This window comes from Mustela nigripes, chromosome 6 (assembly GCF_022355385.1).
Source record: "Mustela nigripes isolate SB6536 chromosome 6, MUSNIG.SB6536, whole genome shotgun sequence".
In the NCBI taxonomy this organism is placed as follows: Eukaryota; Metazoa; Chordata; class Mammalia; order Carnivora; family Mustelidae; genus Mustela; species Mustela nigripes.
Window position 1 is genome coordinate 101,592,564 of NC_081562.1, and position 144,179 is coordinate 101,736,742.

The 144,179-nt window shown below is 46.6% G+C and overlaps 1 protein-coding gene and 1 long non-coding RNA gene across 2 annotated transcripts; both read right to left on the reverse strand.

Annotated features, from left to right (window-relative positions):
* Positions 1-11,219: 11,219 nt before the first annotated feature.
* LOC132020815 (uncharacterized) lies at positions 11,220-12,447 on the reverse strand. Its single transcript, XR_009405094.1, has 3 exons — positions 12,403-12,447; positions 12,179-12,271; positions 11,220-11,596 (listed from the first exon to the last, which is right to left on the reverse strand). It is a non-coding gene; the product is annotated as an uncharacterized LOC132020815 (long non-coding RNA).
* A 16,162-nt stretch (positions 12,448-28,609) lies between these two features.
* Positions 28,610-95,372, reverse strand: NTF3 (neurotrophin 3). Its single transcript, XM_059404946.1, has 2 exons — positions 95,091-95,372; positions 28,610-29,576 (listed from the first exon to the last, which is right to left on the reverse strand). Exons 1-2 carry the CDS (start codon positions 95,340-95,342, stop codon positions 28,782-28,784), a joined length of 1,047 nt encoding a protein of 348 aa, XP_059260929.1. The 5' UTR covers positions 95,343-95,372; the 3' UTR covers positions 28,610-28,781.
* Positions 95,373-144,179: the final 48,807 nt, after the last annotated feature.

The following is a 144,179-nucleotide window of genomic DNA, read 5'->3' on the forward strand; positions in this document are numbered from 1 at the left end:
AGCAACTTCGACTGTAAATACCCCAAATTGTGTTTAGACAGCATTAAAGCCTGGTTAGTTAGCAGCAGGAAGCTGGGCTAGGGCCGGCCTCCATCCTGGTCTGGCTGGCTCCCTGTTCACACGCGGGACAGAAGGCACCCGGTTGCTGGCCTGCTTCCCCAAGGAGTGTGTCTCTATCCCTATCTCTTGGACACAGCAGGGCTGGGGGGAGAGTTCCTGATGAAAACGGGGTCTCCTGGCTCCCCAGCCCTGATCATCCCTCCCTCTGTCCCGGGGCGGGTGTAGATAAGAAAAGCATGGTGCCAGGGGTGGAGTCTGGTTACTTCCATTTCCTACGGCTGCTGGGACAAATCACAGCTCAGGCACTTAAGACAACAGAAATGTATTGCCTCCCAGTTCTGGGCCCAGAGTTCCAGAATCAGCTCCACTGGGCCAGAGTCAGTGTGTCTGCTGGGTCTCCTCCTTCTGGAGGCTCTGGGGGAGAACCTGTCCTTATGTCTTCCAGAGCCCCTTGATTTGCAGGAACATCCCTCCCCTCTTCAGGGCCAACGTCTTCTCTCTCTCTCTGCTCACCCTCCCATCATCTTCTCCTTGGTGGAGGGTCAAGTGTCCCTCTGCCTCTCTCTTATCAGGATACATGCATTTGGGACCCATCCAGAGAATCCAGGGTCATATTTCCAATTCAAAATCTTTGCTTTGGTCACTCCTGCAAAGACTCCTCTCCCTACCACGTGTCAGGTTGGGTTCATAGGTTCCAGATACCAGGACGTAGGTATCTTCTGGGGGAGGAACATTTTTCAGCCTTTGACGTGTAATTCCTCGTGCTGTTGGAGAAGTTGACTTCCTCTCTCTGGGACTCAGTTTCCCCATTTGTGAAGGGGGAGGCCTGGCTAAGATGGCCTCTGAAGCCCTTCCAGTGTTATGGTGTCTTTAACCTCCCTCCACAAGCCAATCCAGCCGGATGACCCCGGAGGCGGTGTTTCCCGGGCACTGGGTGAGGGGGGACGCACGCACATTCTCTTCCCCACCAGGGCCATTTCCTGAGGAGTTTCAATTGCGCGAGGTGTTGGAGCAGTGACTGACAGGTGGCCAGAGCAGCCTGTGCTCTCACGGGGCGCCTGTCAGACCTGTGTCAACACCTGCCACCAAGTTCCAGGCCCAGGACAGGGAGACGGAAACAAGGTAGGGTGGGGAGGGCAGAAGTGTAGGACCCTCCCCCTTACACCCCTGCACCTAATGCACACCCATCCGCCCATCCAGTTCCTTTGAACAGGAACACCGAATGGCGACCAGCCCCCACCCTGCTGCCCCCTCCCCTCCCCTCCACCCCAGCTGCGTGCTCCCTATAGTAAACACATGACCTCATGTCTGGCTGCCTGGCATTCTGGAAGCTGTCCAAGGAGCCTAGGCAGGTGGTTATGGCAAGCCCCTCAGCACGGAGCAGCCACAACCCCAGGCTGCCCCATCAGCCCTGTGCTCTTGGATTTTAAAACCAAGCTCTGCTAACCTGGCCACAAGCCCCATGCTCTGCTCCCTTTCTGTTGTGTGGGGCAGCCCCCAAGCCCTCATGTGTGGTGTGCGTGGTGGTCTCCTGCAGCCTGGGGTGACCTTGCGTCTATTCCCCCGCAGCATTGCCGCTGTGCCTCCTCTCCCCCTGGCCCCAGCTACCAGGAATCTCGGCCCATCAGCAATTACCCAGGCAGAATTCTGTTTCCGGGCCCCTGGCACATGCCGAGGACACTGTTACATGTTCTACTCGTGCGATCGAACTTAGTCCTCCAAACCACAATCCCTAGAAGTTTGTGTTATTCCTGTCTTCTTTACAGGAGAGCCAGTGGAGACCCGGGTAAGTCATGGATTGGCCTGTGGTGGCCTTGCTGGTCAACTGGTGGCCTGGGGGTTGAACCTCCTTGCCCGAATTCAGCACAGGCCTCCCAGCAGCTGGGAGGCCTCCCACACGCCACTCTTGCCCCAACACGACATGTCTCCCGTCTGTCTCTTTGCCAGGCATGTCCTTCTCCGCCTCTGAGGCCTTGATCACCTCTCAACAACGTTGTCATGATTGCTCTTTTCCAGAAGACTCCTTGTACCTAGGTTCATTCCAGACCACCCTTGTCTTCACTGTAAAATTCTATCCAGACGCTCGCTTAAGGTTGACAGAGGCCAGGTGCTGTCCTGAGCAGCTCTCGGGCCTCAGTTTTCCACCCTGCGGACTGGTGGGGTTCGATGAATCTATTGCCCTCTGTCTTCACCCCTGTTCCGTTCCCTCACAGACCTGCCCACCGAGGCTGCTGGAGAGAGAAGAGAGAGCCAGTGCCAGCCCTGCCCCTCACCCAACCTCCTGGCCTCCGGCGTGACCAGCCCTGCTGAGGGTCTGGAAGGCCGTGGGGATCCAGTGAGCAGTCACATTGTCCTCGCTCACCACACTGACTTTTCTTGGGGCACGGTCCATGGACTGGCCCTGCTGGCCTCCTCTTCCTGGCTTCTGATTGGCCACCTGGCAAAGAGCACAGGCTCAGTAATCACACAGACCCTGGTTGAATACCAGCTCTGCCACCCAACAGCCATATCCTTGAAACTCCAAAGGTCTCAGTTTTCTCTGCTGTAAAATGGGGATCATATGACTTCAGAGTGCCCTAAGATCTGAAGGAATGTGGCAGAGTGGCTGGCAAAAGGTAGGTCTGGCTATGGGTAGCTCCTCTTACTGGCCTCTCCCCGTCCCATCCTCCCCTATATTCCTGCCCAGACTTGCAGCCTTGTGTCCCAGCCCTTGCCCAAGGCTCCTTGCCCAACGTGGAACTTCTAGGGCTGCAGACTGCCTAGCACTGCCTGCGGTTTGGAGGTTCTGGCTAGAGCCCAGCGAGTGTGTACCTCAGGGATGCCAGCTCAGTGCCTCTGCAGGATGGTCTGTGGCATCCAGCCCCACTCCAGCTTTAGGCCCGTGGTCTGCCTGCCCTGTAGGGCCATATCATTGCCATACATCCAGACCCACTCTCTGGGCCTCTGCTTTCCCCTGTGGCACTTGTCACTCTGCCCCATCTCCTGTTGGCTCTTCCGCTGCCAGCTCTTATTTTGTCCCCATGACCAGCTGGCTGCTTGTCGTGTAGAGATGTAGCCTCTGGGGACACCTGCTTATCTATGAAACAGCCAGTCTGAGGAAGAACCTAGAACTGGACACAGCCTCTTTCAATTTGTTTTTGGGCCACGGAGGAATTGTCAGCAAAGATCGAAGAGGTAATCATAGCATGTGGGGTGCTGCCCTTATTACAACCTTCTAAATCAATGAAGGTTGGATTTTCCTGGGGGTGACACAGGAAATTATGGTATCTGAAGCGTGGAAACAGTCAAGATAGTGCCGTGATTTCACATGGTGATAGCGATAAAGCCCAGCCAGGACTCAGAATCGGCTAGTGGAGGTCTGGGACTTGCCACCAACCCTAGCTGCCCCTACTCCGTCCCCACGCCAGAGAAGCTGTTTCCCTCTCGGTCCTTCCATGAAATCCTGCTCCAAACCTGCTGTTCCTACAGCTTCTCCCCACAGACTGGGAGTAGTGGGACCCAAGGGACCAGCTGGACTTATGGTTCCCAAGTTTGGCTGCTCCCCAAAACCACCATCTAAAAAATTAAAGATATGGGCTTGTGCTCCAAGTCCACTGACTCAGAATTTCTAGGGGCGAAAGTCCAAGAGAGTGGGATTTTAAAAAAATTCCCAGGTTATTCTTCCAAACACCCAGACTATAGAGCCCCTGGCTAACCCCGGTTCCCTCATCACATAGCTGAGGAATGAGATTGAGGGGGATGGCAGCTGGTTTAAGGTCAGAGCTAAGCAAAGCAGGACTAAAGAGACCCTTGGAGGGGGTCCTCTGGCTACCGCGTGATCTCGTCCTATTGGCCGGCGGCATGCCCACCCTAAGCGTGCCAGGGATCTTCTGTCCAGGTATGCCTATGGCCATGGTGTTGGGCTCTGAGGTCACAGGCCAACTGTGAATCCCATCTTTCATCTGCAAACTGGGGCAGGCATGTAGTTTCTACTCTCCTCTGATCCTATCTGGGGAGTCTGGGCTGGGCTTTGCCCATGGGATCCAATTATGTGATCTTTCCAACTCATTTTGCCTCCAGAAGAAGTGGCCATTGAAAATAATCTATGCCATTCCAATTTGCGAACAAGTTAGATGTACCTAGATTCTTCTGTATTTTTTAACTCTACTGTGGATACATACTCCTTTTAGAATAGGTCACTCAGGCTGACAAAGCCTTGCATTGTCAGGGTGACTCTCTCCTTCCTCTTCTCCAAAGCGTAAAGCACTTAATGGAGCATCATTACCCCTGCTTGGCTTGCAGGGACATTGAGGAACAATGAGGGATGTGGATTTACAACATCTCAGCAAAATAGGAGAAAGTTGGTTCTAGACTCTTTTCATTCCTTGTTTCTGTATGGTAATATTCTGTCAAACAGGGACCACTCACATGGCATCCTCAAGGAAGGAAAATATTTTCTGCATCTGATTTCATAGTAAAAAGACAATATGTTCACATGGCTTTTATGTGGCTTTCTGTTTTGAGGATGAAACAAGCACCAGCCCTTCCTCCCCAAGTGAGAAATTAACATGTTTCATAGTTTACAAAATGCTTTCACATGCATTATCTCTCCAGACCCTGTGAGATAGGTACTGTTATATTGCCATCAGAATCCGTACAGACAAGTAAACTGAGGCCAGGTGGTTCAAGTTCCTTCCATCTGACTACTCTGGTTCTCTGAAGGCAGAGCTGACCCCCTTGGGCCCAGTCCTGCCACAGTGGTCTCATGCGGCCACAGGATCCTGCCCATCCCTCCCTGATCTCTAAGTCCCCTGCTCTGCTGCCGGCCATGCATACTTCCATTTCAGCTGTAAAATTGGCTCAAGTTTTGGGGCTGTTGAAACTTGGGCAATTTACAGACATTGCCCTATTTTTCCCATATGAAAGCTTTGCCTTTAGGAGCAAATACACAGAGACTGAGAGAATGTCCTGTAGATTTTCCATGCGCCCCTCCAAATCTTTTCTCTCCCCGCTCTGTGCTACAGGGCTGACCCACAGGAGCCCACAAGGACCACACCAATGGACTCCCTTGCCCACCGGCATGCAGTTGGGCCGAGCCCATGCACAACACTGGCAGGAGGTGGGAGAAGGAGGAGAATGAGCTCCAGATGCTTTCCCGTTCCTGCCAACCGGTGCTCTCCACTCTGTCTGCAGCTTCCAGGAAGCGTCTCCTAACCTTGCCCTCCAGGGCGGCGGCCGGGCATGGCCATGTCCTGCACAGCCGTATTGGAGTCTGAGGCAACAGGAAAACTGAAGGCCTCTACAGAAATGCTTTTATATCATTTTTAATGATTTCTTTTGTTTTCTGAAACATTAACTGAACAAATATTAAAAATTGAAAACGGGTGTATCAAAGCTCTCATTATTTTTATATTTTTAAAAATATTTTATTAATACTCCACACTGAATGTATTATAATTTATTTCCCAGACTTAAATGGAAGTGAGCTCATCGTTAATACTTCCAAAATTGATCTCTTGGCTAAGCTTATTTTCAGTGGAGAGTTGTGAGTTACAACAAATAAGAGAAAATAATTTTGAAAATATTTGATGAATGTAAGATTTTATCAACAGATATAATATACTTCCTGAATTTAAGAAGAAATGAGGGGTGCCTGGGTGGCTCAGTCAGTTATGCATCTGACTCTTGATTTTAGTTCAGGTCCATGATCTCCGGGTTGTGAGATCAAGCACCTCAGCACCTCATTGGGCTCCACACTAGACATGGAGCCTGCTGCTTAAGATTCTCTCCTTCTCCCTCTTCCTCCCCTCTGCGACCAGCCACCCCTCATCCTTTGCTTACACTCTCTCTAAGAAATAAATAAATCTTAAAAAAAAAAAAAAATCTGCCACAACAAGTAGATTCCGAAAACACTATTGCTGAGGTTGCTTTCATTTTAAGCCAGGAAAGTAAAATTATGGTACAATCTGGTTTTGATATAAACAAAATATTTTAGTTTCAAATAATGCTGAGTTACAGCCACTTACTTTTAATTTTCAGTATTTTAAAAACTATATGTTCTGGAGAAAAATTAACCACTAAAAATATACAGAACTATGTATCTGTAGGGATGCCCATTTTTTCCTTTTGCCTCAGGCTCCGACATGGCTCAGCGTGGCAAACCTGGAGCTTGTCTTTAGGATTTTGATATTTTGTTCTCTATGGTTTTTTTAAAAAATATTTTTAGGGCGCCTGGGGGGCTCAGTGGGTTAAGCTGCTGCCTTCTGCTTCATGATCTCACGGTCCTGGGATCGAGTCCCACATGGGGCTCTCTGCTCAGTGGGGAGTCTGCTTCCCTCTCTCTCTCTCTCTTTCTCTCTCTCTCTCTCTCTGCCTGACTCTCTGTCTACTTGTGATCTCTGTCTGTCAAGTAAGCAAATAAAATCTTTAAAATATATATATATATATATATATATTTTAAATGTTCTTGCTTAAGTGATACCATTTAAAAAAAAATTTAAAGACTTTATTTATTTATAAGAGAGAGAGAAGAGCACAGGCAGGGGAGTGGCAGGCAAGGGGGAGAAGCAGGCTCCGATGCGGGGCTCCATCCCAGGATCCTAGGATCATGACCTGAGCTGAAGGCAGACGCTTAACCAACTGAGCCACCCAGATGCCCTGGGTTTTTTATATTGACTTTAATTTGAAAAAAAAAAAAATATTGCTTTAAGATACTCTTTATCTTGACTGCTGAGTTGTTCAGCGGCCTTTTCCTAGCTCTCCCTGGGTCAAGGCGCCATGCCGTTCCTAGCCCCAGGGGACTGCACCTCCCCCTTGGGCCTGCATTTTTATAAACAACCCATTACTACAAATCTCTTCAAATTATCCAGTTTGACTGTACCTCTGCTTCCTGCTGGAGTCCTGACTGAGACAACAACATCCAGGACCTTGCCCAAGGTGACAGACCTAGCAGGTAGCAACCCCCAGTTTCAATTCAATCTGTACGACTCCAGGGTTCTCGCCTACTCCCCCGTGCAGTGTGGCCTCCCTTGTGGGAACAAGGACTTGGAAAAAGTGAGGCTGTCCCAGAGAAAGCTAACTACTGAGGCACCTGTATTCTCTTTTCCTGTCTGGGAGGGCGGGACTGCACAGGCTCCTTCCTACCCTGTCCCCCCACCCCCCAACTCCTTCCCAGGGTACACAGCCGGGGCGTTCATCCTCCACCTGGGAGTCCCCACGCCTCGGGCAGGCAGGGTTCAGGAGAGATTCCATGCTAGACTTCTTCTTTTCCAACTCAGCCTCTAATTGCAAATGACCCCATGCAGCTGTCAGCCTGGAGGCCCCTGGTGTCTGCACCCCAGCCTGTGCCAATTGCAGAGATCCTTGTTGTGATGACATCAAGCGCATACGCCCAGGAAGACATTAACAACTGGTTGTTTGCCCCTGACAGGAAGGCGCTGGGAAGCACAGCCTTGGGGCTCCTGAAGCCTGGCAGCGCTCCTAGAAACTGGAGAGCCACACGCGCGGTGCCTGTTCACAGACACAGCGAGTCCCAGCCTGCCCTGCGAGGGGTGGAGGCAGGTGGACAGAGGAGGTGTTGGGTCAGGGGTAGGGGTCGGGAGGCTTCTCCGCATGTTGCCAGCGTTGAGAACACCAAGGGCAGTATCTCAGAAGGGAGCCACAGAGTGACTTTCTCTGGCACACAGTTTTGGGACAGAATTTGCTTTCTCGAGGTGGACTGTCTTGTTGAGAAAGCAAAGACTAAGGCTGGCTTACCCTCTCTGAGCCTGTTTCCTCCTTGGCAAAATGGAAGTAACTACAGTACATCTTCGGTTGAGAGGGAGGAAAGCATGATTTGAAGAAAGAAAACAAATGCTTCTCTCTCTCTCTCTCTCTCTCTCTCTCTCCCTTTTAACAGAGAAGCAAAGGGATTTAACTCTGAATTCCAAGTATAACGTTTGCTCTGTGCTGTAGACTGCCCCTTCACTTAATGATTATCTTACAAATCAAAACATTTAGAAATATTAGGAGAATTAATGCGAACGCATAGGCTTCTGTTCCATAAGCTCTTATCCTGAAGGTGGGGAAGACAAAGTACTGTTCACTGTGGTAGGTTTACGATGGGATGCAAAATGGCTGGGACCGCGGTGTAAGGTGGCCCACATTCAGCATCCAATCAGTAAAGAAACAAGTACACAATACAACAGAAGGTGGTGGTAAGCACTAGTCAGGGGATAGAGAGTGAAGGGCGTTGTAGAAGGGGAGTAGGGTACTGGTGATAGGGGGTATTTTAGCTCTGGGGGTCAAGGAAGTTCACTCTGAAGAGGTAGGGATTGAAATATCATAAAAATTATTCCATGGGGAGATCTGGGTCAGCTGGATCACAGGTAGAGGGCATAGGTAGTGCAAAGGCCCTGAGGCAGGAATGTTTGGCAGATTTAAGGAAAAGCAATACTTGCCCTGTGACTAGAGCAAGATTGGCAAGGGGGAGAGTGATAAAATGTGGTGAGAGAGGTAGTCGGGGATGGGTCTTTTGTGGTCTGGTAGGTTCTAAGAAGTTTGGGTTTTATTGTAAGTGTGGTAGGAAGTTCACTGGAGGTTTTTGAGTTGAGAATGAACATAACCACACTTTTGTTTGAATGGGATCTTTTTGCCCACTGGTTACAAGAATATGTAGGGGGGAAGGATGGAAGCGGGAAGACCAGTTAGATTTGTGCAGAAGTCTGGGGAATAAGTGTTGATGGCCTTTGCGGGGTGGTGAAAGAGGCAATGGGATAAGGTTGGCTTGGTGGACATTGTGAGGGGAGGGTTATAGTGTATGTAATGGGTAAGCTGCAGTACAAAAGAGAAAGACAATAGAATATTTACATAAACAGATATGGTTTTGCTTTGTTTTTCATGATGTCCCTCTATTTTTGGTCCGAGTTGCTAGTTAAGCAGAGGAATACACTACAGAGGAATTACTTACCCAAACTTGGGCTAACCCTGTGGGAGACGGATTTGGGGAGAGGGCTGGAAATTGAATTTGCCTCTGCGTATTAATAGTATTTGCACAGAGAGATGCAATTTGAGTAAAATTTGAAGAACGATAAACTCATGAATTGTAAATATCTTGCTAATTGACCTAATTGCTGATCATTCATGAATCTGGCATTATCGTCAGACTTTGAGAAGAAATAACCAAATCTGAGCCCAGCGGTATATTGGCTTAGGCTCCTGCAGTTTTTCTGATGATGAACTAGTAAGTTCCTTGAGGGCAAGGACTCTGCCTTATTCATTTTCGTCATTTCCAATGTCTCCCTGCTTTAGGATAGACTTCTAGCAAATATTCATTGAACCCAGAAGGGAAATGGAATGCTTCTACCCAAACAGGGTCAATCCTCGGCAAAACTACGAGTGCAGGTGTGCCTGTGTGCTCTTGGGGTTTCAGCCTGATTACTTCCCCTGACCTCAGGGAGACCCCTGCTGGGACACTCAGCCAAATCTGCGTCCCCCACCGGGGGTCTACCTACCTGCCTCTGATTCCCATTTCTCCTGCTAGCTCATGCCACCAAGACAGTGGTGGGGTGTGTGTTCGCCTACATGATGTGTATCATCTCAACTGTAATTCAAAAGACTGATTTTTCAGACCATAGTTTCGATGCCACAGCTGGCCCAAATGGCTGATACTTTATGCCTCTCAGTTTTGAAAAGACCTTGAAAAATAAAATCATATCACATAGACAATTGTCTGTATGTCTTTACACATAAAGCTGGACTTTCGGGTGGGAAACCTATTTTTAAGAAATAAATTAGTGCAGAGGCAGAAGGACCAGACCCCATGCATGGATGGTCAAGGGAGCAAGATAGGGGAGGGCTGGGCTGCCATGGGGGAAGATTCTGGGTGTATCATCTCTAAGCTATTGCTGTACAATGAATCACCTGCAATGGCCATTCATTATCACTCACATCAGTTCTGCTGATCAGAATCGGGCTTGGCTCATCTCGGCTGATGTTGGCTGGGCTGGGCGGGGCAATTCTTCTGGTGGTGGTTGGGGGTCATATATGTGTCCCACCCTCCAGTAAGCTAGCCTGGCACATGACAGTTCCAGGATTCCAAGAATGAGAAAGGTATTGTGTAAGACCTCTTGAAACCTGGGCTCCAAATTTACTCAACAATACTTCTAGTTCATTCTTTTGGCCAAGCAGCCACAAAGCCAGCCCAGATTTAAAGAATGGGGACATAGTCTCCACCTCCAGATGAGAAAAGTGTGAACTCACATTGCAAAGGACTCGATACAGGGTGGGATGGAAAAGTGGGGCCATTTGTACGGGGGGTGGGGGTGGGCTTCTGCTTTTCGTTTCTTGTCAAATAGGGTCCTCATGATGTATTCTATGGCATATTCCAAAGTAAGGACAGCCCCAGGGGGTGGGAGGTAGAGGCCTGGGCACCAGGAAGGAGGTCCTCTGTTTCCTATAATTCCCAGAGATGCTAGGTTGTAAGGCTTTTCATCAGAGGAGCAGTGACCTTTTTGAACGTTATCTTGGGCTGGACATCAGAAGCTCACCCCTTTCTGGCTTCTCCTTCCCTTATAGAAAACTGAAGTCTACGGCCATACCACCCTGAACGCACCCGATCTCGTCTGATCTCGGAAGCTAAGCAGGGCTGGGCCTGGTTAGTACTTGGATGGGAGAAAACTGAAGCCCAGAGAGGGAAGTGGTTTGATCGAAGTCACACAGTTATTTCTGATTCCAGGAGAATCCAGAAGAATATGGAGAGAGAGAAAGTTTTTTTGTTGTTGTTGTTTTACTTTTATAAGGTAAAATGACAGCCTATTCCAAAGCAAGGGAGGGAGTTTGTATGAAAGCATTTGGAAGAGTTAAGAAAGAGATTTCAGGGTTTTATAGGATAGGGATGTGATGGACAAAGGGAGAGAAAATTGAGGTCTCAGTGTCCGGAGACGATCCAGTGCCTCTGAGCAGCCTGGCAGGAACCAAAAGGGCGTCAGATCTCAAAGAGCAGGTCATCTTTGAAGAAAAATAATCAGCATTACTTTTCTTTCCTGATTGAGGTCCCTTTCCCTGTCTTCTTTGCTCTACCATGCTATATTTTCTCCATCTCTTCATTTAAAAAAATGCACAAGTTAGGTCTTAAAACACTTCTTTATTTGTTTATTTTTTTAATATTTACTTATTTATTTGAGAGAGAGAGCAAGAGCACGAGCGGGAGGGGCAGAAGTCACGGGACAGAGGATCTGAAGCGGACCCCGCACTGAGCTGGGAGCCCAACACAGGGCTCGATCCCACAACCCTGAGATCATGATCTAAGCTGAAAGCAGGAGTCGGATGCTTTACCGACTGAGCCACCCAGGTGCCCCTTAAACACACACCTAACATAATAAAATATGTTTACTGAATGCCTGCTATCACTGGTGTTGATAATCGCACAGCAGAAAGAAGAGACAGTCCCTGTTCTCGAGGTGCTTGCATTCTCGTGAGCACAAAAACACCAGATGGAGAAGACAATTCCAGGACGGGATCGGACAGAGATGGAGCGCAGGGAAGGCATCCTCGGGGAGGCGACCGTTAAAGTTTCCACCTGAAAGACAAGGAGGGGGTGGCAGGTGGAAACGTGAGGAAAGTGCATTCGGGGTGGACAGAGCAGCTAGCTCAAGACCCCCGTGAGTGGAAGGGAGGGTCCTGTCTGCAGCTTAGACTAACCTGTGGCCTCTAACACTGAGCAGGTTTTGCCCTCCCAACAAAGAGTTGTTTCTGTTTTTCCTTTAAGCTTTTTTTTCCTAGTTGAGAACAGGCTGTCAGCGTTGGCTCAGGAACCATTTGTTCGCCCGACCGGGGCATAAACACACGGCCCCTGTGCCTTGATCGCCTTCAGTGGAGCCAGCGCCCTGGTGTGTGGGGCAAGAAAGATTTGAGCCCTGGAACCGCATCCAATTTCCCCCAATCCCAGTAACAAGATCTCATGTGCTTGACAAGCAGGCCCTCTCCCCACTTCCCGCACCATCCCTGCCCCCTGGAATTCCTGGACAGAACAGCTGCACCAGGGGCTCAGTTTTCAATGAAACAATAAAATACTCCTGCGTGTCCCGAAGAGGATGGCATTTATGACTGGGGTGGGCCAGATTCCCTGCACAGACACCCCCTCCCCGATTCCCAGGCTCACCAGCCCAGACGGCCACATGTCCCACAGCCTGTCCTTAAGCCTCTGGGAACTGCTGTAGCATGGGTGCCTCAGAAGGTCCTGGCCCAGAGCACACTGGTGGAGGAGAAAGACACGCAGAGCCAATAAACAGAAGGATTTGCCAAGAAGGACCAAGCACACATTTGCAGCCTGGGCCGTCCAGCAGGGCACTCTCTTTGGCACCACACCCTCGCCCAGAACCCTACCACCACACAGCTGCCTCCGGGAGACTGTCTGCTCTCTGGTTCAAGGACAGGAAAGCCCTCCCTGGCTGGGAGAGGGGTGAGGAGAGTGGGTGTGGCCCACATTCCGCTGGCATCGCACACCCCTCCCCCACTCCCCGCCTCTGTCCTGCGCTCTTCTTTAATGGAGCAAGAGGTCCTTGACATTCGTAAATTTCTCTTGTGCTCGGCAGGCACATTTGGGTCCTGCCTCCGAGTGCCAGATCGCGCACTGGTCCCCCGGGTCCTGCCTCCCAGTGCCAGATTGGAACTTCCACGCGGAGGGGCCAAACCTTGCAAGCTTCCACGTGGGGGCGCAGCCTGCCAGCCCACCGCTCCCTGTCCGCCAGCACCCTCTGCCTCAGGCTCCGAGTTTGTGCCATTCTGTTACATTGATTTAATTTTGTCCTTCCTGCTTTATAAAGACAGAGCCATGGAGAGCAGAGTTAGGGGGTTAGGTCTCATAACCAGAGTATAAATGAGACGAAGATAGGCGTCATTAGGAATGTTCCAGGAAGAGCAAAGGAGCCACAAGCAGGCGCTCACTAGAATGAAGCTGATGGACTTGGGTTCCAGTGGGTGCCCGATGCCAGCCCGCTGTAGGCCCTCTACCCAGAATGCTCTTCCCCTGGGCTTGCACAGTGCTCTCACTCGCCAACCTTCCAAGTCCTTGCTCAGAGCTCAGTATTTCAGTGAGGCTTCCTGACTCTCCTGTCTACCCTCCCCTGCCTTCTGGGACCTCTATACTCTGTTCTGTTTTCTATCTCTCTCCCCCCCCCCACCCCTCCCACCCCCGCTCCCCCTGGCACTTAATCACCATCTCACAGACTGACTTATTTATTAAGTGTCCTTTTTATTGTCTGTCTCCTTGGCTTGGCTGGGGTCTGGTCCCTAAGACATTTGACATTTCATTCATATTGACATTTCGTTATGAATGTTGGATTGTAAAGGAAATAAATTAGCGAACGCATTCAAATGATGGGGCCTATTGCAAAAAATGCTCAAAACAAGGTGAGGTGTACTCACAACGTTACAATTTCTTTTAGATCCTGGGAAAACACATACCTCGGCCGTCTAAGGCTATGACTCTGCTTTCGGATATTTTACTGTGGTGACCAGTTTCAGAAACACTGTATACACCAGTAGGGATGGCTCTTGAACAAGCTGAGCCCAGAGTTAGAGCAGATACAGGTTATGAGCAGACTCCAAGGAAGGAGAGTGAAACCCAGAAAGACTTCCTGGAAGAAGCAGTGGGAACTGCCTTTAGAGTGGTTGATGTTTGGCATGCAGTGGGTCAGGTTTCGCCGTGGGCTCTTGCTAAGCAGGGAGAGACTGGAGACTAGAGCCTGGGCGGGTCTGGAATTTTTCTGACTGGGTATACTTCCTTGTGCACTCCGTCCAATAGGAAATGGGGACAAAACAAGTGGCTGTTCCCCAAGGCAGAAGAGCAGAGGGTACAGCTTCCAAATGAGCTCTGAGGGAAGGGGAAAGGTAGATCCTCTGGAGATAGGACACAGTTGCTCCGCACTCTCTGGTTCCTTTGATTCTCCCAATCACACCTTTAATAAAAAACATCAGCTACCCCATGGTGGGCACCTGTGAAGCACCGGGTCCTGTACTAAGTGCCCTACCCACAGCAATAACTCACGACCTTCTCACTGTGACAACTATCCTGTGTTCTTTGGTTCCCTTCCTTCCATTTTCCAGATGAGGAAAGGCAGGATCCAAGGGGCTCATTTACCCGTGTTGCACAGTGAGTATAGAATGGAGTTCGGGTCAGAGCTGCAGCTGCCTGGCTTGGGAGCCTGTACTGTTAACCCCCTCAAGGGCCACAGAGAGAGGGGACACGCTGGGGGACCGGTGGGACCCCTCTCTCACCCACCTTTCCCAAGTCCCTCACCCGGGGGGAATGCAGAGGTTCTCTGCGGGATGGATAACAAAAACCAAACCCTTTCATGTTGCTGAAAAAGACAAATAGAAAAAAAACCTTACACAAGAAACCAGAGAAAATCTTATTTGGGTTGACCAGATGAATGGAGTAGACAATGCCCTCCAAGTCACCTTCGTTTTGGGTTCAGGGAACTGTTTCTCTTTCTATACGCAAACACAGAAAATGTGCATCATTTCCTCTTAACTGCACAGAAATTCACCGCAACCTGGGACTACAGGTCTGGACATGGGTGTTGCTGGGGCAAGGGGTGGTGACTGGAGGGGGGTGGGGTGGGGCGCTGGATGTATGTGTTGGTTCAGTTCTTCTGAGCCCCAGCCTTCAACCTTGACCAAGGCTGATTTACCAGGAAATTATGAAGTTTTGGATTCCCTCATTGGCTCCAGCCCCTTCCAAAGACTGGAAGGCACCCTTACAATGTCTTCATATGTGACATGATTTTTAAAATCTTGTGGTACTAAGATTAAGATTATTCTGACATCAAGAAACAAATTGTAACAAGAAAAATCGCAGATCACACTAACGTCTTAATTCATTGAGGGAAAGACACACATTTCAATAGAAATGATACATTTTTAATAGAAGTAATGAGTAGATCTTGGCTTGTTACATAATCCAGTTAAAGGAAAGAAATGAATTATATGTTCACATGGAAAAAAGATTTCTTTTCTTTTGCTGATGCAGCAAAAATGGTTATCATTGACAAATACATAACATAACCCCACAGTGGGAGCGATGATGAATGTTGGCAATTCGGAGACAGGTGAGATCAATCCCTGCATTAAAAAAAAGAAAAAAAAGGAAATGTCCTGACATTTTTCAGCTGATATGTGAAAGAACTTTAAAAAGAGGTTTTCCTAAATTTAGTGACCATTCTGAAAATGCACATGATATTACCAACGATAAGTTATGAGCCTGGAAGAAACTTTGCCCAAATATCAGTATTGCAAAAATTACACGATCACCCATGTGAAAAGAAAAGCTAAAGGTCTCTTTCTCTTCTCTCTATAGAAAAAACACGATGAAACTATTGTCAGGTGTGAGAATTAAGCAGACAAAAAATATGGGAAAGAAAGTATCATAGGCATAAGCCTGGCAATTAATGAAATGAATAGTATTAGTCTTTTCATATTTTCTGATGTTTTAATAGGACCTGTCTCCTTTGATATTTATAATTTGTTGTGGTTTATTTTTCTTCTTTAAGCACCTGTACTGGTTTGTTGGGGCTGCCATAGCAGAGACCTACAGACAGGGGCTTCCACCATGGGAATGGATTGTCTCAGAGTTCGGGAAGTCCAAGATCAAGGTGTCGGTAGGGTTGGTTTCTTCTGAGGGCTGTGAGGGAGGGATCTGTTGGCTGGTAGATGGCGGTCTTGTTCCTGTGTCTTCACATAGTCGGTCTTCCGTGTGTGTGTGTGTGTGTGTGTGTGTGTGTGTGTGTGTGTCCCCTAACCTCTTCTTCTTCTAAAGACATCTGTCAGATGGGATAAGGACCCACCCTCATGACTTCCTTTCGACTTCATTACATCTTTACAGACCCCCCTCTAAGTACAGTCACATTCTGAGGTACTGGGGATGGGACTTCAACACTTGAATTTGGGGGGCGAGGGAGGTGTGCACAATGACGTCTATAATCATATTCAGTCCTTTGTCCCTTGTTTTTGAAGAGGATGTCAGGTTTTTTTTCAAGTTTCCAGCACCAGGAAAGCTGGACCTCTGGGTATCTCTTTGTTTCTGAAGTTCATAATCCCTTCCGTACAGGAAGTTTTCCCAATTCAATAATGTTTATTGAGGACCTACTACGTGTGGGCACCACTCACCCTGGGGCTCCAGCGAGGACAGCCATGGGCCCAGCTTGCCCAGTCCCCAGGGGAGGTGAGTGCTGGGAGGGAAGCAAGCACGGAGGGTCTGGAGCCCAGAGCAGGAGTAGACGGGCCTCACAGGGGCGCCACCCGGCCAGTCCCCCAGGGCCCTGCCTGTAGAGGGGCTCTGTGCTCGGGGTTCATATTTCCCTGTCACCACTTTGAAGTTATTTATCTGTGTTTGCCTTGAGCATCTGGCCCTGCAGATTCTATCCCCAGTCCCAAGGAGGGAAATTACAGCAGCAGCTTCTGGTGAGGGCCAGGTTAGTGCTGATGGCTGGCTAGAGTTTTCCCTTCAGAAGAAGTGGAAGATGAGCCCGCAAAGGGGGATCAGGGTATGCAAGACACGTGGGAGCACTGCGTGTGTACTCTGGAACTCTCTCCCTTCTCACGAGTGGGTGGGAATGAGTTTTGTATGGGGGGGCAGTTTGAGGCCTGAGTTCTGGAGACAGAGGATTCAGAACCAAATGCCAGCATTCCCCTTCCCCTACTGCACCTGTGGGCAAGGTACTGACCCTCCTGGCACTTAGGAGCCTCGTCTGTCACAGGGCAGAGAGTCTTAAGTTCAAGAGTCAGGACTTCATACCCACAATCCCTCTCCTTTTCTGACATTGCTTTCAAGTTAGAGCAGGCTGGGGCCTGGGACCACTGTGCCTGATGAAGGTTGTGGTTAGGGAAGGATTGGGGGAGGCTGCAAGGGTGGGTGGCTATGCCACGGCTGCATATGCACATGGCGGGTCTGGGAAATACGGCAACAATCATGGAGGCTGATCTCAGGGTCTGTGTCAAAGAGAAAAATGGCCAGAAAAGAAACTGCGCCGCACTGTCCGTGACCCCTGTGCCCAGCCAGGAAGCTTGGACTCTAGCAATCGGGAATCTCCTGGAAGCATCTGGGTGGGGCCTGATGAAAGTGACATTCGTGTCTGGGAATCATCTCCTTCAGCTCCTTTACAAGGATGGAGGAAAGAGAGCTCGGCTGCGGGGCTCCTGCAGGGAGGGGGTGAGACCTGCTGCTTCTGATCAGCTGCATAGGACACACCATGCAAAGGGCTCTAGGGGGCCGCCAGGAGCCCCATGCTCTGAAGACCACCAGGAATGCGCTCTCTGTCTTCCTACCTCTTAAAGAATTGCAGCCTTGCTGCTTGTGGATGGAGCAGGGAAGTGTGGGTCGCTAGCCTGAAACGGGGCCTGTGTGTTTCAGAGGCAAAGCAAGACTCCAAGACGCACGCCAGGGAGGCCAACTCCGCCGGGTGGACTGTCAGGCTGACATGAAGCAGGGTTCATGTCAAGAGTTCAGGAGGAAGCATGACAGGATAAGAGGGAGGGGACACCAGGTGGGCAATGTGATCGTCACGGGACCGAGACCCAGCATCTGGCCTTCCAGCTGCGGCAGACCAGAAAAGGCAGGAACCAGAGCCGGTCCTTCCACCAGGCCAAGGGGACCAAGGAATGCACAGGGGGATGTCGAGGGAGGGGTCAGAACCAGAAGATGGCATGAGGGACGAAGTGGCCCTTGCTGAGTCCCGCAGCTCCTTTCTCCAAACCTGGTTTCAACCCGCCTGGAGGCCTCCCAGTGCTTTCCCTTCCACCTGACGTTGAGCGTGTCCTTTCCCCGGAGGGGATGTAATAGCACAGCCTGAGATGCGCACGGGACCCATCAAATAGCTACTGTGCTGCCACCCAGGCTCCTCCCACTCCAGGCAGGCCTGGGTCTGCTCAGATCCAGGGAAGCAGCTGGAGCAGGTGGTCCAGGGGATACAGAGCCCCAGAGGGTAGAGAGATGAAGCTCAGGGCCCTTCTTGACAGATGAGACTCTTGGACCCATGGTGACCTATCTGCTGAAGGCCAATCTTTTGCTTAGCTCCCACAGGACGCAGACTCCCCATTTTCTGCAGGACTAGTCCAAGTTCCTTAGCATTAGACAGTCGGCTTCCGTGGTGTGGCCCTTGCCATCCTCACTCCCTGCCTCCCAACAGCACAGACTTACTGCTGGGCCTGCGGCAAAAAAACCTCTTATCTTTGCCCTAATGATAATCTGTCGTGAAACTACTGAAACACTGATGGCATTGCTATCTGTGTCCCTGTCTCCAGGACAACGCGCTGCAGCCTTGGGTAGGATCCTGACACAGGGCCGGTGCCAAGAGAAGAGGGCACGGATGTGACCTAGAGACTCTGGCCTCCTCTGCAGTCTTGTGGGGAGGACCGGTGTGGTCGGGTTCACATGTGTCTTTCCTGATGCACGCACGAGCTCTCACCTGTGTTTCTCCTGCCTCTTGCTAAGCAGAAAGGACCAGGATGGAGCAATGTGGTACCTGGCAGAAGCGGCAGGACCTGAGCCCTGCTGGAGACACCGTCAGCTAGAACAGGAAAAGACAGGAGGTAGATGCTGCAAAAGAAATTGGGAGAAATCAGGAATCCTCTGCTCTATGACCACCTTCCCACCCAAATGGTACTGGGCTTTCGGAACCTAAAGTTATTTTCAGGAGGACCTTAAGAAGCTTTCCAATTGGTCTGGACTACAACATCAGAAGCACTGGCATTGGCCAGGGATTGGCTGAGCTAGAGCATGAGGGATCTGGGCAAGGAAAAGAAGTGTGTAGCAGTGGGCTGCAAGAGAGTGCACGCCTCTGTGCAGGTCCCCCAAGCGAGTGCCCACTACTGTTCTTCTGGGCTTCAACACTCTGAGAGAGGGGCCGGTGAGGCCCCTGGGACCCTACCCCAGCCTACAGCCCTCCACTGGCCCCCACCGCCTATTCCAGCTGTAGACACCTTCACTCTCTCCGGAGAGGCAGCTCTTACATCGTCTCCATCTAAAGAGACCGAATGAAATCAGGGAACTTGCCCAAGATCTGTGATTATGAGTGGCTGGGACATGGGTCAAGTGTAGGTCAGCTGGACTTGGGTCCCCACATCACACCACAAACCTGAGGGGCAGTGTCTGGAGGATCTGAGAGCCACAGATGGAAGATTCCTAGTGGAAAAATCCGGTCTCTGGTAAGTCCCTGGAAACAGTAGACACATTTGCTGGCAGGTCAGATGCTGGGCTGACATCTGCAAGGTCCTTGCGAAAGCACTTCTGTGGATCTAGGAGAAGCATCTAGATGGCTCCTGTCCCTCACCCTGTAGCTCGGTCATGAAGGAGGCAGTGTGGAGGGTTTCTGAACAGAAGATCCCGTTCTCATCCTAGCTCTGCCCCGCCCATTAGCTGTGTGACCTTGGCTGGTTTGCCTGAACTCTCTGTGGAGTCCAGCTGGCTTAGTAGGTTGGGGTGGAAAGTAGTCCTGGTAGCCTTTCTGGAGCTTCTCAGAGGCCACCGTGCCTGCCTCTCCTTTGTGCAGTCTCAAATCTTTTACCCCAGCCACTCATTTTTAAGGTAGGCTGGTAGAGCACCCATGATACTTTGTAACTGAAGGAGAAATGTTTTATTTATTTATTTGTTTGTTTGTTTATTTATTTAACAGAGAGAGAGAGAGAGAGAAATCACAAGTAGGCAGAGAGGCAGGCAGAGAGAGAGGGGGAAGCAGGCTCCCCGCTGAGCAGAGAGCCTCATGCAGGGCTTAATCCCAGGACCCTGGGATCATGACCCGAGCTGAAGGCAGAGGCTTTAACCCACTGAGCCACCCAGGCACCCCAGGACAAATGTTTTTGTACCCATTTTTCAGGAAGGAAAACCGAGGGCTGCAGAATAGAAATCACTCCACTATGGTCTCAAGAGAAGTCACCGTGATAGGGCCACAGGCCTAGTTTTCTTGACATATGACTTAGATGAAAAGAAAGTTCCCTTGGGCACTGAGCCAGAAACATAGCCTTGCCTTTGGGGGGGGGGGCACAAACTTCTCCACTGACCCAGCTGGGGAGCTGCTCCCAGGAGCCAGAGAGAGTGGCCCTGCCCACCACCTGTTTCCCTCACCCCAGGGCTTTCATCATTTGGAGGGGGACCAGAGGGCCCTCCCTGATGGCGGGAGGGAGTGACTGAGTCTTGTTTCTCTGGAATGGAACAGGTTTGACAGGCTAAAAAGTCCCTCAGAGGGAGGGAAAGCTGGAGAAGACCCTCTGGGGAAGAGCAAACTATGCGGAAGGGAGAGAGGGGGTGCCTGAGGTCTCCGGTAAACAGCTTTGCCCAGAGATGATTCATTCATCGGGCCCTGTTTGCACTTCCCACTACCGAAGCCTGACTTTTGGTAGCAGATCCTGTGCCTCAGTTAGTGTCGTTAATGGCTCAGAGTACATGTGGTGCGTTTGGCCTCCCTTAGGTGTACCGCTGTGTCCGCCTTGAACTTCACAGCATTTCAGTCATGAGGATACCCAGTGGGTAACAGCACCACTCCCCACCCCAACCTGCTCCCTGCTCATTCCTATCCTTTGTCTGTTTCAGATTTCTTCTTAGCAGTGACCACTGCCTGCCTGAGGCTTCTTCCTTTATCTTTTTGCCGTGTAGCACACTCCAGACGGGAAGTCCCACTAGGGCATGGGGATCATCACTTTGTTTGTCATTTACTAGGCAATGCCCAGGAGGAGAGCCGGCATGTAGCTGGGTCTCTATGGAAGTCTATTGAACGAGGGTGTGCTCGCTAGAATGGTTGAATGACCGCTCCACCGGTACACGAAAGGCTTTACTGAAGAGGTGTAAACACAGCCCTGTTTCACGGCCTCATGTTGCGTTTCCCTTAACTTAGGTTTAAAAGTTGTTTCCTTCCGGGGCCCTGGGTGGCTCAGTGGGTTAAAGCCCTGGGTCATGATCCCAGGGTCCTGGGATTAAGCCCTGCATTGGGCTCTCTGCTCAGCAGGGAGTCTGCTTCCCCCGACACCCCCCCCCCTCTGCCTGCCTCTTTGCCAACTTGGGATCTCTGTAAAATAAATAAATAAATAAAATTAAAAAAAAAAAAATTGTTTCCTTCCAACTCGTGTTCTTGTCCCCACCTTTCTACCAATGGAAAAACAGAGGCTCAAAGCCTAGGACCAAGAAGGACATTAGGACTGTAGACTACTGGATGCTACAGATTTTGGAACTTTTTGCCTCCAAAACATATTCCTCTAACTCTTCATTGACATCTAAATTACTGAAGAGCAGTACAACCTTCCACACTAATCTGTTCTCCTTTAGGTTGAACCCAAATCCTTCCTTTGGTTTAGTAGGGGACCTCGTTCATCCGTTTGTGCTATAAATACCGATTGAAGGCTTCCTGAGAATGGGGTGCCGAGTTTTCGGGATACAGTTCTAAAACCCATTCTGCTTACAGAGATTACAGCCAAATGGGCAACATATCCAGCAAAGGATCACACAAACACCCAGAGGAGTGACTTCGGTCGTGTTCTGTGGCAGGGGATGAAATTCTAGGTGCTGCAGGAACACGCAGCAAAGGGGAAGACTGGGTGACGAACTCAGGAGGAGGTTTCAGGAGAGGTTCCCCCCAGGGAAACGGAAATTACAAGCTGAGATCTGAAGACTGAGCAGGAGTGAGTCTGACCAGGGGAGTGGAGGACAGAGGAAGAACATTCCAGGCAGAGGGGCATGGCGCATCTGTGCCTCCGGGTGGAGGGTATTGGCTCCTTCCGGGGTTTTTCTAGTAGAGGAATCTTTCATTTTCCTGATTGACCAAGGGGCTTTCAAGGAGACACGTTAACCTTGGTAAAGGTCCTAGGCCCAAAATAGAACACAGTAAGTACTTCCTTGCCAGAAATCTTCAGATTTTAGCTCCCCAACATTTGACTTTTCCCTTTACAAAGGAGCCTGAATTGTCCTTGATTGGAGTATCCTCAAGCCAGCTGCCGAGGCTCTGTGCTGGGCCTCAGAATGTTCATCTGTTTCTCCTCGGTCATCTCCAAGCTGTCTTCCTGGCTTTCAAAGTGATACAGAAGGAGGGTGGACGAGACAGGCAGTGGAGGCCGGGCCACAGCCCCCCACAGGGATCCAGAAACCACACCCCGAATTACAGATGAGCTCCGACCGGCCCACTGAGCTCTGACAACACCCATTTACAAATGGTTTATCTACCCTGGGTTATTCCTAAATAAGTAAGAACTGTTCTTTTATAACCCTGAGCATAAAGCTATCTTAATAACTAACCATCTGTTGGGTCTGTGTACCTGGATGTCCCATGGCTTCCTTAAACCAATTGTCTATCATTCCTGCCTTCAAACCCACTCGTCTCGCTGTCCTCTTGAATTTGGTTTGGGACCAGCGTGCCTCGAGAACGTTGTGGTGATCTTCCTTGATACCTCCCTCTCTGCCTCCAGTGGTGACCAAGTCTTCCTGACACCATTTCCCAAATGCTTCTCCAACCCGATGGGCTTCCCCAGCCCCGTTGCCTTCTCCTTAACCTGTGTCCCCTCTGGTGTTTTATGTACTGGCGTTCTTCCAGCAATCAGCCTAGCTCCAGTCTGTCTGTCGGTTACACTGCCCCCCAAATCATCTTCTTAAAAAAAAAAAAAGGCTGAAAAAGCCCTGTTGACTCCTCATTGCTTAGTAGACTGGTAATTCTCAAAGGGTGCAGCACCCATCACCTGGGAACTTGCTCGAAATGCGAATTCTCAGGCTTGTCCCCAGACTTAAGGAATCAGGAACTCAGGATGGGGCCTGGCAATCAATTTTAACAAGGCTTCTCAGTGATTATTCTGATGCTAAGGTTGGGAGTAGCCAAATAATCACATACAAATGTCATAGCCTTTCTTTCACACATGGCTTTGCATTAGTTGGTCCCCGATGCTCACTCCAGCTTCCTATAATCATGAAATTCCTGTTACCCTGAACCTTTTACTTTCTTCTATGTATGTCAGACCCTTTCACCCTTACACACTTTTGTAGGCTGTTCTTCTGTCTGGGATATCCTTCTTTCATTCTTCCCTGTCACAAATTACCTCCTCCATGAAGCCTTACTTGACTGTCCCAAGCAGCATTTAGTGGCTTATTTTCTAGGTACCTGTAGCCCCTTTGTTGATAATTTAGTTATAGCTGTTGTATCTGTGGATGTAGCTTCAATATGGGAAATAGATTTCTAGCAGATAATTAGTCATTTTACAACAGAACCAGCTCTCTGGGAAGAGGCGCTTAGAGAGAAGGTGTGGAGATTATGAAGGCCCCTGTAAGCTGCTATCCCCTAACATTTCAGCCTTTCTCCACCGTCTCCTGGGAGAGATGACCTGTCTTGTGCTGAATGCGTATGCTTGGACAAGGTGCACAACATGTTACAGGCATTCCGTAAATTCAAAAGAAAAGCATAGAATGAATAAAAGATTTCTGCTTTGTAAGGGAGGATGAAAGTTTCTATCTAAATTTGACATTCCTGTGCTTCTACCTCCTTGCAAAGGCCCCAGAGAAATTATACAGCAATGCTGGTCAGTACATTTCAGGGACAAGCCATAGGCCCCCTCCCCTGATACTGTGGTTGCCCCACTGCTGGGCTGGGGGAGGGAAGGTGCAGCTACCGCGCAGTCTGGCAGCTCCCTCAGGTGGAACGATCCTTGGGCATTTCTGCTGCACTGACCCTTCAATCTCCCCTGTGTGCCTCCTCGCTCCCCTTACCCCATCGCAATCCAGCCAGCAGGTTCCCTGAAGCACTTTGCATCCTCTCCATCACTGTGTCACTCACCCAGCTAAGAGCATCGTGCCTCCAAACTACACAGACCTCTGGGGCTCCGATCTGGGCCCTTTCCTTTACCAGCTGCTCAGCCTTGGGTATGGGACGACATTTTTTTTTTTTTTTTTTTTTTAAACCAGCGTTCCCTACTGCAGGAAGAAGTGAAAACCAGGTGCACACAGGGCTCTACATGGAGGGACCAGCCAGAAAATGATCACCATTACTATTATTTACTCTTTGGTCCAGACTTACGTTCTACCCCTTAAGCCCAGCACCAGCTTCCAGCACTTTCCTACCAAATCAGAAAGCCCACGAATCCAGCTCCTTCTGTTTTGGCTGGTGGAGTCTCCCCCATGTCTTTTCTGTCTGTAAATCCTCAACCCTGATCAGCCTGTTTTCTCATCCCAAGAATGTTCATTTTCCATATGCTCGCCAGCTGGCTACCAGCTCCGTCTCCTAAAGGTTAAACTTGTGTTCCGGAGCACTCTTTTTGAGCATTACCTTTTCTTAAAAAAATGCAATACATCAGTGGTTAGGAAATCAAAGCAGCTACACACACACACACACACACACACACGCACACACACGTGCAAACACATGCATGCCCACCCACCTCCAAACATCCCCACGTGAAAAACCATCTAATTCTGAAGAGTGTTTCACAATTTTCCAATGAACTTTTATGTCTTCTTGCCACCGAGTCTTTCGTAATTGACAGGCAATGCCGTTAACTGAGCTCTGTAAACTCAGCCAGACTCGGCAGTGGTAGGCAGCTTCTAGAAACAGCTTCTAGTATTTCTGGGCCATGGCGTTCCACCTCCTTGCTCCTCCACACATCAGGCTCCCGCCACAGGGAAGTCTGTGCTTGTTTCCTTGGCCTTCCGTATGCTGTAACCAAAGACAGGCCGACCGTGAAGGAAACAAACCCACTGCCTGTCAGGGGCCTTCCAACCTGCTCTGTGGTTCTGCTCTGCCCAGCTGGGCCAGCCTCCGTCTGGAGCCTAACAAGGACCCAGGGGCTCCAGTCAACACAGAGGGGCTTGCGTTGCAGCCTGTGGTGAACGTGTGGGCCTTTTGAGGCATCCACTCGCCCAGTGTAACTTGAGAAGGCCTGTGTAAAGAGTATGGCTCTCCTTAGATGCAGGGTTAGGCTGAAGAAGGTTCCAGGTGAGAAAATCAGCCTTCTGTGGCAGTGGCTTGTCCTCCGTCTGAGGAAGCAAGCAATTCAAGGACCTTGGGCCAGGGGAGAGGACAGTGGTGGAGCGGGTGGGTGGAGGTAGGGGTGGGGTTGGAGTGGGAGGAGGGGCTACTATAGGCTGTTGGCTATTCTTGCTTCAGAGTGCCCTCAGTGGGGCTGAGCGAAGCTGGGCTCTGGGAGGAAGAACCACACCTAACTGAGGACCTGACATTGGCTTTGCATACCCAAAGCCATTTGAGTTTGAGGTCTGGGGGATGCGTCTTCCTGGTGAAGCCAAACCATCTCTAGGTAGCCATAAACTGACTCCACAGATTTCATTTCTGAACACATGTTTAAGGGTGGTAAAATGAAATCAGATGGTTTCTACAAGCCTCAGTGGAGGGTTTTTAAGTGGACTGACTAAAGCAAAAAGCACACACAGACACCCATACAGGAAAGGGAACAGCAAAGAAAGCTTCAAAAATGCCAACCCCAAAAACCCAAAGAACCAAATGAACCAAAATTCAACCTGGAGAAAGCTTTGTGGGACATAACCGAGATGAAGAGTAGCAAGAACACAGCTGTGTCACGCATTTTCAAGAAGAAACAAAAGACACACGCACACACATGAGAAAATCACAGTAAAGGAGGCTTAGACATACCTTTCCTGGTGTGTCAACTGAGGAGTCAAGGCCTGTTGATGAGAGGGGCAGGGGGTGGGGCAAACGCTCCCTGGGGGCTGCGTGCCATGGGGTTAGTGACGGATACACTTCAGTCAGGAATAATCCACCTGGAAGTTTGGAAGTTTCTACCAGAATTCCAGAATGAAGACCCGTGCAAATCCCCCGATAGCTACTCATCACCACCATCATCGGTAACAGTGGAACTTACGAGCCAAGCACTGGATGATTTCATTACATTGCCAAGCACTCTGACGGCGTGGCACTGCCCTCACTTTACAGACTAAGAGAGAAAAGCTCAGAGAGGTTAAGTCACACGCGTAAGTCCACACAGCTTGTAGATGGAGGCAGCTGGGAGACTTAAGGGAGGGCAGAGAGAATCCCCGCCGACGGTCCACAGGGCTTCTCATGGCAGCCGTCATTAAGGAAGTGAGGATCGCCTAGTCTGGCCACCGGCCCTCTGCGCAGCAGAAACTCATGGTGCGGGAAAGCCCCCATCAGGACAGGTGAGTTGATTGAGGACACGGGGCTGCTGCTGGCAAGAAGCAGGGCTGCAGCCCGTTTCCTCCTGTCCGGTGAAGGTCTTCACACCGCAGCACACCTGCCTGTGTCCTGAAGCTCCAGCAGGAAACCGGGCAGAACGGAAACATGAAGGCAAATGTAGCATTCTCCTGGAGCCAGACTCCAGCCTGCCAAGTCTCCTCCAGGGCAGAGAAGAGCTTAATCATGGATCTAAAGCAATGGCAAGTGCATACACTAGACAGAAAGGGGCCTCCTGTGAATCTTGAGGAAGGCTCTGCCCTGGGCCCATAAGCCCGACATGTTGACTTTGGCAATACTTGAATGCCCTTTTCTGCTAATAAAGCTACTCACATGGAACTGGGTAATGCGTTGCTGTTCTGCCACCCAGCACAGGGTGGGGAGGGGAGGGCAGAGCTGTCGCAATGGCCTGAAGGCTGGAATTCCTTTCGGGAAGGTCTTCATCTCATCCCCAGGCTCACTTTGTTGCCCTGTTGTTTAGGGACGGTGCCTTCCCAGGCCAGACCCTCTAGACAACCCCTACACCTGCTTGGAATAGCAAGTCCAGACGAGGAACATGAATTCTAGTTCGAGAAGAGGGCTTGGGCTTGACCATCAGGCAGCCGTCCCTCTGTCAGCGGGTACATAGTGTTCTTGCTCTTGAAGCAGGACCCACAAAAGGGTTCTGTGCAGGCGACTACACTTTCCATGTCCCTAGGACTGTAATGTTCATTCTGCCATGCCAAGTGTCGCACAGAAGGGGGGATAAGGGGGACTCGTGAAGAAGAAACGAGACTGCGTCCTTTTTCAAGCATGGATGTAACTCTTCGCTCTGCCTCCTGCCGTTCAGCGGGCACGGGTGAGGGAAGTCCTCAGCCACATCTCCTCACCTGTAAACTGGAGTGATAATGCCTACTTCAACGGGCTTGTGACAAGGACGGGGGGCCGTGTTTGCAGGTGCCCCGCAGAAGTGGGTGCGAGGCAAATTCCTCCTGTCCTGTCTTCGGAGCTGAGGCATCTGGAATCGAGTGCTGCCTTATGGTGCTCCTAACCCAAGCCACGGCGGTCGGCGGAGGCTGTTTCAAGAGGCTCATGCCACATAAAGAACACACATTTTCTTAGGCATGGGTTAGATCTCCGGGGCGTGGGCTGCTTGAGACAGAGAACACTCGGATCCTGAAGGCAGGGGAATTCAGGGAAGACCCAGGACAGTAATCCCAGGCAGAACACAGGGTACATGTGCCTCCGACAAGATGGGAGATGAGAGTCTATGGGCTGTAGGACCAGGGGGAGAGTCTGCTTCCCAGTGGGGTAGGGCTTGTAGGAGCCACTGTGTCCTCCTTGGGCCTGCCTCCTCGGGTGGTGTGGCCCTCACCACAGGGATCCCTCTGGGACTCAGGATCACCTTCCTTCCATTTGAACTTACAACTCTCAGAATGATGAACCCACCAAAAATGATACAGAGGAATACGATAGCCAAGAAAGAAGAGGAAGGGAAGGGAGAAGGATCGATCTGGAACGCCTCCCCTATGCTAGGAAGTCCACAGTGACAATTTAACTGAGACCTTATGACAGCTCTTTGAGTTAGCAGAATCCCCAAGTGACTTTCCGGCCCTAGGAACCCTAGACTTGGAGAGCCTTCAAAGCCTCTCCCCCAGTCACAAGGAAGGGAGGACCCAGGATTTGAACCCAGGTCTGACTCTGAAGTACGAGCATTTTCCAATTCCTCATGCAGCTCTGGGAGGGGTCCCCAGAGAAGGGAGGAGGCCATGTGCCCAGAGGATCTCAAATGAGGAAGTTCTCTTCTGTCTGTAGATTTTTCATGATCCGTTTCAGCTGGCCTCTGGGTAACCATACAATTATTCTGTTACAAATAGTTAAAACATTTTTTCCTATATGCCTAAATGGATCAAAACCACTTACAGAAAGCAAAACAAAAGCCATAGCCCGCCCCCCACCCCCCGCCCAATCCAACCCTTAACCCCAAACCCAAAACAACAAATGTGCTGAAAAGAGACTTCCAAAACTAAAATTGCCAGGATTGTTGTTACTGTTCCGGGACTGTAACCTTGGAGCAAATCAGAGTTCTAACTGGCAAAAGCAACAGCCGAGAGAGGAGAGTAAGTCCCTGACAGTGAACTTGTTGGAGGGAATGAAGCGTGGAGCTCAAAGCTACTGTGTGTCATCCCAGGGAACGTGCCAACAGGGCATTTAGTGAACTGATCAAACATGAAGTAGACCAGAAAGGGGGTGGGCATCATTGTGTCTACACACAACTCTGACAGCATCTGACTTTAACAAGTTTACTAAAACGACAGTCATGGCCTTGACAAATACTGAATGCAGAATACTGGTGTACATAGATTTTACAGAGCGGCTCCCGAGAGCCAGGTCACAAAATAAGGTTTAACAGATGGGAGAGGCCTGAGGGAAGGCAAGCACACGGATTTTATTGAGAAAAAAGCTTATATACTGTAGGGTTGCTGAAGTTTAATAAATAAAGGTCAACTTATAATATATAAAAACAATATAAACATTTATATGCTACATGCATATCATATAATTTAAAGTAATAATTTATATATGGGGAGAGATGCCAATTTATGTTCTTCCGATTTTTCTCGACAAGGCACACACACAGGAGGTGTCTATCCGTATCCATCGCCAGCCCACAAGTTTATTGTTTTCTGATGTCAGTGCTCGGACGTAGGTCTGGGACGTTTTGCACTGAGAGTTCCAGTGTTTATCGTCAATGCCCCTGCAACCGTTTTTGACGGGCCTGGCTTCTTTACATCGTGTCTCATAAAAATATTGTTTGACGGGAGAGTTGCCGGTTTTGATCTCCCCCAGCACTGTCACCTGGTGTCCCCGAATGTCGATGGCCGATGACTTGTCGGTTACCCACAGACTCTCGCTGTCGCATACGGAGTACTCCCCTCGGTGACTCTTGTGCTCCGCGTACCTCTTCCTCCGTGACGTTCTGTTTGCGGCCACAGGGTTGCCCACGTAATCCTCCATGAGATACAAGGGAGGGGGCTGCAGGGGGGTGCTGTCACTCAGCAGGACCCGGGGCGAGCTGTAGCGCCTCTGCTGCCGCAGCAGTTCCGTGTCCGTTGCAATCACTGGCTGGAATTCCGACTTGGCGGGCTCTCGCTGCTCCGGCTTGCGGGGGGCCTCTGCTTTGGGCAGGGTGCTCTGGTAATTCTCCTTAATGTCCACCATCTGCTTGGAGAGCTTGTTCTTCAGAATATCTGCCTGGATCAGCTTAATTATCAGGGAATTTAGCGAGTCTTCGGGCAAACTCCTTTGATCCATGTTGTTACCTTGGATGCCACGGAGATACGCGAGAAATATCACATAAAACAAGATGGACATCACCTTGTTCACCTGTAAGATCTGAAAAGGAAATGCAGGTGTTAATGGGAGCCTGTGGCAGCTCAGTCCATGTCACTGTGGGTTGAGCAACCCTGCGAGAGCGACCAGGCTCCTCTCTGATGTCGGGAGACCAGGGTTGTTGATTTCTCTCCTTGGGAAATACCGCCTTTGAATATCTAATAGTACCTTCCCCCACCCCTAGAATTTCACCTGCCTCTTCCCCAGTAATCTTTCCTGTAGCGTGGCGGCTGTGTGCTAGGGAAAGAGGGGTGCGTGTGCGCACATGTCATTGTGTGTCTCGTGCCCCTGAGCCGACAGAAGGCAAGATCCTTTTTTTTTTTTTTTTAAACTAAATAAACCAAAAACATAAGTGGCGAGGTCTTTGGTGTGGAAGAGTTAGGGTTTTCCACAGGACCTGGGTCGCCAAGAGTCTCCAAAGCAGAGGGAGGAGCAGACTCACACTTAGAACTTCTGCCTCCGCCTCTTTCCTAGACAGAAGCCCCCCACGGCATCTGCAGACTTCTATTGTGTGCAGATGTTGTCCGGCTGCTTCTTTAAATATCACCTGAGCCCGAGAAGACCACAGTCCACTCCAACTTGGCAAAATGTGAAGCTGTACCTGAGAACTATGAAGGCATATTTGCATTCTTTTAGCAACAGGAACAGACTTGCGAATGGTCTTAAGGAACATAGCTCTACCGCCCTCCCCTACACCTGATGCAGCTTCTGGGTCTCTGGAAGGAATACCCTGAGGCTGGGGACGGGTCACCTGCCTGTGCACTGCAACATCTGCACGGGCTCATCTCTGGCCAGACCACGTCTGGGAAGCTGGTCCCCCACCCTGGTCATGAACATGGGGGCTGCCCTGCGCTCTGGGAGAGGGCCCAGCTGAGCTCGCCGAAGGACATGCCTCACCAGGGCCCCCAACGGCTTCCCAGAGACCCCTCCCCAGCAGAGCACTACCTGCAGGACTTGGAGGCATAGCAACAGCCAGCTCAGGTTAATGGGCTGGACTTGCCCGGAACAGCAAGATTCCTTGTGGATTCATTTTTTCCCCCCTTTGTATACAATGTTTCCTTTGGGGGTTACATTTTCATTTTGCTATCTCCTTATTTAAATGGAACTTGAACTTGAACTCGTCCGCACTCTCCTTCTGTTGCCAGAGCAGAACCTCGGCACGCGGTTTCCGTTGGGTCCTTATGGGATTATAGGACTTATCTCCAGATACCTTTCTGGCTGGTTTCTCCCTCACTAGAGCAAAGCCCAGCTTTTCCGAAGGTTGGCGCTGGAAAGAGACTCTTCAGGCTGGGAGGGCTGGCAGCAGGAGCGATCTCCACCTGCTCTCTGATCCACACCACCCCCATGAGGTAGCCAAACCTTAGTTACCATTGCTATCACTTCACTGGCCCCCAGGGCCTCACGGTTTCCTCTTTAAGGCCCTAAGCATGGAAAATAAAAGCCCTTCCCTTGGTTCACCTTTGGTATTTGCCGAGAGACTTTAGTAAATCCAGGGGGAACGTAGAAGGGAAATAAACAAGAGAGACACAGGAATCAGAGAAGCAACCCTGCTTACGAGGTACCCATGTCTGAGCTTGCCCACACTAACTTGCTCCCGGGACTTCCAGATGCGGCCTCTTTCCCCATCTTGTCTGAAGTACTGCTCTCCTGTCCCCAAAGGCCAGCAATGCTGCGAGCACTTTGCTCCAACTTCCTCCTCCTGGCTCGAGGCCCACCTCTTTGATAAGGGGATCATCTTCCTTCCATGGGAACCACTCTTGCGGACAACAGACTCCTTCAAGGTCAAAGCTGAGAGAAGGATTCTAGATTCACTGCCCACCCCTAGAGACTGCTCCAAGAATCCCATTATCCTAAGAAAGTGGTTCCCACAGGATAACTACTCTCCCTCCCACTCTGCATATAATTGACATTTCCTTCAATGTTGCAGCCCAACAAAACGAACCTTGAACACAAAATGTACAGCATGCATGCAACTAGAATTGCATGCCCTTTCTCCCCTATCCAAAGGGAATACAGCTGCAATAAAGCAATTTGGGATAAAGAGTCTATCAGAAAACAATTTATTAAATCCTCCCAAAGCCCAGCCACTGTAAGCAAAGAATACACAGGGTACCTGCTCATAGGGAAAGAGATCAAAGACGGACGGACAGAGAGGGGGGCTCCCAGAGAGAATGAGAGTCAATGTACTGACCAGCCAGGGAGTGACAAGGGGCCCCCGACAGGAAGATAGACCGATGGGGCCGGTGGACTGGGGATGCAAAGGGGAGAGTCTTTATGGCTGGGGCCTGAACTCGGAAGCAAAGGGTTTCAGGTGTAGAAGAGCTGTATAAAGAAAGCATTGAATCCAGCTCCTTCCTTGAATAGACGATGAAAACCTAACGGCGGTTGAAGAAGGAAGAGAAACGCACAGGGTAGAGGGGTCCTCTGCCCTCCCGGCCTAGTGGCCCTTTCTGTCAGGTTATGGCTGGGTGTGCACACCTGGGCCCCAGCCCATTTGCTCTTCCAAAGCTGTGTAACAAGCTTTAGGAGCCGTGTGCATGTGCTGTTCCCTTCTGCCGGCACGCTTTCCTCAGCTCTCCTGCTGAAATTACACTAATTCTTCAGTGCTGGGCTGGAAAGTGAACTTTTCTACGAAGCCCCCTAAAGAGCAACAAGCCCCCCAATGCGGCAACCATCACTTCCTTTGCATTCCTGTGGCATATTTCTGATTGGCTGTGGTGGCAGGTATGACCAGCCTCAGGGGTCTCCCTGCTCTACTCACTAGATTCCCTCTCCTCTAAGGCCAGGAGACCCTTCCTGCTTGTGCCTCCCCACTGCGTCCACACCACGGTGAACACATGGTGAACACACGTTGAACACATGGTGGAGGTGGAGGTCTGGGTGTAAAGAGGTAGGGACGGAAGGGAGGGGGGCTGAAGGCAGAAGAGCGACCTGATTTGGAGGGCCTCGTGAGGAGACAATTTAGAGACAGGGTGGTGGCAGGAGGGGCGACTACCTTTCAGCCAACTCTCCAAGCCCCCCACGTACATGCTCCATTGTCCCACCAGACCTCACTTACAAAACACAGATTTGAAGATAAAATTCTTAAGAATTTCCAAATGACCACCACAGGGCATTAAACCCTGAGTGTGGGGTCCATTTTGGTGAAGTTGTATGAAGGTAAGAGTAGAAATTCATTTTGGGTTGGGAGGGATGGGCAAAGCCCAATGAGCGTTTCATGGGAGGAGACACATTTGGAGTTGTGGGCAGAAGCCATAACTTCAGCAGCAGTCTGGGGGGCAAGGAGAGCCCACTGGGGATGCACAAATTGAAAAGTCTCTCGTGACTACCTGCTTTCCTCCTCTGGGTAGTGGCAACCAGGAACTGTGGGAATGAGGGGCGCCAGGGTGTATCAGTCGGTTAAGTGTCTGTCTTTGGCTCAAGTCATCATCCCAGGGTTCTGGGATCGAGCCTGGCATCGGGCTCCCTGCTCAGCGGGGAGCCTGCTTTTCCCTCTGCCACTCACCCTACTTATGCTTTCTTTCTCTCAAATAAATAAAAAATCTTAAAAAAAAAAAAATGGAAATGTGGGAACTAAATGGGACAGTGGGAGAAGTCAGGATTGTCAGGCAGAAACATTGTATCATGGAAATGGCCCCAAATTGCCAGAGTATGCTGATCCTTAAAAGCAGAATGACTTGTAGTTGATTTTATTACCGTAGCTTCTGCCCGGACAACACTCAATGCTGTCCCAGTGCGGACGGCTCCTACTACCCCACCTTACTGTGCCCTGCCTCCGGGAGCCCAAGGCATTGTGTGGATTAGAACCCAGGTCTCCCGACTCTTTTAGACAACTCAGCTCCTCTTGGGTCCCAAGCACAGAAACTCAACACAAAGAAATCAGGCCACCACTGTGGGTGGGGGTGAGGCACACACGAAAAATTAATAATGTAAGAACATTTCCAAATGCCTCTTAGCATTGGTTCTACTTATTTTTGGAGCTCTGCTGTTTCTTACCATTGAATCCAAAACCTTACCATGATACTTGAGAATAAGTTAGGGGAATAAATCAAGTGCAGACTGGTAAGGGTTTCTAACCCACTTTTAAGGCTGCATTAAAACCCAGCAGGAGTGCCTATGGCTATCCCCTTGATGATCTGCTTGTAGTTTTTTCACAGTGAGCAAGCCAAGGAATGGTGCTACCTGACCTCTCCAAAACACAGATGTCTGAAGCTGGAAAGGACCCCGTGTAAACCCCTCATTTTATAAGTAAGAAAACTGAGGCCCAGGGTGGCGATGGAGGGAGTCATCTGAGATTAGTCTCCTCAGTAATGGCAGAGAATGACAGAGGACACCTGGTTCTAAAGCTCAGTGAATAAATGTGGCTTGTGCAAAAGCAACATTATCATGGCGGGTAAAGATGAAATCTATGTGAGAGCTCCCAGCACAGTCTCTGGCATGGAGTGGTACCCTGGGAATATTCGTTGAATGTGAATTTGAGTTCTCTGTGGCTGCAGAGTCGCTGTACACCTGTCCTCCACACTCATGTATGAGGTACCAAGCAACGGGAGTCAGGAATTCCTTTTCCGCATACAGCCCACAGCAATCTGCTCCAACACAGAGCATTCTCCCAAATGCCACTGCTAGCAAGTGCTTGGATCTCAGGCCAGCTACACGAGTTGTGGGAGAAGAAAATATTATTGCCTATTGGAAGCACAAAGAAGAGGGAAATTGCAAAAGCAAACATGCATGGGAAACTGTGAAGTGGTGTTTCTGAATATGGCCGGGGGTAAGAACCTAGATCTGATCTCCGGGTCCTTCTGGTCACCAAAGCCTGCAACTTCCCCCCCATCTTCTGGGATGGGTTTTCTCCAGAAGGCTAGTTCCCTTGAGTGGGGAGAGAAGAAAGGAAGGCAGCTCTGGCTTGACTGCCGTGACCCAGGCAAGGCACGTCAGTGAAATTTTCTATTTAGAAGGACCTCTATGGTCCTTCTCTTTTGGTCGCTGTTAATAAGGACCCCATCCAAGCATTCTGTTGTGTTATCATTGGCCTTATATCTTCTCTTGGCTGGGGGGGGGGCAAGCCTTCTTCATCCACAAGTGCCCTCTGCTTAGCACAGAGCTGGTCCATTGCAGAGTCTCAAGGTCTACTTGGTGAATGAGTGCCTACCACAATCGAGACTTGCCCAAGACACTGCTCACTGGCCCGAGATCCCACACAGGCTTCTGCCAAGCCTGGTCTGGAAGCCACTCAACCCTGCTTTCTTTTTCCCAAAGAAAATACAAGGCCTGGCTCTGAAGTAGGCCATGGTCCCCAGGCTCTTCTTGGCTATAATTGGAAAAAGACCTGTTAAAGACCTCAGTAAAACCCCCTTCCTACACTCTCCCCAGTGCCCATTTCCCCTGCTCAGAGTTTTCCAAGATCCTGACCAACTAGCAGATGCTATTTTCCTCACTTAGAAATGCTTTCCCACATATGGTGTTTTCTCAGTCCCTGGAGCAACATTCCTACAAGGTTTCACCATCCCTCAAAATACTCAAAAGAGAGCAATTTCTGATTTCTCCTTTCTGGCTCAGTTTACAGCACACACACACACACACACACACACACACACACACACACAGGGTTTTTGGGCAAAGTGGCTGAAATGGAAAAGAAAGCTGGGTGGGGAGTAAGGTGGGAAGGACCTGGCCCACAGCCACCCTTGTCTGTCCTGTCACACATGAACACCTGGGGTGCTCTCCTTTGAGTTCTAATTTACCTCTCCACGACTAGCTTCCCAGCACATGTGTCTCCTACTGATCGTGGATCCGGAGCCCTTGCTTGCTCCACTTGTGGAATGAAGGTTTAGCCTGGTTGGAGTGGGAACATCAGCCAGGGACCGACATACATTAAATCTCTAATCTCGGTAGGTACTAACATTTCCCATTTCAGATGGGGAGACTGAGGCAGGAGACGGTTACTAACCAGCTAACAAGCAGCAGAGTCAGGATTTGATCACAGTTTGGCTCCGGAATTGATGCCCTTGTGGACTATGCTATGAGGTCTGTCTGTCCCTGCTCTGGAACATTCCAAAGAGTTTATTTCCAGACAAAGTTCAAGCTCTGAGGCTGGAACCAGGGAGTTTGAGCACCTCCCCCAGGAATCCCCAGCTCTGGGCAGAGCTTCTAGGGTTTGAGGCCACCACTCCTGTTTCTTCCTGCCCATATTCCCTGTGAGAGTGTTTGCCATGGAAGTAAACAAACTCCTGTCCCCCTTTGGCCCCGTTCCTCTGCGGGTCACCCATCCCTGCAGAGGCCATGTGTTGTCGTGGACGGAGCACCAGATGCCCCATCTCAAGGCCTGGCGTTGGCGCCAGTGCTGGAAATCAGGGTGACGTACAAATAAGGCATAGGGGCTGAGCTCTAGCTGTCCTCAGGGAGGAGGCATGAGATCAAAGGGAAGCACTTTTTCATGTGCCAAGTTTTTAATATGCAAATTCAAGAGATTTCATTATTTCTGGTGTGGCCATATCTGGAGGCAAATGCATTTCTCTGGCTGGGTTAACAAGGACACTGTCCAGCTGTATCCAGAGGGCCTGATGCTTTGGAGAATTCCTGCAGCTAGGACATGGTCACTGACTAATGTCAAGGGCTCAAAAGACTACATCCTGCCAGATAACCCTAATCTCTTATTCAGGGACGGGAAAGGGGGAGAGGTGGGAAAGCGACAGATTTAAAGTAGAATGACAAAAAGGAAAGGAATGTGGTGGAAATATTAAACTCAGGCCATACAGAAGACTGGCTAAGCATGTTCCCCATATCTTAATTGCAAAATTAATTCAAATTGGCTTTGTTCTGAACCCAGGTCCTGAGGCCTGAAAATTAGTCAGTGGGGCCATATGAAGATGTTCTGACCCATGACAAGGCTGGTCGCCGGGAGAGAGATCCCAGCGGAGCCTCCACTGGGGATTGGTCTGGTTTTGGTTAATCTCTTTATTAATGATCCGGAAGCAGGAGAGAGGAAAAAGTGGCAGATTAATTAAAATGCACAGATGACGCTCAAAGGGAAGGTGCTACAAACACCGGCGAGGACAGACCAATTATTCCCCAGCACCCGTGGGGGTTGGCAGCCTGGAAATAGCACGATGAGATTCAAACTGGAAACACGTAGGTTAACTCACTGGGGGCAAGATGAATCCAAAACCAACAAGGGAGGGAAATGCTTGTAAAGGGATGAAGGGAAAGAGCGACTTGGAAGGGCTACAAGGAGTAAAGGAGAAATGAACTCACATGACAAGGGCAGTGTGGGTTTCCACGGCCCTGGCTTCTTCCCCTATGGCCCTACGGTCTTTCCTAAATCCCACCTCATTCACTCTGAGCACGCCTTTGGAGTGGAGGCAACTCTTAGGTTCCCTGTCTTACAAAGCAGAAAACTACATAAGTTGAGCTTCAGAGAGGGCAAGAAACAGAGCCAGGACTGGAGAGCAAGGGGGTGGCTATGCCCAGAAGATGCCGACCAGCATGTTCTGTGTTCCCCCGGACCGGAAGTGAGCGGTGATTGGAAGAAGAGCCTCCCCTCCATGCTTCACTTGGTGACACCTCATTTGAGAGCTCTGATCCCTGGGCGGAGACCGCACCTGCACAGTCCAAACATGAGAGAGCAGAGGCAGGGAGATGGACTGCTCTCCTGTTCCTCTTGTTAAAATACTTAACAAAAAATGGGGACAGGGACAACACGTGGCCTAAGATCTGGGATAGGACAAGGTCCTCAACTTTCAGGGGCTGCTGGCTTCCCAGGGGGAACGAGGCACACAGTCAACAGGGAAGGCTTATTCTAGAACGAAATGAAACAAATCAGAGCGCCTCAGAAGTTTTCCTCACCTCCCTCAGGAAGGAATTTCTGAAACTGGTCCCTCTTGGGAGCCCCAAAATGAGGAAGGCAGATTCCAGAATGGACAAAGAGTCCGTATTCAAAAACCAAGCTCGATGCCCTGAGATGGAAGTTGAGAGTTGTGAGTTTGCTTTGTGCAGCTGTTGGAAGAGGAATTTTACATTGTTCAAAGCTTAGTCTCCACTCTGGCCCCAAGGCAGTGAAAGACGGAAGGTATGGCATACGTCAAAACAGTGTGCCTCAGCAGCTCCAAGAGCAAGGTAGCACAATTGTTCCCCAGGCCACGGAAGCCTCTAGCGTGGCCCTGTCTTGGCAAAGAGATCTGAAAGGAGCTTCGTATGCCAACACAAACCCCAGGAAATCCAGATTTACTTTATCCTTTGCATACTAAACTCTCCTTTCATGGCCAGAGGCTGGACAAGGAAGGTTCTGCAGAGAAAATCTGAGTCAATCATCTACCGGCCATAATGTATTGTTACATTTAGTATTCTTTGTTCTGGGCCCTAACACTCACCCTCCACTGCACATAAAAGTGCATGCATGGGCTTGTGTGTGTGTGTACGTGCACACGTGCACACATGGGGGCACCAATGCATGTGCACAAACACACACACACACACACACACACATTGTAGTCCCCAAGACATTACAGCCAGGCTAATTTCTAAATTATTGCGTCATGAAATATCCTAAAACATTTTGATTTTGGTTTTGTTTTCTGCATTGGGGAAGACCCTGTTTTCCGAGTGTGAAGAAAAGTAAGAGAAGCTTACTTCCATTGTATAGACAGCTGAGGGGTACGCTGACATGAAAATCCCAGCATCAGAGAATAACTGTCCAAGTTAACCTTTTGCTTTACATTTGTGCCTCATGTTGGGGTTGGGTTCATGAGCTGGACATCAGCACTACCTGCAGAGTTCTTTAGCTCTAAGTTAGTATTACTACAAGGTAGGGGCTGCTGAGTAATTGCTCTTTAATAAATATAATAAGTAATGATGACGATGATGATGATAAGTTATTTATTTTGTCCACCCAGCCAAGAATGAGTCTCAAAATGGCAGGAAAAGAAGTAGGCTTCACCTTGAGAGCTGGAAGCTCAGGGAAATCCCGAAGCGCGACTTCCATCCACGCTCTGGATGCCTCTTCCAAACCAAGACCGCAGCTGCCTTGGCAACACCCAAACCCCTGTGCATCAACCAGAGCAGTGGCAGGAGAACAGGATCAACCCAAACCATACTGGTTTGGCCCCATGAAGACTTGGCTGCGGTGTGGTCAGATGGCAGCCTTTCTCCTCCAGGCTTGGCGATCGGGCCTGTGTCAAATACAGCCTCTGTCTCCCCCTCAGGCTTCCCGCTGGCCCCACAGCCAAACTCCTTTCATGAGGATGAGGGATTGGCAAATGGTCCGGGCTTTCGTTGGTCTGAACCACCTCTCCAGGAAACCGTAAGGTCTGGAGACTCCGAGAGCCACGGCTTCCTTCTACTCTTCTGGGCATCTCTCCCCTCTGCTCACCCTGGCCACCATCATTCATCTGAACACCCTGACAGACCAGGAAACCGAGGCAGGAGAGATGTCTGTGTGATTCCCTGAGCCTCTTCTCGCCTGCTTATGAAGTGATGCTGGGATGTTGAAAATCAATCTTCCACCCAAACCGGAGTGTGCAGTAGGCACTTCATAAACATTATGACTCCGCTCCCCCAAACAGTCTACGGCTCTCTTTCTGGGCAGCTGGGCGAGACAGAAAACCAACCCAGAGCTTGTCCTCTGAAAGCAATTTTGGCACCAACACTCCGAGCCCAAAGCTGTCTTTAATCACAGACACAGTCATAATAATAGCTTGTAATAACGGCTAGCTAGCATTTACTGAGCCGCGCCATATGCTAAGGACTTTGTGGGACACTTTACACGGATTATCTCAATTAATCCTCACGGATACGATTATTATCCCCACTTCTCAGTCGAGGAAACTGAGGCTCAGAGGGATTAAGGCGTGTTGTCTGAGCTCACACATCAACGGAGGGGTAGAGCCAGCGTCTCAACCCATCTGGACAACCCCATGGGCCTTACTTCTAGCCAACACTGCCTCACACCTCCAAGTTCATTCCGAAGAATCTAAGTGACCTGCCACTTGCTTGCAGTGAACTAGGCAGTGAGTGCCATGCTGCTATATTAATGCTTCTTCCCTTTTTAGAGAAAGGGACATGCAGGACAGAGGCTCTGAAGTGTCAAGAGTACGTTTCACAGTCTAAGCCTGGTGTCACCAATTTGCAGTGGCTGAAAGATAAACCTACACTGCTTAGGGCTGTCAGGCTCCTTGATGTACCCCCAGCTTCCCAAGAGGTAAAATGCTTCTTTCCTCCCTCCTTATTTGATGGTGAAGAAGACCAAAAACCCAGGGGTTCTTTTTATTTAAAAATTGCTGGGTATTTTGAAGGTGAGGCAGATATCTGGTTCTTTGGTTTTCTTTGTAGTGTATCTGCAGTTGGCAAGGAGAAATGAAATAACGTGGACTCCTGGCACGTCTCCTGCTCTGATTTATGAATAAAACCCAATTCTGCCACCCATGAGTTTTGTGGCAAAGGGAGAGTCATTGCTCGTCTTAGGGTCTCAATTCCCGATATTTCTCCACGGGGTGCCGCTGGTCTTTGGGCAGGGTAGTTCTTCACCGCTCGGCCTTGTCCCCCACACACGAAGCTCTGGTCACCATCTACTGCACACCAGTCCCATCTCCCTTGTCCCCGTGACCACAGGAAGTATACATTTGAGCCTCACCTGGGCACGCTTTATCCCTCCCGGTTAGGAATCATATTACATAACACTGGTGGAATAAAGCAGGGGGTTTTAACCATTTCTGGATCATTGACACTATCTAGAGTGTGACAGAAGCTAAAGCGTCTTTCCCCTAAGCAGCATACACGTGCGCACAAAAGAAAACTTTTCAGAAAACTTTCGAGGCTGTGCAGACTCCCTGAAACCTCACCCAGAGGCCCACAGATCCCAGGTAAAGAATTCTTGAATGAAAGAATATTTAATTCCGGCTTATTCATTTGAGAGAACGAGTGTGGGGAGGGACAGAGGGAGAGGACCTCAAGCAGACTCCCACTGAGCGTGGAGCCCAACTTGATCTCAAGACCAAGCCTGATCTCAAGACCTGAGCCCAAACGAAGGGTTGGATGCTTCAACTGACGGAGCCACCCAGGCGCCCCTCAAACTGAAGCATTTTAAAGGCTCCTTTGAGCAGGAATACTCTATTTTTCTATTATCCTCTGTCAACCTTGAGCCATTCCTTCATCAGACTAAATGATTCTCATTACGGGTCTCATTTTTTGGTCCTCCCCATTTTGTCTGCGTCTCTCTGAAGCTATGGAGTCAGGCACCCATATCCTAATCCACTCGGATTCTCATAGCCTGGGAAGGTTATGGCAGGAAAGTGACCTGCCCCGAATGAAGCAACAAGTTAGTGGGAGAGCCAGAAATAGAAGCCAGCTCTCCAGAGGACCAGCCCCATGCTGCTCATTTGGAACCAACACAGGACACTATATTTAAGAACACCAGGAGGGAAACCTGTCTACAAGGCTCACTGCCTATAGGGCTTCCCTAAGAGGCAGAAGGGTCCCAGGTGAGCCGGGCCAGCATGGCACCTTCAGCATGACAGTGTGAGAGGGCTGGAGTGCTCATAGCCTGACCCAGCCAGAGAGGCAGCCTGTAGAAGCAGAATCCTTCCCTGCTTCCTTGTGCAAATATCTGTGTCACATCAGCACCATCCCTCAGTGATATCCACATTCCTCAAGGGCTTTGGGATTTTGTGCATTTTCCTTTCCATGTCTGATTCTGCCATCTTGTTGGAAGGCCTCATGTCTACCCTGATGACTTTTCCCTCCCTTTGGTCTTCCTGTGCCTCAACACCCCCAAGACCATCATGTTGGAAAACCTCATTGTTTCTGAAGAGCTTCTCTGAATTCCAACCATTGTTATGATTCTGGGGATTCCAAGCCTTGAGTGTGGCTGCACATGCTCTCAGAGGAAAGCTGGTCATATGTGGAATGCTAGAAACTTGGGAGAGCTTTAAGCATATTTAGAGGCTCTCTTGATAAAACAGATATCAAAAATGGGTCAGTCTACAAGACAGTACAGCCAGAAAATACACTGGGGCCAGATATCACACACAAGCAAGTTGCTAATTTGAAAACAGCTTCTCATTGCGGCCACTCCTGCCTAGAGGTGATGTCCATGTGCCCTCCCCTTATATGGGGGTAGCCGGTGTGGCCACTATGTGGTGGTCCCTATGACTTCCAGTATAGTGGAAGTCATGCTAGATGACTTTCAAGGCTCAGCCCTAAGAGAGCATGAATCTTGCACCTGTTGTTGGAGACTTGAGCTACCGTGTGAGTCACGTGACATTTCCAAGGCCACCATGCCGGAGAGGCACCCCCTGATGGTCTTCTAGCTGACCCTGTCAAGGCGCTAATCTTACAAGTAAAACTGACCCAAATAATCCAGACCAGCCCATCAGCCAACTGAATGCTACCGCATAACTTCTGGTAAGGCCCCACGGCACAGAAAAATCACCAGACCCAGCAGTCCCCGAATTCCTGACCCACAAAATCATGAGAGATGTGAAATGGTTGCATTCTATGCCATTAAGCTTGGGGTGGTTTGTTACATAGTGAAAATAAGCAAACACTCAGAGCTGGAAAAAACTATACAGATTAAATGTGTCATTTCTTAGTTTCAATGATGACATTTCATGAAATCTGCCCAGAAGCATCTGAGTAAATTCCTGGAGGACAGATCTAAAATGGACCTCCAGGACCACTGCCAGCACACTGCTGACGACTTGAGGCTGGAACTGTGAAGGGGAGGGGTCCCCGGGAGCTGCCAGTCACCGGAGGGTGTGCTCCAGCTGGGGTGCCGCAGTCCCCATGGGCCTGACTGCGAAGTGGCAAAGCAGGGGTGTGAAGCCCCGCTCTACCGTTCAAGGCTTCAGGGTGTGTGCGCGTGAGCACGTGTGCTTGTGTATGTGAAAGAGAAGGAGGGAGGGAGAGAGGGAATGAGGGTGGCAGACACAGAGAGGCGGAGAAGGTTTCACTGAACAGGGTTTTTCAGCTGACTCAAAGGACCCTGGCCTGGGGCACTTTTTCCTGACTAGGGAAAAACAGGGGGCCTGGGAGTCAGTGTCCCCTCCCAAGACATCACCACGGTAGCCCCAGAGCTGGGCACACCTCGATCCATGTTAGAAACTCTTCCGCCCTGATGTGATTCCCCAGATCTGCGCTGTAGCTCCATCTTCTTCCCACCCACCAGAGAAGTGATCAAGCTGGTGATGCAGGTAATCAGAGATCAGGGACCGTAGGAAAGCCTGATGGCAGGAGCACTCAGGTTCCCAAGCACTCAGCTTCTGGCAATGCTGTTGAGGCCCACAGAACTGGCCTGATCATTTGGGCCATTTGTGGCTCGTTCTAAGAGTGGGTGGGTGGGGGCGGTGCCAGTGACCCTTGGTCTTCAGAGACGGGGAGGGCGGGAATTCCAGCCAATGCATGTGTTGTTGGGAAACAGGCCGGGCAGAGTGTGTGCGTGTGGGGGTGTTTGTGTGTGTGTGAGTATGCCTGTGTGTGTCTGTGTGTATATGTCTATGTACATCTGTGTGTATGTCCGTGTGTGAGTCTGCACATAAATGTGTGTGTCCATGTGACTATCTGTGTGTGTTGTGTGCATCTGCATGTGAGTGTGTAATGTGTGTGTCTGTATGTGTGAACATCTGTGTGTATGTGTGTGTGGTGTGTCTATGTGTACATGTCTGTGTAAATATTTGTGTGTGATGTGTGTCCGTTAATATCTGTGAGTGTGTCTGTGCGGGTGTGTGGTGTGCAAGTCTCTGTGGATATCTGTGTGTGAGTGGTAAGTGTGTGCACACATGTGGTGAGTCTGTGTGTCTGTATGGATATCTTGTGTGGTGTGTATGTCCATACATCTGCGTGTGAGTGTATGGTGCGTGTGTGTGAGTATCTGTGTGAGCGTGTGTATGGTGTGATTGTGTGGAGTGTGTGACTGTGTGCGTGTGCAGCATGCTGGGAGAGGGATGCTGACAAGGAGAGAAAACTCAAGGGTTAAGAGGACTCCAAAGATGGGGGGCCCTCCCCAGCTGGTAGTCACTGTGAGACCTTGGACAAGCCTTTTTTTCCCCCGAACCTTCTGGGCATCAGTTTGCTCTTCTAGAGTGAGGGGATCAGAATAAATCATCCTCTGATCATTCCAGTGCTATCCGTGTGCCCCCCACAGGGTGTCTAAGGCAAGGCTCTGGGCTGAGCTCTGTTTCTGGCCCCTTGCACACAGAGGATTGAGAGACGGCTCTGGGACTTCTCCTTACCCCCCACCCCCACCACACACACACCACGCCAGCTCTGCTCATCTAAAGAGTAAGGCACATGGCTCCAGTGGCCTTGCTCAGTCCCTGTGAATTGGAAACATGTAAGGACAGGCAGGGGAGAAGCCCAGGAGATAGAAAGAGAAACTCTGGGTCAAGTTTGCATTTCTCATTATTTCTCCAACCCTTCTCAAATTCCTTTTGTTTAGAAACCTCCTTGAGTTTCTGAAGGCTTCCCCCTCCCCCATCCCACCCCTGAAAAACTCTAGAAGCTCCTCCAGCCTGTAACCCTTCCCGATAACACGTTCCATATGTCGGTCACTCTGTGCATGAAACGTTTGCACTCACTTTTCTGGTCACATCATCTGTGGGCGCCCCACACCGCCCCTCCCTAGCACAGCCCATCCAGCCCCTCTCCGGCCCTCTGCTCAAGCAAGCGAGGGTTTGGGTCTCGCTGGAGCGCTCCGTGTGTTCCGTCCCAGGAAATTCCCACTTAGGATTCTGGCAGGTCTGCCTCCTGCGTGCCTCTGCCCCAGCCCGCAGTGCCAGCTGCCACCACCCCTGCAGGGAGACCCTCCTTTAGGCACTGGGGCTAATTGAGCAGTGCTCTGACTGAGCTTGCCACATTATTTGCTTAAGAGTGTGCTTTTATAGGAAGGCAACACAGCATTCTATTGTCTTCCTCTTCCCAGCCCGGCTCCCCCCTCCTCCCGTGGCTAGCCACCATGGTAAAGGCTGAAGAGATTTTTCCAACATAAGTTCCAATACTCCTCATGAGGATACAAACAGACCTTCTGTCCCTCCTCACCCACTCCTACCCCATGCACCACACCTCCTTGCCCCACCACCCCTTGTGACTTTCTGATGTATCTTTGGATGATTGGGCCTGACTCTTGAAAAATACAAGGCATGGCTTCGCACTAGTTTTTGTGCATTTCCACTGCTCTGGAAGGGTTGCACTGGAAGGGCTAAAGACCTCAGACTGGTCCAGGGAGCCTGAGGACTGCGTGTAGCCTCTCTTCCTCAAAAGCATACTTGCATTTAATGGCTTCGTCCCTACAGGTACTCTGGAGAGCAAGGAGAGTACCTTGAGACAGGAAGTGAGGCCCCCCATTAACCGAATGGATGCAGCCAGGAGCAAGTGGAGAAAACACGTGGGCCCAGGGGCTAGAACCAGGGCTCAGGGCCTTACAGAATAGACATGTGGGTCCCCGGCAGAGAAACACATCTGGGGACATGACAGAAACATCAACTCTCTTATAGGAAGGAAGGGATATAACTCAGGCACCTGCTCTATGCCAAGGACGGTCAAACTTACATCCTACTGCCTTTAGGTTTTTTGGTCTAGATGGAGTTAGGAAAATTAAAAGAGGCTATTTGTGAGGGTGCCTGGGGGGCTCAGTTGGTTAAGCATCTGCCTTTGGCTCAGGTCATGATTCCAGGGTCCAGGATCAAAGCCCGCATCAGGCTCCCTGCTCCGTGAAGAGTCTGCTTCTCCTTCCCCCACTGTCCCTGCCCTCCCAACTCCTGCGCTTTCTCTCTCTCTCACTCGCACTCTCTCAAATAAATAAAATCTTTAAAACAGTTAAAAGAGGGTATTTCTATTTTAAGGCTGAGAAATTTAGGGCATACAGGTGAATGATAAGGCTTGGTGTTGTCACAGCTGGAGGTAAAACTAGAACCTGAATCCCTGCTGCCTGACTCCTGGTCCTACACTCTTCCTCCAGGACAACCCTCTCTATCACCAAAGTCCTGAAGAGTCCAGAGGGCAGACCACATGCCCGTGATGCCCCAGGAAGCAGAGATCCTTCAGCTGTGAACTCTGGGGCAGCCCCCACAGTACAAAATGCACACTGCACTCTCCTCTAGGCTCACCTGATCTTTGATGCTCCATTTTATATACAGTGGGTCATTTCCGAAGCCGCGCTACGTCGGGCTACAAGAGCATCCCCCTGTCCAGGTAGATAGATGGGGCCTGCCATCAGCCTAAGTTCTGCACCTACTCCTTTACAAACCACCCCTACCTCCGCCCTCCCTCACCCGGCCTCCCTGTAGTGTACAGCTTTCCTGCGTTCTGGAGATCAAACAACAGGTTAAGCAAAAGTGCGCGTTAAAAACGATCTTTCTCCACAATACCTGCAGTAAGAAAATGACAACAGTCATGAAGGGAAACATGTCTGACGATGGATTGGGATGACGTGGTGGCTAATGAGACAGCTGAACGAATGTAATTGGGGGATCCGACTTCAGAAGCTCCAATTATGCTTGACGGGCTTGGTGAGGCACGCTGCAATTTGGTGCTAATGAATGGATTAATCTGGAGGAGAAGCTGGAACCCAGGAATGTGCAGGAATATGTCCTGACACACCGCGCTGGGCATGCCGTGGTGGGGCCAACGAGGACCTGATGGATCCAGGTGGAAAAGCCTGTAGGCTCATGGCAGGGCCGCCACTTCCGGCCGGCCGACCAGCTCTTCCACCTCTGGGCGGACTCAGAGAGCACTAGAGCCCTCTCTGTGAGGGAGGTCTACTTCAGCTTACTAGAAAGCATGCAGTAGGGAGTCTCCAGGCCTGCAGGCTAAAGGACCAGATTAACTGGATTTAATAGAGCCGACTGCAAAAAAGCTGCTTGCAGACCCAAGGCTCTGGGACAGTATGTTGATGTTGCAAGGGCAGAAACTCCACCGCAGGGAAGCCGATGAGGCCGCAGAGATGTGTGGGAGCCACGAGTAACTTCCACCCCAGGGTGGGTGAGTCATGGGGTTGGAGGCAGGGGATCACAGCAGGCTGTGGTCACACTGAAGGGTCTGGAAATACACTGACATTGATTCAGAACGTGGAACTTTTGATCCTATAAACATGATACAGTCTAATTCCCCTTGGTGATGTTAATAATGTAGTTGGCTAGTGCCACACCAACAGAATTTATGAAGTGCCACTCATCCAGGAAAAGGAAGAAGTAATGACCTCAGTGTGTACCCTACTCATGCTTCTGAAAAGGTTGAGTGCAAATCAAAGTTTTGTGAACTGAATTGTATTTGAAAGAATACTAGAAGGGCTTACAACAACAAAAAAATCTGACTGTGGATTCCTATGGGAAGCAGTGAAAGATCTTTCTTCAATTAAAAATACTATAGATAAGACTAGTTTTAGCTAGAAACATAATGGAGAGCAACCATGCTATAATTATATCACAATCGCACAGTGAACACATATGCTTTGAGATTAAACTCTTGACATCAGCCTTATTTGTCCTTTGATGAGCTCTTAACTATCTGGGTGCTCTAGGAACGTGCATTATTCCCTATGGGTTATTCTCCAGGAAACTAGAAATCCGGAAGAAGAAAAGAGGCAGCAGAACTCCCTGCTGCAAATTCCCATTTTTTCCCACTCTTGTGTCTTAAACCATGTCGGCCTACGTTCCCAGAGTAAACCACACATCAGTCTTCTCACAGGTCCCAATAAGGAAAGGAACAGAAGGAAAAGAGGGCAAGCAGCAATCATACAGTCTACTTAGTGAAGGTTCAAGACTAATTAGATGCTAGCTAACCTTACTAAGCATGACTCCACGTCAGGAACTGTGCTGGGAACTCTACAATCATAACTGATTTAGTTCTACAGTAACCTTCCCAGGAAGGTCCCCCAGTTCATAGTCTCTTCTCTGAAACCCTGTATGAATATAACCTAATACTCTCAATAGGCCTGGGGCAGTACCCCACGATGAAACGACCTCATATTTCTGCTGCAAAATTACCAACGCTCACCGAAGGGAGGGAGATTCAGGTCGTATTTTGCAGCCAAATGGATCTACTGTAACTTCAAGAAATGACACCGGCTTTTTGAGTTTCGGGGGTTTGGGAATTATAAAGATGAGACTGGGGGCATTTACTGCTCTCCCTCTTTCATAAATCAAGAAACCACACCCAAGGGGTGCCTGGGTGGCTCAGTGGGTTAAAGCCTCTGCCTTCGGCTCAGGTCATGATTTCAGGGTCCTGGGATCAAGCTGCATCGGGCTCTCTGCTCAGCAGGGAGCCTGCTTCCCTTCCTCTCTCTCTGCCTGCCTCTCTGCCAACTCGTGGTCTTTGTCTGTCAAATAAATAAATAAAATCTTTAAAAAAGAAAAGAAAAGAAAAGAAAAGAAAGAAACCACACCCAAGAGAAAGTAGCTTGCCCGAGATCGCACCATGGCCATCCCATACAGTGAGTTGGTAATGAAGATTAGTAGCAGAGCTGGGATTCAAACCCAGGCATGTCTCACCCCAAAACCCACGTTCTCAGACACCAGGCCAGGCTGGTGGTGTTCCTCGGGTGAGTCCTGAGGGAATTAAAAAACTCCCTACAATGGTTTTCCAAGGAGACAAATTTAAACTGTGATTTCATACACCCTTTCTTATGTTTAAAGAATTTTTTCCTTAAATAAATTTCTCTAGAGAGTCTTTTTCTTTATAAAATAAGAGCATATTGAAGAATATTCTAAAAATGTACAAGTATATAAAGAAATCTATCAGCTCCCACAAGTATCAGTATGGAATATTTGTGTCCAGCCTTTTTTAAACACATGCGAAGTTTTTCTCTGCATTCCATAGTTGAGAATGGTTAATATATGGTGTTCTGTGACATCCTTCATCTCATAATTGAAGCATTCTCCCATCATATTAAAATTTTGATGGCTACATAATATTCCATCCTAGGAATGTGCTATAATTTGCTGGATTACACACCTTTGTAGGAAATTTATTATTTCCAGTTCTCCGCTCTCGTAAATAGAGCTGCAGTCAACGTCTCTGTGCACAGAGCTGACTGCTGGTATGAGTCACGGCCTGGAGTGTGGGCTCACCCGATCCGCCTGCTGTGGGCATGTCTGCCTCGGGTGTCAGGTGCCCTGGAGTCTCTGCCCTCCCTCCTGACTGCTGGGCTGCTCAGAGGCAGGCACAGCACAAACACAATATTTGCTGCCCAGCAAATTCACGCTCTCAGGTTCAACTCAGCCCCAGCTGTGGACCAACAACGCCTGCTGGTGTTTCTGGCTCCTCAGAGGACACTTGTTTCAAAATGACACTTGTCTCCTGAGGTCTCTGAGAACACAGAAAACCCTGCCTCTACTTCACAGAGCCCCTCAGATAGGAACTCCTTAACTCCTTACCTGCTGGAACCCACTGGAATGCATATGGTTGGAGGAACGGATCCTGTAGCCCCAAACTCATACACTCCCGAAAGTGAAAGGAGGTGCGGCTGATCACGTGGTCGGGGGAAAGGCGGCATTGCCAGCCTGCTCTGGGTCAGCCTTCATTTCCTCTGAGTGGCCAGGTGTCCCTGTCCCAGCCCTCTCTAGGACCTACGGTGACACGTTGGTCCCACTCCCTCCCGTTTGCTCAGATGTCTCATTCCGTCCGGGCCTCCATCCTGGTTCTATCCTCAGCCTTCCCCACTATGGACTTTCTCCCTTTGGTTCATAGTGTCCATCTCTTGCCAACCTTAAAAGCAGAAAGTATTTGTTCTCCTCTAAGGATGACTACCTGTCCTAGCCCAGGCTTGTACAGCAGCACATGTCACTCCGTCCATTTCCTCAGTCCCTTGCAACAGACAGGATCCCCACCTTCCTTCCGTCACCAGGGTGCCATGTGACTCACAAAGCGGCCTTACCAGGACAGCCCTGAGCACCTCGTGTCAATCAGACAGATGCCTGCAGTCCTTCCATCAGCTGCTGTGACAGCACTCTTACGGTTCTGTCCAACCGCCACCAGCACGGACCTTCTCACGCGTTCAGCGTGGTTCCCCTGATCCTGTTTTCTCATCTGTGTCTGTGACTGCACACTCGTGCGTGCATGTCCCTGTGCGGCTAACTCCCACATCCCTGCCTCCAGCACGGACCTCAGTCCTAGATTCCACGTCTGTGGATGCAACTGCCCGTGGGGCCTCTCCACTTGAGTGTTTCAGAGACAGCTCGAGGGCAGTATGACCCCGGCCGATGTCATCGCCTTCCTCCAAGCCTGCTCCTCCTCTGGCCTCCTTGCTTGCTCGAAGGCAAGGGCACATACGCTGCTCCTGTCTTCGCCCTTCCCTGCCCCCCACATCACACTGATCTTTAATTCCAGGTGATTCTGTGTCTCCTCTGTTGCTGGCCTGTGCCCCTTTTCTGCGTAGCCCACCCCTCTATGGTCCGTGCGACTTCTCTTGCCAGGTGACATCAGCAGACTCTGAGGTGGTCTCTGAGACCCCACTTTTGTCCTCTCCCAGACTCCCTGGCATTTCTTCTCCACACTGGAAAGGGATGTGCTTTCTCAAGTTGAGCCTTATTGAGTACTCTCCAACTGTAAAAATGTGTCCTTTTCTACAACCTTTAGCATAAAGCCCAAATTCTTTGGCCACGCAGAAGGCCCTTCTCAGCCTGGCTTCGGGGTGCCACTTTCCTTGTTCTCCCCTTACATGCCACAGGGGAGGACCAGCCCCTGGGAGGGTCTTCAGTTCTGCAAAGGCCCCCAGTACCTTCTCACCTCTGCGTGGATTCCCCACCCCTTTCCTGGCTAATTCTTATCTGTCTGGCCCCGCTTTTATCCCAACCCCCGACTGCATCCCGCAGCACGTCCCCATTGTTTATAAACATGCCTTCACTGTCCGTCTCCCCCAGTAAACTGCAAGCTCTCTTTCCATGTCTGATGTCCCCAGCATCTACAAGAGTGCCAAGCTTGTGGTAAAGATTCTAGAAACAGAATCCCTGGGACAAAAGGACGAACCTTTTAAAAAGTATGACCATTTAAATTTTTCCTTGGTAGAGTTATTATTAGGTTCTCCCTTTCAGGCTCACTTTTCTCCAAAAGCTGTTGATATGGGCTACCTGCACCCTGGAAAGATACTTGTTCAGAGTCAAGTGCAAGAAAGTGGCCCAGTGAACCGCTGAATTTGCTTATGTGAGGGTTGGGGGAAGCAGTTTCTGGGTGTCCTGGGTGATGGTGACTGATGGGGCTGATTGATCTCTCCTACAGAATTCTGTGTCAGCAACTGCCAAGAAAGAATTCATCTGCTAAAAAGGGAAAATAAAAATTTCAGTTCTCGGAAGCCTGGGTGGCTCAGTGGGTTAAAGCCTCTGCCTTTGTCTCAGGTCATGATCCCAGGGTCCTGGAATCGAGTCCCGCATCAGGCTCTCTGCTCAGCAGGGAGCCTGCCTCCCCTCTCTCTCTGCCTACTTGTGATCTCTCTCTCTCTCTCTCTGTGTCAAATAAATAAAGAAAATCACTAAAAAAAAATTTCAATTCTCGCAACCCTAGCCCACTGCCCAGAAGCAGCACAGTTACCTCTCTTCAGGAAGGAAAAGCAAGGAAGAAGGCAAGTGTATAGAGAAAGGTGGGAAGAAGCGGCCCCGAGGTCCGGAGGCCCTCTGGACCTGAGCCTGCTCCCCTCTCTCCCTTCCTCTCTACCTACTAGTAGACCATGATGCCTCCAAGCAAGTCTTCCTGGTCCTGGTTCCCTCCTTCTAGACCTGGCACAGCAACGGTCTCAGACTGGGGATTCCTAGGCATGGGAGGGATGCAGAAGCCCAGAGAACCTGCAAATGAAAGCAAATCCAATAGGACTTACAGATGTGAGATTAGGGCTGGGCCAAAATGCCCCCTTAGCCAGTGCTGTGATGGGCTGGGCTGGGCTGGGCTGGGGCAAGGCCCCAGGAGTGCTTCCTAGCAGGTCAGGGGCTCCTGCAGCTCTAGGAGACCACTGGGCTTCAACGTAGCTGAGGCCAGGGCCCACACCACACTCACCTCAGAAACCTCAGTGTCTAATACAGTGCGTGGAACAATGTGAGCTGCACAATCCCATATATGGATCAGAAAACATCTGCTCCCAGGAGCTGTACAGGATCTAGGAAGAGCTTGGCAGGGAAAAGGTAAAGAAAAAAAAGGCTGCAGGGCTCCTGGGTGGCTCCGTCGGTTAAGTGTCTGGCTCTTGATGTCAGCTCATGGGATCGAGCCCCATGTTGGGTTCTGTGCTCATTGAAGAGTCCGCTTGAGGTTTCCTCCCTTGCCTTTTGCCCATCCCCCTGCTTGTGCCCTCTTTCTCTAAAATAACAAATAAAAAAAAGAAAAGGAAAAGAAGGCTGAAATCCCTCATGGAGTGTTTGGGCTCACTGTTTTTGAAAAGAGTAAGATAGGGACTGGGCTAGAATCTCCCCAAAATATATGCATACCTTATAAGTAAACCTCAGAGAGGTTCTCTTCTGGCCCAAAGAAAAATAAAGCTTGAGAATTTTCTTTTTTCCCCTTAAGAAGATCACTGAGTAACAGCTCTTGGGGTAAATTAATACAGTCATGAATATAGTAATCTGAGGACATTGATTCTCTAGAGCAGAAGCCAAAAGGCTAACTCCGAGACTAGCTCCTGGTAGAGGTCTCTGACCCTGCCACTTCCCTTAGCATCACCATCCTGGGTGGCCCTAGGAGGTGGGGTAGGAGGGGGAACAGGTGCAGAGGGAAGGGGACCAGTGAAAGTGCAATGCCAGGCTTGAAAAACTGCCCAGCCGCTCAGCATCATGGGAGATCAGCACCTGCCCAGCCCCAGGCGAGTTTAAATCATAGCTACAAAAAACTGACCAGAAAGAAGGATCGAGTAAGTAACCACTGAAGGGAAAACACAGCAAGGATGGTGGCAGTGGTGGATTCCAAATGTCCTAATAATTCCTAACATATATACTGTTCTGTATATTTTCAAATCAATCATTAACAGTAGTTCAATGAGATACGAGACCAACAGTCTTTTCATTTTAAACCTAAGCAAAATGAATTACATGAAGGTGAAATGAACCGTCCAATGGCAAACAGCCAGTAAGTGACAGAGCCAGAACTAGGACCCCCAACCTCTACATGTTTTGTACACTACACAAACTACACAAACTACGCCCCAGGAGTGCTTCCTAGCAGGTCAGGGGCTCCTGCAGCTCTAGGAGACCCTTCCTACTACACAGACCTCCAACGCTCTCTCACCGACACAGTCCTAGGATTCTTGCCCATTCCACAAAGGTAACATCTGGGCATAGATTTTTCCAAGTATTCCCCTTAGTAAACAAAAACTTGACACTTCTTGAGAGCCTGTGTATGGATACAGACAACCCTATTGTTGGCTAAGTAACAAACTTCTTGCCAGGTGATGTTTCCTGACAGGCTCTCAGGTATCACATTTATCAAAATGAAGCCAGGTGAAAATTGACAGTAGGCAGACAAAGGTCTCAGGGCTCCCGGGCTGGTTTTCTGTCTTGTACATAACACATTCCTGCATCAGACTTCAAGGGATCATGCAAGGCAGTGGGGAGCTCATTCCCTGTCTCCGTGTGCTCCAACCACTGATCAAGACAAAACCTCCAGGATGCCAAACCCGCCTTTCTAACTTCTGCTGGGCAACAGACACTAAGTCATCTGTCCCCGAATTCTGCAGAGATATGGACATCTCTCCCCAGCGAACAAATTCAGACCTGTGCAGAGGTCCGACTACCTCCAATGGTTGCTCATGTAGATTTCTGACCATTCTTCCCCAGCCCCGACCCAGCCCCCCTAGACTCCAACCAGAGCTCCCTAAGAGTATGGCCACCCATTAAGGGCTGTGACTATAATGAGCCCACGCTGAAGCTGGCCCTTCTAAAAGGCTTCTGGGAGAGGTCATGGAACCTCTCAGTTGTCTATGTGCCTGCTGTCTACTCAAAGCTTCTTCCTGCAAAACCAGTCCCTTTCCTTTGGGGATGCTTTCAGTGAAAATGGGAATGTCAACAAGAGATCCTGTGTCTATACTTTAACTTAACTTTATAATTTCAATACACTATCACATTAGAGTTTCCCTAACCCACATAGGGCTTCTGTGTGACAGACGAGGAAACTAAGGTCTTATGAGGAAAGTGACGTATTTAAAGTTACTCCCTGGCTGATGACACAAGGCAGAGTAGGAATCCAGGTGTGCTGACCCCTTGTGAATTCCTGTTTCCAAAGGCGGTCTGCTCCACATTAATAGCCCATGAAACAGTCTATAAAAGCCAGAGGAATTTTTAGTGCTAGAGAGGACCTTAAAGTCAGCCAGTCCATGTTCCTCAACACAAATTATACTGTGGAAGAATAAACTATTTAACGTGTCTATTGCAAGATCCAGTAACAGGGCAGGAGAGAGGAGAGGAGGTCCTGGAGGAAATGAATTGCAACTTAGTTGCCAAAAGAAAGGGTGGGGAAGGGGAAGGGAAAGAGCTCAGAGCAGGTGTTGACAACATGCCCAGCTTCTGTGAATACCAACAGTTGAGAGACACACACATTTTCTATTTCAAAATAATAGCCTTTATCAGCCCTCAGCTAGGGATCATACTCATCTTACAAGCAGCATGTGTTTTATTGAAGACAAGCCTCAGTGCTGGGGGGCATGTCCTGAGAATGCCTTTGGACTCTGCAGGTGAGGGAAATATCAGGTCTTTAGGTCTCATAACAATGCTGGCTGGCACAGATGGGTAAAGGCAGGGGAACCCATTGATGGTTCCCCAGCCCCCCTTTCTTCAGCCACAGCTCCAGGACCCAGGAAAAGGCAGGGCACACTTGTTCAGGACAAGAAGTAAAGGGGAGGGCACAGCCCCTGCCCTCTAGCCAAAGGAGGATGAGTGGTGGAGGAAATTTATCAACAGGAACTGCACAAACCGTTCATTCAGGTTACAGCAGACCAAGTGCAATGCCCCTAGAACATGGATGTTCCTTCCATTTCGGCATGCAGACCGTGATACAGGAATCGGGAATAGACTTCAGGGTATGGGGCTGTTTTCCCACTGCAAAACTTGCACACGCTAGATACTCCCTCCTGGAGCCTGTGGCACTTAATCCAGCTTCCTGCTCTCACTGAAAGGGGTCTTGTCTCCACATCAGAGGAGGGGAAGAATCCCAACCATATAATCCCTTCCCATGAAAACCTGTACACCAAAAGCCCCTCTTAAAATGAACTCATGATCAAGTAACAATGCAAAAGGGAAATGGAGAGCCTCTCATTCAGTTGTTGTTTTTCTTTTTTTTTTTTTTTTAAGAAGGACAGAGTGCATGAGGAGGGGGTCGAGAGGGGCACAGAGAGAGAGAGAGAGAGAGAGAATCTCAAGCAGGTCCCATGTTTAGTGTGGAGCTTGCCGTGGGGCTCCATCTCGTGACCCTGAGATCACAACCTCAGCTGAAATCAAGGGTCAAGGCACTTAACCAACGAGCCACTCTCTTTCTCTCTCTCTCTCTCATTTATTAATATAGGGTGTCTCACTAAATCAAGGACAGGGGTAAGTAAAAACACAATGGAGGCCATGAAATAATCAAAAATTATTTCGTAAGAATTAAATGCTGGGACACCTGGAGAGCATAGTCGGATGAGCTTCTGACTTTTGGCTTCAGTTCTGGTTGTGATCTCAGGATTGTGAGATCTAGCCCCATGTCAGGCTCCACGCTCAGTGCAGAGTCTGCTTAAAACTTTCTCTCCCGCTGCCCCTCCACCTCTCTCTCTCTTAAACAAATAAATCTTTAAAAAAAAACCAAATGTTAAAAAATGCATGGTTCAGGGGCGCCTGGGTGGCTCAGTAGGTTAAATGTCCGATGTCAGGTCAGGTCATGATCTTGGGGTCCTGGGATTAAGCCCTGTGTCAGACTCCCCAGTCTGTGGGGAGACTGCTTATCCCTCTCTCTCTGTCTCACCTCCAGCTCGTGCTCATAAATAAATAAATAAAATTGTAGAAAATGCATGATTTAAAATTATTTTTACATTACTGTGGAATGTGAAAGAGACACATATTCGGCAAGGTTTGTGACCTTCAAGGAAGGCTTGGCCAGTGTTCCTGCATTTTGCCTTACTGGTCTGGAATAATGATAAAACCCCATCCAATTCCATGCTCATCCATAGCCTTTAGTGAAGTGAAGATGTGGGGGCGTCCCCCTTACACTGTTCACTTGAGATGGTCAGTACACCCCTGGCGAATGTATGTGCCCCCTGCCGTGGTGGTACCCCCCCCCCCTACCCTGGACAGTTCTCTGCCTATCTCCAGGACTCTGCACCCCCAGCCCCTCCCTGCCTCCCTCCAAAGACAGTGGCTGAGCTTTGTCCCTGCCCCCTAGAACTCTCCTGTCCTTGTCTTTTTGGGTAAGTGACTCCATCATCACTACACTCTGACTCCTCCAGACTCTCGCTCTGAATGTTATAAAGTTAAATTTTCATAATTCATGAAACACTTTTCTCTCTTAAGTGCCTGGCTCTGGAAATTAAAGCCATGACTTGCCAGAATTGATTCTACGATTCAACTGACTTCCTTGTTCTAGATGGTATCCACCCTCCAGATGAGGTGTTGAGTGTTAATGACCTTGCGGGTGGGGGTGGGGGGGCTTCATTATCACTCAGAATACAGTCTGGCTTCACTATATCCACACAACCAGTCCGTGTAAATACGGGGCTGGTACAATTCAGCAAGTGGGGCATGTACCAGGATTCTACCAGGAAGCTGCCATTTCTGAGTTCATTTCAGAGCTGTCTTCTAGGTCCTCCCTGAGTCAGAGCTTCCCTGGGGCCTCATATCCTTTCTTCCAGACGAAAGAAAGGACCTGTAATAAGATGAATGAAGACTGAGAAGGCAGCCCCGGTAGTGAGGACACGGAGAAGCCAATCACCCATCTCATTCATCCCTACCCTGCTACATGGATGAGATTTAGGACTGGGGAGAGAAGAAGTCTGCCCTCTTGATAACTTGTTTTGGGCCCAGATTTAGAGAGCTCTTCTTAAAAAATAAAAAAAGCCCGTTAGAGTTCTCGAAATGACTACAATTTAGGTGATCTGCATTAAGACACTGATTTGGAGAGAGATGAAAAGAAATTACAGGCATGATGGAAAGTGCATCTCTCTTTCAATCTGTAATATACATACATTACATGTAATATATATACATATATATGTCTTTAAGTGTGTGTATATAAAACAGCCTGAGAAGTGGAGGATACAGCGTGAATTACACGAACAAATCAAGGCAGAGTTGATATCACTGGACAGACTGTGATTATGTTGATTGAAACCAGGTTGAAAGAACCAGGGGAATTTGTTTGGGAACAGAAAACAGGACCGAAATATCCCCTCGGAGAGGAAATCTCATCAGAGGAGAACCATGGGGGTGGGGAGCAATGGGGAGGAAGGGTGAGTGGGGGTGGGGGAGAGGCCGGGGTGGAGCAGGCACAGTGGCTGAGTTCAAGAAAGTGGGACGGATCTGTCTACTTGCAAGGGTGTACCAGATACACAGCAGGAAAAATCCGGGGGAGAGGGTGGCGGGGTGAAGCGGAATCTGGGCAGGGAGGGAGGAGAGCGGAGAGGGAGGGAAGAACGGGCCTGTCCATCCCTCTGCGGCTACGTGCTGGGAAATAAATTCACTCTGATTTGGTAACTTAACAGTGAAACATACCTCATCTCTAATTGTCGGAATTCAAGGATGAACGTTCATCATGTTCAGGTTTGAAGGAAGCAAGATTAATGGACAGGTCTAGCAGGATGAATCAAAAGAATCTTTTTAGGCGCGACCATTGAGGAGGGGTGAGAGGCAGGAGGTACAAGAATCTGGCATTCGGCCAATCTCTTGGAGAAGAAAATGGCAAATTCAGAATTCCTACCTTCTAGGCCAGTCAAAGCCACTCACAGCTGCTGGTGACCGCAGCCTGACCGAATGACAACCTCGCAGATACGTGACAGCACGAGGTCATACTCCCCTGGCGGATCTCCCCAAAGAGATGCTTTGAAATGACAGTGGCATTTAAAAAACAGTCGTCATGGGAGGACAGGAGGATTTTAGCACTGGGGGGAATATGGAGGTCATCGAACTCTTCAGCCTTTATTTTACAGCTGAAGAAACCAAGGCCAAAGAGCCAAGGTGAACTGCCCAAGGTCACAGCCAGCTAATGGTCCAGACTGCATTGGGTTTTGTGTACCCAATTAAATGTCAGTTTCTACCTATTCTTTTTTTTTTTAGTTGTTTTTTTTTTTTTCTTTTAAATTTTGTGCTGCTTTTATGACAACATCGTAACCTTCTTTAGCTCAATTAAATCCTAGAAGACACTCAAGGGAATCTGGCCTAAGAATAAGTAAGTTAAACACAGAACAGAAATAAGCACCACACTCAAGCCCTTCCTCCTCCCAGGCACTACTAGGATGTGAGCATTTTTGGAGAATAAAATTCTGCCTCTTTGAAGGCAGTCAGTGAAATAATGGGAAGAGCAGAGTAGAAGGGCTGGTGGAGATCACAGAACCCAGATCCCAGGACCAGCTCTTCCTAATTTCGTCCCAATGCTCCCAAAGTGAGCCTGCTAAGTCCCCACTCTTCAAGGGCAGGGAGGAACGCTTGGCGGGGAGGGTCTGTTCCTGCTGCTCCCTTTCTCCATCTCCCTTCCCTAAACAGAACTAACAAGCACAGGGAGTTCAAGTTCCCTGATTGTCCCAAGGCAGACGGCTGCCAGTCCTCCTGGGAAATCCCAACCTACAGCATTTCTCGCCTATTCATTCTAAAGTGGAGGAATTTTTATTTTCAAGTTCGAACAGGAGACTCTACCCAGGGGGGAAAAAACCACACAAAAAAATGGCAAATAACATTTCAGGGAGTACGCAGTACTTTCTGGATATAGTTCTCTGCTATATTCGAGCAGATCCAAACTGCTCACTTCCCCTCTCCTCCTCTCCCCTGGACTCCCCTCAAGCGTGTATGTGTGCACGCATGTCACTTCTGGGATGACTGGATGCCTAGGAAAGTCCGGATCAAAAGGAGGTTTTGTCAGAAGAATTACGAGGGAACAAGAAGTCGTCATAAAAGACACCCCAGGGGCTGGCAGAACATTCTTCTGGCCTTATCCTTGCAGGCTGGTTTTAGAACTCAGCCACACGGGAAGGGACAGCCCCATTCCACTGACACACTGGGGGCAGCCGTGTCCCAGACCAGCAGCTTCCCTCACCGCGGGGCATCTCAGCCCTGGCCACAGTGGAACAGGACTCTCACTTAGAAGCTGGGCAGCCCTGAGTGAATCCTGTCATCTCTCTGAGTCTCGACAAGTTTCCTGTGGCAATGCTTCCTAAGTAGCCCCTCCTGGTGCAGGGGCTCTTAGCTAAGCAGGGGTGCTGGTGTGAGAGGAGGGCCAGTCTTTCTGGAGATGTCACTGCTGTGGCACCCTCAATGAACCAGCTCAGGAAGGTCCCCGGCCTGGGACTCAGGAGATGCAGAGACAACAGGTGACTCACGCGGTAGGCGGCTCTGATCCAAGAGTGTAGACTGGGGCGTCAGAAAGACCCAGAAAGGCCGGCAGTTAGCCGTCCATGCTTAGATCACATGGTTTTTCTGGGCCTCAGTTGTCCTAGCTGTAAATCAGGCCAGCTGGTTCACTGCCGGCCTAGCAGAGCAGGGAAGAGGAATCAAAGAGACCTTTCATGGTTTATAACCAGTATGCACCCTGCCTGGCACCTAGTAGGCATTCAGTAAATGCTCGCTCCATTCATTTAGGAAAAGTACTCCCTTTGACTTGAATTTTCCCACCGGTAAGCTTCTGGATAATAAACTCCTCCTTCTTTCTGCCTCATGGGAATCCCGTGCAGGGGAAGCACCGCAGAACACTCCCTCATGGTGCTACGTACCCCTCTAGAAGGCAGACAGGAAAATCCGTCATTCTCAGCACCGGGGGTCATGCCAGATCAGAGCCGTGCCAGCTGCCCTGCGCTGGGTGACGGGATCCAGCCAGTTCTCTGCCACCTGGAGTCTGGCTCTGTGTGCAGCTGCCCCCAAGGACCCGAGCCCAGAGTGACCTTTCCCAACTCTGGAATCCAGTGCTTTGAGGAGGAAAAGGATGCTTTTGACTTAGCATGGAATGAGGGAGCGGCCCTGAACTGAGGGCAGGAGCCGGGCTCCGAGTGGTGGGCCTTACACTTGCTACTTCTGTGGGCTACGTGTACAGATTCCCCTCTCTGAGCCTTCGTCTCCATATCTGGAAAGAAGAGATAAGGACACCTGACCTGTCCTCTGTAGGGGGCTCTTTCCAGTCTCACTGGATACAATGAAGGCTTAAGGAGATGGTGCAGATCCTAATAAAAACACTTCCCATGGGAGTGATTTGCCTTCTGGAGGTTATAAGCTGTGCAGACACTTAGAAGTGTAGGTTTTACCATATTCTAGCTTATATTCTCCATCCCCAGCCCCCACTCTGGGACACAGACGCCTGCATGGAGTACACGGGAGAAAAGAGACAAATACTGAATTCATATAGACACAAGGGAGCGAGACCACGGTCTTTTTGAGTTGTGATCATTGAGAATCCTCCTTGGGTTGGTGCTCGCTAACCTTGGCCCAGCATCACGATCATGGGGAGAGAGGTTAATGTTACAGACTCCCGGGCCTCACCCCGGCCTTACTGAATCAAGGAAAGGGGCCCAGGAACCCACATTTCAAATAAATGCTCTATAATGACTCTAATAAGCCTAGGGTCAGGGACCTGCTCCTCCCTCCCTGTCTCCCTATCTGCCTCAACGTTAGCAGGAATCTCCACCCCACACGACCCCAGCACAGCACCCCACACAGGAGCTGCTCCAAAAGCACTGACTGAATCGAGCTGAGGTTCCAAGGCGGTGGCCCAGCAGAACACAGCCCACTGGAACCTCCCAGAGGACAAGGGTAAGCTGAGCTGTGTACTGGTGCCAGGGCAGAAAAGAGACAGAGCACGGCTTCGGTCAAGCCCTGAAGTGGACCCCAGATTTCTACTGTCATGTGGAGACGGGTCCCAATTCGTTCCCACTCCTTTCTCAAAGAGGCACGGTAAATACATAAATAAACTTTCCCATCCCCTTTCATCATCACCACAAAATCACAGGTGTCGGACCTGGAACAGCCTAATTCAACCTCCTGGTTCTACAGGTGTGGAAAATGAGGGCCAGGGAGGGAGGCAGGAGCTGACCAAGTTATCCAGCAAGCAAGGGCCCCCATGCTGTGGGGAAATGGGAAGAGAACCAAGCCAGCTGTCCAGTTATCCAAGCGTTCTGCAGACCTGCCGAGATCCCACGCTGGATCTGTTGGAGAACCCATAAGTATCATCAGCCTTCCGTCTCTGAAATCCAACCTCAGCAAAAGAAGGCATCTTGTCTCTCCGTCCGTGCCCTTTATATAAATCACCATCCTCATAACAACTGTATCCGTCGGGGCCCTTTACCTCCACAGCCTCACTCTGGGGGCCCCTTCTGCCTGTGGGTCCTACTGTCCCACTCACACAATCCCTGCCCATCCATCTAGAGCACTGTGTCCAGACTGACCCCAAATGCTACAATCGCTTACCTCCTCCATGAAGCCTTTTGGAATCTGCCTCCCAAGGCATTTTGATGGTCCGTTTGGTAGACCTTCTATTTTTCCTAGTCCTTTGTATATTTCTTTATCCCCCATGACAGCTTTTAAGCTGTGTAAGGACAGCGACTACATTTTTATGCCTTTCAATAGTCCCTACACCGTGTAGCACACACTCAGGCAATTAATACGTATTTATTCAGTTAAACTGAGTTTTGATCTGATGCAGTGGTCTGGGTCCTGCCTCTCATTCTAGAGGAAAGAGAAGAATGCCCTTGACCAGGGTTTGGTATGGAGTGCCCACACTGAAATGGAAAGATAAACAAGGTAAAGTCCTGAGAGAATTTGAAGCCAAAGGGAAGAGGTCTATTCAGCTTGTTTTTTTCAGTGCAGACCAGTAGGATAGGAAGTAAAATGCACGTACTGCACAGTGTGTGTGTGTGTGTGTGTATACACACACACACATATGTGTATATATATTACTTTTATATAAAAATACTTATAAATATAAATACTTATTATATATAAATTATATATAGAAATATATAAAAATGGTTTCTCAATATTTATATATTTCTATATATAAATAAGTTATATATACATATAAACTTGAGAAAGTATCTTAAAAACTATTTATTTATTTTAGGTAGAGAGAGAGCACAAGCAGATCAAGGAGAGAGAATCCCAACCAGACTCCACACTGAGCACAGAGCCCAAAGCGGGGCTCGATCTTACAACCCTGAGATCATGACCTAGGTGGAAACCAAGAGTTGGATGCTCAACCGAATGCACCACCCAGACACCCCCAGAAGGTCTTTTAAAGTCATTAATATTCTTGGGATATACCAATTTATGATACTAAGGCTTCAGTTTGCTCCAAGAATGGTCCCTGCACTTGCTGCTTGGCAAATACCACCTTCCCAGACAGGAGGCAGGGCTGGATTCCAGTCTGACATTGCCTTATTTCCGGGGATGCCCTGCGCAGCACTCTGTAGTCTTCTGACCTTGGAATGAGGTCAACTACAGTGAAACCTCCTCCAGAAAATCCTGTCCTACCATCTCTCAGCCAGTTGTACAAAGATCTCTACCAAGATCTCTTCTGGAGCTTCTTCAGCCACAGGAAGATGCCCCAGAGAGCCAAGTATCAACGCAGGCCCAGTGTTGCCACAGGGCTACACACTTAGCGTGTCAGGTCCTGACACGTGGGTGTTAACCGTGTCCTCCCAGGGTAACAAGGAGGCATTATATCAGCTCACGAAAGAAAGATTTCCCAGCAGTCTTGAGCATGTGAAGTTGAAGGGAGGTAGGTGGGGAGGGCCCAGCTGTTCTCCATCTGCCTTCATGGAGGATGATAAAGGACGCAGCAAGGGCGAAAGAAGTACTATTTGTTGTTCCACATGTTGGGGGGAGCACACTGTGCCTGTGCCACTTCACATTGTATTTGGCTATCATTTGCTGAGTGCTTACAACATGCCAGGCACTGTTCTAGGCATCCCCACATATGTTATCCTACTGAATCCTGACCTCACACCTTGGTATAAGCTAGTTTTGCCTATCAAGGACGAGGAAGCTGAAGTTAGATGATCATTATTAACAGTTAATTATTAAAAAGTAATAGGTCAGGGACTGGGATTTGGGTGTTCTGAATCTGAGCCTAATGTTCTTTCCATTAAAGTAGAGGTTTCAATGGGTTTCCATCTAAGTTCCAAATCCAATCGGCTGACACATAAGGTGACCTGGAGGTCTGTGTGGAGGATTAAAAGACTTGGTGAAACTCAGTGGGAACAAGGGCTCTGATTGGTTAGTGATGTCTGCTATGGGCAAAAGTATAGAGTGTAAGCACGTGTGATGAATCTATTTGTTACCCTTGCACCAAAGCGTACTTCAGCGAACAAACAGCTTACCCTGTTACAAAGTTTGAACGCAAATACAATTCCCCACTACCTCCTTTTAACAGTTATGCACACACATACCCCTCCAATGTTTTCAACATTCCCTTGCTTTTCTTTTCCCAAGTCTTCCAAGTTCTTCACATTTTTAAGTCGCCAGCCCCCAAAACAAGTCTTGGATTAGCATGGCTTATGGACACAGATTTTCCCTTCTAAGGGCTTCTTCCTGTAGGCTGCCCCAATGTGACCTTTGTCATTATCCAGAAGGACCCCTTGGGGATAGAAAACGTTCTCAAAACACAGAGGGTGGCATGCTTTACCTGACCCTTGACAATTGCTCCCTGAAACGAACATTACCAACTGATGGAGCATGAGGAATGGAGTCCGGGAGAGTCAGGAGTGTGAGGACAAGGGAGGAGGGCGGCAAGGAGGCAGGACTGCACATGGGGGTCAGAAGTCAGCACACAGGGAGCTGAGCAGCCCGTTCCAGAGTGCAGACAAAACCGTGCTGCCTGCTTCAGCAGGGACCTGAAGAGTGCAAAGAGCAAGGCCAATGACCAAAAGCTATCCTGTCTAAAAGTGATTTACCACCTTGTGGAGCCAACCATCAAAAAAAATAAAATAAAAAGGAAAAGAGAGGGAGGAAACGTCTCTTCTTCATTTTCGCTGCACTGTCTTAATCATCGAAGTCATGTGGACGTCGTGCTGCAGGCAGACTGACCGCAGCTGAGAGCCTGGAGAAACCGGATCCTACCCTGGGCCCCCTTTAAAGCGATTAAACTTGTATCAGACCAGGCTGGACCCCCTGACAGCAAAGACGTCATGCTTGGAGCAGCAACCCAGGGAAATGCTCATTGGGCAAATCAAGACCTTAAAAAATAATTACAGTTCACACATCCTGAAGCAATAATGACTTCAAAACTCCCTTCACATGTGATTTATATATAAGCACATTTCCCCCTTGAACCTTCTCCCCCATTCCCATTCTGCTCACCCCACCCAAATCCAAGTAGTTAGAAAGTCAATATTCTTAGGTCCTGCTAAAAAGTCCAGATGGAAAAACCCTGGTCTGTATCAGGAGGAAAAGAACTGCTAACACCACCTGCCATTAAAATTCTTATACACCCAATTGTGCATGAATGTGAGTATGTGCGTGCATTCCAAGAAGTTCAAAGGAAAAGAGAGAAAAATTAATTAAGCCTTCACCTCTCTGCCAAGGAATCAAATGCTCTCTGGGGCCTGGTTTCTAAGGCAAAGAAATGTACTCCTACAGGGTTGCTGGTTCTGATCCAGTGTATTGCAGAAAGAAGGGAGAATGAGATTAAATCTGGGCCGGGGCACTGGGATTGACCCTGACCTCTTTCCTTATCCCAAGGAAGGTGTCCCAGGTTGTGAGAGGGAATGACCACTCAGTGTGCACCTCTTGTATGCCAAGTCTGGCATAAGTAGAGGGAAAAAGCACCATACACAGATGGAGAAATCCCTTGGGTGGTTGGCCTTGTAGTGACTGATTCCACTTCCATGAGATCCCAAGGGGGTACTGATAAGTGGGATCAGGAAAAGGGAAATGCAAGAGGATAAGCTGGTCCCTTAGGACAAATTGCAAATTGGAATGAGCATCTGGGATGACGAATCAAATATGCTTTCAATGTCGGTCGTAAAGACATGAACCAACTGCACAGACTGAGCTCACATGTCTGTGAAGAAGAAAGAACCAGACACCCCAAAGAGAAAGCAGCTGAAGCAGGGTGTCCCCTCAAAGCCCCTGCTGATGATATCTGCTCTAGGGCTGTAGTCCCTTCTGGAAAACAACTGCCAAGCACCTTGATAACCTGGGTCTGGGACATCAGCTGAGCTCTTTTCTTCCTCATACTGCAACCAAAGGTGTAAAGAAATGGAAATGAAATTTCACAGCCAGGCAAAGATCCAAGACGCATGTTCCTCCCTGAAGATAACTGAAATACGGAAACAGCTTCGAAGAGGATGGAATCACTTATAAGACCTCTGGGAAATAGCCTCTTGCTGGGGTGTGAAGGGTAGGAGCCAGGGCCGGGTGTCACCCTAGCACAGGAACAACAGCAACATCTTTGAAAGTGAGGGACAGACGTGTCCTTAACTGAGCAGCCTGTGGGGCAGGTGCTGAGCCCTTGAGCATCTCAAAGCCTCCTCCTCCTCCACTAGCAAGAACTGGTTACCTCCTGAGAGCTGCCACGAAACTTTATGGGGGTCAAGGAGGAAGGGTGTGGTCAGTCTCCATCCTCTGACTTCATCCCATATGAGAATCCAGAGGAGGAAGAGAAGATGAACTCTAAGCTCAGGAAGGAGAAAACCAGTTGGTTGGAGGGGGAGCAGGAGATCCGGTGTTTGCTTTGGGAGCAAGCAGAGGGCTCATCGATGAGAAATGGGCACAGGAAGGAAACCAGCAAGGATTACCCTACAGCCTTCCCTGTTAGAGTCAAACCTGCTTCCCCAGATTGAAGGCTGATGGGACTTTCCATGGCACGCCAAGAGCCCAAACTGAAAAGTAAGTTACCGTTTTGTGTGTTTGGGCATGTCCATGTGTGAGCATGACGTCCGTGAGTGTGCGCGTGCACGCACGTGTGTGTGTTTATGCTCCTTTTTTTCTACATCACTGCTCCCAGAGAAAGAAGGACCAGTTTTTCTACCTGCCAAAATCATTTCAGAGCTTATTCTAAGCGACTTTCAAAGAAGGAATAAGCTCCTTGTGAGGAGGGATTATATCTCATTCCACTTTTTACCTGGCTGTGTCGCATGGAGTTAACTGTTCGCCAAGGCAAATGAGGGTTAGTCACCTGTTCTGGGAACTCAAGATGCCACTTTCTGAAAATGGGTTCCTTAATCCCAGGCCGGGTCTCAGATCTGAGTCCAGGTTTCTGCTGAATAAACACCTTCCATTCACTCCTCTATGTATTCGACAACTACTGTAAAGCCAGGCACTGTGCTGGGTGTGTTTGGCGGGAATAGTTCCTGCCCTTGAGAAGTCTAGAGTCTAGTAAAAAAAAAAAGAAGAAGAAGAAAAAGAAGAAGAAGAAGAAGAAAAAAGGTGTTGAACCAGTAGGTAGAATACAAAATGTTGGTGTGAGGAAAAACATTATGTGTATGAGAGCATGTGGGAGGGGACCCTAACATAAGGTCAGATTAGGGACAGACTCCCCAAGGAAGACGTGTTCAAGCTGACACCGGAAGAGTGTTCATCAGACAAGAGGCATTGAGGGCAGAGAGAGATGGTTCTAGGTAGTGGGAACCATTACCTAAGAACTGAGGCTCAGGGGCAGGAAGGCACATTTTTATATTCCGAGAAACAACAACAAAAGCCAGAGAGGGAAAGAGGAGAGGGGAGAAAAAGGGGAGAGAGGGGGAAAGAGAGGGAGCAAGGATGTATTAAGAGGAGGTGATCATGAACAGTCTTGAGGGTCACGATAAGGACTCAGAATCCATGGAGAACCACTACAAAATGTCAAGGAGAACAATGACGCGATTAGCTCTGCAAAGTGTGGAGAACAGCAAGAGATAGAGGTGATTCTGATTAGTGTTGGGGCAGTGCAAACGAGGAGATCGGGACAAACTTGAGAAGCATTTTGGAGTTTAGAACTAGGATGACGTGGAGATGGCCTGGTCATGGGGAAGGAGGGTGGAACAAGACGGGGATCACTCCCCAGGCTTCTGACCGTAGCAGGTGGCTCTATTTACTAAGCTGCGAAACAATGGAGAACATTCACTGGAGGCGGAGCAGGTCTGCAGCACCGAGGGGCCCAGGTTGAGTTCGGGTACACAGAAGACACGTGGATGGCATAGCTGCTTGGCAGCTGGATGTATGGGCCTGGAGCCTAAGAGAAAGGACCTGTAGGTTTGGGAGTCAGCATTCCGCAGTTAAGGGAGGCCACCGGAATGCCTGACATTGGCTATGGAGAACGTGTGGGGAGAGGAGAGCCCAGGTCAGGCAGAGGAGAAAAAGTCAGCCAAGAAAAGTGTAAGAACGCTGTCCCAGAGATGGGATGAAAAGCAGGACAATGTGGTTGATCAGGGGAAGCCAAGAAAGAAGAGAGCACGGAAGATGAGGTTGGTTCTCCTCACTGGTTTAGTGACACAAAGGCCTCAGGCCAGAGAAGGCTCTGGGGCACGTCACTGGTGACAGCCCCACCCAGTGGGTCTGAGCACAGAACGGAAGTTGCAGGAATAGAGACCCCATTGAAGAAGTCAGGTTGTAAAGAGGAGAGAATCAAGGACGGAACTGCAATGGCGCATCCTGGGGTGGCAAGAGGGACAGCAGTGGCTTCTAGTTCACAGGCTCCAGTACTTCCTGGCAATGGCACCCGACGACTGGATCGGATTAATTTCTAACTTCTGACCACGCGGACCTCAAATCCTAATATGCCATGAATTTATACGGTTCCTGTTCTCTCTGGAATTCAAAACACTTCATAAATACGTCCTCTTTGTTCTCATTCCGTACATGTAGCAAAAGCAACGAGATGTCCTTTTCTTCTTTTTGCAAGTGAGCAAAGCCAGGCCGACACTGCCTCGACCCCGTAACCCTGTCAGGGGTGGGGGTGGAGATGGGACGGCAGATCAGCCACGCCCTTCTTCCTCCCGCACCCATCAGTCCTGGACCAGCAACTGCAGGAAGCTTGGCACGCTCTTGCTACTAACAGAGCAGTTATTCAAGGGCTCTGATAAACTTGGGCCCCAATCACTTGACCTAAGGGAGCTTGCTCTGTTTCCCTGTCTATTTCAGGAAGCCTGGTAAAAATCTTGGCAAATATCAGAGCTGGGAAACTGAATCTGGTCCTCGTCATCCCATGTGGGCTGAGCTGTGGAGAGGGAATCTTACCCAAACCTCTCCTCCGACAGCTAGACACTTAGCAGACTAATGCCAGAGCTCTGACCCCCGAGTCACAGCTCCAAGGGGAGGGGTGGAGGTGGGCTCCGCAGGCTCACAGCCAGGGGGACAGAAACAGAACAGGGACCACCTCTGCATGGAACGCTTTCTGCAGAACAAGAGGCAGCCCTGCCTGAGGCAGTTAGGTGCAGTCTGCCCCAGCAGCAGGGGGATGGATTAAATAACGCTGGCAAGGATCCACCTGGGGCTGAAGATTCCCAAGCTCCTAGTGTTCAGTACGTTTCGAGAGTGAGAAAAGGAAGTGGAAGTTATGTTGCAAAATCACAAATGCTGGAGATCATTCATTTGTTTTTCATTCATTTAATCAATGTTGATCTATGTGATTCCCTGAAAGGGCTGGTACATCCCCTCCTAAGGGGCATTTGGAAATGTGTGGCGGTGACCTTGGTTGTCATGGTGACCGGAGGAGGGGAAGGTGGTCCCGGTGTTCAATGCTCACAGTTCAACCTGCACCACCAAGCACTGTCCCATGCAAACTGCCCGCAGTATCCCTCCCACAGACCCCCAGCCCACCCACTGACTGTGGAACTCCTAGGACCCTGGAAGGAAGGAGCCATTGACACGCAGACACCTGGCCTGCTCTGCGGTGGGACCACACCCCTCCCCCCTTTTTCTCTATTCCCAACACGGAGACTTACCCTGTCTGGGGTGGGCCATTATGATCTCTCTGTGCCAGAGTTGGTGCTGTTCCCCTAGATTCTGTGGACCATCTAATGCTTCCCTCTGCCCTTCACTCCTGACCCTTGTCCCTGCTTGTCCTTCCCTGTCCCCACCAATCGTGGAATCGTGGGTCTCAACAGAAGGATACCCCGAGCCAGCTTCTTGCATCAGTGTCTGGGAATCAGTGGCTCATTCTAGTTTATCTGCTGGGTGCCCCCAACCAAGACAGTCACTTCTCCGAGCCATCTCTAACCTCCCCATCATCCATATAAATAGGGTGCAGACCTTCGCTTCATATTACCCATGATGCAAGCCGGCTAAATCAGATGGCACGGGCAGGGCTCGGGCCCCTCGGAATACAGGGCCGTGTGGGTGTCAGTGGGTACTGAGGAGAGATGAATAGGCCTGGCCCCGAGGTGAATTGAGCTATTCGGGCAGCCCCTGTGCAGTCAAAGCTGGAGCCAGGCCCAGGCGCTTCTGCCCCAGCCCGGCGTGCAGGCATCTTCCTCTCAGCTCCCGGCGAAAGCACGGGACAGAGCCCAGGCAGGCACAGGCTGTGTGCAAGAACCTTGGCATAGGCTCCTGGAGCTGACAGCGATCGAAGACAGATGTGTGCAGTCAAAGACTAATGGGAATCATGAAAAGGAGTAGCAAACTTACATGTGGAACGAGACAGCAGCTGGTGGGGGAGAGAAGTGGGAGCAGTTTACAGAAGAGCAGGCCGGGCACTAGAGGCACCCTGGGTGACCCTGTGGGCAGGCCAGCCCTGCTGGGGAGATCTTTCCGCAGGAAGAGGGGCTGGACTTTCTGCAAGGGGGCCGAGAGCTCCCTTTCTCTCTGTGTATTAGGCTCTAATTGAGAATTCTGTTTCGGCCAGGAAGGGACCCTAGGGAGCAGCCATCCACCTCCCAGTCTTACCCCTGGAGAAACCCAAGGCGCAGAGAAGTTGAGTGCTTAGGCCAAAGGCGCACAGCCTAGCAGCAGGGCTGGGACAAGAACTCATGGCTACTAAACAACCTTGTGGTGCCTCCTTGCCAATCTGGTGCCTCACTCACTGTACTTTCCTGATGTCTCCACTCCTGGCACACCCCTCCACTCCACTCTCTGCTTTCCCAGACCTCCACCGGCGACCCCGCCCGCTGTTCTCTACCAGCTGGCCTCCCACTGTGCTTTCTCTCTGTGGGCCCTGGAAACTCCCAAATTGGTAGAAGAGGAAGGCAGGGGTCATGTTGAAAAAAAAAAAAAAAAGTAATGGCTTGAGAAGGCAGGCAGGACACCTTCCTCCTTGGCTACCAACTCTTGCTGAGACAGAGGTCCTACTCTAAGGTCTTGCCACTCTTCATCTTAATTCTGCAAAGAACTCGCTGTATTTGCACACGGCCTGCCCTGCACAGTGGGAATGTGTGAAAGACTGTGAACCCTTAAACAGGTTGAACTGTGTTCCCTGGAAAGAGAGAAAATCCGAAATCCCCAGCACCACAGAATATGATTTTATTCGGAAATAGGGTCTTTACAGAGGTAATCCAGTGATAGTGGGGTCTTTGGAGTGGGTCCTAACATAACCGGTGTCCTTATAAAATTGGGAAATTGGGACCCAGCCAGACATGCACAGCGGTAAGACAGTGTGAAAACACACAGGGAGAATGCCATAAAGATCAAGGATTTGAGTGTCGCATCTACAAGCCAAGGGACACATCAGGCTACTAGAAGCTGAGGGAAAGGCGTGGGAAGTTCCTTCCCTGGCATCTCTAGATGGAGCAAGGCCCCACCAACACTTTGAGTTTGGACCCTGAGCCTCCGGAACAGTAAGGCAACTCATTCTTGTTGTTTTAAGCCACCTGGGAAACTCAAACGGTACTTCCTAGGTAATCTTCCTTGGCAGCCTGCCCTACCCTAGGGCCTCACTTCGTGGTCCACACAGACAATTCAGGCTGAGTTTTTATCAACACGCCACAGAGTAAAAGCCCCATCATGGATATCATGGATCCACAGGGCTCCTAGGACCCGTCTAAGAAACTTCAGCTGACATTCCCATCTCCCTCCACCCCTAAGAGCAGCCGCTCCAAGGAAATCCTCATCAACACGCCACCTCTGATGTTGCTGAGCAGATGACAGCTTCAGGACAGATGTCCCCGGTCTATGGTCAGCTGGGGCAGAGACCCCAAACTAGTTGGGGCACCGGAAGGGGCATGAGGCTAGGCGAACGGGATGAGAAAATCATCCAACTACCCACACATCTGCTGGGAGAACGAAGCCAGTTCGACACGGATCTAAGAGGTTTCCGAGTAATAGTGAGAGTGGTCCTACGGTGCAGCACACAGACACAGCCAGCTGGAAAAGCTGCCGGCCAGGCTCTGATTCCTCCTCAGTGGAACAAACAAACTGATAAGGAGAGAGAGTCCAAGAGGAAGGAGTAGCATGCACGTGTGGGTAGATCAGGAAGCGTCGAGAAGCCCAGGCTCTGTAAAATAAGGGGTGTCTAAGGGGAGGGGTGAGAGAAGGAAAGAAAAAAACCTGAAAGGGAGGCAGGAACCGGTGTTAGGGACCCGAGAAAGTCGCTGGCAAGTCACAAGCACACAGCGGTGCTCACGCACTTGCAACAGACTCTACAAGTCGAAACAGTATGGGCACAGACAAGAGGAGTGACAGTCTGTTACTGATTTATCCATCCTGAGATTTATTTAATAAATTGCCACTTAGTAAGGGCTTCCTGTGGGCCAGGCATTGTTTGAAGCATTTTGCGTGGATTCGGTCATCTGGCCCTCACTCCATCAATCATTAGCCTCACTTTACAGAAGAGGAAAATGGGCATGACTGGCAGAAACTAACCGGGGCCAGCCTGGCTCCCGCATCCCAGTTCTTCCCCACTGTGCGGCAGGAGAGGTGCACTTAGCAGAAAGGTGGCGGGTAGAGTGGGGAGAGAAGACAAGAGGAGAACCATCCAAAAATTAGATCAGGAACGCACATACGTCAGAAGGAGCAAGCTAATGGTGTGAAGGGCGAGGGGACAGGCTTTCTTGTGACCCTTCTGCTGCCCTGTGATAACCGTCATCTCAGACTCCTCACGTGGAGCTGATATACCTTCTGAAAATGACCACCTTAAAAAAAATGTTAATATCTTTAAGCCCAGAAAGGTAGCTTCTAGAAATCTATTTTAAGAAAATAACCAGATATGTGTATAAAAGTCTATATAAAAGGATGGTTAACTGTAATATAAAAACAGTGGCCAAAATGAAAATACACAGCAGCAGTGAAATAGTTCAAACATGGTGCATGACGGAGGGACACACAGTGAAATTCGTCTTACACAAGAACACTTGAAGATATGGGGAGACACATATGATATGTAGAGGTGGGAAATACCACTTAAATCTGTTTATCAAGTACGATGAGCTCCTTTACTAAGAAAAGGAAACACACACACACAAGGACACATAAAGGTGCACACACGCATACACACACAGGGCTGCAGGGGGTACGTACTAGAACATATCTTCCTCTTCATTTATCCTAACATCTTCCTAATTGTCTCTTGTGAAATCATGCATTAGAACAGGCACTTGTTTCATCATCAGAAAACAATGTCGTATGTTGTAACTACTTTGGGAGGGTCCCAAAAAGCTTTGGCTGTCATTTTTGGCTTCTGTCTCATCTACTTTCCACCAACTGGGGGCAAGAAGAGGACATTTGAGTGGTCTCCATCAGCATGATGGTATTTCTTTGTTTCTGATCTTAATTTAGGAAGAACCACAACTTTGAATTAAGGAGAGCACTATTTTGTGTTCTAGTTAGATGAAAGCATGTAGATATATTATAGACATATTATAGATATATTAAATAGATATATTAATAGATATATAGATACACACACACACACACACACACACACACACATGCACACACACATATGTATATTAATGACACCTGCTGATTTAACAGGAACTCAAGGAAGGATCCTGCTCAGGAGGTCAAGTGGGCTCAGGGTACTCTGTGGCCAGGGACTGTAGCTTACTGCATCTAGTAAATGACAGCGGTGTCATTTAGGCAGCTAGGGCAAGAAGGGGTAAGGTGCTAGAGAGGTGGGCAGAACAGAAGATGGGAAATTGTAAATAAACAGGAAGGCAGCCTGAAATAGTGGTTAGCAGCACAGACTCTGGAATCAGAAGAGTGATTCCAAGCTTGGTGCCACCACTCCTTAGCCATTTAACCTCGGATGAGTTATGTGGTTGTTCTACAAATATTTACTGAGTTAACTACTCTGTGCCATGTTCTACTCCAGGTCCTGGGGATAGACAATGAAGCCAGGATGCAAAAATGCACTGCCCCCATGGAATTCACTTATATGGAAGGGAGAAAAAGAGCAGTGCCTGGGTGGCTCAGTTGGTTAAGCCTCTGCCTTCAGCTCAAGTCATGATCCCATGTCGGGTTCCCTGCTCAGTGGGGAGTCTGCTTCTCCCTCTCCCCTCACTGCTTGTGCTTGTTCTCTCTCTTTCTCTCTCAAATAAATAAATAAAATCTTAAAAAAAAAAAATAGGCGGGGCGCCTGGGTGGCTCAGTCTCTTTCGGCCCCTCCATCTACTTGTGATTTCTCTGTCAAATAAATAAATAAAATCTTTAAAAAAAAAATAGGGACAAAAAGATAATACGTTAGAAAAAACAAGTAAAATATGTAGTTTCTCAGATGATCTTAGGAACAACAGAGAAAAATCTGCCCAAGCCTCAGTTGCCTTGTCTGCAAAATGGAATGGGGCTAATAAAATAGCTATTTCATCAAGTACTTGGGAGGATTTGTGAGGTCACACATAAGGCACTGAGCACGATTCCCACTTCAATAGATATTACCAATTGCCATTATTTTGAGATTAAAAGAGTCAGATCCACTCTTGTCCGAGTGATGACACAGGGAATTGTAAGAAATGGCCACAGCCATTCACAAATTGAAGAGCCAATGGGGCTTCATCCCCAGCAATGAGGAAACATCAACCCACCAACTCTACTAGGGTATTGAGCTTCCTCCCGACTACGACAAAGAGCAAAATTTTTCTCCCTTGGGGTTTTTCCAACCCCAGAAGTCGGAGGAATCCCTGATCATTTCTGTTATCATTGAACAAGGACAGTATCTACCCCTTAGTCTCTCCCACTTCAGGATTTAACAAAAGGCCCCTGATCCAGGGAGCCTCACCGGTGTCCCTGCAGCTCTGCCATCATTTCCTCCCCCATGTCTCTCTAAGGATGTCAGAGGTCAAGGGAAAGGAGGCCTGTAGCTTGTCTAAGTCTCCACGCGCCCAGGGCTGTGAGGGAGTCAGGAGATCTGTCAAAGATTCACATGGAGTTCTCCCAAAGCCTGGCGGTCCCAGATTATAGATCACTGTGCAGATTTTCACACGGACTTTAGGATGAACCCCCAGAATACAGGGGTACTTCTGACCCATGGCCCAACCACTGGGCCAATGGCCAAGGATTCTCTGAGGGAGGAAGGAAAGAAATGGTGTCCTGGCTAGTCAGAAGGAAAAGCTTTCCAGAAGTCCATTTTACAAGCCTTGGATTCTAGCCTCCTGGAGAGGCGAGAAGTCATGAGAAGTTCACAAAGGGCACAAAGAGAGAGAGGTGTGTATTTGTATGTACATAACGCCAGCATATGTGTGTGCAAGAATGTTTTAAGTAATTAAATTCAGAGCTTAAATCAGATGGATTATCCCAGGGTTTCACAGACCAGTAGCTTATTTTTGGTGGACCTCTGAGGAGCCAAATGATTTGTCTGCACTTGACATCAAAGAGGATAGCTTGTTAGTGCTTTTCCTCTTCTCTCTGTAAAGCCAAGTTTGGCAGAGCTCTGGCTCTAACTCAGGACTCAGAAGTGTTAGGATTTTCTGTGAAGTCTGCTGCTATGCTTATGTCCTTCCTTTCCTGGGACGGGGAGGGCAACACAGGGCTGAATACAACGGAGCATTCAGGAAAGTCGAATCTCAAAACACTACAAGCTCCAGAGCAGGAACCTGTGAGATGGAGCATTGTGTTAAACTAGGACCAGATGAGAAGACCCAAGAGGAGTTTCTAGAAAGTTCAAAGAACGCTCCAAGGGGGAAATAATGCAAACCAAAACCAGAAAAAGGGAAGAGAGGGGCCATGAGGGGATGCAATCTGCCCTTTCCCCCAAACTATAGTGCCCAGCTAGTGGAGAAATGTACCTTGAGACATAGCTTCTCTTATGGCTGTGCATGAACTCTCTCTTCCGGGCACATCGCTCAAGCCCCAAACACTGTGTGCTTTTCCCCACTGCTGTGTCTCTGACTGTGCTATCCAGATCTACCCCTTAGAACTCTTTTGCCTGAGCCAGGGGTCCTCAATCATCTACCCAATGTCCTTGGAGCTCTAACTGCCCTCCACGTAACAAACGCCCATTGCCTTAATCCTTTCTCTCTGGTTTTACTTAGTTGGGGATGTCTCATTTCCAGAGATGTGCTCAACGTTCCTAGAGGTGAGGAACCACACATTTTTGTATTCCCCACAACGCAGGACACAATACCTTACCATATCAGGCACTCAGTAGCTCGCTGCCGAATGAGTGTTTTTTTTAAGAACCAGAATTTATGCCCATTAGGTCATTGAGCAGAGTTCATTTTTCAGAGGAGAGAAATGATGCATACTGAACATTCTGACTGCTTTCTTTCTCTTGGGCTCCTGCTAGGGGCACACACAGTCTCAGGCATGGAAAGCAAGCTTTTTCAGTAGGCCTCCAGAAGTCAACAAGAACCATGGTGCTGGGGCTCTGACAGCCCCTTCTTCCATCACAGCTTGCTTTCAAACCTCACCCTCGACGGCTTGTCCAACAGCAAATCCTTCCATCCCTCCTTCTAAAACAGATCCCCAATTATCTGGCTCCTCCGACCTCACTCATGACCACCGAAGCCCAGGCCACCACCTCTCTCACCCTGGACCATGTTGGTATCTGATGGTCTCACTGCCTCTGCAGCTTGCCCCCCAACAAGGTAGGCAGAGAAACTTTCTAGAATGGTTAACCAGATGACATTATTTCCTGCTCCAAACCCTCCATTGGGTTTTCATTACACCTGAGAGGGGAAAAAACTCTGGCTTCCCAACATATTTGCCAGGGGCACTGGGAGGTCCTGGCTTCTCATTACATGCTTCAACTCATCATACAAATAAACTCTGTAAATGGCCCATGAGCCTCTACATGATCTGGCTGGCCTCTCTTGCTGCTCTCTGTCCCAGCCTTCCTGCTGTGTCTTGAACATACCAATCAAAAATTCCCTCTCCCCTGCCTCACATCTCCTTGTTTTATTGTCCACTGTGGCCTTGATCCCCATACGAAAATGTCATTTTTGGATCTACTTATACGCTTGTTTGTTTCTGCCTTTATGGGCTCTCTCCCCTGGAATGTAAATTCCGTGAGGGCAGAGCGTTAATTTTTCCCATTCACTGCTCTATCTACTCCATCAGAAACAGTGCCCAGCATACAGAAGGCACTTACTAAATGTTTCTGGATAGAAAAATCTTTTGGGATACTGGTGTAGGAATTACTTGCCAGCAGAGCGCTTTCTAATATCAATATTAATGCCGAAAGACATTCCTAGAGATCAGAAATCGAAAGCCATGATTTCATAGCTCTTTTTAAAGTTATGTAGTTGAAGAGAACAGAAGGCTTTTAAAAATGGCCACAAACCTTCCCACAAAGATGTGCTCAACAAAGATAGATCTCGCGGAGCTGAAAAGAGTCTTGCCAATTTCTATTTACCCATTGGGCTACTTTAGGTTTGTTTGCTTGGGGTCCAGTTCAATGTAACCAACGTTTCTTGAACACTGGAATTAGGTCCTGGTGAATATAATATGATTAGCACAGGGCTCTTACCTGCAAAGATCCTAAGGACGCACGGGGAAGACCGACACATGAGCATCATATTTGTGGGGCGATCTGAGGTAGTAACGCAGTAAATGATAAACCAGAGATCTGTCTGGGGCCTCAGGGAACATTTCCTGCATGAGCACACCTCACAGTCAGCAAGGCAAACAAAGGTGGGAAGAAACCCTAAGCTTTGGGAGAAATGCAATGAAAGCATGGCTGTGAGAAACCCCAAAGAGGCAGACAGAGTGTGTCATGGAGGAACAAGCAAGTCACTTTCCAGGAGTCTGGACCGTATTTGGTGCAAGCACGGAGAGAGTCTTCTACTGTACCTTATTTATCCCAACACACAAGTGTTGGGTAGTATGGGATATGTCTACTCTTTTCTTCCCTAATCAACAAAGTTGTTCATCACCAAAAAAATCCCACCTAATGTAGGAAATGGAGAGAAGAGTGAGAGGAAAGACAAGGGCCGAGACTTTGGAAGTCCACTCAAAAGTTAATCTAACAATTAGATAAGAGGCTACAATAAAAGAATTTCACATGAAATCCAGTGAAATTGTGTCCCTCTTACAGAAAGGTATGTGGCTTGATGGAGAGGATGGACGAATGGAAGGAAGCCAGACAGACAACCATTGTCATCCTGATCGAGGAGGTGCATGGGTCACTGGGTAGCCTGTGGGGCTGGGAGTCAGACCTTGCTTCTGCTCAAGGCCCCACTGGGCAGTCTTCTTTACTTCTGAGTCTCAGTTTCCCCATCTGTAAAATGGGGGGAATTATGTCTCGGTGTCCTGTCTAGTTGCTGTGGGGACGGGGACTGGGATTGTGCAGGGAAGGCACCTAGCACCATGGGATACTTGGTGCCACGACCCCAAGTGCAAATCAATCCTGAACACAATTATCCCATTAAAAACTCTCCTTGGGGATCAGAAACTGGTTATCTTATTTGCTTAGGGTTTAAGGATTTGAATCTGCCATTTGAGATATTCTTAAGGCCTTCATTGTTAATCCCGTATTCAGCTTGGAAAATATAGGGAATTAAAAGTCTCACACAATTGGGAACTCCTATACCGTGAGGCACTGTGCTTTTGAGAAGAGCCCAGGGGATCTTCAGAGGGAAACTCTCAGCTCTGCGGTTGGGAAGGGAAGCTGAGCATCAGGAAGGCAAGCCCCAGGGCTCCCAGGGCTACACAGCATGGGTGAGGGAGAAGGAAGGGTCCGCCTCACTGAACCTCGCCAAGCCTTCCTAAACTACAAGAAGAATGCATTTCATGCTGGTCGACTCAGGTAAAGGCCCTGATTGAATGGTTACCCAAAGATAAAGACCAGGGATGGTCGTTAAGCATGTGGCCTGAGGCTGGACAGATGTCCTACAGGAAAATGTGGAGCGGTCCTTTTCCTAACAGGATACTCTGCGTGATCTGCTCATTTGTCACATTTGTCTGCATTTTGCATTTTGCTAACTGCTTCTCTCCTCCCTGGTGTGGACGCTCCTAACTACAGTTCAGCCGTAGGCGTGGTGCGCGTCCCAAAGAGACTGGTCTCTTCCGCCTGTCCCCATCCATCGTCACCTGAGAAGCCTCACACGCCTCATTGCTGTTTTCAGTTCTGACATGATTTATTGACCATTTTAATGGATAATTTGGGGAGTAAATGCTCAGTCCACAGGCCTGTGCTCTGAGAACAGCCGCATCTTTGTTGAAAAGCTGGGCTTCTGACGTTATTTATGGACTACATGACATGACCCTGCTCCCCGGTCCACGGCTCATGAACTCGCACGAACCTCTAACTCGAGCTGGGCCGGTCAGGATCTCTCTCTAAGGAATCTGCGATGGGGGCCCCGGGACAGTCTGTTGCTGGGTCTTGAATGGTGTGGGGTACGAATGCATGGAGAGTGGAGCCCACATGATCCTGCAGAGAATGGCCTCCAGGAATCTTGGTTAACGTCTTAGGAAACCCACTGGTAGTGTCTGCTCTTGGGTCCCTAAGATGGCACTGTGTCTAGTTACGTTTTTCCTTTGGGTTATTTAGTAGCATTCGAGATAAAATCATGATAGTAAATAATTAACATTTATTGAACCTTGACTGTGTTCCAGACTCAGAGAGCCACATTCTATGTCTCATTTAGCCCTTCCAACAATGTGATGATATCTTTCATACTTAAGAAAACCAACAGAATCTTATCAATACCGTCAAGACTGCACAGCTAAGAAGTGAAGCTGGGATTTAAAACTGGGCTGATGGGTCTACTTTCAAGGACATACACAGCTGAGAGAACAATTCTGCCTGTGTAACCCCTCTAGCACCCCGCTGTTGGCGAGCACCCTGCTAAGATGTCTTAGCTGTTAACCCCCATCACTTCCACTGGAATGATGGGCTTCGATGTTTCTGCTGGCAGAAGCGTTCTGAGAACTTTGAGGGGAATCCCTTTCAAGATGGCAAATGGTATCCCCTCCTGAAGACCTCCTCCTCCTCCTGTATCAAATTCATACACATAGGGGCACCTGGGTGGCTCAGTCTGTCAAGCGACTGCCTTTGGCTCAGGTCATGATCTCAGGGGTGCTGGGACTGAGTCCCCAAAGCCAGCATCAGGAAAAGAAAACAGCAAACTGGTACCAGAAAAACTCAAACCCAAGGAAGGCATTAAAAGAGGAATCAGGAAATTGAGTGAGAAAGAGAATTCTTTGGAATATCATTTTTCTATTTTATGTATATACAATCAATCAAGAAAATGAATTATGGACAAAACAAGCAATTGGAAGGAGACTGTGAATATTTTATAATCTCGAAAAAATAAGGTGCTTCATCCACAAAATGAGAATAGCATGTTGCAAGGAGATTTTCACAATGGTAAGAAGATACACCAGAAAGTCGTGTCGACCATGAGCTCTGCAGCCAGATCCATGATGGCGCTGGAAAGGAAGTTCTGTTGGGCAGATACACTTGATGTATCTTGGCAGATATCCTTGAGGAGGGAATATCAATCACACAGAGCGAGCAGCCAGACACAAACGGGGTGACTGACCTGCACTGAAATGAACTCAGATTTCTTAGATGACATTTTGACTGCCCTGCTTGTGTCCATTCTTTTTTTTTTTTTCTTTTTAAGGTTTTATTTATTTATTTGACAGAGAGAGAGAGATCAGAAGTAGGAAGAGAGGAAGGCAGAGAGAGAAGGGGACATGGGGCTCCATCCCAAGACCCTGAGATCATGGCCTGAGCCAAAGGCAGAGGCTTTAACCCATTGAACCACCAGGTGCCCCTTGTGTCCATTCTTATCATTTTGCCCCACTAGCCATCCCTCATGAATGGCAGGACCCTGAGCTTATACTGCAGGTGGCAGCATCAGAAAGATGTAAATTAATACATGGATTCTTTCAAGCCACATCTGGGATATTCCTTCCCATTTCTCACGGTGCCCCCCAAGGCTACCTCCCAGACTCTCAAGGTTTGCAGGAACATCCAGGTGCTGCAGGGTCTTTTTTTCTGGGAGTTCCCCCAGCCTGACTTGGAGGAGAGCCACCTTTCAATCAGAACAATGTGCTATTAGCATAAGAATATACCAGTTTAACGATAACATATACTTGTAAAGTAATTTACAGCTTGCAAAACACTTTCCTATGCATTATCTCATCAGCAACCCTGCATTAATTATCTTCAGTAGGTAGAGTTCATTATTGCAGTTTACAAAAAAGGAAATTAAGGCTCCAAGAGGTTGTGACCATTAGCGATTGACAGACAGAAGTAGAAACAGAACTGGGTATAATTCACATCCCTTCACCACTCCCCCTAAGGCAGAAATAGCCCAAGAAGCATTTTCTCTTGAAGCTCCCCTGCATGATCCTGGGGTGGGGTGCGGGGGAGGGAGACGACTTCACAACTCTTATCTGCTCTTACTGCCAAATGTACTTCATATGCCTCAACACTAGTGTCAACTTTCTACTCAGTTCATGATCCCTTATTTACACAGTCTAGACTGGATATCGGAAAACAAAATAAATTGCCTCGTGTCCAGAAATAAATGCTTCAGCTCATCTCTCGCCTTTGAAACATTCTTGTCCTTTGACTTTTAAAAAAAAAAAAAAAAAGGCCACTGTTGAAGGTGATTGCTAGGTTGGGGGCGGGGGGAATGGTGACAGCTACACACTGCCAAGAATGACTTCAGTTCCATCCACTTGCTACACACAGAGAGAGACAGCCCTGGGCTTCCTGCCTCCACTGTTCTTTGCAGGGCTTGTCTCTGGCTGTGGCAGTGCAATCCTTTGGCAGTCCCTTGTGCAGGATGAGGCCTGTCCCCACCTCACTGCCCGGTGCTGCAGATTGCGGTCACACCAAAATCTGCCCTCCGCCTATGAACCACCTTCCCAGTCTTCACATATGGTCAGCGTGGCTCACTCCACCGCATTGTAGCTCCTATACCATCCTTAGGCCACTCTCCGCCACCCGGAGAACCCCAAGTCCAAAACACATACGGAAGCCCGCACTTAACCATGGGTGTTAGACGCCCAGCCCCAGCCTGCCTGACCGCCTACCCAATAATATCTTTTTGTAAACGAGAAACCCAGAGACTGCGATGATTCCAGATGGTCCACTTTACAATTCAGGACTATGTGGTTGGAAGCATAACTTTTGCAGGCCTTATTTGTGTTTTCAAACCTTGGTTTTTAGCTTCCTTCTCTGACCCTCTGCTCCCTGGCTCTCCTGCGAGCCCTGGCTTCCCAACAAGAAAATGTCAAGGAAGAGAACAACTACTTTCTTGGACACAGAGAGCCACTGGTGAGGGCATGGCCTCAGGCTGTGCCTCCTGGAAGCCCCATCCCAAGATAAGCACTAGGGCTGGATGGCACAAAGTGAGAGGGGAGTGAGGGGCTTCCTTTCCCTCAAGCCATCAGTGCGGAGATCAGCAGCCCTGATTCCCAGCTAAGCCTGAAGGAAGGTCTCTGACTGGTATGCACATTCCCAGGAAGCACCAGTGCAAGAAATCTGATCATTCAGAGACCACAAACCGTTTTGCATCTTAAATGCACTATGGAAACCTGGTATAATATCTGCCTCTGAGGGCTATTGGGGAAACTAATGAGATGACATTTACAAAAGTGCCTGCACAGCATTCATGTCCTGGGAATGCTGGTCTCTGCTTCTTTCTCCTGCTCTGCGCCATTCATCCTCAAAACCCCCCTCCAGTAGATGGGGTAGTGGGGGCTTCACTATCCACTGATGACCCGTGATCTGCCCTCCTGGTATCCAGTTTCTAAGGCAAATGCAAAGTAGTTAGGGTGTAGGAGAGCTCAGCTCAAATTCGCTAACCATCCTTAACTAGGTGAAGACGTCTTGGAAGGACCCCAAGCGTGAGGATGGGCACAGACGGCGCAGTATGGGATGATACTGTCAGTCAGTGGTTCTCAAACTTGGCCATCTGTTGGAATCACCTGGTGAGCATTCAGAAGTGCTGATGCCTCTGTCCCAACCCAAGATTTTCAACTTCAGTTGGCTGGAGTATCATCCAGAGCCACTACTGAGCCAAAGCTGAAAGATCAAGTGCAAAATGAGATCAGAACCACAAGAGCATGGGATGAGCTGCCTCAAAACCCTTTGAGACGATGATACCTGAGGTTCCCTTTGGCTTTACCAAGTGGAGTTCTGGCATTTCCACATCCCAAGTCACTGGGTGGCGTGCCAAGTGTCCATAGAGGTCACTGTCACACAGACTCTCCTCTAATATCCTAAAAACAGTATGGCCATGCAAGGAACTCTGTACAGATTCAATACTGGCAAAGAGGTTCTGTGGATTGGGGTATTTTCAGGAGACTCTGAAACACACATGCACACACACAGCCATAAGAATCATCTACAGGTGGATCTGATCTTCAGGACTCCGGGACCCACAAACCTTAGCATCTATTCACATTCCATTTTGCGCCTGGGAAAAGGTCTGTGCAAGCGGCCCCCTCTGGGGTCACAGTTCCATATTTTCAGGGGTGCCACTCCAAAGGCCACTTTCTTTCTTGTCAATGAAACAAAAATCAGAAGGAAATACGTACAAAAAGAAACCCTGCCAACCATCCTAAATTCTGAGCATTATGAGTTCCTAAGCCTAGTTTTTGTTCCCCTGCAGTCAAAGCCACTCTGTTTGTGTGTGTCCCCCCACCCCCACCCCCGCAATCCCTTCCAGGACTGGCATTCTCTCCCCCAGCCAGCACAAGTCAGAGTAGCCAGAGCCCACATCAGGCCTGACGCTCCCGCTCTGTCTTTCATTCACGTGTTCCCTCACTCATTCATTCTTCCATCAATCCAACCAACAGTCATTCTTTCACTGTAGCTATAAATTAAGAGCCAGAGTGATCCTCCTCTTTGGAGCCAAAGCCTAACTGTGGCCTCTCCAGGGCTGACCCCAAGTCTTCAGTAGTGCCCCATCACCCCTGGGGGAAAAGGGAGCCCCCATCGGCTCCTGCCTCCTGCACACCTCTCTGTACCCCTCGTCCCAGGCTGCCCTGTGCACCACCTACTCGGGCTTCTTTCAGTTCTAACTGCTCTTCTCACCTTGTGGCCTCTTCCCACCTGCTTCCTCACCTGGAACTCTCTCCCCCCATCCCTCCTGCTCTCACGGATGCTCACAAATCACATCACACGCCGGCAGAAAGCCTCCCCGCTATTTCCTGGAGTTGTTTGGCTTGGAACTGCTCTCAGAGGAAATTTCTTTTCTATCTCTACTGTAGCCCCTGCTCACTGTTTCTCTTTGGACAAGAGTCTCAGACATGCCCGTGCCCCAGGAAAGCACACGAAAAACAAGCGGAATCCTTTTCCAACCCCCTCATATTTTTTTCCCATTTTAGTAAAAAATCGGACCTTCTCGAATGGCTCTATCCTGGACGGTGCCTCTGTCGAGTGGTCCCCCAAATGACTCAGGAGACTTGCAGCAGACAGACGGTAACTTTATACAGCAGCCCCCAAAAGGAGATGTAAACACCGAAGGGGGCGCTGGGAAGACATATTCCTGATTCATACAAGAGCCAAAAAGTAAAAAGGGAACGTCGGAGGATTAGAGTGACAAGCTGAGGTCTCTCTGCCAGTAACCCAACCACATTCAACTTGATTTCCTAGACTTGCTAATAGACCACAATCTAAAATATCTTTCTCTCTTATTCCACACACACACACACACACACACACACACACACACTCTGAGATACAAGAACATGAGACGAATTGAACGTTTCCTTGGTGACCATTTAAATGCTAAGACAGAGAGAAAAGAGTATGAGGGTGAAGTGATGAAAACAACTTTTTCCCATTTTAATCCACAACCATGGAAAATGCGTGCAGAGTTAGAAACAACAACAACAACTTCATTAAAGCGAAGCCTGGATTCTAGCGTGACGGACTCCCACACTGGACCTGTGACCAAAGCTAGGGGACCAACACAGGTTTTCGGGTGGGGGGCGCTATCTTTGACTCAGGCACTGGGAGTGGATGGATCTTCAGAAGGAAGGTCCAGGAGAGGAGTTGGGGGAGAAACAGGGCAGACGACTCAAGAAGCTATTTACCCCCTGGCCTTTGTGTTCGTGCTGCCCCCACGACTCCCCTGGGAAGTGTGGTCTCTCGCACTATGTGGGGGCCCACCAGGACAGACAGGGCCACATCTCGAGGTGCCCCTCCTTGCACAGGATCCAAGTGGGACTCTGGCGCTGCTGCTTCCTGACAGGCTGGACCCAGGAGCCACCTCCCATTGCATGCAAGAGTGGCATGGGGGGCAGGATTAGAGATGGGATGGGAGGCCCAGCAAGCCCAACAGCCCCAGGGCACATGGTGGCCCTGTAGGTCTCAGAACTTTCAGTCCTGTGCCACGACACAGAGGGCTCCCTCAGGATGCTCTTGCTGACCCCTGGAGTGGTTACAGCAGACCCGGTGGGTCATGCTGCTCCACATTTCTTTCTGATCAGCCCAGTCTACAAGGACTCCTCCTTCCTCCAGACTCTCAAAGCCCCTAGATTGCAGACTAATGTGCAATCTGTCCCAGACTCCCAAACAGACTGCAAGGTTCTTGAAAGCAGGGTCCCTGCCTTTCAGACCTTGGCGGTCCCCAGGGTACCCAGCATGGTGGCTGAGAAGTGACAGGTGAGGCCAGAGGCCCTCTTAAAGTAACACTTTTGTTTAGTGGTTAAGAGAAACATCCAACAGATATGTTAGGTTGTTGTTATTGTTTTTTAAAGGACCCTTATAAAATCCAAAGAAAGCATTAGTAAGGATCTGCTGTCTAGTGGTATCTGGACCAGTTGAAAACAGGATATGAAAAAAAAAATGCTGAGGTTCTCACTGAGCGGGAGGGACTCAGCGGACAGAAGTGGACAGTAGATGGCAGTCTGTCCCTGTGTCAGAAGTGGTCACAGTGCCAGGAGCTACGCTTGGAGACTGTCAGGAGAAGCAGTGAGCTTCTCCAATAGATGCACCACCCCTGTCTGTGCGGGCCGACCCGGGAGCCAGAAGACTTCTGAAAAGCACACCTGCGAGCACATGCACTTACACATCTACCCAGCCCCAACACCTGGACACACGCACCTGCCACAAACTCTTCCCGTGAAGAATCACAGGCCCAGGCTCTATGAAGCATCAGGAACTCAGGGATGAAGAGAGCCACTGCCCTGCAGAAGGCATGACTGCTCCTGACCAAGAGGATTCCCAGTCATCATTCACACTAAAAAACAACACTCCGGGCAGGAGCCCGGCATGTGCTGTTCTGTGCTCACACTGCTCCTCCCTGGAGGGCAATGATAGGGCACCCGACTCCCTCACCAGCTCCTGTATCCTCAAGGTCAGGGGCAAGGCATTCACCTGCATCTTCTCCAACAGCTAGCACAGGGCCCAATACTAAGCGGTGTTTCTCAAATAACCTTTGCACATATATTTTCCAAGTGTCTAGAGAAGGATTGCCTTCATTTGTAGGCAGTGACACCCAACTCACCTGTGACCAAGAGCCCAAATTTGCAGATGAGCTTGGCAGAGGAAGACATGGGGTGGGGAGTCTAGGAGGGGAGCAGGAAAAGCCTTTCCCAGTGAAGAGACAGTGAGCATCATGACCTCAGCCTTGGGACAGGCCCAAAGGAGACATAGAGAACACAGCCCCGGACCCTTGGCCAGGCGCGTCATTCTCTGAGCCCGGCTCTTAGCATTGCACAGTCTGGCCTCCCGGATGACCTGTCATGCACGCATTCCCAACACATTTCTGTAGCAGACAGTGCTCAAGGTGTTGGGGGACACGAAGATGAAAAGTCCAGATCCTTTCTTCGCAGAGCTCGCATTCTAGTGAAAGGTAGGAATGCAAATAAAACCTGGGCTGTTAAGTGCTATAACACAGGGAGGCTGGGGAGCGAGAGGCGGGCTCTTTGGGGGAATGCAGGGAGGCTTTCCAGAGAAGGTAATGGTGAAGCAAAGATGTGAAGGATAATTTTCATATCCTTGGTGAAGAAGGAGGGGAGGACATTCTAAAGACAGAACATATCCTCCAGGGCCATCTTAAATTCAAGAACAGATTTATATTTCTGCCATTCACGATATCTTATAATCAAGGGACATTTCCCTTTACATTTAAGGCATATCCCCTTATGGATCCAGCCATCCAGGTTCTTCTGCTAATTCCGGATTTCCACTATAAAGGGTGAGGAAGGAAAGACTTTAGGGATCACCAAAGGTAGTAGTCCTCAGTGATCTCACTTAAAACCTGAGCAAAGTGAAACCTGGTGTGGGGTTCAGGGACCCCCCCCAAAATTGCACAGTTCATCTCTGCTGGAGTTTAGGGTGGAGTCTGGCCTTCTTCCTCAGAGCTTAGGATCCTTCGGATTTAGCTTACTGAATTCTGCTACCCACAGACGGTTTTATTCCATATAAACCTCTCCCTACGCTCCCAACTTCCAATCCAAGATCTGCCACAAATCTGGCAAGCTTGCTTCTTCAACACTATAAACATACACTCATCCGTATGTTCAATAACTTATCTGGCATCCCATAACTTAATTTCCTCCTCCACCCCCTCCACATCTCTGCACATAAGTCCTGCAGGCCAGTACGGATACCTGGAAATCCCAGGCATGGACCACAAGGAGGGTTAGGGAGCGGCAGAATCACAGAAGATGTGAACTGTCACAACTGGCAGGGGCCCTTGGCCTTCTAGTGAGTCCAGCTCACTCCTGTTCCACAAGGGGAAACAGAGACCTAAGGAAGGAGAGTGACTTGCTCAAGGTCATGCAGCTAGTTTGAGTTCTTTTGCCAGGAGAGATGGGGCAAGCTGTTCCAGGTAGAAGTAAGGTGTCAGGAGAGCTGGGCTTCTTCCTAACTGTGGGACATGCTTGTTGGCATCCAGGTGATTCCCAGAGCTGCACTTTCCTCCAGAACCCAGTGGAAGCAAGGGACAAGCCCTATGAGCCACCAGGAGCAGCAGGCCTGCTAGACACGGTATGGAAAGAATCCCAGACTATGAACGTGATACATATCCCCTAAGGGATAACTTAGAACCCGGGGTGGGGGGGAGAATATTTTTTAATTCTAGGGTCTGGAACCTAGAAACAGAAGGAGGGGGGCAGTACATCGCCAGGACCTGACTATCATAAATAAATAAATAAATACATAATGAAAGGGCTACGTCCTCTTATAGAAAAAAAAGCACCACCCTACGTAAAAAAGTATTCTAAATAAAATGAACACATATTTTTAAGCACCTACAATCTCACAGGCCCTTAGGTTAGTGTCCTACAGTTATCTGCCACTGCAAATACCTTCCAGCAACCAAACAAAGTCATTCTCATTAATTGCCTTGAAGAGGTAGTGAGAGTGGTGATGGGAAAATCAGTGGAGGGGGAAGGAAGAATAAGAGCCTCCACAGTTATGGCTTCAGAGATGGCAACATGCACCCCCAAGCATCCTTGTGTTTTCCCTACTTCTGGTACTGCTCAGAGATAGGCATGAGGCAGGCAAGTGCCAGGGCTGGGGGGTCTCCAACTGCTGTGCATCAAACAGAGCCTGGGGATCCCAGGCATTAGCAGCAACCCCTACCCCAAACTTTCAGCAAGAAATCTACAACCACTTTGACCCTGGTGTAAATGGAAGGAGTTCGCGAGCCTATTAGGAAGGCCGTTTTCCAAATTCTGAAGGACCCACATGTTCTCCACGCAGATTCTCTTTTACATTTCGTGCAACCCTCATCGCAGGACTCGAGAATGCTGAGACCTACCACCTCTTGTGGGCGTGTGGATCAAAACCAGATGTCCAGCTCCAATCTTATAGAGTTTACAAGGAGGCAATTGTGGCTTAAATCAATACCCCCATTCTGGAAGGGCAGATTCCCTTGTCAACAGAACGGGAAGTGAAGGGGGAGGGCTGATGGGAGCTAAGACAGATCGGACACATGCTTGCCAGCAGGTGGCTAAAAGCCTCAACATTTGTCTTGCACATGAAGAAAACACAATCTGACTGGTGGATGATGGACTTGGGATGGCCACAGGCTTCAGGATAGAAGGCCTCAACAGCTATTTGTATAACTGTAACCATACCTCTCAATGTCAGGTAACCTCCGTCTTCCCATCTGGAAATGAGATTATCCTGGCCATTGAGATAATGCCATGCGATATTTGTGATAATGCCTGGTACCCAGTAAGTATTCAGATATTAACTATTCCCATCATCATCATTATCACCATCATCATCATCATCAATCATCTTAAGGGTGGGTACTTGTCTTAATCAGAAACATTGACACTAAAAGGCACTCCGTGTAGAAGCCTGTTGATAAGCATCGGGCTTACCCGCATGCCAAACCCAACTTCACTCAACTCTGTGTTCACTGGGAAGGGTAAGACAACTTCATGAGCATTCTTGGCCAAAACAAAACACTACGGCAAATTCTTTGCATGCCTTTCTGCCTTTGACTAAGCCATTCCCCAAGGATAAGAAGCAGGAGTTCATTAAGGGTGTGCCAAGATGCAGTCTAAGCAAGGCACAGAGTATAGGAGGATGGTGCCACGGCAGAATCCCAGGATGGTGGAATTGCAATGGGACTTGGAGGTTTTCTAAATCAAGATCCTCCTTTACAGATGGGTAAATTAAGGCCCAGTGAGAATGCCGAGGGGCACATAACAACAGCTAGTTAATGACAGAGACAGTCTCAAGAGTGATCCCCTACCTCCAAGTCAGCAGGCTTTCTGCTGCCCAGTGTTGCCTGATACCACCCCATTGGTCCGAGATCTTTTGAGATCAGTAAGCTATTGTTTACTCCTACAGCTCTGGCCTTAAATGAACCTTAAAGGAACCTTAAGATTTTCAAAAATCCCTGACTAAACAAATCCATAAAAGATCTGGGTCTTTTCTACAAATGCTATTAAAAAGTGAGCAATCACAACAGACCACACCAAAGTTCACTTCAAAATCTGTTCTTTCTCCAGCTAAATCAACCTTATACTCAGAGATATGGAGTTAGGCTGAGAGCCACAGACAGCCTCGGGCAGTTACCAGTTAAGACTGCTTGAGAAGGACCAAGGCATAGATGGGGACATGAAACAGCCAATGCATTTTCATTATCCAGAGGTGCATGCCTTTTTTAGTCCCTTGGCATTTTTAGGTAGGATGAAATGCCGAGTTACAGAAAACGATGAACAACAAAAAATGCTTTAATGACCTTGGGCTCTCTGCACGGGTTTTCATAGGTTCTGAAGTTGAGTTCTCCGTAGGGTTTATCTTTGCCCAGCCTTGATCTTAATAGCAATCTGTCAAGGGTAGAGCAAGATACCATCTCTACTGGCCTCATACTTCTTAAAAGTTCCCACATCTCCATCCTTATATACAAACGATCTGAAAGAAGCTTCTACCAACTTTTCCCACAAGCTGGCCCTTCAGCAAGAAGCAAGAGTCACCAGCTCCAAGTATCATGCCTGAGCCAGGCAGCCATGTACCTCCCACCCATGACAGAGCTCTGCAAATGGCACCTGCCCATCCAGGGCCACTCTAGAGCTCATGTGTCCCCCAGCATGTACATGTGTACATGCTCCCGTGCTCCTTTCTCCCTCTGCACACGTCTGTCCATGCACAAAGTACATCCACAGGCCTTATCAGCAGCACCACATGGGGCTTATGCTTGTCTCCAGTATAAGATTTGGTTCCTCTCCAATGGACCCGATTTTAAATAAAACTAAACCTAAAACCCTAGCAACGGTCATTAGTTCACCATCTCCACCGCCAGAAACCGCCTGCCTCATTAAAGAGTAAAACAGCAGCTGGTGAAGTCTCCAGGCAGGGTGGTGGGTTTTAAAGATCTTCTGTGTCGGCCTGACTCCCCTCTCTCACTTCAGCCAACTCGAGGATTTACATTCTCTCCAGTTGGGGCCAGAGCCCTGTAACTGCTCAGGAAAAGGTCTGGAGGAGCCTGGAGCAGAAGCCGCTGCTCTTGAATAGAGGGGAAGTGGAGCGGCCTGAACATCTGATCCATCTGGGAGTGGAATTGCAGGGATGGGAAATGTTATGTAATTAAACTCTGCTGGCCTGTCCCGCCTGGGGAATGTGAGACCCATCAGTAGTGACCTCTTCCAATCAACTTAATTGGCCCAATCTCGCCAAGAAAAGCAACAGAATTGGTTTAGTGCCTCATGGAAATAGCTTAGCTCCTGACTATTTATGGCCACTGAACTCAAAGATGGGAGCCTGACTCTGAGCCAGGAGTTGACAGCGCGTGCTGACTGCTGGGAGGACTTGGAGGCTTCAGTGGATTCCCTTGCCTCTCTGGGCCTCCGTTTCTGTCTCTGGGGGAAGGTGCTGTAACCGTGTGCTGTGTCGGGTGCACAGCACTCCGCAGACCCAAAGCCTCTTACCAGGCAGGCTCTTGCCTCCAAGGACCCACGGTCTAGAGAAAAACAGACCTTCACAGCAACCCGGGATAGCTGGACTTTGCTCCTCTTTTATTCAAATATGCCAAGGACTGCGGCCATTTCCTTTGTTTCCAAAGTCATGGTCTATGTAGCTCATGTTAAGGAACAGGCAAATGTCTCTGATCATCAAGAACATGGATCTGGGGATCACCTTTCTTTGGAAGCATTCAAGGACCTTTTATGAATACAGATTCCCATCAGCTGCAATCTAGGCTAGGCTGCCTTGGTTTATCGGGTTGAGTAAATTGAGGCAGTTATAGAAAGTTCTCTTTGCACAGTGCGGGAGCAGTAGACATGCAGTGGGTGTTAAGACTATTCTGCCAACTTGGGAAGGGGTGCAGATCCCATTTTTATTATGATTTACAGGCATGCTAACGCCCATGTTCAACGAGACTTCACCTCTGAGTAAAGCTTTGTATTCCTAAGCACTCAAAACTTAGGGGGAAAAAAAGAGGGAACTTTTCTCCTTATTGAGTCGTTACTGAGATTAGGACACTGTCCCAAAGTCACCCTGCCTCCAAAGAGGCACAGCTGAACCGGAATCAAGGCATTCCCAGCACCTTTGGAAATATGTGCCACCGGATCTTCAGACCGATGGTTCAAGCCTTTATCAATTCTCTATTACATGGATGAGTTTTACCTAAAATGGAGCTAGGACCTCAAAGTGACAGCTCCGATGTCACAAATTTAAAACTGTCAGGAGTCAACTAAAGTCTCCCCCGTAATATGCCCTCGTGTGATTAGAACCTAATAAATGAGGTTCCCTTTGACCTGGTCCAGGTAAGCTGCTATGTGTAGCCAGAAGCCCACCCTCCTTGTGGTATGAGGAAGTTACCTCACTAGCTGTCCTAAGGCACAAACGCCACCAGACTTCACCTTTCCTTCACTTCCCAAATGCTCCTGGAAGCCTATAGCTCTTGTTCTAGGTATACATTTTACACTTAAAATACACATCTGAGGGGCGCCTGGGTGGCTCAGTGGATTAAAGCCTCTGCCTTCGGCTCAGGTCATGATCCCAGGGTCCTGGGATCGAGCCCCACATCGGGCTCTCTGCTCAGCGGGGAGCCTGCTTCCTCCTCCTCTCTCTCTGCCTGCCTCTCTGCCTGCTTGTGACCTCTGTCTGTCAAATAAATAAATTAAAAAAAAAAAAACCTTAAAAAAAAATACACATCTGAGCATCCAAGACAATTCTCATCTTTCCTCAGGCACAAAGAATTCCTGCAAAAACATATGCCCTACCCCTCACGAGGGCCGGGACATATATGCCTCCAACCCTCAGGCTCTAGCTTTCTCTCAGTCACTTAACCTCAGCCTCACACTGTGCGCGTGCGTGTGCCCAAGCCCACGCACATACACGCACACCGGGTTAGCAGTATGTTCACAGCCCAGAAAACATCAAAGTGAACAAACACTCTCAACCTGCATCCTCCCTGATCCCAGCTTCTCTGTCACCAGCTCCACATATCAAGTCTCATTCTTGCTAGTGAGACCTGCACATTCCCAGAAACTCAATCCTCCGCTGTATCAGGACCTGCCTTCTGACCTGAATTGTGGCACCTGCCCCGATCATCGGCCCATACCTCCTACAAGAAATAGTCACACCTCTCACTCGCCTAAAACCATACATCATCCCTATCGTTATGCCCCATTTTTACTTAACCACAGATACATTTCAAGTCAGCTTCCCTTTGGCCCCCAAGATCCATAAACATCCCTAGAAACTGAATTACAGTTCTTGAAGAAACCTCGACTAGCATCCAGCTCTCTTCGCTCCTCTTGGCAAAACTGCAGCAGTCAGCTGAGTCCAAGAAGGAATTTTTCCAGGGCACTGTGCCATGCCCCAGTACCCAGCAATGGACTCAGCATCCCGTAGGCATTCCATAAATTTTAATTAATAATCAATATTAACTGGTGACAATGAATTCCTTTATTAAATAAGCAACCCATCATCCAGCATAATATAACACGTGTCTCTGTCCCCAGGCGTGCAAAATGTATTCCTCCCCTCACTGCAGTCTTAAGTAGACATTCTCCCCGATCCTCACCTAGTGCCAACACACAGGACTTTTCCCCTTAAATGTACACCCCTCATTCTAAGCCTTCTCCAATTCCTTCCTCTCTGAGGAGGTACAGAGGGGCAGAAGGCAAAAACCAACCCAGTCTCCTCTGCAAATGCCTTTTTTCTCCAAAATGAGTGCCTGAGCCCATTTTCCTATCCCCTGGCTACCCCAGTGCCATCCTAGCCAAATTTCCCCATGCACACTCTTAAAGTTCACACTCTTTTCCCCAGATAGTCTTCCCCCACCCCACCCCCACACACATCCCTTTGGTAATCTTCAGGAGGCCAACTTTCCAGACACGTCCACCTTTTGCTCCTCCACACAGCAGCCCTCCCATGCCACACCCACTCCATGTGTCTGTGCAGACATGCACAAGCCATCTGTCTTCGACACACTGTACCTCTCCTCCTGCTCTGACACCCTTCACAGGCACAGATTTCTCATTAGCTACACCTATGTTCCCACATGCTCTCATCTCCTGCCAGTCACACATATGCCCATCTAACAGACTCCCCAGAAACATACACCTCCACGGCACACCTAACAGGGGAGAGCTCTGGCTCTCTGACCACCTGCAGTACACACCCTGCTGCCGAGACTCTCCAGAAACCTCCTCCCTGACCACACAGAGTACCTAATGGACCTGGATCTCCCGCCATAGGAAAGCAGACCCCATTCACACAGAACCCGGTCTTCCACTTCCAGCTACAAGCCAGTCCTTACCAAGGCAAAATCTCACACACTCCTTGCTGCAGGCCCGCAGACTCGGTGTTTTCCTCCCACACCGTTCACAGAGCCTGCTTTCTCTTCGCCTCCCCCCAACGCCCAACACCATACCCAGGTCTAAGTGTCTGAGCCCAAGGCAGAGGTGGTTGGATTTTGTCCCCTGAATTCTACCTCTCAACTTTCTTTCTTTCGTGCAGCACGCCAGGGAGGAATTGGGGGCTGGAGAGGGTAAGCTGAATATGCTGGAGAATTTCTGAGTATAAGGAAAACAGAAGGGATTGCAAAGTTCCCTCTCTTACAACTTTCTCCCCTCCTGATGTTTAGGGCAGAGGGCTTACATATTTCTCTTGCTCTCTGTTCTGGAGGGTGGGAGAGGGCATCTCTTTATGAAAAAGCAGGTCGTCCAGAATATTCTCTAGAGGCGAGTTACAAACAAGAGGCTCCAGGAGTGACACCCACCTCCGTTTAGGCCACCCCTCCCAGCTCCCGCCCTCAGCTCTTCTCACATATAAACAAGTCCCCCCAGCGCGGGTGTCCCAGCTCTCCAGCTCTGAGCCCAGCGCTCATGCTGCGTCCAGGCTGCGCCTCCACTCTGACTCTGAACCTGCCATCCGCCGCCAGAGGTCGAAAGGAGGCGGTCTAGTTCGATGTTTTCACCCACCTGGAGTACCTCTAGACACGCGGGGTGGGGGGGTGCTCCTTACCGGTTGGCAGCCCTCACCCGGTTGAGCGCGAGGTTCTCAGCTCCATGCATTTGAAGCGCAGCTGAGGAACGAAGCAGCCAGCCCCCCCCCCCCCCCCCCCCCCCGCCCCCCAAACAGCAGCGCCTCCTCGCCGGGCACCCACTTGTGCCGGAAAGCAACAAGCAGAGTCCCCTCCCCCACCCTAACCCCTCCTTTCCCGAACCTTCAACTCCCAAGCGTCCCAGATCTCATTTAGAGTGTGAGCAGCGCTTTGGGGCAATGGGGTAATTTGGCCCACCCGGGGTCCTTCTGACTCCAACCTAGCTCTGCCAGTCCCCGGTCTCCCAGCCTTCCCACACCTCCGCCTCAAATTCCTAGAGCTGGCCTGGAGAAATCGCGAGGAATTCCCCAGGGACGTCCTGGCCAGCGTGCCTGCGGCTCCCCCGCGGGGTCCCAGATGCGCGGGCTGCGCGCTGAGCTCCAACATCTACGCAGAGACCCAGGGTGGGGTAGCCACAGGGTGGGCGCTGGCCACCACGAACCCCGGGTGCGTGGCCTTTGCCAAGAAAAGCTTTCGGAAGAGGTAGGGTACTCCAGGACAGGTACACCGCGCTAGGCGAGGGGTTGCAACTCCCCAAACTGGGAAGCCTGCCTCCCCGTCGGTCGTGAGCTCCGAGTCCCCTCCCCCAGCCCACTCCCGGGCCGGGGGAGGGGGAGGCGTGCGGGGAACCCCGAGCTCTGGGGAGCCGGCCACCGAGCGCGTGCTGGGGAACAGCCGCGGCACACTCGCGTCTTTCCCGCGCGGGATCCGTCTGCCACCCCCTTTTGTTACAGGATGCGCGGGGAGCCCTCTCTTGTAGGAGGAGACGGGTGTGTTTGTTGGGGGTTGGGGGGGCGGTTCTGCTGAATCCCTTTGCTGCCCTTCCGTCGTCCCTATTTCCCCTCGCCTCCGCCCCCATTCCCAATCCAGGTCCCTTAAACCTGATCACTTTCCCAGATACTGGACGGTTTTTTGGGTAGCCGAGGGACCGGAGAAGAGGTGGGGAGGAGTGTCCGTGTGTGTATGTTTGTGGTGGGGAGGGGGTGGCTGCGGTCGCGCCTCGGCCTGGGCAGATCCTAGCGCAAACTTCGGGGAAGGCACAAGCCCGGGAAAGTGAGTGAGTGAGACACGATGGGGGTGGGGGCGGGGTGCAGTTGGGGTCTCCCCTCGCTAGTCCACAGGAAAATCTCCACACTTAACGCCTTCACCCTCGAACCTGCCCACCCAACGTGCCCGCCTCCCCTTACCGTGGCAGAAGTAACCATGGCATCCGTGTGACTGTTTCCAGGGACGTCGACATGAAGAGAAAGGTGGACGCGAGCTCGGTCATTCAAAGTCTCCCCCACCCCGCCGCCGCCACTACCCAGCAGGGGAAAAAAAGAGAAGAAGAAAGAAAGAAAGGAAAGGGAAGAAAGTAGTTGCGCCGGGCTCTCTCGCGGGGCCGCGCGCGGAGCTGCTCGGTAGGGAGAGGAGCCTTCAACTCTGAGTCCCGTGAACATAATCTGCGCGGTTATAACCAGCCAACCCGGCCAGATGGCTCCGCGCTCAGCGCCTTAACCCCTTCCGTGCCGCGCCGCCCGCCCCCGCGCCCGGCCGCGCGTTTCGCCCGCGGATGCCCCTAAGCCCCTGCGGCTTGGGGCTCGGGGCCCAAAGGGGCAACGGGGTCATTTCTCCTAGCCTGTCTTAAGACAACGACAACAACAATAACAACAACAACAACAACAACACAACAACAACAAAAACTTCTAAATTAATGGTCTACTACAGTATCCCCTTTTTAGAGACCCAGGGGGAAAATAGAAAACGAAATATTCATTTTTTCACTACATTTTACATGTTCATGTCTTCAGCCTGTCTTATTTGTTCTTGTTCTTGAAAAAAATTCTTTTTAATTTTCTTTTTCTTTTCTTTTTATTTAAGATTTTCCTCTCTAGGCAGAAGGGCCTTTCTTGCCCCTTCCCCCTGGAGGCTTGGGTCTAATGTGCAAACTCCTCCTCCAAACCTTAGACCCTTCCAGCTCTAGATCTCTCCCCACCTCCTATCAAGCCCACCCGTCACTCCTTCCCCCACCCCACAACACGAACACGCCCAAGGACAATCCTTCCCCAGCGAGATCGCTGCTCCCAGGGACCAGCACCCAGGACGCTGTGCAGGCCGTCAAAGACAGCGAGTCAGAGAGGTAGGGGGCGGGGGTCAGGGGGACCAAGGAAGGGGTGGCCCTGTGTGTATGTGTGTGTGTGTTTGCGCGAGCGTGAACGCGAACGTGGAAGAGAGAGGGGGAAGGATCGAAGACTCCCATTTGACCCAGACACCGACTTCTAAGCCCCTTCCTTCCAAACTAGGATGGCGCCCTGCAGCTGAGCACCCATCCAGCACCCACCAGTCGGCCCGCGGGGACAGCGCGGGGAAGCAGAAAAGGCAAGCCACAAGCAAACCTCTTAGTAGCGCTCCCAAAGTAGTGACGCTCACTCCCCCATCCATAGATTATTCGAGGAAAGGATGGGAGGGAGGGGGCAAAATCTCTTATTTCGCGATAATTTTAGCTGCCCATTAGACCCCACTTGTTCTGAGATCGTTCTCTCTAAATTTACCGAGTTAAGTCATCTTTCTTTCGACCATTTGCCATCGAGAGAAGTGGCGGGGGTGGGGTGGGGGTGTCACTTAGGGGTACTTAGGGGTCAAGGAGAAATCTAGAGCATTTGAGCAGAATTTTGAGCTCCTGACCCCCCTCGGGGCAGCTCCCCGGGAGTGGCGGACTCCCATCTCCGGGGCCCCCCACCACTTCCTCCCTGTGGCCTCTGCCACGCTTCGCCCTATCTCTCTCCAGGACCTTTTGACTCACGCGCGCGATTGGGGGAGGGGAGCAAGTATGTATCCGGTCTCGTCCCTGCCCTGCCATTCCAGGTGTCTAAGAAGCAACCCACTCGATGTTTCAGCCGGGGTCCAGGTTCAAAAAAAATCCAAATTCTTTGGACTTGTTTGAGAATTTGGTCAAACACGGAGAAGCATTGGCAATGTCCTACCAGATCAGGCCAAGGTGGATGCAGAGAGAGGCGACGGGGTCCGGGAGGAGGTAGGAAGGAATATGGACCCTGGGGGCTGCGTACTAGATAGATTGTACCTGCCTCATCATTATCCTGGCAGATGGAAGCAGCCACATCGAAAACGGCCGGAATGACACACTGAGGCCCAGGGGCGGCGCTCCCCCAGGCCCTGGGAAGAGTGGGGTCCTCCTTCAGTGCCGGCCTCGTGCCAAAATGTCGAGGTCTTCCTCCGGACCAGATTAAGCTGCGGAGTTGTTTCCTCCACTGGGCACACAACACCATGAAGGTTTGGATTGGGCGTGATCTGCTGGGTTCTGGTTTTCTCCCTCTGCTCCGGCCCGCCTCCCTGCCCTCCCCCACTTCCCGCACTTCACCCCCACCTCCTCTGTCAAACGAGGGATTCAGGCCCAGTTTGAGCTCCACTGGCCAAGGTCTAGGGGCTCTTTTCTGGAGCTCCAGGTCCACCGGTAACCCAGGGGTTGCAGGGAAAGAGTTGGTTGGCTCCTGCTCCAGTGAGGAAGGGGTTAAAAACATGTGCGGGCTGATCCGCCTGCAGCTCCTCGGTCACTGGCAGTCTGGAGGGAGGAGGGGAAGGGAGGGGGCAAACTTAAATTTGAAAAATCAGAAGGAAAAAAAAAAAGAAGAAGAAGAAAAGGCAGCAGTGAGTTTAAGACCCGATTTGTTCTGCAGATGCCGTGCACGGACTGGCGGCCACAGTTTGCCAGGACCTAGGCAATCGCTGGAAGAGTTTGTATTGTTTTCTGACTCAGGGGGGGTTTTGTTCTGTGCTGGTGGGTCTGTCTTTGCGTGCAATCAACACGCCTTGTAATATGAGAGGTGACACCTTAATCTTGCCAAATATGTGTGGTGCCTTTGGTGGTGGTGGGGGGGCGTTGCAGAGGGAGGGGCTGGAGGAAGGAGAGAGAGAGAGATAGAGAGAGAGAGAAGCAGACAGAAACCAAGGGTAAAAGAGGCATTTTCTTCACTTTTTCCAAATGGAGAACTGGTCCTTTCCTTTGTGAAAGACCTTTTTTAGACAATCTCCCAGAGCAAGCAAGCTGCCTTTTCCTTCACTGTTTTCCTTTCTATTTCAGAGCTGAAGATTCTCTTCTCTCTAAAGAAGACTTGGGACAGATGCCCAGGTCTCTCTCTTGACTTTCAAGAGCATAGCAAGGTGATCAAAGAAGGTGGCCAGAGAAAGGAGTAGAAAGCATATATATTTTTTAAAGAGTAAAAGATGATTGTGTATAATGTGATGCATTTTGGAACTGCAGAACATTGGGACTTCTAAGCAAATCTGTTTTTTCTAAATAGAGGAAGACCTTAATGGTGTAGATAGCTCAAGCAAAGAACAGAACTAGGAAGTAAGCTGATGAGCTCATGCCCCCATAGGCAGTGCTGGGTGTGGAAGTCCTTCCAGGACTAGTTCTTTTCCGATTGGCCAGGTAATTGCCTCTCTCCAAACTGACTCCTTGGTCATGGCCTTGGCCCTCTGTCCATCTGTTGACTGTATTTTTAGGTCGCTAAACTTTCTTTTTCTCCCTGCTGCTTCTGAGTGTAGGGCCTGACTCCTGAAAGTTGTTTGTGAGGGCAGGAATTAGATCCAGTGATTGACAGCCCCCTTTCAAAACCTCTCTTAAAGCAGATTTCTAGAGCGTGCCTTTCTGCCCACCCTTATCTTTTGCAATAGCACCACTCTGTGGTTGAAACACTGAACGGAAACGAAATGGAAATGTTGGAATGAATTATGCCTTTACCTTGTGAAAAGCAGTATTGATGTTTCAGTTAAATGGACTGTGTGTTGCGGGGTGGTGGAGGGTGGGGTAGGGTGGGGGGGTTGCTCAGCATGTGGCAGAGGAGGGGGTCTTGGGCGGTAACTGGATGTTACTGTGGTTAATTCATTATGACATGGGTGACCCAAGAAATGAGAGTCTTGGGCCTAATGGCCTCCAAGGACCCTTTCCTCTGTGACCACATGTGGAAAAGACAAGCTCAGTTCTTTGCCCCAGCACCGCAGAGTTAGCCTTGAATGTTTGTCCTCTACCCTTGTGGGTTCATTTGTTCTTTCTTTCTTTTTTTTTTCTGTCTTAGATTGCTAAGCTATATTCCACACCTTAGCTCATCCTAGTGTTTGCAATTTGCCTCTTCTGCTGCTGAGGGACTGGGGAAAGGTCTATAGAATGCTGGCACCTGCTTTCTTCTGCCCTACCCCATCCACCCCCACCCCCACTCACTTAGACATGGGCTTGAGCTCCGCTCCTGGAGCCAGAAAGTCTATGTTTCAGAAACAATTAAAGTGCCTGCAAAAGGTATTGCATAGGGACTGGGAATTTAAGGGCCTGGGAAGACTGTGTGTTACCTTGGCTCCAGCATTCACAAGACTCCTGGCTGCTCACCCATTACTACACACACGGTAACTATAGCATTAGTAATCAACAGCCACAGGAGCTGTCCTGGCAATTAGCAACTCCTCCCAAATGCCCTGAAGAGTCATGGGAACCATTCTTCCTCTTCCAACACCCACCCCTCCTGCAAAGTGGGTGCAGATGTCTGCAGAAACTGAGTGACTTTATGTTTATTTAGCGAACCCAGATCCTCCCTAAAATGTTCATCATCTTGAGAAAGCCCAGCTTTGCTGCTATCAACATTGATAAATGTTGATAAAACAGAGCAATGAGATGGATCAAATTCTGTCAGCCTCTGTGTCCCTTCCCTGCATTTAGTAGTTAAGAAAACTGAGGCTCTGGCTTCTCCATGAATTTCCCCAGGAAAACAAACAAACAAAATAACCCCCCCAAAAACAAAACCAAAAACCCTCATAGTAACAGATCAGAAGTAGAACTCATTGAAAGAGTGGATCTTGGAATTGTACAAACCTGGGTTCTATGCTTCCTCCTTTGCTCATAACTGTGTGTCTTTGACAGGTCACTTAACTCAGAAGCTGTCCATAATTGGCAGAAACAATGCCAGCCTCGTAGAAGTATTATTGGGAGCACACGAATTAATTTATTTAAAACTCCCAGTGTCAGGCTAAATGCACCAGCTCCCCCAATCTGATAATCCTCCTATCAGAACATGGCCAGCTATGCTGGGGGGCAGGGGGGGACTCTGAGCTTCACTCTGGAATATCCTCTTTGTTACTTGTAAGCCGTCTTGAAACATTTCCCTAATGTAGCTTCATGGTTATATATTTTTCCCTTGGACGAAGACAGAAAAGAAGCAGCCTGACGTGGTGAACATTTTTAGAATTTATATGTTTCCCAGCGTGGACCTCAGAGAGCGTGAAAGGCAGAGTTGAAGGATTTCAGAATCTCATCTTATTCATTCTGTCTCTAAGGCAGGACTGCCTCATCATGTAAGAGGAAATTCCACCATGTCCTTCAACTTGTAACAGATTGCCTAGTATATTATTGGTTTGTTGTTACTGCTAATTATGTTCTAGAGCTTACATTGAACAATATGATGAATTACGTTGAATAACAATGGATCAACTCATTTTGTGGAATAGCACACATATTCATAATTATGTTTCAAGAAATTACCCATAATGATAGAGGGAAGGTATGTATTCCTACCACACAGGTGGATATAGAAATCATAATAAAGTCTCCTATTTCACCAGTCATGACATGAATTCCTCACCACCCTATAAATTAACTTTATGCTGCACCTAACTCCACTCATAAAAAAAAATGACATTAAGGTTTCCTAGGTAACTAATGCACTTCCAAAGGGAATAGGCCTCAGGAGACAAAGAGGGCAGGGAAAGGATGGGGGTGGGGAAGGGAAGAAAAAGGAAAAAAAAAAACATTAGCTTAGACGCATGTGACATAAACAAAATATTTCATGGGGGGAAGAACTCATAAAGTTTTATTGCTTGGGCTCAAAATAGATATGGCACTGCCATTAATTCCATCTTCGGACAGTAAAATACTTAATAGGCTAGCCTTCCCATTAGGGATGCCAGCATCTCCTATTTGAGGTTCAGATTAACAAAAGATGAGAGTCATCAGTCCCTTACATTCATCTGCTAAGCTGTGTCCACTCACCAGCCAGCTGTTTCTTGAGCCCTCTATGGTTGTATTTAGATATAACCAAATGTTGAGATGAACGTGAAAAATTGGATTGCTTTGAATGTTTCAAAATATGCAGATGCTTTTAATCTTACAGACTCTGAGAACCTCGGAGCAGGTATGTTAGCCTCAGGAGAGGGCCGGCACGCCAGGGTTGCAGTGACAGGGTCCAGTCCTGTTTGCAACCACCCTACTCCTACCTGGTGGTCTTTTTACCCTGGCTTCCTTCTTTTAGGGAAGGGTCTGGATGCTAACAAACTCTTGAATGCTTAGGAGGAGGTGAAAGATTATAGATGGAGTGTAGGTAGGCTTTCATTTATGCTGTAAGAATTTTGAGCAATTCTGAGAGACCATGCAATCCAGAGAAGATCTATGGGCTGGAGACTGGAAGAACGAGAATGTGATCTAACTTTGGCAATGCTTTGTGAGCTATGGGAAATCGCTGAGCTTTTCAGTGTCTTGGTTTTATTGTGTGTAAAAGGGACTTAACCCCATTTTCTTGTGTAACTGGAAATATAAATAAGAAAGCAAAGGAATTGGAATACAGTTGGGAGTTTTGTATTATCTGTTTTGCACCTACAGTAGCCCCAGAGTGACTGATGTCTGTGCGTGGAAACTCTAACTGGTTACAAGCCACAGCCAGGTGATTTCTCTGTGTCAAGTATGGTGAGTTTCCCTGATGATTCCCATAGCGGAAGTGTTCCTGCCCATTACTACTGGGACAGTCAGTGTTGAGATGCAGCCTGCCTTTTGCACGTTCTATGCCCTGCTGAAGAAAGGACACGAGATGCAGGTTCATGGCTGAAAAGTTGAAAACCAGCACTGTTTGCATCACACTATACCTTCTCCCTATATTGGGGATTGAAGTCATTTGGGGATGTGGTCTGGCTGGGTCCTTGGTATGGGATTGAGGAGTAGAAAAATCTCTGCCCATGCCCTCCATTTACTAATTTTGTTGGGTCTAAGGGGTGGGAACACTCTGGGAAGCAAACATGTAGCAAACCAAAGTTGCAGGTTTCCCAAGGATTTAAGGTTAAGTAAGATGGAGACCCAGGTCTTCTTACCCTCATCCAGTGTAGCCATGTGTATGACAACAACATGTCCTGTGAATATTCTCTTCCAACACATCTCTCCCCAGAATTCAAGGCTTAGGTTACCTGACAAATGTCACTTCACCCATCCTCCTGACCCTAAGACCAGTCCTCACTTACCCCTGACAAGATAGATACAAACTATATGGGGTGGCTTGGTGGGCAAGGAAGGTTCATTCTATTATCCATGTATCCTTGAAAACATTCTCTCCACTCCAGTGGTCTAGGAAAATTGAGGAAGGAGAATTAATCACACACACAGCCTTTTACTTGAAAGACCTTATGCCCACAGTTCCCACGAAACATTAAAAACAGGTATTAACAGTTCTTGGGGATCAAGGAAATTTGAGTTCAAGGTAAAATAAGCTTATATACCCCTACTTTCTGCAACAAACACACATAAAGACAGGCAGAAATACCCCTGTAGACAATCCATCTGATGGTTTTCTATATTTATCAGTCAGTTCACTGACATTTCTGCTCCTGTTCTCACTCTCAGAGCAGGCTGTCCTCAGACCTTTGTTCGGAATGCAAATGATGCTCACGCAGAGAACAGTCCAGCTGGGATCTCATAGGAACAAATGCCCAGCTCAGGAAGGAATGCTAGTGGGTGGGAGCTTCTTACCAGATCACTATCATCATCATGATCACAACAGGTAGCTTTGATTGAGTGTTTACTGAATACTAGGTACTGTTAATAATATCAGCATAATGTGCCAGGCACTGTTTCAGGCACTGTGTGTGTGTGTGTGTGTGTGTGTGTACTTGTGTTAGTACTGCAATAGAAACAGTGTTCATGGCTGAGATCTTCTGTGATCTTAGGCAAGATACCTGTCCCCTTCTAGATCTCATTTTTAAAAAATCTTTGAAATAGAGATAATAATAGTAGAGATAATCAAGTAGAGATAATAACAGTACCTACTTTGTAGTGTTTTCCCTAAGGATTAAATGATAGCAGGCACTATTTTTTTCTAACATTTTATTTATTTATTTGAGAGAGAGAAAGTGTGCAGGTAAGCAGGGCAGTGAGGGGAGTGGGGAGCAGAGGGAGAGGAGAGAGAGAGAATCTCAAGTAGATTCCCCACTGAGTGGGGAGCCCAACACAGTGCTCCATCCATGACCCTGAGATCGTGACCTAAGCTGAAATCAAGAGTCAGATGCTTAACTGACTGAGCCACACAGACCCCCGATAGGTGTTATCATTATCTTCACTTTATAGATTTAAAAAATTGAGCCATAAAGAGTTTACATAACTCGCCCAAGTATACATAGGTAGTAAATGAGGGTCTGAACAGAAGTTTGGATGGTGACTGTTACCTCTACACCATCCAACCCCAAGAGTGTGACATTTTAACAGACGAGGAAACTGAGGTCCAGGAGGGATGAGCAGCTTGCCTAAGCACACTAGGAGGAGTTCTGATGTGAGCCGGCTCTCCTGTCTGTGGTCCCAGGCTGAGAGCAGCAGCAGCTGGGCTGCGGTGTGCATAGAAACAATTCTTTTGGGTTCAAGGATGTCCTCAAGTGGGGAGGGAAGCAAGGAAGTAGACGATGAAGTCAAGTAGGATCAGGTCCATCTGTGGGTCCTTTGCATACATTTTTAGGTGACTGTAACTCACACTGCAACAGTGACTTGGTACATGGGAAAAGGACTGGTTTCAGCACTTACCCATCTCTTCAGAAGGTTCCTTTGTCAGGACACACCTGTGTAACTACATGACTGCCTTGGGCCAGAGAGCTTCTACAAGCAGCAGGACAAAGCCACATGGTGTCAGGTGGCTTAGAATTCTTCTAAGGGGCCAAGCTATTGGCTTGGCTCCAGTGATTAAAAAGCTAATCAAAACGATGTTGCTAGTGTTTGCAACATCGAGATACGCAGTAAAAATGTTGAGTCTCAAGTCCCTCATAAGTAATACTTCTTTAAATGCCCACTTAGAAATTAGAGAGCCCTGGAGGAGAACATTATAGCCAATTGATGTTTTGCTACAAATATTTCACTTAAATCCTGTCATTTTGCTACAGGTGTTTCAGTTTGAATTCTGAACAGTCACAAATACATAGTCATACAAATGTCTCTCCCTCTAGCATATGCGTAGACTTAAATGCCACTTAGACCTCAGTCTAAGTAGGGAAGCCAGTGTTCAAAATCTGCTTTTAATGAACTTTAAATCTGGAGCTGCTGCCAAGATAGTAAGCATGAGGCATCAGATTTGTACTTCACTGCTGCTCCATGTCCACACGAGGATAAGAGAATTCCACTGGTTCTTCTCCCAAGGCTTAAATGATGCCAGTGGATTTCAACAGCGAGCCCAAAAGTTAGAAATTAGTTCCTTCCCAGTGAATAGAAAGAATAACATTGCAAATGGTGATAACAATTATCTTTCTACCTGTATTGATCTCCTCCAATTAACTCTACAGACACCTTAAAAGTGAGGTGAATGGAAGAGGTACACAGCATAGTTGGAAAAAGCCTTCTATGGGTAGAAATGAATAAAACACCCAAACCATGTCTTTTTCCCCCAGGGTAGGCAGATGAGGATGGACTCATGATTGGCAAGAGACTCACAGTATGAATCACTGGTCCATACTCTGTATCTCAAATTGGAAAACAGAGGCTGGCTGCAATGTAGAATCAAAGAATGAATGACTCCTAACGACTTCTGTTCTTCTGGATGGGAAGGCGCCTGAGACTGCCTTAGCCAAATCCCTCTTTTTACAAGAAAGATATTAAGAAGCTCTTCAGTGAGAGCATGTAACTCAAACTCTTGATTCTGGGTGCTCTTTCTTCTATTCTCTTTCATGCAATGAAATTTCCCCAGGAAATAGACACATCTCATGCTTTCCTCGTGGAAATGTTTTCTAGTTCCCTCTGATTCCTTCCCTACCTTTTCTTCTTCCCTTTGTTTCATTACTTGTTTCAACTTAGTTTAATATTTCATTTCCTTTATTTTGTTCCCATTGTGCACCACTGGCAAAACAAGAGAAAATTAACTTCACATGCAGAAGGCAAGGTTTCAGTAGGAACTGGAAGAGAGCTTTAATCACAGGAGAGGTAAAAGGACAAATTTAAAAGTGAAATGGATACTCTCCTATTGGTTAGTCCTTTCTGAAGAGAAAGGATTAGTTAGATGAACTGTATTTTTAAATTATGTTACAGATAACTTTTTTAAGACTTCACAGACATGAATCTTTTTTCCCCCAAATTGTCCTTCTTGCTTTTTAAAATCTTTCCTTTGTGTTAAAGATGGCAAAGGATCAGTTTTTCTAGGGAAATATTTCTTCGGTAGATCAAAATTTTTTTCTTGCAATAAAGCAATCAATAAAACCTGGGTCAAATTATTTACTCTCCTGTTTGCCTCCTCATTCCTTCCTTATAAAATAACTGACACCAATATCTGTCCTTGGCATTATGGATGTTAGGAGCATAGAAGCACCCAATATATAGGATTTGAAAAGAGTCAGATATCTACAGGGTTATTATGTAAATGAAAATGTGACTGTTCTGTAAGACTTCAAGGGGTAGGACTAGGATTGATGGGTGGAATTTGCAGGGATGCAAATTTCAAGTCAAGACAAGGGTGATGGTTCTGACATAGAGAATTTCCAAAAATAGAACCAATTGCTTCATAGCTAATGAGTTGTTTTCCTGTCACTGGACAAGCTCAGGCATAGGACCACCTTTAAACAGTGTTGTAGGGGGGGTTCATGTTTGGATGGGTGAGTGAACTATCACATCTCAGTGATCTGGTCACTTTAGCAAGTACATACTTTCCCAAAGCATTATATATATATATATGATATATATATATATATATATATATCATATATATATATTAAGATTAACAGGGTTTTTTGATGGTACATAGATAAACATTTTAAATTACAGTAGTTATATTTAATTTGTTTTGATGTACCAATTCAAAAATTCCTTTAAAAATACATTTATTTGGGACTTTCACTTCTGATTATAGCAGACTAAATTGTAATATACCAATCTTTCCACCCAAATACCTGGAAAACCTGGAAAACATATTTTTAAAAGCTATCCGAAGGTTCTACTTATGATATGGTTGTTTAAATCCTTCTACAGGTAACAGATACAGGTTGGGAACAAGAGAATGGAAAAGTAGGCAGATTTTCAAGGGGAGTTGACATTTCAAGAAGAGAACAAGATAGGATGAGTTTTCTGTCTTTATAATTTTTAACTTGACAGCAGTCCTCAGTTGGTGTCACAGGAAGCAGCAAAAGCTTACAGGGAGAAACAGACAATCCCCAGTGATAGCTTGAGATTTGAATACCCTTGTCTATGCATTAGTAGAACTTAAAATAACCTAAATACCAGTAAAGGCAAAGGTGATACAATCAATCACCTTTACTTAATTGCTATTTATGGAACACTACACCCAATAAATGCAGAATACACATTCTTATCAGGTATATATGTTATGTTTACAAAGACAGTCTCTATGCTTGGTAATGAGACAAGCCTCATTAGATTTAAAGAAAAAAATCATGTAGCGCATATTCTTCAACTTCAATGGATTAAACCTAAAAATCAATAAAAATAAGATGTGAGAAACCTCTAAATAGTTAGAAATTAAGCAACACACCTTTAGCTCTTCTATAGGTCAAAGAGGAAATCACATGGGAAATTAGAAGGTATTCTGATCTACAATAATGAGAACAACATATCGCAATCTGTGGGATGTGGATAAAACAGTGCTTAGAGGGAAAGTTACAGCTTCAAATGTTTATAATAAAAGGAAGAAAGATCTAAAAATCAATGACCAAATGTTTCACCTTAGATATCGAGAAAGAGCAAAATAAGCGAAAACAAATAGGAAGAAGGAAATCATGAAGATAAGAAAAAAAGCAATGAAATAGAAATTTACATAGCCAAAATTTGAAAAGATCAACAAAATTGGTTACCTCTTAAATTGGAAATGAAAGATAAGAAAATAACCAATATTGGGAAGGAAGAGGGACTGTCACTCAGATCCTACTAATGTTAAAAGGAGAACAGGAGACTATCATGAAAAATTCCATATAATAAATTTGACAACTTAGAAGAAATAAAAGACACAATAATTGAGCTAATACATGGTCAATAGAATAACTGAATAGCTTTTTACCTATTAGAAAAATTGAATTTGTTATCATAAATCTTTCCACCAATAAAACAATAGAAAAAGGCGGTTTAAATTTAGGGAATAGTATCATACATAAAACACTTCATAAGTTGTTATATGTGGTCAGTGTAATGGTAATACTGAAGTTTGATAGGGACATTATTAAGAAAGGAAAAAAAGAAAGAGTAAAGAAAGAAAAAAAGAGGAGAAAGGAAAATGTGCAAGAAATAAAACAAATAAACAAAATTATAGACCAATATCTCTTATGAACATAAGTGCAAAAATTCTTAACAAAACACATAGACTCCAGCAATATATATTATCACCAAGTAGGATTTATTCTAGTAATGCATGGTCAGAGAATGAATTATATTGATTGATGAATATATAGAATATATTATATATATAGATAGATTTATATATAGTATATATATGATTGATTATATATTATAGATGTCATATATGTTTTATATATATTATATAACATATAATATATAAATCAAGCAAATAATTGATATATATTATATGTCATATATTTATATAAATGACATGTTTTTATATTTAATACAACATATATATGATATATTATTATGTATCATATATATTACATAATATGTATTATATATTATATAAAATATATATAATAAAGAAGAAAAATCATAGTGTATTTTCAGTAGATTTAGGAAAAGCATATGACAACACTAAATTTACTACTTACCTGTGAATAAACACATACACATGTGTTATTCTAGGATTTAACAAAACACATAGACTCCAGCAATATGTATTATCACCAAGTAGGATTTATTCTAGTAATGCAAGGTGAGAGAACCAATTATATTGATCTATTTACATATTGTTTATGTGTGTATATATATGATTGATTTAGATATTATATATATATATATAATGTGTCTCTCTATATATAATGTGTCTAAAGAAAATTGCCTGTAAAGCAATATTGAAATCAAGTTAATGAGACGCATCCTAATGTTTTTAAGGGAAGTGTCCTGATGGCCTTAATATATTTTAAAATACTTAAAAAAAAAAAAAACGCTGAATTGATGGATGGACAGAAGGATAGATAGATGGAGAGACATAAAATAAGCCAATTGTGAAAAATGTGAATTATATAATCTGGTCAATGGGTATGTGGCTGTTCACTGTAAATACTTTAATGTTTTGTTTATGTCTGAAAATTCTCATAATAAAATATTGGAGGAAAAGAATATGTTTAAAGTAATTGGAAAGGTACCATAGCAGTGTGACCATGAGGGGACAAGATCTGAGAAAAGGAAAACATAGAGAAGTGACACCGATCTTTAGCTGCATTTTTCTCTTGAAGCAGATGCTGAGAGAATGAAAAACAGAGGTGAACTTTCAGTAATCTCTCCAGACTTCAGAGATAACAATTGGAGTTCAAGAATCACTGAGAAGTGCTTTCAATTTTGATTGTTGAAAGGCTACTTCTTAGGATAAGGAGAAGCCAAAAATAGAACCACTTTCCCAATGACAGAAACCCAAGTTTCAATCAGCTCAAAATAGGATTAAGATAATCTTTCCTTAGCCTAAGTGCCGAACAGAAACAAAAGAAAATCCTTCCTGGAGTACACCATGCTTCAATTATTTGCATAATTGTCCTTACACAGACCAGGAAAGATGTCCAAATGATTAGGAAACAAGAGAGAAAAATCAGACAATAGGAAGAAAACCCAAGTATATCAATATATTAATATTAGTAGACATAAATTTTAAAACAGATTATTATGTTAAAAATTAAAAGCAAGATGGGAAATATATAAAAGAATCAAATGTAAATGATAGAACTGAAAGAATACAACAGAAAGTTAAGAATACAGTTTAAATATAAGGAAGAAGAGACTGGTGTACCAAAAAAGAAATCAGTAGAAAATATCCAGTTAGAAGAGCAGAGTGAAAAAATTTTAAGAAATACATAAAAGAATGTAAGAACATATGATACACAGAGGAGAGGTCAAATACACTTGTAATTGGTACGAGTAAGGAGAGGAAAAGAGAATAGCATAGAAGCAATATCAGAAAACAGAATAGGCACGAATTTTCTAAAGTTGATTAAAGACATCAAACCACATATTCAAGAAGTTTGGCATACCTGGAACAAGATAAAACAGAAAGAAAACTGCACTGCACATCACAGTAAATCTGCTGAAAACAAAGACAAAAACAAAAATGTGAAAGTGTATACCAGGGAAAAAAGATACATTACCTTCAACTGCAGTAAGACTTATCAAAGACTTTTCAACAGAAACCATGGGAGTAAGAAGACAAGAAAATATCAAAGTATAGAAGAAAATAACCGTTAATCTTGAATTCTTCATCCAATAAAATATCCTTCAAAAGATGTAAAATAAGGTTATTTTCAGATAATTGAACTGAGATAATTTCTTACTGAAAGACCTGTACTGAAGGAAAATATTAAAGGGAGTTATTCTTACATTAAGAAAATAATTTCACATAAAAGTAAGGAAATGTAGGAAAGAAAATAACAGAAAGCAATGGAATGGTTAAATATGTGATAACTATGAATAGATACTAACTGTTGAACCATAAAATGTCTCACAGAATTAAATTCATGATATCAAAAGCACAAAGAGCAGTAAGTTGTAAATAAGAAAAATATTCAAAGATCCTTGCATTCTTTGGGAAGTGATAGTACTAATGTATATTAAACTTTAATAATTCAAGGTTACATATTGTAGTCTCTATGATAATCACAAAACGAGTAATAAAAGACTCATTTAAGATGTTAATTGGGGGGGGGTACTAGTTCCAAAAAGGCCAGAAAACAGAGAAAGAACATGTTTCAGGTGAGACAAAACTAATAGTAAAGTAGTAGAGAGTCAAACTTAAATACATGTTATTTGCAAAAAAGACTATTAGCAAGAAATGATTATAAAATAAAATAGAAAAAATACTATTTCAATGGAATAAAAACATATATATTAAGAATTAAACTAGTAAAAAATGTATAACATCTTTACATAGCAAAGTACAAACATTATTTAGAGAATTTAAAGAAGATTTACTTGAAATGATATACCGTGTTCATAGATCGGAACACTCAATATTATAAAGATGTCAGTTCTTCTCAAACTGGTTTATTCATTTGATATAATCCCAAATAAAGAATAGGATAGCATGTGTGTATGTGTGTGTGTGTGTGTGTGTGTGTGTTTGTAAATTGATGAGCTGATCCTCAAATTTATATTTTAAGTTTTTCTGAAAACCACCAAGTTGAGTCAAGTCAGTCTTGAAGAACAGCAAAGTTAGTGACTTATACTGCCTAATAACCTGAGTCATTATGAAGCTACATCAATCAAGACTATGTGGCATTTGCATGGGAACATACTAATATATTAATGGAGCAGTATAAGGAATACAGAAGCAGACCCATAGTATATGGGCACTGAAAGACAAGGAGATAGTTAAAAAATAAATAAATTGTGCTGGATCATTGAGATATTCATATGGAAAAATACACCTCTTTCCTCTATTTCATACTAGAAACAAAATCAATTACAGTTGTATTGTAAACCTAAACATGGAGGGTAAAATAGTAAGTTATATAGAATATACCATGAAAAATTTTTCATGGCCCTAAGATAGGAAAAGATTTCTTAAGACATAAAGAAAACATTAATCATAAAAGAAGATATGGATAAATTGGACTATATTAAACTTAATGTTTCTCTAAAGAAACCATTTAAGAGTAAAAGGGCAAATCAGAGTTAGAGAAGAAATTTACAATACATATTAAGAACAAGGACTTGTGTCCAGAGCATATAAATAACTACTACAAATAAATTAGAAAAAGTAAGACAATACAATAGAAAAATGGGTGAAAGCTTGAACTTGAAAACACTTCATTGACTAGAATATCTAAATGCAAAGGCACATGAGTGTGGTACATAAACAATGAATCTTGGAACACTTAAAAAACAAAATAAAATTTAAAAATTAATTAATTAAAGTATAAAAAATTTTTTAAAATGCAAAGGTGTACAACTTCATTAGTCTAAATGGGAATACAAATTAAAAGCATTAAAATGCAATACTACTGTATTCACACCAGAAAGGCTAAAAATAATAATAAAAAAAACAACTCTGACAATAACAAATATTGGTAAAGATGTAAAGCAACCAGAACTGTCATATACTACTAGTGTGAATATAAACTGGTACAATTATTTTAGAAAACAGTTTTATCACTATTTATTAGAGGTGAATACATACTTAACTTTGGTCCAGCAATTCCACTACAAAATACATGCTCAGTAGAAATATGTTGCGCTTCGGGCGCCTGGGTGGCTCAGTGGGTTAAGCCGCTGCCTTCGGCTCAGGTCATGATCTCAGGGTCCTGGGATCGAGGCCCGCATCGGGCTCTCTGCTCAGCAGGGAGTCTGCTTCCCTCTCTCTCTCTCTGCCTGCCTCTCCATCTACTTGTGATTTCTCTCTGTCAAATAAATAAATAAAAAAAAAAAATCTTTAAAAAAAAAAAATATGTTGCGCTTCTGTACCAAAAAACATGTGCAAAATGTTTGTATTGCAATATTTTAGAGATAATAGAAATGCCCCTCACCTGTGGAATGAATAAATAAATTGTAGTGTATTCATACAATGGAATACTCTACAGGGAATGAAAATTATAATTATTTCTGCATGCAACAAATATAGATAAATCTGACTTCCAATATATTGAAGAAAAAGGGCAGACAAAAAGTCTTACATAATATCATAATTTCATTTTTTGAGTTGCTAAAAGATGGGATGCCTGGGTGGTTGTTAGTTAAGCATTTGCCTTCAGCTCAGGTCATGATCCCAGGGTCCTGGGATTGAGTCCCACATCAAGCTCCCTGCTCAGCATGGAACCTGCTTCTCCCTCTGTCTGCTGCTCCCCTGCTTGTGCCCTCTTACTCTCTCTCTCTCTGACAAATAAATAAATAACATCTTTAAAAAAAATCACTTTCTAAAAAAAGCCAAACTAAGTTGTGGTTTTTGAAGTTAGGATAGTGATTACCTTTGAGGATAAAAGTTTAGTGTTTAAGAAAGAGGCAGAATAAGGTCTTCTATGGTACTGGTGATCATTTCTTGCTTTGGATGGTGGTTACACAGAGTGTTTGCTTTTCAAAAAATTATATTTTATGTAAAATTATATTTATATTTATACAAATATATATTATTAAATGTAACAAATATATTATTATAAATATATGTATATAGAAATAAATATATAAATATAGTATTTATGTTATAGGTATATTTATAAATTTATAAATTTATATTTATATATTATGATTGGGAAACTACTCCACATTAATTTATACTTCAATATTTTTGTAATAAAAGAAACCATCTAAGTGAAACAAATTAATTAAGTAATTTAAAGAAAAATATTGTTTATAATAGTTTTATTGATATGCCTATATGGGGAAAACATTATATGGTTAGCAAAAGATAGACGTTTGGACAATATTGAGCTTGTAGCAACTTATATTTCTCATTTTTGGGGTGTCTTTGTGTCTCTTTAGTCTGGGGACAAAGGCAGAGGCAATCTGTCCAAACATTACGTATTTCCTACCCTTCAGCCTTCTGCTGTCTGTAGGGCTGTGTCACACTAGAAAGCATCTTTTTTTTTTTTTAATCTTCATCTATTTTTTTTAAATACTTTATTTATTTGAGAGAGATTGAGAGAGAGCATGAGAGGGGAAGAGGTCAGAGAGAGAAGCAGACTCCCCATGGAGCTGGGAACCCAATGCGGGACTTTATCCCTGAACTCCAGGATCATGACCTGAGCTGAAGGCAGTTGCTCAACCAACTGTGCCACCCAGGCGCCCCAAATCTTCAACTATTTTTATTTATTTTTGTTTTTATTTTTTGAAACATTTTTATTTATGTTTATTTAAATATTTGTATGATCTCTTGAACCTCACAAACAAAGGTACCAAACAACAGGGGAAGTTTCAAATGATGTAGCATGTCTCAGTCTCCAAGTGTAATTTAGCATGCTGCTTCTGTGAAATCCCTTTACCAGTACCCCCTTGGATGACTCCATCCTAAAAATGAGCTCCTTTAGGTGAAAAAGTATAGGATAATTAAAAAGAGAAAAGAAAGGAAAAGAAAAAAAAAGAAAGGAAGAAAAGAAAAAGAAGATGAATAGGAAAGTAAGGGCTGTAGAACCAAACTTGTTTTGAATCCCAACATTTTAGCCACTTTCTGGCTGGAGAACTTGGGCAAGATCACGAACATGAGGTTGCTTCTCTGAGCCAATGTTTCCTCATCTGTAAAATAAGTTGTTGTGACAATTAAAAAGGATAACAGATGGGAGGCCCTTGGTACGGCACCTAAAATAGAAAACCCACAAAATTTTGGGGTCTGCATTGCCTCAGCATTCAACTGCTTCAATAGAGGGATCAAGGGGGAGGAAGTGATCTCAAGGTATTCTGCATCTCAGACACAAGGTATTATTATTGATCACACACCAGGCAGTCTACTTTAACATGTGAGAGGGAGGGCAAGGTTAACCCTCCTGAGAATATCTGTAATAGATGCCTCACAGGGCCTGTACTTGAAGAATGTTGGTTGAACTAAACTCTTACAAAGTCATGATCTCCCCAAGGCCTCTGTCAAAAAACTGTAAATTGAGGGGGGAGGAGTCAAGATGGCGGAGAAGTAGCAGGTTGAGGCTACATCAGGTAGCAGGAGATCAGCTAGATAGCTTATCTAAACATTGCAAACACCTACAAATCCAACGGGAGATGGAAGAGAAGAAGAACAGCAATTCTAGAAACAGAAAATCAACCATTTTCTGAAAGGTAGGACTGGCGGAGAAGTGAATCCAAAGCGATGGGAAGATAGACTGCAGGGGGAGGGGCCAGATCCCGGCAAGTGGCGGAGCAACAGAACAAAAAACGGGACTTTTAAAAGTCTGTTCCGCTGAGGGACATCGCTCCAGAGGCTAAACCGGGGTGAAGCCCATGCGGGGTCAGCATGGCCCTAGGTCCCGCAGGGTCACAGAAGGATCAGGGGAGTCTGAGTGTCACAGAGCTTGCAGGTATTAGAACGGGGAAGCCGGCTACAGAGACAGAGCCGAGGAGTGAGGTCTCAGCTCGGGGTTACCTTGAACCGGTCCCAGCCTGGGTGAGCTCAGAGTGCAGCCGGGAGGCCAGGGAGAAGGAGTTATTGGGTGCTATTCTCTGAGGGCGGACTGAGGAGTAGGGCCCCTAGCTCTCGGCTCCTCTGGGCTGAGACTGGGAGGCCGCCATTTCAATTTTCGTCCTCTGGAACTCTACGGAAAGCATTCAGGGAACAAAAGCTCCCGAAAGCGAACCAGAGCGGATTACTCAGCCTGGCCCCTGGTAGGGCAGTGCAATTCCGCCTGGGGCAAAGACACTTGAGAATCACTACAACAGGCCTCTCCCCCAGAAGATCAACAAGAAATCCAGCCAGGACCAAGTTTACCTACCAAGGAGTACAGGTTCAATACCAAGGAGAGCAGCGTAATTCCAGAGGAGGAGAAAGCAAAGCACTGAACTCATGGCTTTCTCCCCATGATTCATTAGTCTTGCAGTTACTTTAATTTTTTTTTCATTTTTTTTATTCTTCTGCTAACTTTTTTTAACTTTTACCCTTTTCTTTTTTAACTTTTTAAACTAGTTTATCTAATATATATATGTTTTTCTTTTTTATATTTTTTCTTTATTCATTTTTTTTGTTTCTTTTTTTTTTTCTGAACCTCTTTTTATCCCCTTTCTCCTCCCCATGATTTGGGTCTCTTCTGATTTGGTTAAAGCGTATTTTCCTGGGGTCTTTGCCACCCTTTTAGTATTTTACTTCCTCCTTCATATACTCTTATCTGGACAAAATGACAAGGTGGAAAAACTCACCACAAAAAAAAAGAATAAGAGGCAGTACCGAAGGCTAGGGACCTAATCAATACAGACATTGGTGATAGGTCAGATATAGAATTCAGAATGACGATTCTCAAGGTTCTAGCTGGGCTCGAAAAAGGCATGGAAGATATTAGAGAAACATCTCGGGAGATATAAAAGCCCTTTCTGGAGAAATAAAAGAACTAAAATCAAACCAAGTTGAAATTAAAAAAGCTATTAATGAGGTGCAATCAAAAATGGAGGCTCTTACTGCTAGGTTAAATAAGGCAGAAGAAAGAATTAGTGATATAGAAGACCAAATGACAGAGAATAAAGAAGCTGAGCAAAGAGGGACAAACAGCTACTGGACCACGAGGGGAGAATTCGAGAGATAAGTGACAATATAAGATGAAACAACATTAGAATAATTGGGATTCCAGAAGAAGAAGAAAGAGAGAGGGGAGCAGAAGGTATATTGGAGTGAATTATTGGAGAGAATTTCCCTAATATGGCAAAGGGAACAAGCATCTAAATCCTGGAGGCACAGAGAACCCCTGCCTCAAAATCAACAAGAATAGGTCCACACCCCGTCACCTAATAGTAAAATTTACAAGTCTTAGTGACAAAGAGAAAATCCTGAAAGCAGCCTGGGAAAAGAAGTCTGTACCATACAATCGTAAAAATATTAGATTGGCTGCAGACTTATCCACAGAGACCTGGCAGGCCAGAAAGAACTGGCATGATATATTCAGAGCAGTAAATGAGAAAAACATGCAGCCAAGAATACTATATCCAGCTAGGCTATCATTGAAAAGTGGTGGGGGTTGGGAGGCTGGGGTACCAAGTGGTGGGTATTATAGAGGGCATGGATTCCATGGAGCACTGGGTGTGGTGAAAAAATAATGAATACTGTTTTTATGAAAATAAATAAATCAATTTAATTAAAAAAATTTTAAAAAAATAGAAGGAGAGATAAAAAGCTTCCAGGACAAACAAAAACTGAAAGAATTTGCAAACACCAAACCAGCTCTACAGGAAATATTGAAAGGGGTCCTCTAGCAAAGAAAGAGCCTAAAAGTAGTAGACTAGAAAGGTACAGAGACAATATACAGAAACAGTCACCTTACAAGCAATACCATGGCACTAAATTCATATCTCTAAATACTTACCCTGAATGTTAATGGGCTAAATGCCCCAATCAAAAGACACAGGGTCATTTGCAAATATCTTCTCCCATTCTGTGGGTTGCCTCTTTGTTTTCTTGACTGTTTCCTTTGCTGTGCAGAAGCTTCTGATTTTGATGAAGCCCAAAAGTTTATTTTCGCTTTAGTTTCCTTTGCCTTTGGAGACATACCTTGAAAGAAGTTGCTGTGACTGATATCAAAGAGATTACTGTCTATGTTCTCCTCTAGGTTTCTGATGGATTCCTGTCTCACGCTGAGGTCTTTTATCCATTTTGAGTTTATCTTTGTGTACGGTGTAAGAGAATGGTCGAGTTTCATTCTTTTACATATAGCTGTCCAGTTTTCCCAGCACCATTTATTGAAGAGACTGTCTTTTTTCCACTGTATATTCTTTCCTGTTTTGTCGAAGATTAATTGACCATAGAGTTGAGGGTCCATATCTGGGCTCTCTACTCTGTTCCACTGGTCTATGTGTCTGTTTTTATGCAAGTACCATGCTGTCTTGGTGATCACAGCTCTGTAATAAAGCTTGAAATCAGGTAACGTGATGCCCCCAGCTTTATTTTTGTTTTTCAACATTTCCTTAGTGATTCGGGGTCTCCTCTGATTCCATACAAATTTTTGGATTATTTGCTCCAGCTCTTTGAAAAATACCGATGGAATTTTTATCGGAATGGCATTAAAAGTATAGATTGCTCTAGGCAGTATAGACATTTTAACAATGTTTATTCTTCCGATCCAAGAGCATGGAATGGTCTTCCAACTTTTTGTGTCTTCTTCAATTTCTTTCATGAGTGTTCTGTAGTTCCTCAAGTACAGATCCTTTACCTCTTTGGTTAGGTTTATTCCCAGGTATCTTATGGTTCTTGGTGCTATAGTCAATGGAAGCGATTTTCTAATTTCCCTTTCTGTATTTTCATTGTTAGTTATAAGAAAGCCACTGATTTCTGCACATTGACTTTGTATCCTGCCACGTTGCTGAATTGCTGTATGAGTTCTAGTAGTTTGGGGGTGGAGTCTTTTGGGTTTTCCATATAAAGAATCATGTCATCTGTGAAGAGAGAGAGTTTGACTTCTTCATTAGCAATTTGGATACCTTTTATTTCTCTTTGTTGTATGATTGTTGTTGCTAGGACTTCTAATACTATGTTGCACAAGAGTGGTGAAAGTGGGCATCCTGTCTTGTTCCTGATCTCAAAGGGAAGGCTGCAAGCTTTTTCTCATTGAGGATGATATTTGCTGTGGGTCTTTCATAGATAGATTTCATGAGGTTCAGGAATTTTCCCTCTATCCCTATACTTTGAAGCGTTTTAATCAGGAACGGATGCTGGATTTTGTCAAATGCCTTTTCTGCATCAATTGAGAGGACCATGTGGTTCTTCTCTCTTCTCATATTAATTTGTTGTATCACATTGGTTGATTTGCGAATGTTGAACCATCCTTGTAGCCCAGGAATGAATCCCACCTGATCATGGTGGATACTCTTTTTAATGTGCTGTTGGATCCTGTTGGCTAGATCTTGTTGAGAATCTTAGCATCCATATTCATCAATGATATTGGTCTGAAATTCTCCTTTTTGGTGGGGTCTTTGCCTGGTTTGGGGATCAGGGTAATGCTGGCTTCAAAAAAGAGTCAGGAAGTTTTCCTTCTGCTTCAATTTTTTGAAACAGCTTCAGGAGAATAGGTGTTATTTCTTCTTTGAAGGTTTGGTAGAATTCCCCAGGGAATCCGTCAGGTCCTGGGCAAATTACAGTACAGACAAAAGGTTGATATCCAGGATCTATAATGAACTCCTCAAACTCAACACACACGAAACAGGCAAACATATAAAAAAATGGGCAGAAGATATGAACAGACACTTCTTCAATCAAGACATACAAATGGCTATCAGACACATGAAAAAATGTTCATCATCACTAGCCCTCAGGAATATTCAAATTAAAACCACATTGAGATATCACCTTACACCAGTTAGAATGGCCAAAATTAACAAACCAGGAAACAATATGTGTTGGAGAGGATGTGGAGAAAGGGGAACCCCCTTACACTATTGGTGGGAATGCAAGTTGGTGCAGCCTCTTTGGAGAACACTGTGGAGATTCCTCAAGAAATTAAAAATAGAACTTCCCTATGACCCTGCAATTAAACTCCTGGGTATCTACCCCAAAGATACAGATGTAGTGAAAAGAAGGGCCATCTGTACCCCAGTGTTTATAGCAGCAATGGCCATGGTCGCCAAACTGTGGAAAGAACCAAGATGCCCTTCAGCGGACGAATGGATAAGGAAGATGTGGTCCATATACACTATGGAGTATTATGCCTCCAACAGAAAGAATGAATACCCAACTTTTGTCGCCACATGGACGGGACTGGAAGAGATTATGCTGAGTGAAATAAGTCAAGCAGAAGGAGTCAATTATCATATGGTTTCACTTATTTGTGGAGCATAACAAATATCATGGAGGACAAGGGGTGTTAGGAGAAGGGAGTTGGGGTAAATTGGAAGGGGAGGTGAATCATGAGAGACTATGGACTCTGAAAAACAATCTGAGGAGTTTGAAGTGGTGGGGGGGGGTGGGAGGTCAGGATACCAGGTGGTGGGTATTATAGAGGGCACGGATTGCATGGAGCACTGGGTGTGGTGAAAAAATAATGAATCTTGTTTATCTGAAAATAAATAAAGCAATTTAATAAAAAAAAAAGACACAGGGTATCAGAATGTATAAAAAAACAAAACCGATCTATATGTTGCCTACAAGAAACTCATTTCAGACCCGAAGGCACTTCCATATTTAAAGTGAGGGGGTGGAAAACAATTTACCATGCTAATGGACATCAGAAGTAAGTAGGGGTGGCAATCTTTATATCAGATCAATTAGATTTTAAGCCAAGGACTATAATAAGACACTATATCATACTCAAAGGTTCTGTCCAACAAGAGGATCTAACAATTTTAAATATCTATGCCCCAACGTAGGAGCAGCCAACTATATAAACCAATTAATAACAAAATCAAAGAAACACATCAACAATAATACAATAATAGTAGGGGACTTTAACACCCCCCTCACTGAAATGGACAGATCATCCAAGCAAAAGATCAACAAGGCCTTAAATGACACACTGGACCAGATGGACATCACAGATATATTCAGAACATTTCATCCCAAAGCAACAGAATACTCATTCTTCTCTGGTGCACATGGAACATTCTCCAGAATAGATCACATTCTGGGTCCTAAATCAGGTCTCAACCGGTATCAAAAGATTGGGATAATTCCGTGCATATTTTCAGACTACATGCTCTGAAGCTAGAACTCAATCACAAGAGAAAAATTGGAAAGAACCCAAATACATGGAGACTAAACAGCATCCTTCTAAAGAATGAATGGGTCGGGGCGCCTGGGTGGCTCATTTGGTTGAGCGACTGCCTTCAGCTCAGGTCTTGATCCCAGACTTCCAGGATTGAGTTCCGCATTGGGCTTCCAGCTCTTTGGGGAGTCTGCTTCTCCCTCTGACCTTATCCTCTCTCATGCTCTCTCTCACTCATTCTCTCATGAATAAATAAATTAAAAAAGCTTTAAAAAAAAAAGAATGAATGGGTCAACGAGGAAATTAAAGAAGAGTTGAAAAAATTCATGGAAAAAAATGATAATGAAAACACAATGGTTCAAAATCTGTGGGACACAGCAAACACAGTCCTGAGAGGAAAATATAAAGCGGTACAAGCCTTTCTCAAGAAACAATAAAGGTCTACGGTACACAACCTAACCCTACACTTAAAGGAGCTGGAGAAAGAACAAGAAAGAAACCATAAGCCCAGCAGGAGAAGAGAAATCATAAAGATCAGAGCAGAAATCAATGAAATAGAAACCAAAAACACAATAGAACAAGTCAACAAAACTAGGAGCTGGTTCTTTGAAAGAATTAATAGGATTGAAAAAACCCTGGCCAGACTTATCAAAAAGAAAAGAGAAAGGACCCAAATAAATAAAATCATGAATGAAAGAGGAAAGATCACAACTATCACCAAAGAAATACAGACAATTATAAGAACATACTATGAGCAACTTTACACCAACAACTTTGGCAATCTGGAAGAAATGGATGCATTCCTAGAGACATATAAACTACCACAACTGAACCAGGAAGAAATACTAAGCCTGAACAGGCCCACAACCAGTAAGGCGATTGAAAGAGTCATCAAAAATCTCCAAACAATCAAAAGCCCAGGGCCAGATTACTTCCTGGAGGAATTCTACCAAACATTTAAAGAAGAACAAATTCCTATTCTCCTGAAACTGTTCCAAAAAATAGAAATGGAAGGAAAACTTCCAAACTCATTTTATGAGGCCAGCATCACCTTGATCCCAAAACCAGAGAACTACAGAACAATATCCTTGATGAACACAGATGCGAAAATTCTCACCCAAAGACTAGCCAATGGGATTCAACAGTACACTAACAGGATTGTTCACCACAACCAAGTGGGATTTATTCCATGGCTGCAAGGTTGGTTCAACATCTGCAAATCAATCAATGTGATACAATACATTAATAAAAGAAAGAACAAGAACCATATGATACTCTCAATAGATGCTGAAAAAGCATTTGACAAAGTACAGCATCCCTTCCTGATCATAACTCTTCAAAGTGTAGAGATAGAGGGCACATACTTCAATATTATCAAAGCCATCTATGAAAAACCCACCGCAAATATCATTCTCAATGGAGAAAAACTGAAAGCTTTTCCGCTAACGTCAGGAACACAGCAGGGATGTCCATTATCACCACTGCTATTCAACATAGTACTAGAAGTCCTAGCCCTCAGCAATCAGACAACAAAAGGAAATTAAAGGCATTCAAATTGGCAAAGAAGAAGTAAAACTATCACTCTTTGCAGATGGTATGACACTATATGTTGAAAACCCAAAGACTCCACTCCAAAACTGCTAGAACTTATACAGGAATTCAGTAAAGTGTCAGGATATAAAATCAATGCAGTTGTATTTCTCTACACCAACAACAAGACAGAAGAAAGAAAAATTAAGGACTCAATCCCATTTACAATTGCACCCAAAACTATAAGATACCTAGGAATAAACCTAGCCAAAGAGGCTAAGAATCTATACTCAGAAAACTATAAAGTACTCATGAAAGAAATTGAGGAAGACACAAAGAAATGGAAAAATGTTCCATGCTCCTATATTGGAAGAACAAATATTGTGAAAATGTCTATGCTACCTAAAGCAATCTACACATTCAATGCAATTCCTATCAAAATACCGTCCATTTTTTCAAAGAAATGGAACAAATAGCCCTAAAATTTTTATGGAACCAGAAAAGACCTTGGATGCCCAAAGGAATATTGAAAAAGAAAGCCTAAGTTGATAGCATCACAATTCCAGACTTCAAGCTCTATTACAAAGCTGTCATCATCAAGACAGCATGTTACTGGCACAGAAACAGACACATAGATCAATGGAACAGAATAGAGAGCCCAGAAATAGACCCTCAACTCTATGGTCAACTAATCTTTGACAAAGCAGGAAAGAATGTCAAATGGAAAAAAGACAGCCTCTTTAATAAATGGTGCTGGGAAAATTGGACAGCTACATGCAGAAAAATGAAACTGGACCATTTCCTTACACCACACATGAAAATAGACTCAAAATGATGAAAGACCTCAATGTGAGAAAGGAATCCATCAAAATCCTTGAGGAAAACATAGGCAGCAACCTCTTCGACCTCAGCCACAGCAACTTCTTCCTAGGAACATCACCAAAGGCAAGGGAAGCAAGGGCACTAATGAACTATTGGGACTTCATCAAGATCAAAAGCTTTTGCACAGCAAAGGAAACAGTGAACAAAACCAAAAGACAACCGACAGAATGGGAGAAGATATTGGCTAATGACATATCAGATAAAGGGCTAGTATCCAAAATCTATAAAGAACTTAGCAAACTCAACACCCAAAGAACAAATAATCCAATCAAGAAATAGGCAGAAGACACGAACAGACATTTCTGCAAAGAAGACATCCAGATGGCCAACAGACACATGAAAAAGTGCTCCACATCACTCGGCATCAGGGAGATACAAATCAAAACCAAAATGAGATATCACCTCACACCAGTCAGAATGGCTAAAACTAACAAGTCAGGAAACGACAGATGCTGGCAAGGATGCAGAGAAAGGGGAACCTTCCTACACTGTTGGTGGGAATGCAAGCTGGTGCAACCACTCTGGAAAACAGCATGGAGGTTCCTCAAAATGTTGAAAATAGAACTGCCCTATGACCCAGCAATTGCACTACTGGGTATTTACCCTAAAGATACAAGCGTAGTGATCTGAAGGGGCACGTGTACCCGAATGTTTATAGCAGCAATGTCCACAATATCCAAACTATGGAAAGAACCTAGATGTCCATCAACAGATGAATGGATCAAGAAGATGTGGTATATATACACAATGGAATACTATGCAGCCATCAAAAGAAATGAAATCTTGCCATTTGCAACAACATGGATGGAACTAGAGCGTATCATGCTTAGCGAAATAAGTCAATCGGAGAGAGATAACTACCATATGATCTCCCTGATATGAGGAAGTTGAGATGCAACATGGGGGCTTAAAGGGGTAGGAGAAGAATAAATGAAACAAGATGGGATTGGAGGGAGACAAACCATAAGTGACTCTTAATCTCACAAAAGAAACTGAGGGTTCCTGGTGTGGGTTTGAGAGAGGGGCGTGGGTTATGGACATTGGGGAGGGTATGTGCTATGGTGAGTGCTGTAAAGTGTGTAAACCTGGTGATTCACAGATCTGTACCCCTGAGGATAAAAATACATTATAGGTTTATAAAAAATAAAAAAAATGTAAATTGAGAAACACAGCTCATTCGTGCTCATTAGCACTTATCAGTTTATCAGATCAAATGGATCAGGTAAGGAAGGCTCATTCCACTGGAAAGAAGTAGTTAGCCCTATTAGTGGGGGCAGCCTGGTTGGTGTACCCTTACATGCCAAAGCGAATAAGAGAGAGAGTTCTGTCTAATGGCCAAAACCACCAAGGGGACTCCTTGGGTGGCTCAGTTTGTTGAGTTTCTGCCTTCAGCTCAGGTCAGATCCCAGAATCCTGGGATGGAGTCCCACATCAGGTCCCTGCTCAGCAGGGAGCCTACTTCTCCCTTTGCCCCCTTCTCTGCTCAGGCTCTCTCTCTCTGACAAGTAGAGAAATAAAATCTTTTTAAAAACCCCCACAATCTCTGGAGCCACTCTGTTTAGATTCAAATCCCTTCATATCTCTAAATTTAGAAAAAAATCACAAAATTTTTCTGTACCTCAGTTTTCACGTCTTTATAATGGAGATGATTGCTGAGTAGAAAATGACAGGGAGCAGGGTATGAGGACCATTCTAAGGAATGTCTACAAGAGTCATTTGCTTCTATTTCAGGCTCCTTACTTGAAAAGTCCTTTCATAAAGTTATGTAAAGTCTTGTTACTGTTTTGCCAAAATCAGTTGCACCATTAATAACGGTATCCTTATCTGATATGCCACTTAGGATTTAGAAAAGTGACCCAGCATAATGGAAAGAACACTGGATTAGGAATGTTTTAAACTGGTCTCCATCATGGATATACCACATAATACTCATTAAGCCACTTTCGCCCTGCGAGATTCACTTTTATCTGCAAGATGAGGGGCTGCACTAGACAATTTATAAATTCACTCCCAGTGATAATATTTTATAATCCTTTTCAATTTGTGGCAGGCTTTGAGCTGATGGAAGTGTTTGGCACATGCTGTGACCAGGTGATATTGCCCGGTGACTTCATGAGACGTCTTTTCCCATTCCTTATCCTGTGGGCTTGAGTGAATAACTGGACTTTTCTGTTCCCATTGATAGATAATAGGGAAAGTTTCTATGTGTCTATGTATGGGGTAATAGATTCTAAATCTCTTTGCAGCCTCTATGGGAGAAAAAGACAAAGAGACAAAAAGTGATTACCCAGTAAATTCTTAAATTCAAATTTCTGACTTCCCTAAACTACACATTAACTTCTGAAATGAATTAGCATTTATAATCCTTGACAATTATTTATAATGTTTGAGATATCATGAAAATGTATCAGACACTGAAAACAGGCAGATATTATTGTTTTCAAAATAGGAGACAAAGATGACTTCAGGACCCTATAGGTTAAATTGAACATTCTGAAATGAATCTTGTGTAGGCAGCATGTAGATGGTTCTTGTTTTTTTTATACATTCTGACACCCTATGTCTTTTTTTCTCTTTTTTTAAAAATTTAAATTACATTAGCCAACATATAGTACATCATTAGTTTCATATGTAGAATTCAGTAATTCATCACTTGCATATAACACCCAGTGCTCAGGACATCACTTGCCCTCCTTAATGCCCATCACCCAATTACCCCATCCCCCACCTACCTCTCCTTCAGCAACCCTCAGTTTGTTTCCTACAGTTAAGAGTCTCTCATGGTTTTTCTCTCTCTCTGATGACTTACCATTCAGGTTTTCCTCCCTTCCCCCATGATCCTCTGCACTGTTTCTTATATTCCACATACAAGTGAAACCATATGATACTTGTCTTTCTGATTGACTTATTTTTCTCAGCATAATACCCTCTAGTTCCATCCATGTCAATGTCAATGATAAGTATTCATCCTTTCTAATGGCTCAGCAATATTCCATTGTGTATATGAACCACATCTTCTTTATCCATTCATCTGTCAATGGACATCTTGGCTCTTTCCACAATTTGGCATGTGGACATTGCTGCTATGAACATTGGGGGGCAGGTGCCCCTTCAGATCGCTACATTAATATCTTTGGGGTAAATACCTAGTACTGCAATTGCTGGGTCATAGGGTAGCTCTATTTTCGTAGCTTTCCAGAGTGGCTGTACCAACATGCATTCCCACCAACAGTGTAAGAGGGTTCCACTTTCTCTGCATCCTCTTCAACATCTGTTGTTTCCTGACTTTTTAATTTTAGCCATTCTGACTTGTGTGAGGTTGTATCTCATTGTGGTTTTGATTTGTATTTCCCTGATGCTGATCGATGTGGAAGGATACACTATGTCTTTTGATTGGAATATTTAGTCCATTTAGAAAAGATGATTAAATAGATGGCTTTGCATTTTTAGACTAGAAGGTGATAGTTTCTAGGATCTAGGAAGGATTCACTGAAAATTAGTTGCAGCAGCTAGACTAGTCAGCAGGGAATCAGGCAGTCTCAGTAGGTTGAGGTCAACCTGTAGTCAAGTCCCAAGAGGCACGAACAGAGAGCTATGTCTGTGTTCCATACTTTTTGTCAATGACTTGGAAGAAGATGAGTTCAAATTTTGCATAAAAATAGAACTACTCTATGATCTAACAATTATACTAGTAGGTGTTTACCCAAATGATACAAATACACAGATTTGAAGGGATACATGCACCCCAGTGCTTATAACAGCATCACCTATAATAGCTAAACTATGGAAAGAGCCCAATGTCCACTGACTGATGAATGAATAAAGATAGTGAAATATCACTCAGCCATCAAAAAGAATGAAATCTTCCATTTGAAAGGATGTGGATGGATCTAGAGTGTATTATGCTAAGTGAAATAAGTCAGCCAGAGAAAGACAAATGCCATATGATTTCACTCATATGTGGAATTTAAGAAACAAAACAGATGAATGTGTGGGAAGGAGAAAAAAACAAAAAGAGAGAAGGAGAGAGGGGGAGGCAAACCATTAGAGACTCTTCATGGTAGGGAACAAACTGAAGGTTGATGGTGGAGATGGGTGAGGGATGGGCTCGATGGGTGATGGGTATTAAGAAGAGCACTTGTTATAATTAGCATTGGTGTTATAGGTAAGCAAGGATCACTAAATTCTACTCCTGAAACAAACAAACGAAAAAAAAAAGAGAGAGAGAGAGAGAGAATTCCAACTTTCCAAATATATCAGTTACTTCAATCTTAAAAATATTTGTTAATTCAATAAATGGCAGAAATAACATTTAAAAGAATTTTGAAAATTAAAATTTGGGGTAAAAGCAAGCAATATGAAATTAAAAATGAAAGAAAAGGACAAAAAATTCAAGACCTGCATTTAGATGCAACAGCAGTTCTGCCAGATCAGGAGTTGGGTGATCTGGCTTGACACTGAGTAGTTCACATGGAAGAGAGCAGGAGGTTCAGTCTACTATGTCCAGTAGACTACAAAGAGTAGATTGTGTTTTATATAACGAGAACCAAGATGCATCCAATGACCTTTAGATTCCTCAAACTACCTAATCCCAGAGACACTTGTCAGACCTTTGGATGTGTACAGTAAGTTGGACTATCACAGGCCCTTGGCACCCAAAGTCCCTTACAACAAATTTAGTTGATTGTCCTTCTGAGTTCCAGTGCATTTTCACCTTATGTCTTCCAGCTGTTAGTGTAAGTTATTTCCTTTTCTCTCCACTGGATAGTTTATCTTGTACATGGTTATGTTCAGAGCACCAGCCCATTAGGATGACAAATAAACTCCCCTGAAATCTCCCCAATTTATTGAATAGTTCTTTTTAAAAGCATTCTAGCAGCAACTCAAAAGAGCTTTTGGAGGCAAGGTGCTTGATCATTCAGAGAATGCGTGCAATGGTCTTTTTCATGCCCACAAGATGAAGCTGTGTTCCTGCAGGAAGTTGTCGTCTGGAGTCTGATAGCATCAAGAAGGGAGAATTACAGTTTATCAAGTAAGTGAGAAAGGCTGATGGTTAGGAGCTGAGCTGTGCAGGTCAAATCTGGGTACAGGGACAAATCCCTGTTTAAGGACTTACCACGCTCAAGGACTTTTCCAGGCTTCTCTTTTCTTGTCTGAAAAATGGAGAGCATGATGATAACAGTACATACTTAATAGTGGTGCAATGAGTATTCAATGAGCTACTATGTTAAAGAGCATGGAAATGGCTGTGTGATCTTGGGTAAGTTGCTTGATGTTTCTGAGCTCTTAAGTGAGGATGACATTACCCACTTACCATGAATATTACCCACAGCCATGAAACTCAAGTAAGACTATATACAACATCGTTTTCATAGTGTGTGACCCCTGGTGGGAGTGTTAACCTTGACAGACATTAACCAGAGGGAATACAATTTCTCTAGTCCTTTGACACATAACCTATTCCAAAATGAGGACCCTGGTCTGTTGCTAAGAATCAAAAATGTCATCAAGCCCATACAGAATAGTGACTGCCCTTCTGGTATCCATTAGCTGAGAATATTCACAATAACAGAGGGATACAAATTCAACAGTTCTTTTATTTTTTAAAGACTTTATTTGTTTATTTTTACAGAGAGAGATCACAAGGAGACAGAGAGGCAGGCAGAGAGAGAAAGGGAAGCAGACTTCCCACTGAGCAGAGAGCCCGATGGGGGGCTCGATCCCAGGACTCTAAGACCACGACCTGAGCCGAAGGGAGAGGCTTTAACCCACTGAGCCACCCAGGTGCCCCACCAACTGTTCTTCTAAACTGATGTTTATTTTGATAATCTTAGCATGTACATCCACCTGAAAAATGGTAGCAGATGTATGTACAGAACACATGCGTATTACAGTGGCCCATGCTGCTGACCTAGGAAGACTGCAAATTCAGCAGTGTGTGGACATACTTCCATGTGTGCTTAGATGTGGCTGGGGGTGTGCTCTACCCCTGCAGCTCTGGAAAACTCAGGTCATGGTGGGCTCTGCAGTGGGGTCCCCTCATCCTTGGATACTCATGCCACTGCTTCAGTTTGCATCAGGGATTTTTCCTCTCCCCTCCCTTTCCTTACAAAATGCCCTCCTCCCCAGCACTCTTGCCATCCTACCATGGAGTGGTGAATTGGTCATGGGTTTTGGCATGGCAGTGACCTGCCCCTTGCTGCCTGCAATTCCTATCACCTGGTTCTTGACCTATACAATTGAGATTTTACTATTGCATTCCTTTCAAAAATAAGTAATATAATATATGTCAGATTCCCAACATCATGGCTGACAGTCAGCAGTGGCTAACTGCCTTCCTTGTTTCCCTTCCTCCTCCTTATTGACATTCTATCTCCCTATACTGCCCAAACCCAGTCCACTGTAGATAAGAGGTAATTAATAAATGTTTAGGTGATTAATGGATTGCCTGTCAGTTCTGTCTTTTCATATTGTTTGGGTGAATGGTTATTTTAAGTGATTAAGATGAGATATTAGGATATGATTAGAATAAAACATTCTCATATTTAAATAAGCCTTAACCCAAGGAATAACTACTGTAGGAATTTCAGGTACCCATATAGGCCAGTGGTCTACATATTTGGACCCAGCATCCTGGTGAGTCATCATACCATGTACATCATGGCCGGCTTTACCTGAGGACAAGGGGTCATGCAGGTGTGGCTCTTCTTCTGTGGTCTGTCCCCTTAGTCCATACCTTCAATAAAGTGTATGTTATATGGCATTTTATTTCATCTACTTGTAGCTGCCTGGTCTCTATCAGACAGCAGGAAACTTTTCTGGACTGGGTCATATTCACCTTGGTACCACCAGTGTCTATGATTAGTTTGACATATACAAGGTGCTTGACAAATGTTGAATGCAGGAATGAAAAGCGAAACAAGAAAAGCCAAATGATATGGCCCTCTTGAAATAGGAAAGTGTCCTACTCTTCTTTCTGCAGAAGGGAGGCTTTCATTTCCTGTGGTGGTGAAGCCTCATCTGACCCAGTGGGAAGGAGCCACCTTGACTCACCTCAGACAAAATGTCTCCAGCACTATTTTCAGGACTTGGCCTTGACATTTAGAATTGGACACTCCAGGCAGCCAGCAGAAGGCACACATTTCTCTTCCAAAAATACTATACTGGGAAAGAGGAAATATATCTTACTTTTCTAAGAAAATTTAATTATCCAACAGCTAACATGACCGTGGAGACTCCCCACACAGCTTTTGGAAGACTCTGATCTCATTCCTTTCTTCCTTCAGCATGGCTTTGATTCAAGTACAAAGTGAACCAATGGTGCTGTGCCTGGAGGCTTTACAAAGAAGGTGCTTACCTTCTCTGGCCAGTGACCTTCCCCCTAAATCTGACCTCTTTGGCATTTGCCTCTTCTGAGAGGCTAAAAGAACATTGTCCAGAGTCTTGGGGGGGGACATTCCATTCCTTAACAACCTCACCTCTGTGACTTCTTCACAGAGGAAACACTGGAAAATGGCCCAAAGCATTGTAGTCTCTTCCTAAACAGGCTCCCTATCTGCATTTCTCCCCATTCTGAGCATTCTCCCTGCTGCCATGTCAGTAATAGCTCCAAAAAAGCAGAGATTTATATCAGAATATTCTGCCTTGTCCAAGTTACAACTTTACTGTTGAGTCTACAAAATAAAACTGGGATCCAGCCCAATCCTTTATCTTTAGGGTCTTTTCTGTCTTAATGCCTAACCTCTCCCCACAAGAAACCATCTGATACATCCAACTCTTTTAATAGGAACTTGTCGTGAATCACCTGTTCCCTCTGCCTGGAATTACCTTTGCATATTCAATCTCTACTGGAGTGAGAAAGAGAGCCTGGAGTTGTGGGGAGTTCCCCACTCCTTAGGGGAGCTCAATCCAGCAAACTTATATGAAGGACCTACTCTGGCCAGAAGACTCATTCAATCTGTTGGTTCTTTACAAAAATTGAAACTTTTGTTTTCTTGTGAGTAGCCTTAAGATATCTGATTTATTATGAGTATAGGGAACTTCCTTCCTATTCGTGGGCTGAATTGTGCCTCCCTCAATTTCATATGTTGAAGCCCCAACTCCCAGGACCTCAGAATGTGATTAAGTTACAATGAGGCAATTAGGGTGGGCCCCAGTTCAGTCTGACTGGTGTCCCTCTATGAAGAGGAAATTTGGATGCACAAAGAGACACCAGGGTTGCATGCATATAAAGAAAAGGTCATGTGAGGACACAGTGAGAAAGCAACTATCTGCAAGCCAAGGAGAGAGGCCTCAAGAAAAACCAAACCTGCTGACACCTGCCACTTAGACATGTAGCTTCCAGAACTAGGAGAGAAAACCATTTCTGTTGTTTAAGCCATCAACTCTGTGATATTTTCTTATGGCAGCCCCAGAAGACTCATACTTGCAACAAGAAGAATTTTCATATTCAACTTATTCTTTAAATTCTTAGTACTTAGAGCTTCTTGGAAAACAGAAGATAGTAAATGTACATCAGATGACAGGAAGAATCTAGGGTTGGCATCATCCAAGAGGATATAGGCACCATGTTCTGAGGGAGAAGGATGCACCCAGCCCCAGAGAGATCTGGGGAATATGCAGGAGTTTAGGGCATTAATAAAAATGTTAGGGGACTTAGGCTCTGCCTTTCACTCCCACATCATCAGTCAGGCTCATGCTCAGCTACCCTCTGAAGATATCTCTTCCCTCCTAAAGGCCTTTGCATCCCTTTGGGTGATGTTTCAAGATTCTTCACTTAGTTTTTGTTTATTATAAGGAAATAAGAGTAGGTCTCCTTTTTTCCATGTCAAAATTTATTAGTATAACCTCCACCCCACATACTGCCTTTCACTTCTTAAAAATAGGACATTCCTCTTTAGTGAAATAACATGCCAGCAACAAAGACAAATGGAGAGTAGCAAGAAAAAGAACTAGGGAGGCTGTGAATTGCTTTCTTTCTTTCCCATACAAATATAGCAAGAGAATGTCCGAACGCATAATAGTGCTTTGGGGAAAGATCTCAGCCCATTTATAGGGAAATAGTGAGGACTCTGTTTTTTACCGAGCCAACTTCTACTAGAGGGAAAATTGATGTTGGAGCCAAGTTATACCCAGAGTGACCTTTTCCCTCTATTTTTCCTCAAACTACATCTCCAGACTCTCTTCTGGGATTAGCTTTTCTGGGTTGCCCTACCTGTTGCAATGTGCCTCTTCCCCTTCCCTTGCGCAGTTTGTGAGCTTCTCCAATTTATACTCGTTAGTATGCATTTTTTAAAATCAAGTTCATAAAGCTTTTGTTTCAAAGTGTGACTGCCTGGTTTATGTCTTAGCCCATTTGCTCTGCAAATGTTCGCTTACTATCTGAAACAACAGATGAGATTAAGTTTGTCTCCCTACCTCCACCCTAATGCATAAACACACACACACACACACACACACACTTTGTGTTGGTTGACTGGCTATTGCCCACAGCTAAAGAGATCTGACCTGGCTGAATGTGTAACTCCAAGACATAGGGGAAAACGGTGAACTGAGGTGCTCCCAGAGAACTTAGAGAATAATTAGACACTGAAAAATGGAGACACAGAGAAGTCGAAGCCAATCACCAGATCCTGCAGATCCAGAATGGAAGGGCCTCTTGAATTTTAGTTCTGTCCTGGGCCCAGAGTCCTTTATGGCTGCCCAGTTTGGAAGACTGTTTTACCAGCTTGCCCACTAATTCTGAAATCTATCTAATGTACTTTCAAGAAAATCTACATGCAGTTAGGGAGAGAGAAAAGAGAGAGGTGGGGTGCATTAGAGGGGAGATAGCAACAATAACTGGTTTGGTTGGGCAACCTTGCAGGGGATCCTCATAAACATCCCCCTTCCCTTTCTGCACACACATGCACACACAGAGGCACACACAGACACAGAGGCACACATCCTTGCATGCATGTACACAAGCAGTTCTCCGTTCTGTATATTTTCCTTTGTGGCCCACCAGCCTCAATGGGTTGTCAGAGTTTCATCTGCCTAACAGGGTGTCTTAATCCACATTTGCCTTTAAACAGGGACTCGTGCTCTGGACTGCTAATTCTTCATCAGTCCTATTGGAACTGTCCAGTCTCAGCTCTTGTCATGTCAGTTGTACCTACTCCAGAAAAACATTTATTAGCCCAACACAATTAATGGTGGCATGTCAAGTATTGCCAGAAGGCCAATGGGGAAAAGATTATTTTAAGGGAAAGGGGCCTCCTTAGATTACACCACAAGTGTTCCCTGTTTTTTTTTTAAGTTGGCTCTACTTGATGCCTTGGGGCTATAGACAGCCTGCTGCAGAATTTCTACCTTGATAAAAGTTTGGAGAGAAGCCTGATTAGACTTCAGTCTTTAATATGGTAAAGGGAATATCTCAACTACTTTGTAAAACATGTTCTCTTATGGCTCTATGCAATTCTAATGTTTAAATATGGGTCAATCTGATCACTTCCTATTCAGTAAGTAACTCATTTCTATTCTGATCTCCAGTTTTTCATTGTGCAACTCTGTAAAGGAACAACGCGGTGTCTCCTCTTTTCCTTCAGGGTGTGGAGACTAATGATCTCAACCCCACAGAAGCCCTCCAGAGTTGGAGACAGCTGGTCCTCTAAAGTAAATTGGACAGTACAGCTGATGAATGAGGCAGTGTTAATTAATGCACCTAGAATAAATGGCTTATGGTAATTCCTTCATTCGGCATATATTTACTCATAAAACAGCTTTGTTTTGATTTTCTCAAGGAGACTCTGACATCTCCTTGGAGGTACAGAAAAGTCAAAATCTGTTATTTTCAGAAATAAAAGGCTAGAGAAGAAAGAATAAAATTTAGGCTCCCAGTTTGAAGTCCCCAAGCCAGAGCATGCCATATGTGATAAAACATAGGTATTAATAGTCCACTTCTCCTTCTCATCGCTTTCTTATGTGGGCCCAGGAAGCCCTGTTATTCCCCAGCCCGTCCATTAGCATGGCTAATGCAGTGATTCCTCCAATACTTCCAAATTCGTATTTATCCCAAGCATTTGTATAAAATGGATATTTAAAAATTTAGCATCATGAAGAATTGCAAGGAGAAAGGATTTGATATGCTAAGGAGGCTCTTCCCACTCCAGCAATGTGGGAACCGCTGATTTTTTTTTTTTTTTAAAGCTCACATTTTAAAATTAGTAAGAAAGACCGGTATTTCAATTTTCTTGTTTGAGCAAATTAGTTAGCTCACCTCCTTAAGCCCTGCTCTCTTCATCAATGAAGTGGGGATAACTATACCTACCTTAAAGAGTTGTGTGTGCATATGTGAGTTTTGGGTTAAAAAAAGAAGATGCAAAGAAAAAAAAAAAAAGAAGGTGCCTATGGAGTGATCATCCCAGTAGGTGGAACACAGTAGGTTTTCAATGACTATTAACGCCTGTGTCTTTCAAGTTTCATCTCTGAGAACCGAATGAAGCCACATTCACTTCTTCTTTGCATCATATCTGCCTTTTCAGCTCTGAAGTTTCTTCCTTCCTCATGGACCTGAAGGGTGGGTGAGACAGAATTATAGGAGTCCCCAGTCCTCATCCTGTGCCCTGCTAGACACCCTTGTCACCTCAGAGGACTCCATGGAAGAGATCCCTGTCTCAATTACCTTATTTCTCCCTCTCTCTGCACACACACACACACACACACACACACACACTCACACATGTGCACGTATATGCACTCACCCTGGGATGGGTTCACAAAGACCTTTTCAGATACACCTATGCAGTCTCTAGCATGCTGTGAATCAGGGTCAGCTGAACCTCAAGGTATGTTTCAGATTCAATTCCATAGCCTTATGTAATTTAAATACAGTTTTGGAGGGGCACCTGGGGGGCTCTGTTGGTTGAGGATCCAACTCTTGATTTTGGCTTAGGTCATGATCTCAGGGTCATGAGATTGAGCCCCGCATTGGGCTCTGCACTGAATGGAGTTGGCTTGAGATTCTCTCTTTCCCTCTCCTTTTGCCCCTCTCCTGCCCCCACTCTCTCTCTCTGTGTATCAAGAAAAAAAAAAATAGGGTTGTGGATATATAAAAAGTGAAGCAAAGAATCAGTGCACTTCCTTGCATTAAATGGCACAAGAGCCTTAGTTGAGAAGCATTCTCTATGAAGGAGAGACCCAGGCCTGTTCTCTACATTGCTGAACTTCTCCACTTCATGCTTAATCACAACTCAGAGAAAACTCAGGAGGACTGCATAAGCTAGCCAATGGCAACTGTGTGCTAAACTCAGAAATCTCCTCCCAATACCCAGCAATTTCCCAGGCTCTCCAGTGAGGGCCTGCTTGGTTCTCACTAATTTAATCAGCCATGCAAAGGAAACAGAGGGGTTGCATTTGGCTCTGGGGAATTTTCATTATGCTGTGTTATTAGAAGGGAATACTACCTTATGGAATAATATCAGGGAGCGGCTCATGTAACATCAGACCTTGGAGACAATCCAGTTCAACCCCAGACTTTAAAGGATAGGAAACCAAGGCTCAGAGCGGGAAAGTGCCTTGCTCAGAGTGACAGATCTCAAGCAACAACCTGGGTTTCTAGGTCATGTTGCTGCCTTATCTGTTTCATCCTGGCATAACAGTTCTGTGGTCTTTGGAATCCAATATGCAGACGTTTGTATTCATCATTTATTTTTAAACCCTGGGGATTCTCCTTATTACTCTTGTTTCAGCTACTACTGCTTGAGGGAAGGACACATTGAAAAACTGGGACGAGTGAATAGTGAGTGAATGCTACTCTCAGCCTGCTGTCTGGCTACCTACACTGGCCTAAATGAAATACACAGTGGAGAGTTATTGGCTTCATCTGGTGCCTGGCAAATTGTGTTCTTTCTCCCAGTACCTAGGAAAGCAGGCAGTCCCTCCTTTCTCATCCTCACAGTGCCTTCTGTACTGTAGGGGCTCAGTGACATCTTGCCAAGAACGAAAGAATGGATCAATGAGCAAGTGAATGAAGTGGATTCCATCTGTTGGAATTCCATTCTTTCTACCTTGCTTGCTGGAGTCCTTATTCTTTTTTCTGCAGCATGTAAAATCACAAATTTTTAGAACTGGAATGGCAAGTCTAGATTACCAGATCCAACCCACTTACTTTTCAGACTAATGTTTGGAGAGAGTAAATTCATGGGCAAGGCTTACAAAGGGGCTGTCAGGACAGAGATTGGATTCCAGCTTTTGTGACTCCTGGTCTAGGAGCTAAGTTTTTCTTACCACTCTATTCCTTCTCATGTCCTCTCCCGAACATCCCATACTTTGGTTCTTAACCTGGAAACTGTGTTGCAAGAGCTACCTTAAAAGATCACGATATGATGTGTTCCAGTGTGGTATTCTCATTAAGAAAGAGCCCACCGGGTTGGAATAACAGCAAGTGTGCAAAGCATAGCGAATCCCCTCTAGTGAAAGATAAACTTTCACTTTCCTTCTAATTATAAGGACCAGTCTAGCTCAGCTGAGACTGATTTGTAAAAAATGATGCTCCACCAGTGTCTCTGAGGGCTGAGGCCAAGGAATGGGTTGACAAGCATCTTTGTCATTCCTAGCCATGGCACACTCTAGTTTATTCTTCTCTCATATGATGATCACAGATCTTTGAGGTTGGTCGGAGTAATATAATACCCATCCTTAAAGACGTGGACGTGGAGACTCAGAAATTATAGTGATTTGGCTAAGGTCTTGCAATTACTATAACGGGGTGAGGACTCGGGTGCCTGGTGGCAGAATCAGGGTGAGATATTGAAGTGGGTGGATGTTCCTTAGTCTCCAATGCTGACCTCAGAGAGAACAACCGTTATTTTCCACATCGCATTCGGTGGCACCATAGTTCAAGAGAGAGAATTAGATTGGCAGAATTGTGAGTCTCAGTACGGAGTTCTCAGTTTTCTCCCTAAGACGCCCAGTGAGAGCTGTGTAAGTTAGGCCATTTGCTAATAACAAGACAACTTGAAAATATGGTCTCATTAAATAAGAAATTTTCCTCTATTTCATAATTGTCTGAGGTGAGTGGCTCAGACTGGCAAGAAGTTTTGCTCCTTGAGATCATACAAGGACTTGAGTTTCCCTTGTATTGTGGCTACGCGATTGCCTAGGATGTTGTCTGCCTTTGCGTGATAGAAACTGGGTCTTAACCAAGTCTCTCTTCCGGGCTGTGGGAAAGGGAATGAAAAGAAGTATGGACAAGACTTTGCCTTTAAGCAAGTGACATGGAATTTACTTATGTCGTTTTTCTTATTGGTGAGAATTTATGTCATGAGGCTACTTCCATCTGTAAAATCCTGAGAAAAATAGTTTGTAAATGAGTAAATGAGTGGGTATGTGTGCAGTTAATTTTGTGCATGTGTGTGTGTTGGGGTGTGGTTCCATTACTAGAAGAAAGAAGGTAAAGTAGATACCAGGGTCAGTTAGCAGTCTCTAGCTATGTGGCTGAAAAATCAGGTACCTCTCTGAGACTTACCGATAATAAGAAAAATAAGAATAGTGAACCTTGATTGAGTACTCACTGAAGGCCAAAGACTAGGCTAAGTAGTTTATGTATGTTGTCTTATTTAATGTCCAGAAGAACCCTGTACCTACTAGGAAAATAACCACTCACCACTGTTCTTCAACTGTTAATTATGCTTACTGTAAAAGCAATCCAAGGTGGCATTTGCAGACAGTTTATTCATTCATTCATAAAGCACTGAGCACTTTCTAGGTAGCAATTTCTAGGCTTATCATTGCTTATCTGATGCTGAGTAAAGTGGACATGGTGTCTGTCTGCAATGTGTTTATAAACTAAAGAAGGGGATGGACATTAACTACGTAAGAAAAGCAACAACCAAAAATTCCACAACTACAAATTGTGGGTGGGAGGAGGTACTCACTCTAGGCTGAGTGATCTGGGAGGCTTGGAAGAAGGAACATCTCAACTGTGTTATGAAATATGGTTGGGAGGCATGACAGGAGTGGCGAGGAAGTCTCCAGGGAGAGGGAACCGCCATGTAAAGACCTTCAAGCAGGAAGGTCTTCAGGCAGGAAGGCAGGAGATCACCTTATCTGGAGCTTAGTGAGTGGGGAAGAACCAGTAGGAGATGAGGATGTTCTAGAAGGCCCAGAACAGGCCACACAGAGCCTTGAAGGCTGTGCTAAGGTATTTTGTATTTGGGATGTTTTCAGGGGTGCAAGCTTTGATTTACCTTGTACTAAGATCCCTCTTGTTCACATATGGAGGGTGGAGGGGGGAGAAGCAACATTGGGGAAAGGAGAAGATTCAGAAGCTATTACAATAGTTCAGCAATGATGGGGGCTTAAGCCAGGGGATGGATAGTGGAGGTGGAGAAGATCATGTCTGCTGGTGGTGTATTTTGGGTTGAGTAATGGATTGGATTGGATGTGGCGGATGGGTATGCGCCTGAGGGAAGTTAAGAAAGATGGGTTTCTGGTTGAGGGACTTGATAGATGGCAAAGAGGGAGAGAGGGGCCAGTTTAAGGTGATGAGCTGGTGATAAGCAAGGTGGGCCCGGTATAGATTTTGGAACAAGTGTAGTGGCTAAGGGATTATAAAATTAGGTTAGGTCTGTTCTGGGCAAGAGAACTACATGTCCGTCACACATGCACATTGATAATTCATAAATGAGGGGCTCCGTGGGGCTTGAGTCAGTTCACCAGATCAGTCTGTGGGCAGAGCTTCTTGAATGGTGCCCCTAAGGGTGATTCCTAAATCATGGGGAGAGTGATACTGTACCCCAGGGATCCAATGCTGTAGAGAAAACAGGTTTCAAATTACTTTGTCTTCTGCTTTATCATAAAAGCTAGAGTGAAAAAATTTTCTGTTCCATAATATATATGCATGTGTATATAATATATGTACTTAATATGTACAGATATTATCTTGGAAATATTTATAAATATATTGACACATACATATCTTATAAGTATCTATGTACATAGGGTGTGATGATATTAGTATTAAGTTATAGCTCAGATTACTTATCAGCAATTGACCATCCAGGAAGAAGCATCTCACTTACAACATGGTTTCCTATACTGCCTGGCATCAGGTCTGGCATTCTCAAAGGGGGTGTGCCCCCTTTTTGAGGAATATGATTGTCAATGAATGAAAATTAGAATAGAATGAGTAGATCTGGCTCCAGGATCATCTTCAGTTTCGGGTGAGATGGCTCTCCCCATCCCTGAAATGATGATAATACTGTCCATCTACCCAGGCTTCCGCGCTCAACAGGCTCCAAATTGCCACCTACACCTGGCATATCATTTTTCTGATCGTCGGAGCAGGCATTGTCTGTTCTGACAAGAGGTGCTGTGCCTTTCTGCTCCTAAGCTGTCTGGTATGTGAAGACCAAATTAAGCTGAGTAGTAACAGCAGAACTATGATAATATGCTGCACTTCTGGAACTGACCCAGGGCACACACCACAGACAAACAGACACACACAGCCTTCTTGTTTGAGGAGGAAGTACCTCCCCAGTCCTGGGCTCATTTCACAGAAGTGGGAGTGGGAGGCCTGGCTGGGAGGTGACCTTCATTAGCTCTGAACCTGCACTTCCTACTCTTTCTTTCTCCCCTTAGAGATTTATTTATTCATTTAGTTTGGCGTAGTTAATGGGGACTCAGGTTGGGAATGGCGGGTGGCCAGTAGACTGCCGCGGATGGAAGATGTTATATATTGCTTCCTGAAAGGTGACATCTGGGGGTGGAAGGGTGACATCTGGGGGCAGGCAGGGCCGGAGGAAGGGAGGGAGTGAGAAGGGAGGAGATGGGCGGTAGAGGTCTGCTCTAATTGAATACCTAGTGCACAAGATGAATGATTCCCCCCGAGGGAGCAATTAGAAAAGAAGTAGCAGGAAGAAAGCAGAGGGAAAAGGCTGGATGGGGAAAGAGAAAAAGAGTCAGAGAGAGACAAGGCCCTGTGGTGTCCAAATCTCAGAATAAGGCAGATAAACCAGGCAACCAAGGTGGGGATGGGGAGGGAGGCTAGAGCCAGTGGCTGCCTCATATCCAAGGGCAGGCACACCAGAGCGGGGAAGCTGCTGATGTGATTTGAGAGGAGCCATCTTGTCTCCCCTTTGTACCTCACATCTCCACGTTTGATGATGCCTGGAATTCATTATTTAGCTTCAGGATTTTGAGTCCCCTGAGGAAGGCAATATTTTAAACTGTTGTCGTTGTTTTACACCACAGTGTGAATGAGCCCTCTGGTGGTCGTGGGGGGGGGGCAATTTTAGGAGAAAGTTAACACCTGGGGTAGGGAGAAAGCAAAGAAAAGATAGGAGAGGAGGCATAGCGAGGAGTGGATGGGACCCAGGATGCAGATATACCATTTTTCCTCCCTGTCACCTGAGTCCTAGTGCTCCACGGCTGAGTCTGGAGGACTCAAGGCCTTGCTGCAGAAACATTGAGGAAGTGACACAGGAGGGGTGACAAGGAGCTGGAGAACAGGTGCAGCTGGCTGAGGGTAAGGAGGACAGGAGGGAGCATGTGTAAATATTGGGAGGGCATAGATAGAAACCTGGTTTAGGGACAAGTAAGCGCCCAAAGCAGAGGCTCTTACAAAGAAGCTGATGGGAAAGAGTTTTCAGAAGGACTGTGGGTGGGTCGTAGGCAAAATGTGAAGGACCTTAAATATACATGATGGAGCTTGGACTTGATTTTATAGATCACCAGTAAGAACCCCCAGAGCTCTCTGAGCATGGAGAAGAGAAGAGGAAGTTGTGAGGGAAATAACCCTGACCTTCTCTTCATAACACCCTGGGAAGGGAGGTCTCACCTCTGTTTCTATGGATGAGATGCTGGGGACCCAACAGGCTGTACAATTTGCCCAATAACCTTGCCCTGAAAAGCAGCAGAGCTGAGATTCAGATCTAGGTCTATCTGACTCCCAGAGCTATGCATTTCCATGACAACATGCTGGAGTGTCTTAGTAAGACTGAAATTTTCTGCCAATATGTCATGTTTTCTTAGCGAGTATATTAGTACTAGGGCTGCCAAAAATGAATGACCACAGACTCAGAGGTTTATGACAACAGGAATTTATTCTTTTTCAGTTCTGGAGCCCAGAAGTGTGAAATCAAGCTCTCTTCTGAAGGCAGCAGAGGAGACTCCTTCCTTGCTTCTTTCAGCTTTGGGCAACTCCAGGCCTTTCTTAGTGTGGGGCAACTCCACTCCAGTCTCTGCCTCTGTCTTCTCACAGCCCTACCTACATATCTCAGCTCCTTCTTGTCTCTTGTGAGGACTCTTGTCATTGCAAAGGTCTGTCTTAATACAGAACGATCTTATTCTCAGATCTTCTACCTGATTACATCTGTGATGACCCTTTTCCCAAATAAGGTCACTCTCAGGTTCTCAGGTTCTCAGTCTTCTGGGGGCCACTACTCAACCCACTGTGTGAGAGTGGTGAGGACTATGGAGACCAGGGCTCTGGAATATGCTTTTTCCCTTTCAGCCCCAGAATCAGTAGTGGTGTATGTCTGGCTTCCTCTAGGTTTACCGTCACTGGTACAAAGAAAGGAGAAGGAAGAGATGGAGCTTGTCCTCTACGTAGATGGGGAAACGAGGCTCAAACTCTGAAAATGTGCCCTGTGGATCCGTAGTCAGACAGGAACTTGACTCCCAGCTGGTGGTGGGGCTAGGGAGGGGGCCAATTTCTTTACCAACAGAAACTGCTCCTGGTTCCAGACCATCTGAAATAGTAGTGACATCTCTTCTCTTGCCTGTCCAGACCAGTCTCTTGTCACCACAATCTGGGCCTGTGCCCTGTGCTAAGTAGAGACTCTTAGCTAAAAAGACTCTTAGCAATGGCTGAAAGTGAAGTAAAGTTTTAATGATTTGGGCCAATAAAAAAACAGGTCACTGGGTTTCAGAGAGCCAAGAGAGCACCTTTCTCCCATTTCAGGTGTTCCTTGGCTAGCTGGTGCAATTGTTAATGAATGTGTGGGGCTGATTCTTGCTGGCCATCTTTGGGACTCACCACCAATCCCTGAAGGTACGATGGTTACATTTGTGAATGACCTATGTAGGTCTTGAACTCCAGGCTCTGGCACTGCCTTCCACATGGTTGCAGGGGAGGAGGTGTTCTGAAATTTAAATAAACATCCTCACATATGCATAATTTACCAGCACCCTGGAGAAAAAGGTAAGGAGTTGGAAGACTTGGATGGTGAGACTCTTGGATTTGTTTTCCGTTAGCCGTACATTCTCCTAGTTAAACATAAAAACCTGTTTTCTCTCTTTCCTCACGGGATCCAGAAACACAGTAAAAGTGACCTCCCAATGAGGTCACTTCATTTTGTAGATGCTTGTCTGTATGGTGTGCTCTACCTGATGAGCATAGTCTTAAGCCTATGCTTGGGACATTAGCAAAGGAAGGTCATCAAAAATTTTGGGGGGGGGGAATAAGATAATATTTGTTCTGAAAGTCCTGGGCAGTGGTCACTGAATGGATCTGGCAGATCAGACAAATAGCATGCTTTGACATGAATGTGTTTTATGTGTCAGGAGAGGGATTCCAGGAGTATTTCAGAGGTCCATAAGTACCCAAGTCAGGTGTCAAGCCAGCCCTGCTCCGTTCAGCTTGGAGAACAGCTTCCCTGTGCTGGGACCCAGATGTCTGACATGTGTTCAGTGGGAATAGGGATGGGGGAGAAAGGGAAGGGAAAGAACGGAAGAGAGTAGAGGAGTAAGGACCGCAGAAAGACAGAGAAAGATAAATAAAAGGAAGAGAAAGGAGAGTTTGAAGAGAGAAAAACTTACTGGCTGTTGTGTAAAGGGAAACTGAGGAGTCTTGACTGATTTGTTCAAAAGAATGGATAGCCGTTGATCCTCACATGCCATTGTCAGGATACTTTTTGAAGCCTTCAGCACTTAAAAATGTTGGAAGCTTCCAGCTATGTCATTCGAAGAAGAAGGAGAAGGAGAAGAAGAAAGTTCATCTAAGTTCTAATTTTTTTCATGATAACTTTTCTAAAAATCACAAATATGATTTCATGCTATTTCTCATGCAGCCATCTTTCTTTTGCTATCCCATGACGGTGCTTCTCTGCTGGGGTGAGGTCTCCCTAGAGACATTCAGCCATATCTGGAGACTTTGCTTGTCACAAGCTGTTGGTGAGAGTTGCTCCTGGCATCTAGTGGGCAGAGGCCAGGGATGCTGGTAAGCATCCTACAATGCACAAGGTAGAATTCCACAACCAGTAGTCCCCAGTCTAAAATGTCGATAGTGATGAGATTGAGAAAACATACCTTAGGATAAAATCTTGGGAGTGGAGCCAATGGGTCCTTGTGTTTGACTCTCAATGTATGTTGGGGGAACATAAGCACCATGGCTAGAGCAGAAGTTCGGAGAGGTAAAGGGATCGGGGCCACAGCCCATGGCTATTAGCCAGGGTCACAGCTTTGGTGCAGACTACAGTCCAGAGCTGTCACTATCCTGGCCCAGCTGGGTCTCCTCACAGTCTTATGCCAAGAGAGCATCCAATGAGCTGTCTCAGGGCCAAGAGCTGATGAAAGATAAACACACCTGGGCCTTTGGGACTGAGGCTCTTGCTGATATCAGGAGATATCCTCTAAACAGAACTCGGATTCACACTGTGTCAGGAAGTCTTCCCGAAACACCCTGGCCACGTTGCCCTGTCACGTTGCCCTCCTGTGCTCGCCTCTCGTTGCCTGCCCTGCTCAAGATAGCACTTTAACATGTCTGGTCCGTGGTAGGCCCTGAATAGATGCTTGAAAATGTCTGAATGATGATCAGGTTAATAGCTTTCTGTGAATCGTCCTGAGTCTGCAGTTAGTGGTCTGAAATGGTAACTATGGGAAAGTACATGCTTTTGAAACGTGGAATGGTGGCAGAGCCTCCATGCTCTGCTTCATTTCCCAAGACTCAGTGGCTGCTCCCCGTCAGATGCTGGGGAAGTCCATCCCAGCACTACACTCAGAGCATGATCTGGGAGGGGGTGTCACCTCCATGTCATCTGTGGAGCTCCTTAAGAATGTGGATAGCTGCTTTATAGATTTAAACATTACCTCCCTGGAGCCCGGAGCCATTTTTATCGTGCATAGTTGAAGCGAGGCTCCCCTTCCCCCACCACCATCATGGAAGGAGCTTGGGTGTTCGAGGGAATTGATTTGGGCAAAGCACAACTCCTTGTCAGCGAACGGGATGAAACTATAATAAAGCACAGGGCAGGGAAGGGGCAGATACTCCTTTAGCATAATAAGGTGAGGATTATTATCTTACAAGAAATAAAATTAAAGTAAAAGGAATACAGATTTCTCATGAAGGCCAGACAAGAGTCTTCAGAGTGACATTAATCCCCATAATGCTATAATGTGCTGGTGCCAGATTCTTAATGGAGAGAAACAGGGATAGTCCAGAGGAAAGCCCCTGCTGCCCTAATTTCTTTCTCCCTGTTCCAAGTGTAGTCCAGAGCTCTCTCCCTACTCCACCCCTTCTTGCTGCTTGGAAACCAGAGCATCCTCCTTTGTTTGATTGGGATTAAGTGGAGGTTTCAGGCATAAGAAGACTGAAGAGGTGGGGGTTCCCATTGTTCTATCAGCCTGGGCCAGGGGAAGGGAAGAGACACAAAAAGCCAGGGTCTTGAAGGAAGAGAGCACCATAGGTCTGAGAGAAGAGCAGAAGAGGACACAGACATGCATGTGGGGGCCCTCTTCCTCAGGTAGGAGAGGACTGGTTAGTAAGACTAGGGGCTGTTTCCCCCGATTCCCATTCCCACCCCTTTCCCTCAGGCGGAATGTGACAGACTCCTTCAGTAGGAGCTGCTTCCTTGGCTGTGTGTTCAAGGTGGAAGAAAGCGAGGGAAAGAAAGAAGGAAAATTCCCGCGCCCGCCCCGTCCCTCACAGTCATCTAGCACGTATAAACTATACCCTTTTGATGGATTCCTGGGTAGCAGGAAGTATTTTGTGAGCCAGCTGGAAGCGGATAAAGAAAATTTCCCTTCTTTAGCATCCATCTCTGTGGGACAGTCAACAAGCATCATCTCTGCTGGTTATATTCAGATAAGAAAACTGAGAACCCAAGGGGTCTATGAGCATCATGGTAAAACAGCATGTTGCTGACAGAGGTGACCCACCTGTATGGCCTCTGGGGGGACAGTGGTGTCAAGCAGGGGGCACAGCTGTC

Bases quoted from the DNA above. Each gene is read 5' to 3' on its own strand.
- NTF3 (XM_059404946.1), bottom strand. From the start codon at position 95,342: ATGTTCACGGGACTCAGAGTTGAAGGCTCCTCTCCCTACCGAGCAGCT. The intron at 29,577-95,090 runs GTAAGGGGAGGC...TTTCCTTTTCAG, and splicing joins CCATGGTTACTTCTGCCACG to ATCTTACAGGTGAACAAGGT.